This window comes from Pseudochaenichthys georgianus, chromosome 5, assembly GCF_902827115.2.
Source record: "Pseudochaenichthys georgianus chromosome 5, fPseGeo1.2, whole genome shotgun sequence".
NCBI lineage: Eukaryota > Metazoa > Chordata > Actinopteri > Perciformes > Channichthyidae > Pseudochaenichthys > Pseudochaenichthys georgianus.
In genome coordinates, this window is record NC_047507.1 from 25,610,846 (window position 1) to 25,745,532 (window position 134,687).

Consider the following 134,687-nt stretch of genomic DNA (forward strand, 5'->3'; position numbering starts at 1 on the left):
TCCACTTTATTTACATGTGACACCAGTCTGAGTCCCCCGCAACTAATTCCACCCGGTGTCTCATCCTTTCACCCTTCCACTTCTTTCTTTTATTCCATTTACTAAATATCTTACACCCCCTCTTTATTTGATGAAACGTCTTTCCTTCTCTGCGGCACCATTTGCTTTCTGTCTGGCCAATACCTCGTGTAACGCCGCGCTGCAACACAAAGAATGACACGCATTCCTTTCCCATGAAGCCATGAGTGGGCCGGTGCCAGATACCCCTGTGTACTGTAGCTGCTGCTGTAACAGTGACTGAGTAACAGAGTGAACAAGTGACAGTGAGAGACGGGCAGAGAGGAGTCAGACAGACAGCGACACAGAGGTACAGGATGAGGAGAAATCGGCGTCTTTGTGACAGTTAACCTCACACGCTTGGATTCAGGACAGGCTGAGTTGGCAGCTGATGGCAGATCACCACAGCAAGCCCACAGTGTGACCCATCTGTGCCTGGTATTAAAGCAGCTCACACCCCAGGGCCAGAGCCTCCATGCTGCGTAATAGCTACGCGAACATAGGCCCAGTCCTGAGGGGGCCAACACGTTACCCACTGGGTTGACAATGGCAGCTTTGGTATCAGAAACACACCGAAAAAGAAAAGAAAACTCCCACATATGCACCAAAAGCACAGAACAACAAGAAATACACAAATTGGGCTGGTATGCGTAACTTACATGTTGCTCTGCCTTGCAAAAAACGAATTAATGACACTTCCCTACACGTATGAGTGAGCATATAACACCACTCCACCCCATTCTTAGGAACAGTGTGATACACATTTGGCTGTGAGTGGTGTTATTTTCCCTCCCTGAACCTATTTGAAGCTCTGGTTGGACATTGTTCTGTGTTTACATCCTGTTGTGTCGACCGCTGCGTGAGTATGTTTTGCGTTTGTCCAGCTGTGTGTAAATGTGAATGTGTGTGTGTGTGTGTGTGTGTGTGTGTGTGTGTGTGTGTGTGTGTGTGTGTGTGTGTGTGTGTGTGTGTGTGTGTGTGTGTGTGTGTGTGTGTGTGTGTGTGTGTGTGTGTGTGTGTGCCTGTGCCTGTAAGGGTCAAAGCTGGAGCACAGTAGCAATATATATTATGTCAGCTACCATGAGAACCTATCTATTCTCAGTGTGTATTCAACTGCCTGCTGGATGGAAGACAAGCATCAAAATGAAATAAGGTAGAAAAAGTATATTTCCGAAATAGCTTAAGGCAGTGGATGGATTTAGGTTTGGAGCATGTGAAACTGATTTTTACCATAAATGATAGCAAAGCGTGAACTTCACGGTCTTAAAAAGAGCTGTATTACACATCATAACAAGTGCTTTGGAAGTGATGTAAGTAATTTAAATGTTTAACACGGATGGCAAAACTCAAATGTCGGTATTTATGTAAACATTAGTTAGCTTTTTAACCCCGTACTCTGTTGCCTTAAAATGATCACAAACAGGAAGTCTTATTATATTCAATATATTAAAACATATTTGGCCTTTCTATGTATGGCCAAATGTGCAGGGTTATCCTTTTTAGCTGTATACCTCCTAACATTCAGCCTGTAGCTCTTTTAATGGTCATCCCTGACAGTCCAGTCAGTGACATTATAAAGAAACAAAAGGGAAATGTTAGATTTTCTCATCTGGATTATAGTCACACTCCAATCATACAAAGTTAATGAGGCTGTTAAGAGCTTGAACCTTGGTTTTCTATTAAAAATGTTTCCCTTTGAGTAGCTTCAGAGTTACATTTGTTCACCCTTACATTGTATAACAACGTAACACGATACATTATTTATTAGGTATTTCCATCACTGAAGCTATATATACTGTTTACGTGAGGGACGCAATCAAACCTGGTATTACATCAGAGGGAAACATTTTAGAAATATTCACATTTTCATCAAATTCAACTTAAGATATTGCATTTGTTATATTCTTGTGTTGTATGGTTTATTTAGCTTATACATGTAACAAGAATGATCCTGTGGCGGTGGTGGTAGACCAGTAATTAAATGTAACTTTATTACTTTTCTCAATTAGTGTAGAATTTTTTTGAGCTACTACTTATTTTCTTGCTAAATATCAATCTAATACAATAGAATGCCCTGTTTTAAATTGAGCCACCAAGCGCCATATAAAACACTCAAAGGTAGCTTGACCTTGATCAACTATAGGAAAGTTAGTGATAATCCATGAATAGAATAGTATGGCATTAAAAACAGGGGCCGTGTTGCTGCCTTAGGTACTTTCCATACTTTAAACACACTTTCTCAAATGCTTCTTTAGTATTAGTAGTATTCTTTACAGTGTGGTATTGCTACTTTCACTGATTGGAATACTTCGTCCACTACTGTATATTTCTTAAATTACAGAGAATGGACAAATCCATTCATCCAATTTCAATTGATTGGTTGGTTGTAATATTGATTACAATGTCAGAGAGTACAGTTAAACACGTTTATGGCCAACATTTTGTCTACAAATCAGACTGTTAAATGAACTTGAGATAGATTGTTGATGTCTTCACTACAACAAATATACTGTCTCTCTAACTGAGGAGAGTCTGAGGGACCCCAGTGTGGGGGGACTCATTGTCCACTACACCTCCTCTCCTGCTGTTCCTGTTCTGGCCGATAGAGGTCGCAGCCGAGCAGCCCCTCTGTGTCCGGGAACGCATGGATGTGTCTGAGCGCTCCCGCATGACAAAGCTACAGCGCGTCTGGAAACCGGGAACGGAGCACGGGGCGTTTTTGTGGAGAAACCGTCGACAAGACCCATTCTGCACCTTTACCTGCAGCTCAGCTCTGCTCGGCTCGCTGCCAAACGAACTTCAGTGACCGTTTGGCTTTTTATTTGCTCCACTAAGGCGTGCAGCTGCCCTCTTGTTTCCCCCTCTTTCCAAGTGAACTTTATAGGGATGTTATATCCGAGCATCACCATGCTGAATGCCCAGATAGTGCTAAAGTAAGTGTAGGACGTGTGTGAACGACCTCTTTTTCTTATTCTACTTTTTGTTCGATTTAAAAGAAAAAGAGAGGGAGAGAGTGTGTGCAGGAGAGTGTGTGCAGGAGAGAGGAAGAGAGAGAGGGAGAGAGAGAGAGAAGTCGCGCAGGTTTGTGGAGCTACGCTTTCATGCCGTCAGTCTTGCGGACTCTGAGATGGACGTCAGATTTTATCCAGCTCCCCCTTCAAGCGTGGGTTCATGTACTGACTCCGGTTTGGACTATTACCACTCCAACAAGGTAACAATGATTTCTACTTTACGGACTTGTAGTCGGTCAAAGGTGCAGCAATTGGTGTGATGATGCACGCGCATGGTGTGCCATATGAGCAGGAGCATAATGTATGTGTAGAAGGAGCATGCCTGGGGAGTGATGCACTTGTATTTCCCTCGGGATGAATTAGAATGTAATGAGTCTTGGAGCTGCATTGTCTTTGAACTTTGTTGTATTTTTAATTAGCAGATTGTTTTGAACTCTGCAGAAAGGCACACATGACACCTGTTCTGAGCTAGTGCACCCTTTAATTTTCATACATGTAATGTGTTAATCTGGATAAACTAAGGGCACGTTGTACTGCTGTCCTGTGAGCTGAGTTGGAGCACCCCTCTCTCCAGCGCACTGGAGCTACACACACATTGATTGTGCCTGTTTCCCCCTTACTTAAATGCATGACAAAAAGCTCAATCCCACCCATATTATTTAAAATGTGTAGACCTAACTGCGGGAAAGTGCTATCTTATCTGCTCCAAACAGGTACCCATGGGCCAATGCACAATTAGTCTAATACAAACCTGTAAAGATTGCTTCTAAATGTGAACTTGACTGCAGGTTAGGGATCGGGGTGTTTGTGATTCTAAGATGTATATTGTTCAGTTATTAGCTGAACAGTCTGCATATTATTTTGTATGTGTTTCATTGCTCGATAAAAGTGTTTTTCATGAAGGATATACATTCGACTACAGGCTTGGTTCGCTTTTGCGCACACATCCAATCTCATCACTGTACACATAATAACTTTTTAGGAATAATGAATTTGTCTCCAACCTAAATAGAAACCAATGTTGTGGTTTGCAATTCTCAAGTATCACATACTGGAATTTGTTTATCAGCTATTCTCAACATCGGTAAGAATTTAGGAATTGCGTTTTTACGCACGGAATCGTATCCAATATTACCGGAACGTCAGTCACTTTTATAAGTAAGAGTTGCAGTAGAATTATCATTTGTGATAAGCTGCCTTTTGAGGAAAATAATCACCAAATCAGTTAACATCAGTCTATATTTGTTTACTATATTTATTATATAGTTTACTGATTTTTGCTGATTTCTCTTATGAATGTCATCATGGTACTGTAAAGAGATCACTTTGTGTCCCCTTCTCACTCGTTACATGCATTGTGCACTGGCTCTGACTCCTTACTTTGACTGATAAAGGTTTTGCATTTAGGCAAATGTACAACATATTTCAAGATTACAAGTCACATGCCACAAGGCTATTTTTTCATGTGGTCAGGGGTAAAACGTGTGTAAACATTTGGCAGAGCTAGAAGAAGGCATTATACCCGCAGCCATACAAATAGGTTTGCTTGCCTGAGCACCTGGAAGGAGGCCAGCAGGCAGTTAACATTTGCTGATGACAAAGTGAAACATTATAGCACAGTACAATATTTGAATTGTTAATCTTCCCTGTCCATACACACAGTCACCTGTATGTATAAACGAATAACACACACACACAGACACACACTCACTTTGCAGAGGGAGGTTTGAATTACAATACATGAGGCTACAGTCATTCGTTAACCCCTAACTTGCTGTAACAACAACTTAAATCCCAACATGAACTGATCCTAAAGTGGAATAATATTAAATCACACCTCAAATTAGCCTGTTAATGAAGTGATTACAAGCAAAAATATTCTCACATTGAAGGGTTTTTGTAATCTCTTTGTGATAATGTTATAAGCAAATTAAGCACGCACGGTAGCTGCTGCGGATGTGTATTTAAGATCACAATGAGACCTGGCTCTCGGACCGAGGCCATGTCTCAGGTCTTGTAGCGTTAACACAATGAACTGCATCAGATTCTCATCATGATTCTCAGGTTTTTGGCCCGCTACCAAGCAGATTTGGGTTTCCAGGACTGAATCGTATAACATTGTCATTACTAAAGTAGCATCTGTGACTAAGATGTAAAGTGACACATTATCTGAGACCGATCTGTGCCGACTACCACACATAACTGTTGAATAATGATACAGGAGCTTCATATGGCGTTTGGCCAATAGTTCATCCTCTATGGCAGTTTAATTTGTGAGCGAGATGGAGTTGACCCCCTGGAGTTGCACTGTGTGAGCAGGTGTTAATAGGGAAGCTTGCAAAGATGATAAAGATAAAGATGATGAAAATATAGTTTTTTGTATTTCACAGTTGGTTATAGCTATTGCATGCATGGTTTAAATGTAGTTTTTTCAATTAGTATTAGCTTTTAATTTACCCTTATTTACACTTGAAACAGTCAGAATAAATGACTTATATGAAACTCACTTGTGTGGTTTTGCATCATTACTGTACAGTAATACATTAACCTAACAGGAAGTGTGTATAATACTAAGTGGGACAGTCCATTTATAAAAGCCCAGCACTTCCTGTTCTAGCAAACACATCTATTTCTGCCAGTGATTATTCGGCTTTTCGAAAATGGCTTTGTGTGTGTGCTCATATTCAAGCTGTTCTCTACCTGAAGGGGTTAATAATTGAGGATCGTAAGGAATGTGTAAGTTGAAACTAGTTCGAACTGATCTACCACATTCAGTCTGATGATTGATTGATGGCTGTCAGGAATATGGATCACACTGACAGAATAAGCCATTACCACAAACCCATGAATGCACTTGATCTACGAATTTAGGCAATGGTTTTCCTACAATTATATCTTAAACATCAACAAAATACAGTCATTCTAAATGTAGGAATCAAAGGGAGTCTAATGTACTTTACACTTTGATTTCCTTTTTCAAACCTACATTTAATTCAATTACAAAATGATGATGAGATTGCGTTAGATGCAAATGCCTTTGTACTTCTCTGCATGTCATTGTAAATTATTTCATAAATGAACCTGTGCATCCACATTTCAGAACAACGCAAAGAACACATGAGATGAGCGTTGCTTTTTTATTTTTGCCGTGAACCCCAAGGCGCTGTTGCTCTTCTCAACTCCATCCAACTTGCATTGTCCTGCACTTGCACAATCACCGTGAGTCATCTTTACTTTTCGCCCAAGATTTCTCCTAATCTTTTTGAAGCTCTCTGTATCTTTCCTCACTGAGTGGGAGGCTTGTTTGTTCAGCGTACACTCAGCTGTGTATACCAGCGCTGAAGGCCACTTCTTCGCAAATGCCTGTTTTAGCGAGAGACTATTTGTCAAATGCATTATGACTTGTGCATACCCCCAGGCAGAATCACTCCAGTGAAATGAAGTTGGATAGATTACTGTAGCTGTTCCACTTTCTCCTCATCCCTCTTCCCTCTAACAACATGGTGCCCAAGAGAGAGGCTCTCAAGTAATTATACTGTAGTTATTCTGTAGGTTTATAATCCAATGGTTTGCAGATGTTATTCTTTACATAGTTGAAGTCTGTTCCCAGTTACTGTACGTTATTTATATATGCTGGGGCCATTTTCACCGCAGTGCGGAGCGAACTCTTTATTGATACACAGTTTGTGCAGTTCTAAGAGAGGTGATTTTTCAATCAAAGCATTACTGTGTATGACTGTATGCGTGCATGTGTGTGTGCAGTTAACGCATTCCTAATTGCTTTTATACCTCGAGGCTGAATGTATAAAACATGTTTAACAAGATAACCGTCGTTTATACCTTGATGCAGGTTTTCCCACATGTTATACTTCATACTACCTCATATTGCATCCTCACATAAATGCACGTAAAAAGCAGCTGCCATTCGTCCACCCAAAGAGCAATGAGGCCGGCTTTTGCAGAGCACGTACCAACCCTTTTCAAATGGTCCGTTCCATTACCACCACTACCCTAATAATCACTGTATGGGATACTTCAAAGTATGGACAGGCAAAAATACTTTCCATGTAGAATTCTCAGAATGTGTTTTTTTTTTCTTCTCTTCAAAACATGACTGTAATAGAAACAGAAAAAAAGAAAGAGATATTCCAGCAGTACCTCATTCTGTACACAGAACACAGTTAATTACATGGAGGCAAGCATTCTTGGGGCGACAGCGTGGACTTGGGCTTTTTCATTGTGCCCATTCATAACATTCTGCTGACTGGCCAGTCCGAGTTGCAATATCCCAACCGTTCTCACTGGGAAAATGTTAACCCATGCATGGCACTAATGCACACCAGAGAGGAAAACACACTCTAAAGCTGCTGGTACTGAGAATACTGAAAGTGGCCAGTTTATTGTTCCAATCCCGTTCCAGGCAGTTAACTAAGAGCAAATAATAGATAACCGAAAATGAAGTCATGGCATGAAAACAATGTTTAGTATTTTATAAAACCCCTCAGCAGTCTACTTTGTTAAGTTTTTTGGTCTAACCATTTTCTGGCACTATTCATAATCAAATCTTTCTGTCTCCCCGTCTCTCCCCCTCTTTGTGTCTAACTTCTTCTCTCATTTACCTTCCCAGCAGCAATGTCAAAAGGTTATGGAGGGAAGCCGGATCGCCTGGGGCAGATTGTGTCTTTGAGTTAATGATAAGTAGCTACAGTGTTATTCTCCGGAGCTTATATTGTGTTCTGTGCACAGACTCTTACAGTAGCAAAAAACTGAACTATTTATCATATTTGCCTTTTTAATCAATTGTTTAAAAACAGGAATGGAAGTACATTTTTAACAGAAGCAAAAGGCTAAATTGTGAATACGTGAATTGCATACACTTGAATTGTTCACCTCTCTTGAAATATGTTTATTTGCCTATTTCAGCTACAACATAGGAAAAATCCCCAAATTGGCATCAATGATACAGTGGTTGCTATTCTGTAGCTGCACCATAAGATGTCATGGGGAATTCGAGGACAGTAATTGACTGCTAAGTGTACATGCAAGGGGATACTGTACTGTCCATACTGTATGAGGGATTTACTACAGTGGACTCGGGTTTAACCTACACGACAGTGAAGGTAGCAAAGACTACAGTTCTCTGCTCTGTACTTTAAAATCTAGACCAGACTTGACTCAGAGCTACTAGAGGTGTTAAGAGGGTCATAAGTCATGTATGGCTGGAAATAGATAGTATAGTTTATCCTGCCTGGTTAGCTACTTAATCACATAGGTCCATAGAAACGGGCTATTTATGCCGATGATTGATTGCATTAACTGCAAAGAATTCAGTCATGACATAGCATTTTTAAAACCTGTCCAAATACGCATTTGTGATATACTAACGCTATCCAAATACTTTCTATGAAACTATCACATCCCAATCTATCCAGAAAGTCAATTGATTATAAGAAATCACAACACTGCTTATAGGGTAAGACGGAGAGCCTTAGTTTTCAGGATTGGTGGCATGCATGTTAATCTGTAACGTAATGTGAAACACAGCCATCCCAAGATGTCAGGGTAATTCCAATTTTGACATTGAGCGTGAATCGAAGCAGCCCGCCTGGCCCAACTTGTGCACCTCATTATATCACATTAACCCTAATTATCGTCACTGCCCCTTGAAACCCAAATACTACAGTCAGGCTTGACTCCTGGCTCTTCAGCTGGCGGTTGGGTGTGTGTTTCATCCCCTCGACTTGTGTAAAGTAGTCCAATGTGCCAAGGCGCTTTAAACTGTCTTCACCTCAGGAGGCCAATGGTTCCTCAGTAGCAATAGCCTTGCCCGTCTGTCTGTCTGTCTGTCTGCCTCTGTCTGTCCTCCCCCCCCCCCCACCGTATCTCTCCCCCCACCATTCGGTTTCCCTGTGCTGTTTTATATTCAGCTCTTGATTGGTTGGGGGATGGTGTTGTGGAATAGCATTTGAGAGGTTAGCTGGTTTGTGCAGGGAGGGGGAAGTAGATTTGGGATGTGTGTAAGGGAGAGAGAGAGATGGAGTGAAAATGGAGAGAGATTTTTAGGGGTACTTTATTTTTCAGCTCGCCCTTGAGTCTGTAATGTCATTCAACGATGTGGAAAACCAAAACGAGCCTTTCCACCAGATGTGTTCCAGTCCAGATAGCACCTTGAAAGACAGACGTTTATTGTTTTAGTGCATTTGGTGTGGTTCAAACCAAAACTGCATGAAATGCTGATTGATGGATTTCACTAATGAATGTGTGTGTGTGTGGAGAGAGTAAGAGAGGGATAGAGAGAGGGATAGAGAGAGAAATCTGCTTCATGTGATCCATTTAACCATTTCTGTTCTTCGCTCTCGGCTCTACCGGGGTTATTTTACAGGGCTACAGTAGCATTTAAAAGCAAATTCATTTTCTTTCTATCAGCACGCAAATAGGAAATAAAATAACCCCTTTCAGTAATGTTTCGTTTTCATATCTACATAATGTGGTGTTTATATTTCCATAAAGTATACACAACTATAACACGCTTCAATAGAGGTAAGTGTGTATTAGCAATACAAGTGGTTGCATAGTAAGCTCTGTCTTTATCATAACAATAGGCCAAAGTCAATAGACACACTGAAACTGCTGTGACCTTCTGTTAAGTAACTTTATATCTTTGGTTCACCAAGAGCAACAACCAAACGTATTGTTGATGCTGACATTTAGCATCATCCACATGCATGTGGTTTCGACTGCAGGTCAGGAAGTGCGCAGCTCAGTCTGCAACAGTTTCAGCATCCCTGCAGTGAACCGCTTGTTTTTAATTATCATACACTAACAATTCTGGCGCTCCCATTGTTTTATTGTTAAGGTATCGCAGCCAAGACAGATGCAACAAAGGCAAATCGTTTTCTGTGTTTTGAAATACAGCAATTCCCCGAGCAAGAAAGCTGATCTTCATTAGGATAATTGCTTCATTTGATTCATAAACAAATAGACCACAGAGTCATTATTCTAGATGCTGGAGATTACGAGTGCATTTATTGGCCTTGGCAGATTTGTGTAAAGCAGGCTTTGCTACATAAATTAGTGTAATCATTGTATGAGAAAACCAAATCAACGTTTCACATAAGCACAGACGGAGCTCATCATCTCTGACTTTCACACTCGCAAAGATCTCACGGTTCACCCAACAATTTGTTTTTCATTAAATCTCTGTGGGAATGGTACGTTATAGCCGTTTTTTGTGGTACTTTCATGCATTTTTTCCAGAAAAAGCTCTACATGAAATGGTATGAGACCGCCGTTTAGTCTATAACCAGGAAATGAAACACTAAGGAGAGGAAGGAGGGAAGGAGAGGGGGGTTAATGCAGATTTTTGAGTATGTTGACGGATCAGAGTGGGGACATTTTGACGGGTTGATGGCTTGAAAGATACAATCTAACTTGGAGTAAGTAAGTCTGTGAAGGCACCACATTGCCCATCAACACTGTTGTACTATTGACTCAATCCTTCTTGTAAGAAGGTTAAATGCATTCAATTGAAGACAGTTCATCCAGCTTATAATGTTTTTCATTATATATGATCATAGCATGTGGTTTATTTGTTAGCATTTCAGTCCCCAGGCTCCTCTCTTGATTAGTAGAAGTAAGTCTATGAGCATAGGGTAATCCCATAGATTCCATAGGATACATGTATGAAGACACTGATAAGCATAGTGTCTGCGCTGTTGAAGAATGCAGCTGTCGGGTGTATTAAGAGGGGTGCACAACATGGGCAAACATGAGCAGTTGTCTTAGCTTCCTGAGGCATGTCCTGTGCAAATAAAACTGGAGATGGCTGGTTCAGGCCCACATTCAGAGACCCCGGGCCCACTGAGTACACACTCTCAGAGACATACACTCTCATACACTCTCTCACAGATACACACACACACACACACACACACACACACACACACACACACACACACACGCACGCACGCACACACACGCACGCACGCGCACGCACAGACACACACACACACACACTCATACATGCAAATCCAAGCATGTCTACACTCGCATAGCATACATACACACAAGTGCACATGTGTGAGCACACAGACCATAGAGATGCAGCCATGTTATTTTGGAGACACTGCTGTAATGGTTACTGTACTTTACAGTAGTAATGTCTTAACAGTTCAACACATTCAAAAAAGGGAGTGTGATATCAGTCACAGTTTTATAAAGATTTCATGTTGGGACGCATGTATTATAATAAATAGGAAGAAGCTTTATTTTCTCAGTATTCTTCATTTCACACATTCATTTGCTTCCTTTTCCTATTGTGACCTTTCTTTTCAAGCTCTTTCGACACAAGAAAGAAAAGGGAAGATGGGTGACTAGCCTTATCGCAGAGTGACATTATCAATAATAAAGTCTGATAAAATTGTTTTCACATTGAAAACACACTTTGAGTAACTATAGGTTTAAACAGGCAGTTTGTTAGCCACGAAGGATTGGTCCTCTGCCGTGTGCCGCTCTGTGCCAAGTGAGTGTGTGCGACTCCCCCCGCTATCACTACAAACCCACAGTCCCCCCAGGCCCCCTCAGTCTAGCAAACCACCTCTGGCACTTTTGGGCTTTGTTCATAATATTTTCATTGTAGCTTTGCTTTGCTTTCCAGGAATTCCATTCGCTGTATGTTGATAAGTCAGTTTTTGTTACTCCAAGATAACAGCGTCAAATAAGAGCACTTAATCTTATAGAAGAGCTTCACCCTGAACTCAAATGAAGATGTTATTGCATTTCTCTATTCCTTTGCCAATGAGTGCTGTGTCTGTTTTGGTATTGCAGACTTTTCAGCTTTTTTTAACATCTACAAAAATCCATACTAATGCTCCAGTAATGTGTAAAGAGGCTTGGTATCATAACTCCTTTTCAAAATGAATGACTTTTGTACCCTCTGCATTTTGATTGTGGATCTACAGAAGCTGCTTTAGGTCTGTTTTGGGCCTCTCTATGTTGATTGGTATGTGATGTGTTGGTGCAGCTGAAAGTGAATGTGTTAACTGTGCAAACACAGCATTGCTGGCACTCCTGGTTTCACTTAATCTTTTACACAAAGGCACTGGCAGCATGTGGCTGGTCTTCCAGACAGATTCAGTCACAGAGAGTGATAGAGAGAGAGAAGTTAAGGTATGTGTACATAAATACCCATATGTTTTGCATTAAAGACATCTTAAAGCATTTACACTTATTTATTTGTTCTTCTTTATTCCAGCTAGACAGGAAGATTACCTTTTTTGGGACTTTCTGTAAGCCTTCATCCCAGTCAGTTATTAGGATTTCCTGAAGCAAACACAGCATCATGTGACCAAAGCCATGCCTAGTACTTTGACCACCTCAGGACCTTATTCTGGGTTGTAGTACATGCAGAAGTCCACACTTACTGCCATGGATGATGGATGATTTATTTGCCTGCCATCCTATAATTACCCACCGGGTAGATGGGAGGACCTCTCTGAGATTATAGTTTTTCTTTGCAGTAAAAAAAGCCTGAGACACTAAACGACTTGGCAGTAAGCTCTTTAAAAAAATCTTTTGATGTTTTATCAAGCACCGCAACATTAATTAAAAAAGTATTCATCATATCTACAGTGGTGGAAATGGTGAAGCAAACTCGAGGAGACATTTCGAAATTGAATAGATATATTTCCATTCCATATTTACCGCATTGGGGCTTGTTTGTACTAAAACGTTACCTGTTGGCACTGACTGTGTTGTTTGCAAGGTCTGACATTTTCAGAGGAAATGCTTTCAGATACATATTGAATTAATATTTTCACATCAAAAGGTATGTTTCTGTGTTTTTTGGACATGGCTCTAGGCTAAAGAATGAATCCAAAATGGAAAGCGGCGACCTCTCATCAGACTTTGACAGGTTTCTGCTCGGTAATTACCCATGTAGGAGAAAGGTGTTAGTTCTTTCTAAATACACACCACCTAATATTATTTTAATTGACTTCAGAGGAACGGTATCAATATGTGCTGATTAAGTTGCAAATTGGCTAAAGCTGCTCATTCTGAGAGCCAGATCTCCTTGTTCCTTTTGGTTTGGTTTGTTGTACTTTCTGCAGCTCTGCATAATGACTAGAGTGGAAGATTTCAATTACTCCGAGAAAGTCAAGGAGGTTGTTGAAGTTTGAGAAATACAACACGGGCTGGTTGATATGTAGAGATTTGGAATGTAATTAAATTGGTTTGGCTGCTTGCCACTGAAAAAATACATTCCTTTTTTTTCATCCAAAATGAAAATGTATAGAGTGTTTTGCTGAAAATACCTTGAGGGAACAGTAGGCTGTTGAATATTTGTAATACAGCTTGCACTGTGCAGTTGAAATGAGTTTTGAGATGAGTTATCCATTGTGGTTTCCCCTTTGACATTTGAAAGGTATGCAGCTTTTGAACCATGGATTTACTGTAATCAATTTTTTTTCCTATTATTGATGTGTGGTTGAGTTATAAACTGTAAATTGGCTTCTCTGCCATTTCGCTGGCTGTGCCATATCAGAAACCACGAGGCCATGGTGCAGAAACACACTTTGTAATAATGTTTATATATAGTCACATGTAAACCCCAGTTGTTGGTCCCAGTCTACACATGAAACTGTACAACACCGCTGTTTACCATATAGAGTGTATGAATCTCTCAGTAGCACAAAGTAACCAATCCATACTGAGTCATGTGACAGACTTCACCAACCGTTCTAATTTGATATTAATGACCGACTGTTTTGTTCACAAGGAAACACATTAGAAAATAAACATTTAGTGACAGCTGCAGGTTTAGATCTGCGGTGGTAATTCAAAGTCTGGACATGTTTTTAGATACACTTTCAGAATTTCAAGAAGAGATAAGATAAAGAGTTTATTATTAGTTCGCATTAGACATCTGGCATTTGATTGATGTGTCCTGTTAAAAGGCTGAAACAAAAGCGAGAATTTAAACTATGAAATTAATTATCCAAATGACTACAAGATCAAAAGACAGTGTGAAAACCTGTGTCATCACTTCCTTGCTTTTAGCTGTGCATAGACCAACAGCAATTGACATTTGAGGTTGTTTTGGCACACACAAAGAACAACGTGATCTTCTTCTTCCTCGATAGACCTCAGAGCAGTCGGAACCACAACAAAAGAAAACAAATGTTATCTAGTTTTTATTAGAATGTTTTGGAAACTGTACAGTTTGCATTAAAGAGATCTTTCATAGCTTTCTTTTTGATCATTTTCTAACAAATTCCTACTAGTCACACTGTAAAAACCCCCGTTCCAATTGTATGAGAAATCGAGAGAGAAAAAGGAAGTTGCGGATAGATTCAAAACCATAAATGTGAGCTGTTTTTGTTATGTGTTTGCTGAGGAGTATTAAAAAAAATCCAGTTGCTTCTTATCCACTGCTGCCTGATCTGCAAATGGATCGAGCTGCCCAGTCGAGCCTTCTTACAAAATCAGCCTGGCATGGCGTTATAATAGCTTTTCCTTGTACGTGTCCTGTCAAATCAACTTAGCCTCTTTGGGTGCTATTTTAATGTTAGTCACATAGTCGATGGAAGCAACTACAAGTCCTGTGTGTCGCCTCTTGTCCCCAGAGAGCACAAGGAAATATACTTGTATGTCCTACGCTGTAATGCTTTTCATTACACCATGACACTTTTGGAAAGTGTACTTTGAAACCAGATCCATGCAGCGAGGGAGAGAGGTGTTGAGATGACGACTTAATTAGCGGGGTCTACCACCATCCTGCTAATGGCTGTTTTCGGGTTTGTGAGTGCTGCAGCAGCATGTCCCTGCACGGTTGATTCTCAGGCTTAATCCAACATGCATATGACAAAGCCTGCTAAGTGAATCAAAAAGCTGTATATCAGCGGAGACAAGGCTCCTCAGTCTTCTCAATGGAACTGCAAAGATAAAGCGAACGGGCACAGACGCATGCCAATACACCTTCAGGGTATTGATTGTATGCCATCATGCTTTCATGGGCCTCTCCTGCCTATTTTGCATATCAAATCATATCCAAATAAGTCATGGGATTTGTATTAAATGTTGAGTTCTGTGTTTACGCGTTGGAAGATACTTTGAAGTAAAAATATGTGGGTAAACCTGTGTGTGTGTGATTCCAGACATATTGACTGTTAAGCTGTACAATGATGTAGGTTTCTATTGTAGCCTTGTACTTAGAAAACAAACATCCTACAGAGAGGAAGAAGAGATGGAGAGATAGAGCTTTATCTGGCAGAGAGAGAAAGAGGCCTGCCGAGCAATTCTGCAAACTTACAGAGAAAATGAAAGAAGAGAATAGAATTGTAGACCACACATTAGCAGTGACACATGCACACAAACTAAGACAGGCGTGCATGTGCTGACAGGACAACAGCTCTCACTTTCATTTGTGCTCATGCACCTGCTCACACATTCTGTTATTCTCATTACGCAGAGCGAACCTCGTCCAACATCAAACATCGGTGTTCCCACAGTGTGATCTCATGATGCTTTTCAACAAGTCCCCATAGCTAAAGCCAAATAAGTTGTTTATCAGTGCTGTGAAAAGCAGCGTTAATGAGGTTTAAGTGCCTGCAAAATGACTTGGAGAAATATCCAATTGTGTTTTTTTTCAAGGAATCTTATCTTATCTTATTTATGATATAGGAGGACATTCAAATGTTTACTTTGTTATTGTTTCATTGTAATTGAAAATATATAATACAATAATTAGGTTGGATTTTGAGGAGGAGCTGTACCAAACAAAATCTGTAGAATACTTTATGTGGGACAATGCACCCCGGCCGCAAAACAGAATACGAATCAGAAGAACTTTAATAATCCCAGGGGGAATTTGGATATTCAGATACGTATTTTGCCTTGACAAATATAGTACTTCCTGTGATTAAGATATTCTAGTCCAGGGGTTCTCAAAGTTTTGATGAGTGAGGGCCAATTTAGGTACCCAATATTGGATTGAGGGCCGCCCAAGAAAAAACGGAACACAAAATAATTCCAAAACAAATCCTTTCTTTATTGTACTAACCAATTACCGCAACTCGCGAGATGCCTAGTTGCCATGCAACCAGTAGTCTAGCAAACTTTCCACAAGCTGTCATTCATAATTTAGGAATGACAACCCAGGGGGCGCAGTTTTACCATTCTTAAATTCCATTCTAATTCTTACTAGATACAACCATGGAGGATTAAAATATAACGCATGCATTTCAGCATGTAACATTAACTATCGCGGGCCGCCAGAAACATTTCCGAGGGCCGCCATTGGCCCGCGGGCCGCACTTTGAGAACCCCTGTTCTAGTCCATACTGAGAATTTGATTCATAGCAGTTTTTCAGCCCCAGTTATATTATGGTTAGGGTCAGACAATATTTACTACATTTCAGTATCAGTTTATATCATTGTTGAATGAATATCTGTGTGTACTCTTTGAACAAAACAGGCATTTTAAAAGTGCACTAAATGAAAGCAGGGGTCTTTTAAGCTAAAAAACGATCAGTGCTGGAGAGGAGAGTCGCCTGGTTTGTGAGGGTTTTGTGGTTTTAATCAAAGAGGTGTCCCTTGGATAGCGAGGTAATGGTGGAAAACATATGCGGAAATGTAGATATGGAGAAGTAATCAATAAAAGAGTGCCTGACCTTTCAGCAACACTTCCAGCTTTCCTCACATTACAAAAACATTCCTGTTGTTCCCTTTACTTTAAAGAGACCACGATGTTTTTTCTGTGGGGTCAGGATGTCGGCGTCAACTCTTGTAGCTTGCTTGTTCGCATTCTTGACAACCCTTCGCAATTAGTTTCAATTTCTGCTGTAATGATTCAGGGCTGTTTAGTGTATTTGGCAGCTTCTATCACTAAGCCGCACAAACAAACCCAGGCGACATAGCAGCGCGAGGGGGTTAGCAGGTTCTGTGTACGACACCGAGGTGACGGCTGAGCTAATTGGGGATTAACAGTTAATAACTGAATGAGGAGAGAATCGTTGAGTTGTGCCAAAGTCTGTGCTGATGTTTCTTTCTTCCTGGTCCTGCGCACCCTTGTTTCTCACCTGCCATGCTGTTATTCCTATCTATCTGGATTCTCATCCTCTCTGTCTCTCTCGCTTGGATTTCTCTTCTCCCCTTTATCCAACCCTCTTTTTATTCTCCCTCTCTCTCGGGCTGATTCTCATCAGCCTGTATTAGTTGCAAATGCAGAACTAAGTGGCTGTGACAACATTCTCAGAAGCTCCAGCTGCCACAGATTTATTGCGTTATTAAAGTAATGTACTGTGATTAAAAATGCTAATTTTCCCTAAATCGTATGCCAGCTTACATCGTTTTTTTAGAAGCTGATTTAATTACATGGAAAATGAAACAAGGGCTGAGGATTCAATCTTTGCAGCCAATTGCTTTGCACACAATAATGAATTACCTCGTGATACAGAATCATAGTTTGGGAAATAGAAAGTGAAATGACATTGAGATTCTTTTAGATTAAATAATCAGACCGTTTGCACAAATGCTTACATTTAAACCATACTCAAATTAGGTTAGCTTGTTTTTTTTTAATATATCATTTTGGCAATCTACCTCAGGCCATACTCTGAAAGTGATTGTAAAAAAACAGATCCTTTAAATTCCTTATCTTGCTGTTAAGGTAAGCCACTCAATATACAAACAGGGTAGTTCTGGTTTAGCATTTACAGCAAGGCTTTTAAATAAAGGGAGAAAAAAGTTTCCCTTTTTCAACATTATTATGAATTGTGTCCTTGTCCGTTGTGAATAATTTCCTTTCCCCTGAGGGATTGTCAGTGTGCTTTCCTTGGCTCATTTTGGCCTCTCATTATGCATTCATGTATTCATTTTTATATAATGCTCAACGCTGCAGCTTCATTGGCCAAATCTTGGTTGTTTTGTACAGCATTGTGTATGATACATGCATGTTAACATTTCTTTTCTTTGAATTCAATGTTTTTTTTCTACTTCAGGCCGTCAGTTTCTCCTGCTTACTGTTATTTTGTAGAATATGCAAGGCCCTCTTTTGAACATCACCGGATGAAATGAGCTACTACAAAAGAAATGTCCATTTGAATAATGAGATAGAAGTGTTTTCCCCTGATCACTTGATCTGCATGGCACTTCTGCCGAGCAGCAGATAACCCTGCGCTGCACCGCTTTTCCAGTCTTCTAAAATCTCTAGTGAGATTACCAGAACAACTTTGGATATTGTTTGGATGCCTTCCAGATTTCTCACTGTGTAGATCCTCAGCTCCTCTTTACAGCTCTTTCTTCTGACCAGGTCCAGGTGAGCGTGTGAAATATCCGTGACCATGTCGGATGTTTTTTCCTCCCTGGAAAGGATCGACTCATACGTGTCGTACAGCTCAGAGTGAGCGACTCCGGCCTTCCAGATGTCCCAGACATAACAGAGGCTTGTCAGCTCTGAGGCTGGGCTCTAAATGGGTCACTCTCTTTGATATCACACAGCTCCTTCACAATGACCCCACTGTTCTCCTGATATTACAGCACACCAGGTGGCTCACTATGAAAGTCATAGCCAGACAAAATGTGGACTGTGTCTGATCGTGAGTAGTCAGAAAAACACATCACACATGAGACGGCAGAGCTGTTTGTTTTAGGTTTAGAAATGGTTTTAATACACACAACAGCCCAAGCCTTCTAGAAGAAACCAATTGTTCTGAGTAAAAGTATTGGAGTTTTCTTCCAGTGTTTGATTTCAGACATTTCATGATGAAAGCCTTTGATATGAGGAACATGCATTTTTCATTGATCTGCTCTCTTCCAGGGCAGTTTATGCATGGCTGTATGTAACATAACATGCTAGGGAGCTCTGCAGAGAAATGGGAGGGTTGTAAAAAAAAGAAGGGAGAGGGGGTGAGTGGATGGCAGTTCGTGATTTCTGATTTATGGTTTGATTACAGTCTTTCCATCCTACTGAAGACCGGCTGTATTTGCTTGCATCACGTGAACTTTTTCTCACATGGCCTAGTAGTGCAGCAAGCCCCAGTTAATTCTGCTCCTCGTTAAAAGGGAACACGCACACACACACACGCACGCACACACACACACACACACACACACACACACACACACACACACACACACACACACACACACACACACACACACACACACACACACACACACACACACACACACACACACACACACACACACACACACACACACACACACACACACACACACACACGCACACACACACACACACACACACACACACACACACACACACACACACACACACACACCACTGATTGAGAGATAAAATGGAGAATGGCTTTTTTAGTCAGCTGAGTATTCTCCCCTCCGGCAACCTGGCAACCATTCAATACCATTTACCTCCTACTGGGAAATAATATTGATATTCATATGTACTCGGAATAAGGACAACAAAAATAGAAAGAACCCCCCCCCCCCCCCACATATTAATTACAGTGTGATTCAAGGTGCACAGGTGTGTACCATCTCGGGTTCAGAATATCCCACTCATCAGAATGAATGTCCGTTTATTACTGCAATGTGAATGGTAACAAAAACTAGCTCTATTTGGAATTTCAATGCCACTGTTTTGTATGAACAGTAGCCATGACAATGTGGACAATGGAGCTTTTTTGTTCACCTGTAGCTGGCACAAAATTCTCGACTAAGAGCTGCATTCCACTTGTAGTCTGAGTGATCAGACCCTGGCGAGAAAGAAACACAGACGTGAATTGTGCTCCCTTTATGCGCCATTAGTGTTTTTAACCAGCATCGATCCACCTGCATTTAAAGCATGTTGGTGTATGAATAGGAGGAACGCTGCAGTGAAAGAGTCAGTCACTGATATCATGTCTCCCCAGGCTTTCATTAAACTGCCATTCATTCTCCTCCTCAGAAGTCCTCAGGCCTCTTACTTTGAATTCTCTAACTACACATTCTGTACTGCCGAGCCTCGTGAGTGAAGTAGGACATTTGAGTTTGACTTGTCACTCAGGCACTAAAAATGCTTCAGTAAAGTGGAGTAACCAGAAAATTGAGACCTTTATTTATAACTTACGGGACGGTTTTAGCTGACAAAGTACAACATGCTGCACTGAGTTTGTTTTTACATATAATAAAAAGACTAAGCGCATCTGGAAAAGCGCTATAATAAATATAAGGAATTATTATTATTAAGCCTTGTTCCAACCAGAAGTCTGTTTGTCGGGTATCATTTGTTCGACCGATGTCAGATTTTTAAAAACCACACAGGCAGTCCATGAGCTCGAGGGGCAATGTTAGATGTACAGCTTCGATTTGAGGCTCATCATTTTTAGTTGTGACTGGTTCATTTGCAAAAACTGATATTTCAGTTTTCAATTATTTTCATAAATCATATATTTTTTGTGCACTCAAGGTATTATCAATCAAAGTGGTTGATTTATTAGTTTTAAGAATTACATTTTTCTATTGCAAATAAACTCTTAAGATATCTTTAAGGAGCCATTTTTGTGTTACCATATCTCCACATCATTAAAGTTGTTACAGTGTTACAGATTATGGTTTTGTAGATAAGCATTCATAGCCATAAACCGAAGCACAAAGTGGACCTGATTTATTCTGGCAGCAGTCAACCAAATCTAAAAACACAAATCTGATGTTTAAAAAACCTGTAAAGCAAAAAAAAGACAACCAGACTGACGGGTAAGCTCGCAGCAGCTCCGGCATCGACCGGTTCATTTGAATATGAACGACCCCGACTGAAAGGTTATGACCCATAAAGAGGGGGAAAGATTTGAGCGTGCAGCGGGGAGAAATGTCAGACTGAGAATGGCAGGAAATATGTTAGTGACAAGGAAAAAGCTGCCCCTGGTATTCTACAGCCGATGAGTAAAAATAGGGCATTGGGCAAGAAGGCAGGAAACCGGCAGAGCGAGGCCTCTAGTAGGAATTTCTTCTGGGGAGTAGAGATAAGGGACTTAACTCCCTCCTGTCTGGGCCAGCAGACTTTAACATACGACATGTGATCACTGATCACTTATGTAGAGATGGACAGAGGAAGAGGAGATTGAAGAATTTAATAAATGATTTGAGCACTGACTGACGTGTGTGTGTGCGAGTGTGTGCACTGTTGTGTGTGTGCTTTTTGATGATCTGTCACTTATTGAGCATCGACATGACTTTTTAATTAGGTCACGAAATGTGATGGAAACTAACAATCACACACACACGCACAAGGACTCTCACGCAAACACACACACACTTCTACATCATACACAACACACACAAATTGAGGTAATGGCTTGGGAGTGGAAAGTACCGTGTGTGAGAGTCTGAGGTTCCTCAGGTTAAAGAGTGGAAGTTAGACAATAAACAGTGGCTTTATCAGTCGCTGGGCAGAGCGTCCAACCTGATAGCCCAACATATCGCGCTGACTATTAGAAACAAATATGACCTCTACTGTACACCCTTTGCCTCAGCCCACTCCCATGAATAAGCAATTTCGATAAAAAAGGGCCCCTCAATGGCAAGTTTGACTCTGGGTTAACATCTCAGCCTGTCCTTTTGCCACATCACACCCACCGCACTGCATTATCTGATTTGCCCACACTTACGTGACCTCATCAAGACAAGATGTATTGGGATTTTTGCCAAATCAAATCTTCAGGCCAAGTACGATGTGAGATCGATGCCCCAGCAGAGGCGAGACGACGGGATGATTATCATATTGTTGATTACAGGAATTTGTTCACAGTGTGTCAGTTGTGGAACTAGGGCGTTCACTGACAGCTACACTGTTCACAGGCTGACCACTTCTTATAAACCGTGGGCGGTTCAGGAGTTCCCGATGTCGATCTCGTGAGGGAAACAAAGTCAGAACTTGCCAAGCATCTACTTGAGAAACTAAAAATAACAGCTTAACGTTTACACCAACAATGGAGGTCACAGACATGTATTCATTGTTTTTATGTATTTTCTTCTGTTCTGAACATAGAAATGATGTATAACCCTAGATCCAAACAATCAACCTTTCATAATTTGTTAAGAGACATTTTTCCTATCAGTAGAAACATTTAAACGCACAAACATCTTTGTTGTTGTTTCTTGTTTCTTCAGACCTAAACTGCTGCAACCTGTTGACCGAGCTTGAGAGAATATTATTTATCGAGCTGATTGCCTTTTGAATAGAATACTCTGAACCTCTGCTGACCGAAAACAACTCTCATTCCTCTCTGAGTTGTGCTATTTATTTTTAATTGTAATAAATAGTCTGCCACTTAAACAAATGTTAAATGACCTGAGATAGAAAGCAGCTGGGAAGAAATACAAAAGTAGAAGGCTAAAGATCAGACTTTGGGAGTACAGGATTTCAGTATATCAGCTCGATATGAAACATGCTCCATGATAATTAGAGTTGAAAGTCAGAAGTGCTTCCATTGAGGTGGAACAGCGTTATATAAGCGCCCTTATGTGTCCTTGTTGCGTCCTTGTTGTGTCCACTTGCTGTCATATTGAGGACACAGCCTCCCTTCCGGCTATATTGCTATATGAGACAATAACCTGAATACCTGTCGGATTTCTCTCTTTCTTTCTCTCGTGCTTCTCTCTATCTTTCTGATCCCATTTCATTCTTCCATTTGTTCTCTCTCTCCTTTTCTTTACCCACACTTCCTCATGGTCACTCTCTTAAGTGATTGCTACATTTCATCTCATGGTAAATCGGCCATCAGCCCGGTGAGCTATCATTATGCAAATGATGGGCAATTCAATTTCAGTTGGTCGGAGGGGGAATTTCTAATTAGGGTGAGGCACAGCACTCAAGATGGAGAGAAAGATGTAAAGGCAGGGAGAGAGGAGTGGATAGCAGAGGTACAGAAAGAGGAAGAGGAGGAAGGCCTGGGAGAGGCAGGGCTGGAAGAGGATGAAGTATCCATCCATGAAATCAACACCTGCATCACAATTATACTCTTGTATCTTGTTTTCCTGCTGTTCCCATTGTTTGTTTATTTCTACTTTGATGAAGTAGAGTTTTCCTGGAAAAAGATCCATCGAGAATATTCCTCATGCTTGAGATTCAGGATGTTTTCACTGTCGATACGTCTGAAGAACACACAACAACAATATAATGACATGGTTACTAAACTTTGTACAACGCTGTGGTGAGCAAAGTTCTCAAAAGGACAGTTTAAGATGGGGGAAATGAATGTAAACTATAAATATGTCCCTTTGACTCATTTGATACTTGTGTCATTTCTCTCATAACTTGTGGCAAGTCATACATGCAGAGGATTACGGAGGGTTTCACACTTTGAAAATAACTCTGAATCATTTTGCATCGCTTGGTTTATTAATAGGTCTTTCCTCTTTGTAGTGAAAGCTCACCCTTTTGTTGCAAACGATCATAGTCAAGTTTCTCAAGTCCGGCTCTAAACCGAGTCACAGATCATTTGTCTGTTGACAATTTAAACTACACAACATTTCAAATAGGAATGCAACAAATGATAACGTAATTGTAATGATTAAGGTGTTATTATTATTGTCTTGATCACAAGACTTGTGGTTATTCAATGTTCTTTTTAAACATATGATTATATTTTGTATAGAGCCCTAGGTGATATCACATTTTCATTTGTGTCCAACCAACGGCCATGAAGGGATATTAAGAAACACATTGACTATCTACAGTTTTCTACACATTTGAAATCTATTTCCATTTAACCGCTTCTTTACTAAGATAGTTAGAATAGTGAATAATGAGATGTCAAGATATTGATCTGCACTGTGTAGACTACTTTTACATGAACATGTATGTACGCAGGTCAAACAGTAGGCTTTTCACTCTGTGTTTTGTTTCCACTGAGTTTTGTAAGTACCACTGATTTGCATTTGTTTATATTCAGGTGTTTGGAAAATCTAATCAATTATATGAATCCATTTTCAATGTACACCAAAATCTATATTGGTAATAATGGCAGCTTATGAACACATTATCTTTAGATTTCCACTCATTATTGCCTACAGCCCATCTCCTCGCATCACCACGAGTATCAAGCTACTTGGCATGGTGAATACAAATGATATACTTGCAGTATCTGCAGGTTTGTGTATTACATTTTTACAAATTATGTTTTGTGCTGCTGTCAAACTGGACCAGTCTTGTGCAGCACATTTATTTTGATGGAGCATATTTTTCTTGCCAACACAGTAATGACGCATTGGGCCTCTCTATCCATGTCTACCTTCTGAAGTCCAGAAGGGACAGTATGTTTCCTGTAGGGGAAAAAACCAAATTCTGAACGTGTTCTATTCAGCTGCATCTGAGAGTTGTTTGTGTCTCTGTGTGTTAGCGCTTAGTTAACAGTCATTTAGGATTTAATTGATGTGTTGGTTCATTTAAGGCTCAGTATCGCATGCTGTCCTCTCTGTGTTTGTGTGTGTGTGTGTGTGTGTGTGTGTGTGTGTCTGTGTGTGTGTGTGTGTGTGTGTGTGTGTGTGTGTGTGTGTGTGTGTGTGTGTGTGTGTGTGTGTGTGCACTTGTGTGAGAATGTATGGTTGAAACTCAACACATTCATACACCTACACATGTTCAGAAATGTGTGGATGTGCAAAGCAGTCAAAACGCCCACATGTATATGTGTAATGACTCCCACACACACACGCACGCACACACACACACACACACACACACACACACACACACACACACGCACGCACGCACGCACGCACGCACGCACGCACGCGCGCACACACACACACACACACACACACACACACACACACACACACACACACACACACACACACACACGCACACAGACAGAACAGAGGATTCAGCTGAGATCAGCAGCTCACCCTAGGCTGTCAAATATTCTGTCAGCACAACCCAAGAATCACAATTGGACTCTTTGGGAGGAATTAATTCAAAGCACCGTAACAATGCTCTCTGAAACCAAATCAACTGCCTGTAGTCAGCATATCAACTCTCACCCAACTCTCCCTCTATCTCTCTATCGCTCTCTCTCTCTCGCTGCCTTGTCTCCTCTTATGCCACTCTCTCTCTTCCTGCGATGTGTGATTGAACTTTTAAATATGTTGCTGAAGCTGACTTACTCTAACAGAGTTGCTTAACATAGTCAGTGACTTCCTCTGCGCCTCATACCTCGAAGAAAAAGCAACACTTTTTATTTCTAGTTAAATCTAAACTACAAATGAACAAGGCATTTGTACCACTTTAATAAGACTTTACTATAATTACTCCTTAGAAGAAACCAGAATAATGGAAACAAGAGTCTAAATACTATCAAAGTTCACGTTTTGTATAGGGGCTGCATTTTAATTTAGATTAATACTTTGATCTTTAGTCTATAAAATGTCAGGAAAAAAGGAAAATACTGATCACAATTTCCTATATTTATTTTGGATTACTGGTTGTGTCCAACCATCAGTCCAAAATCCCAAAATATTCAATTCATAATAAAAGAAACCCAAAAAGGCGGACCATACTGGCAACAATGCTTGTAATGCAGTGCAGACTTTATTTGCTACGTTCTGTGAAAGGCAACATGAGAACATTTATACTACAGTGATAGAATTCCTCATGATATCAGATGCTCACTGACATTCGGGAGTCTCCCCTTAGCAATCCCAATTTGTTAAGGAAGTATTATCTTTAGCTTATTCATGTATTAAACTAATCTAGCCTTTGCATGTACCTCTTCTTGGGTGAAAAATAGAGAAATTCTCAGTTTTTGTATTGGCGAAATCTTCTCTCCACCATCTGTTTTCTGCCTGAAACACACCAGTGGTGGCACGCAGTCGAGCTGCTGGCTCTGCTTGTTGGTTGTAAGTTGTATTGTTGTAACAAGGTGTTTGTTTGCCTTCAGAAAGCCGTGTCAAAAGATGAGGGGTTCTGGGAAAAAAAAGACAAAGACAAGTTTATTTTTTGCCCTCTGTATCAGAGAGAGCAAGGCCACAGCACTTTATTAATGTGCTCCATCTCTCCTGCTTATATGTCCAACATAAAATGAGTGATTGAAAAGAGAGCAGTCATATTTAGAAGTCTATACAAAATGTTTAAAACTGCTTTGATTTAAATTGGAAGCATAATACATTCAACTTTTGTGTAGATGAAGCTTGAATCTTCTTTTATTTGAAATAATTTTGTCTTTATTTGCACTTTGACGAATCCTTCATCAAACTGTACTTCCCCATTTACAAATGTAAACATCTTTATTTACATCTATAACTATAATTCCACTTACAGATTTAGAAAAAAGTCAATGTTTAATCCACTGAAAACAATCTACTCAGCCCACTGTACTCATTATCTAAACTTTGGTACAATCTTTGCTGGAGCTGTTTTATTTCAAATATCCACCTGCCTGACAACATACAGCCAGACTCTACATTGTTGTTCCAGGAGATACAGCATCTGTGACAGCACTCTGGAGCTGCAGGTGAAGACACACAAAGTCAAGTTTGAAGGAACAATAACAAGTCAGGGGAAGAGAAAGTAAAGCATGTCATAAAAGTTTGAAAAATGAGCTCAGAGTTGAAAACCCAAACTGTTGCAGATGCGTTACCTCAAAATTCACTATCATTATTTTATCAGGGTTTTCTAAAGTGAGCAAAACATTTTCAGTTTTAAATATGAAAAGGTTCGGTAAGGTTTCGACAACTAAAGCACCTCTGATTAAGGGCAAGGTTAAATGTCAACAATTGAACAACATGACCATGTATTTACTAGGGCTGTCAAACGATTACAAATTTTAATCAGATTAATCACTGCTTAAAAATTAATTAATCATGATTAATCACCATTCGAACTATGTCCAAAATATGCCATTTATTTATGTATATTGTTGTGGGAATGGAAAGATAAATGAAAGAAGGCGGATATATCCATTTAACATACAGTATCTATATTTATTATAACATTTTTCTGCATGTCAAAATGAAAGACAACCCACACACCTATCAATCATCAAACCGTGGGGTCTTAATTCATTACGTGTTGATTTCTATCAACGGGGGATACTTCAGGAAAGTCGACAGAGGGGGGGGGGGCGCGCGCGCTAGTGGAGTACTTCGTTCTCCAGTGAAGGGGGGAGTCTCCCTCCGCAGCCGGTTGGCGTAGTTTTGGCACAGTTCCGTTGTACAGACCGACGTTAACAGCAGCCCTGTCTGTGCACACGGAGACCGACTCTGTCGTCCGGTGATCTAACCGCCTTCTGGAAAAGCTTCACAAGTACGTCGGTACGCAAATGCGCTTTGTGACACAAGTGACGGTACGCATTTCAGATTACGCACATAACCTGCGTACCAGTTATGTGCACCCCTGTACCAGAGCCATATTATTACTATTATATGGCTCTGCCCTGTACTACAGCAAAAGTATTCTCCGTCGGGACTTCCTGCAACAACACCACGCCGTTATCAAAGATGTTCTATTGAGAAGACGATCACTACGTGACAAAAGTTTTCAAAACCGTGGCTACTGAAATCAATCTTACTAACTGCTGGCTGTGCAATTTACTCCGCGCGAGTTGGCAGACTTTATTTTGCTTACTTTAACATCATTTTTCATGGTGGGGCTAAGCCATTTCTTGGTATGGGTGTAGCCTACCCCAGCCATACCCTGGCGCTGCCACTTGTGGCACGTATGGGGCGGGACATTCTGCACATGCGTTCAATATTTTAACGCAATTAATTCAAAAAATTAATTACCGCCGTTAACGCGATAATTTTGACAGCACTAGTATTTACATATCAACACCCCGTGCTCACGTCTTGAATTGCCAGGAGACTCACATTATAGAGATAAAGGAAAAAAATACATACACATAGAGATACATGAATATACACATTGATTGATAGCAAGAGAGAGCGAGGGGCTGATGTCAGAGGTTCAGCTGATGTTTTTGTGCTCGCGTGTAAATTACGATGTGTCGGGGGAGAAACATAATCACAAGATAAGCAGGCGGAGGAAGGATGGATGCATTCTGAAGTGACGAGCCAACAGAACAGCCCAAGATATAAAGTAGACATCCCACGAAAAGCTTAAGGAAAGCTTAATAACTCTTATTATATCATAATTTGTTCCCACCTTAAAAGCACAAGCGCAAGCATGTACGCACGTTCAAACTCACATGCGTTTACACCAGGAATGGATGGAGAGTAAAAGGTAGCTATAAATAGCATTGGCTCAAACGCTGCTGTTGGCTGGATATTCCCAATGGTGTGATCAGTAGTTTGAGTGTCAGCAGTGGCCCGAGGCAGGTAGCCCGCGGGTTCATGTCCTGGTTATGGTCGAGCTGCTTAGGCCCCAGTTGTCATGTCTTTTACACACACACACACGCACACACGCACACACACACACACACACACACACACACACACACACACACACACACACACACACACACACACACACACACACACACACACACACACACACACACACACACACACACACACACACACACACACACACACACACACACACACACACACACACACACTTGCACTGACAACAAAAGCTCTCATCTCTCTGTCTTTCTCACTGCAGGTATTTCAAAATGAATAGCACATACAAATGGAGCCAAATGGGATGTGACACTGCTGATTATTTAAAATCTATGTATAAAATCAACAGAAATGCCTAAACAAACAATCACTGTAAATGAGTACATGGGAATGCACAATATGCATCGATATGTTTTTGCCATTCTGAACTGTAGCGTCCAGCCTTTAGGGATCAATGCTTTGTAATGTATTGAATCACAATAATAAGTACTAGCTTTACAATGGACTACTAACAAATGTCTGCACATGCCCTTTGAGCCATATTAGGTTACTTTTCTGTTAATATTATACGTTAAAGTCTGTTCTACGCTTTCAAAAAAACAACATTTAAATGTAATTGTCAACCAGGTCTAAAGGCTGGAGTTCACATATGGTGGTGGTTATATTACTGTTATATATAACCCACATTCCTGCAAAGCAAAGGTAGTTTCACAAAGTTAAGAAACCGATAATTCAATGTATGTACAAATCATCAGACAGGAAAGAAAGTGAATATTATACCTGATTTATTTGTTGTCAAATTCACAAAAGGATCATGATTCATCACAATATTGTCTCAGACTTTAGTCTGAAAAACCACTGAAACAGTGATTCATGCTTTGTTATTGTATCTCAGACCGCCGCAGCTTGAAACTCGACTGATATTGTGTAATTTGTTTATGCAACGGACATAACAGGATAATGTATGTTGCCGCAGAAATACCCGGAACAACAGCACCAATAGCGACTGCATTTGAAATAAGAGTAATGCATTGTATCATTGTTTTAATGATGTCACTGCATTGTTGAGTGCATACTGTACATACAGTATGGAGCTCTGTCTAAATACAGTTTGTGCGTACACACATGATTGTGTGTGTGCGTACATGACTGTATACTATAGACGAGTGATAGGGTTTCCTCATAAGTCGGCCTAGGCCTTTTGCATTCCTCTCATCGGTGGAGTCTGATGTGTGCAGGCCTTTCAGCTAATCTGGGAAGAATGTCGGCTGCAGACACACATGTGTTCCATTAAGTCCAGATCTGCGTAAATAATATAACATGCAACAGCTAACGTTACAGGTAACTATACCCCACAGCTGTGCCTTTGGCTTTGCAGTGCCCCACCACCCCCGCCTATAAAAAGCCAACGCTGATAACTAATGAGTAGACGTATCAGAGCGTCTACTGCGCTCTACTGCTGCTGATTTGGAGGAAAATAAAGATGATGAATTATTTATTAGACGAGAAGAACTTGACAGATAACAGATTTTAATGGATATTGAGAATAATAAAAATCCAATAACAATATATCAGCCCATAATCTTTTTACTCCTTCTTGAATTGTTTTGTGTTTACATATAGCACATCATAAGCTAGGAAATCGTAAAGATTTCAAGATTCAAAATAAATAATGATATGGTTAATATTAACTATAAAGAAAATAAACATATTAATAAAATATATGCTGAATGTCATACATTAGGGACAAAACAATCTTTTTTTAAATCTGAAAGTACACAGTTTGCCTTAGTTATACAATGTTGAGGTTCAATCACTCGTTGTGAGTGGAAACATTTAGCATTTCACTTTTCTAGCTTATTTTAACAGACATGACAAAACTACCTGAAGCGGTCAGTTGCATCATCATAATCAGTAGCATTTGTACACATTTGTACATGAGCATAAAAATGTGTCACATGGCATGAGCCGTGCCAGAGAGCATATCACAGCCCAACATTACCCCCCCCCCCTTCATTGTTAATGGCTCTACGTCCACCTGACCCCTTATTGGTTGTCCGTGTTTATTGTCTGCCTGCTCAGCTTGTTCTGATTGGCTCCTCTTTGCCAAGCGACGGGACAATGTTTGCTTTTGCTGTCTGCCTGGGGAAGTCCCTGTTGTCCCCGGCCCGGCCCGGCCCGGCCCGGCTACAGTAACTGATACAAAGTTCAGAGGATGCCTGCCTCTTCCTGGTGTGTTGCACCATCTTCCTGTGGGTGCACACCAAAGTCAGTTAGAAACCGTGAGTGAGTTAAAGAGTTATTGTTTTATATATTTATTTATTTTACCTTTACTTTCTCCCAAAGGGATTACAGTAGCATGGGCAAACAGCTGAACTCTGCCTTCTGCTTTATTTTGGTCAGAACTACAGTGTTGTTGTGCGGGATGAAAGAACAAAGACGAACAAGTGGTTAGACTCACCATGGTGTTGAGCAAAGATGGTAAACGGCTGGCAGCATCTGGTTTTGGTAGAAATATCACAGCAACCGAGAGCCAGCCAGAAACAGAAAGAAGGGTGACAGCGGGTGAGAGCGTCTGAAGTGAGGACTAGAAAACAAAAGAAAGGTGTCAGAGAACAAGTGTAGAGCACAATGCTTTTCTGCACTTGCAAACTGTTGTGAGTCAGCAAGGAAATGTGAGGAGTTTGGCTGTTGCTGTTCTGGGTGCCAGCACTCCTAATGAGTCTGTCAGGGCCAGTTAGCGCAGCCAGGCCTGCTTGTGTCCCCTCCAGGCCGCAGACAGCTGTTATTAGCCCCGTAATGGCATGCCACAGGGCCAGATTAGCCTGGCACACTGGAGAAATATCAAACATTCACTTACTGTGGCTCCTTTGCTGGCTAAAGCAGCTATTCTGCGAGGCATTCATTTAGCGGCCATGCTGGCAAGCTACCTAACAAGCCAAGAAAGAAAAAGTCTCCATTGAGGGAGGCAGTTAGTGAACAGTAGCTGCTCTTAAAGGCAGAAAGGAAAATAAATATGCGACTAGAGGATATGAAGGCTCAACATACTGGGTCATGTTGCTGATTATGAACTAGCATGGCACTTGAAATAGTGTCAAATAATAATTTCTTACATTTTGTCTATGAAAAATGTAAACCCCGTTATAAAATAATGCAAATGGCTTGTTGGATGTCAGGGTGCCGCAGCATCGAGGACAAGTTGTAAATGAGAGTTCTCTTTAATAACGCTGTGTCATCATTATGCGAACCATATCGACGAGATGGCCACTGCTGTCTATTCATCTGTTTTCACCTTTCATAATGAGCGCAGGAAATCAAAACCTTACACAGCAAGTACTCTCGCTCTGCCTCAGGGGATAGCCCGCCGCTTTATACTGGCAGTGATAGGCTATTAGGTCAGTATACTGTATACTGTTCTGCATAACACTGCTTATTATAAGGTGTAAATCCTGCTCTAAAAAGACTGTGATTTCTCTAATGTGTTTCATGCTTGGTATGTTACATAAGCTTCTGCACACATTGCCTGTGGGTTTCAGTGCGTGGTAATCACTACGCATTTAGGCCCATAAACGCAATCTGCAAAGGTGTGTTTATAGCGGTTCCACTATAAAAGCTGAGGCCTGCAATGCTCATGAGTGCACTGAATGCGTGTTTGCCTGCACCATGTGACTGACTAGAAATGAAAGGCAGGGCCAGTTTTGGGTGGTTCGGGGATGTATTTCTCTACATTTTCAAATATAGTGAAACACTGCATATCTCACTGCATAGCAATATGAAGGTGTGTGCCTGGCTGTATTTGCGAGTGATTTTCTGAATGAGTTTGTGTTTTTTCTTCCTCAATGATCTACATCCCTTCCTCATTAGTTTGGTTTGATACAAATTTGATTTGATACAAATGTGGCAAAGCTATTAAGCACAGAGCGGAAAGGAGCTATGGCTATTACCACATAAGTCATTCCAGAATTGGAGGACAATTTAGACACCAACATTTTTGAAAAATGAACCTTTTATTTTATAATTTTTTTTAATGTATTTAGGAAAAACAGATAACAAACCATCAAAAAAAGGGATTTGCCCAGCTAGGCATCAAATGTATATTTTCCAATGAAGAATTACCCCTGTTACTCTAATTATAGTAACAGGGTTGAAAGTAACAGGGTTGAAAATCAATGCTAATTTGAGCTTTAACCTCAGGAATTATTGCTAGATGTAGCATGTAATGCTACTTTCAAGGCAAGGACAAACTTGGATATCTAATGCAAGAAAGATAACTTTGAAATTAATATGCTTTATTCCGATAATATCAGTAACAGGGTAGAGTGGGTCAGAGTGCCACACTCTTTTAAGACTGAAAAGATTGTAAAAATATGAAAAATAAAAGAGAGGACTTAGTTTTGGTCTACCCATGGCACCAGCACATGGCTTGCTGATGTCACTTCCACTGTGTCTTCTGACTTACAGTTTGTTCACTTCCTCTGCCAATCTAAAAAGGTTTGGGTAACAGGGTTGAACGCATGTTGAGGGACACACCTTCTGTGCAAAATTACTGTTATCTAAAATATGTTTATGACAAGAGACATATATCAATAGAATAATATCAAAAAAAGGAAATAAAATCCCTATTTTAAATGTTATATTTGACATGCAAGTTGGTCACCAAGAAGCGGGGACAAGAGAAAAATGCCATTTTAGGGGATGTTCGAGAGCTATTTGATAATTTAAATAATATTTTGAAACCACTTTTTCTACAACTTTATATACATTTTGTCTCAATAAAAGTATGTTTAACACAACAAGTGCATGTTTTAGCATTTTGGGCAAGGATTATTAGATTTTTTATATGGGGGACATGAAACGTCCTCCAATTCTGGAATGACATATTCATCTTTAATCCTCTAAATGCATTTTAACAGCAGGCAACGCACAGATTCTCCGACACCAGAAATGTCTGTAGATCGTATAATCAATTAACACTCATACACACAAATAGGTTATCACTCTTCATATGGAGGAAACCACATGCAAACTGTTGACCAGATGTTAGAGTCAGAGATGTCAATGTTATAAAGATAGAATATCAAGAAGGTGTAGTGAGATGTGTATGTGAGCCGTGAGATAAAGACAAGGAGTGTGAGAGAGAAAGTAAGATTAGAAGTGAATCCTGGGAAAAGCCCCGCTGAGGCTGTGGACCCCTGTGTGGACCACACTGAACTGTCTCTCCTGGCAGGGACCACTTGTTGCGAATAATTAGCTTCTCCACTGAAGGCTTTGCCACCACTCCCTCAGGTTATGTTGTACAGCTAAAGCCCACGCAGGCAAGCACAGGAGGGACCCACCACTCTAATTACAGGCTGTGTAACGTATAGAAAGATGGAGTCGGTGAGTACAGTGGAGCAGAGCACAGGAACCATGTTACCAAACACAACAGCTTCGTTACATTAGTGCCGCCGCTGATCCAACCGTATCCAGTTATCATGTGTGGGACATGAGGTGATGTGATTTAACTTGGCATCCAATGTGCAGGCTTGGCGGATATGTACGAAACCCGCACTGGTGAACAAAAGTAGGACCATGAACATATCTACAGTCTTTATGATCCCTGCACTTTGGTTAAGAAAAATAAAACTGAATTTGAAGTGAGTTTAGAAGTTAATACATTCAAATCCCGATTGTGATATTATGATGATGTGTGAAGTGTTTCCTGTTTGCAAAGGCTGATTTCTCTGTAAAAGGAAAGTATGTTTAACATGTCTCTCTCTCTTTACTCTTACAGAACAGATACACTGCTGCAGATCGAGGTGTGAGGCTCTACAGTTCCTTGCCTATGCGCCCAAACCCTGACGGCAAGAGACTGCCCTCTACTGGGGTAAGTCTCCCAGCCCCCCCCCACCCCACCTCTCACCCCTACATGTTCTCCTTACCTACCTTGATTTTTAAAGTTCTAAAGTGTGGGCCAATTGGATTCTAATGGGGTTGTTGTTCCTGTGATAGATAGTCTCAGCATAAAAACATTATAAACATCTGGACAATACAACGCATTATCTTCCTCAACTACCACCACCTTTGTCCCTCATCCTTTAAGTCATCATCTCGCTATTACTCAACTCATGGGCTCCTTCTATGCCCACCATGATAGACCTGCTCAGTCCCCCATCCTCAAAGCCTCACCGGGCTCTGCAGGGCTCCCAGTAAAGGACCCATCTGACTGGGTGGTTTCTGTGGTATTTGCCTGTAGCTACTCACAGAAGCATATCGCTGCAGCTGATAGGCCGACCAACTGACTCTATTTGTGCTCAGAGAGAACAAAGGCATGCATCTGCTTCTGCTGCTGACCTGTTTTAGGTTTAAAATATATGAGGGGAATATTTAGATTTTGTACAAATAGTGATTTTCCCTTTATTTCTTCTTCTTTGTTTTAAAGCAGCTGTATTGAGGCATCAAAGGCAAATTACAAAAACTTTTATTTCACATATACATGTTAACTATGTGGAAAAAAAGGAAACAAAAATAGTTTATTGAAGTTAGGTGATGCGGCACTTGCAGTACTTTGACTTTGACAAAGTGCTGGAACAGTAAGTCTGCTTTGTTTGTGACACCTTTCTTTCATTTTTCTTAATAAAAGACAATCTTTTAGTATTCTGAAAATCATAATTAGAATCTAGCTTGCTTTGCTTTTATGCATTTATGTAACAAAGGGGAGAAAATGAAAGAACAATAGAGCGAAAAGAGGGAATTTAATTTCATATGTCTCTCTTTTTCATGTTTCACTCCATGCAAGAGCTTTTTAAATTATCTCTTCTCTGCTCCGGGGCTCAATGAGAGGAAGAGTGGGCTGAGTGAGTGAGGGTGGGGGAGACAGAGAGGGAGTGAAAGAGAGGGAGGGACAGACAAAGTGAAAGCTGTGTAATATTGTTAGTGCGCACCTTTTTTTAATTACAACAGAGATTGTATTGATGTCTCAGACCACATGTCCTCAATCTTTTATCAAGGGGGAGAGTGCTAACAAAGCATTTCTAAGAAACCCATCCTCTCCTAGGGCCTGGAATCATAAGTTATCTAAAGTGAATATTGTTAATGCTGTTCTGTGGAGAGACCTACTTACAAATCATGGGAATGAGTTCCTTGTCAGTAAATGCACAAGGTAGTAAAGATATATATCCACTTTCATCTGATCCTCTGTTGAGCAAATAAAACGCTGCATCTAAATCTCCATGCAGAAATGGTTTTTGAAATGAAATGGGATATGGTAAAAATGACGGATAGACATTAAGGGAGGGACATTTCTAAATAGCTTTAGTTGTTTTTTTCCCGTCACCATCTCTCACACTGATACAAAATAAAAAAAGAACAAAAAAACTGTACAAAAGGAAACAAACTTCACATGTGCTATTTTTCTTTGTTCTGTCATTTCCTATTGTCTGTTATTACCTGGGTGTAGCGTCAGTACAGTAGCAGACTGTAGCTACAGGCTGCATGAGGGAGGAGAATATAAACCACTTAACATGCAGGAGGAAACCAGACGTTTTTTCCATTGCACTTATCAGGTGCTGTGGTGAGAGCTAGTGTCAAGGTGCAGTAGGTCCCTGCACCCCCCTCATTCTCACCCCCAAGCTCCTCTCACCCATCCTCTCCTTCCTCCCCTCTTCCTTCCCCCTGCACACCCCCTTTTATTTTCCCCTGATCTCTATCTTTGTCTCACAACCCCCCCCCCCCCCCCCCCTGCCTCACCCCTCCACCACTCACCACCCTCGGTTCAGTTAAAAGTGGGCTTGGCACTTCCGCAGCCACCCCCCTTCCCTTCCTCACCACCACCACCACTTCTTTTCTCTCTGTCAAACTAACCTCCAACTCCTGCTCTTCACCTCTATGTTTCCTGTCAAGGTGCACTGCCCTGCTCCCCCTCCCCCCCAACCATGGGCTCTGCCCCCGCAACCTTTTCTTTCTTTCTTTCAACATCTATTATGGCTCTAAATGCCTACAGTTCATTTTTTTTTTTAATTCTCGGTGCAAAGGGCCTGACCCCCAGCGCTCTGCGGTGCTCTTGCCATCCCTGCATGTACACAAATAAGAGGGAGGGGGGGGGGGGGGGGGGTCTTTGTTATATTAGTGGTTTTGAAGACAATCTCTGCCTAAGAATAGGTGCTCTTTGGTTTTTATGAAATCTTCTAAATGTGCGTGTGGTTCATTAGGGCTGGCATGTTTGTTAAGAAAGTTATTTTTTTAGAGGGCTTGGTGAGGGAACTTTTTGAATGACTGAGATTATTAACCTCTTAATGACTATACTTTATGGAACATTAAGTTACGGATGGAGGTGTTTAGCCTAGCTTAATATAAGCACCAAGAGCACTGGAAAGCTATCCTAGGTTTGTCCAAAGTTAAAGAATCCACCAACAAACCCAAGTCAACTTGTTTGGTTAATTTGAACACAAACAGTGAAAAACAGTTACAGTACATACAGTTACTCCCTTGAAAACAAATTGTCATTTTATGTTTTTGTTGTGATAGGAATCTTTTTGGAGAACCAGGATAGCTGTGTCTTTATTCTAAGCTAACTAGCATGAACTAGAAAACAAAGGTGCAGGTGTACAGACAAATCATTATTTTAAATAGGTTGTGTTTATAAAGAGTTTAGGTCCTTGTGCTTTACAGTAAGTCGACCCATTAACACCCATTATCCCTTTTTTCACCTCTTTTAGGCGCTTACTAACAGTTTATATTTACGTTCAGTGTTTATCAATACATTGCATTTTGTGTATTCTTGAGATTAAATAAACATATTAAATTCATTTTCTTCATCATGAATTATTTGCAAATCAGATTTTATTTTAACATTTTGAAACATGCGTTTACATCAATGTTAACTTTCAGTCTTCTCCCTAACTGCCTCTAAGTGTTTCGTCGCACACCACCTCTATATAGATCAGTGGAATAATGTGAAACCACAGTCTACCTTTAAGAATCCTAAAGTTATAAAAGATTATACATCTTGTTTCACACTCTATGAAAGTAAATGATATACAATAAATGTCTTGAGGATCATTTCAAGCTCAATTTCTTTGGAAACGAGGATACAAATGTAACATAACACTCGCACAATGTGTTCAGAGTCTATTGTCATCTTCAGCTACAGTAATCGATACAGTCAAATGAAATAATGAAATGAATGTTTAACAATCACTCGCAGTGGCTGGAGTGGAGGTTTGTTCTAGCTCAGGTAGGATTAGCATCAGCGTTGTCTTTGCAGGGAGTCAAACTATTTGAGCTATGGTAGTTGTTTTTATTGTTTTTGTTGTTTTAGCTCCACTGCCTTGACAGTGATACATAGGGTGAGGGTTCAGGGTGTGCTATAGAGCAGAGAAGACAGCATCGTTTCAGGAATCCTTCTCTTTCCCTCTGTCTGGTTTACTTGGTTTCCTCATGTCTCTCACTCTCCTTCACTGTCTCTCTCTTGCTTTGTTTTTCTGTGTCTTTCCATCTTTTTCCAAGCTGATTTGGAGCCTTGCATAGTCAATTATGTAGGGAGTGAGAAATGGAGTGGGGGCTCCAGCTTCCATATTTTGGTGCGATATTAATATTGCATGAGCGCTATTCTGTCGCAAATATCTAAGAGACTGCTTATTAAGTCAGCAGCAGGAGAAGAATGTGACACACACACACACACACACACACACACACACACACACACACACACACACACACACACACACACACACACACACACACACACACACACACACACACACACACACACACACACACACACACACACACACACACACAGTACAGTACATACATTGTTACAGAGACAGCAAAAGAACGGGTGAAAGCGTCAGGATCACGCACAGGTTGTTATAATTAGTGTATTCCAGATATATTTTGGTGGGATAATAAGAGTGACTAATTTTCCTGTTTAATATGTCATGTTTGTTTATATTGACAGTGCGTACATCCTGCCGTACAGTGAGTGTGTTTGATGTTGGTGAGAACTGAGTGATGTTCCACTGTAATTGTGCTAAGATCGGAATATTTTAACTAACCAACTCAATAAACAAACACAACAGAGACACAAATAAATGCCTGCTGTTAAAACAAAACAAAACATTGGCAAGATAATTGTGATATTGCAAAGCAGAAGTGATCTGATGGCAGGCTATTTATTTTCTGCTGCTGGGTGGATATCAATGATGCATACAGCGGGTGTCAACAGTGACAGGCTGAGAAGATCCCGGGCGATGACTGAGAGGCTCAGCTTGGACATGTGATGCTGTTTTGGGTGCTAAGTGGCGGTGACACCCCTCGGTCTGCAATAGACATCTCATTTGTTGGCACCACAGATTGTGAAAAAGCATCTGATTTTTGGGTGTCATGAACACAAGCCTCATAAATAAAGTTTGGAAACATAATACAACTTTGTATTTGTTATGACGGTGTTTGGTGACATGGCTGAAATCAACATCAGATTAACACTATAATGACATCATGTAAGCAAAGTGACATTGATTAATTGGACTGTGTTCAAAGTTTATGCATTACTCTATTATTAACACATTACTGCAATATACTTATAATTGGCTAATCAATTATAATTGTTTTGACAATGTCAGAAAATGGTGAACTAAAATCATTGGTATAGCACAGCGAATTTTTTAAAATGCCCTGTTGGTCCAACCAACAATCCAAAACCAAAATAAATATAGGTTGACTTTACTATAAAGGGAAAGTTAGATGTAGGCTACTGGAAAGGTCTTGCATATCAAACCTAATAATCCAAGATAATTTTTCTCACAGGAGAACTTGTTGAAGAGGTTTCCCTTTTCAGTCTTTCCCCTCTCGCAGTGACATTGCCAGCCGATGTCTAAAGCCCTGAATGCCCGGCCTGGAGTGGACACAGCCAGTTAGTCCCGAGCCCAGAAGCATCACGCTGGGCCCGACGTTCGAACAAGAGCTCGGTGACCTTACAACACCAGCTGGAGTTAAAATAAGTCTTTAAAAGGGCGATTCTCCACAGTAATATCATCGGCCATGCCTCAAAGAGTCTGGATTAAGGCCCACTTTCCCTCGCTAAAATCTAACAAATGTGTGAAAAAACATCACAGACAAAGCGGGGGGAACAATGGAGAGAGAGAGAGGAAGAGAGGAGGAGAGAGAGCAATATGAGAGGTAGACAAGAAGGGAGAAAGAAAGTGAGGCGAACTCAACATCTTAACACCCCAAATCCCCCCCCCCTGCCCGATATATCAATGTAGTTGGCTTTCCTTGAAATTCAAATGGCAAGAAAAAAAAAAAAAAGAGATAAAAAGAAACCTCTGGCTTTGGAAAGGGGGGGGGGGGGTTGCTGAGAAAAAGACCTGCCATCTATGTATTAGTGCTCTGTAAATATTACATGAGCTCCACATACGCTCAGTTGTTTGGCATTACTTCCACTGGATGGGTATATTATTTTAGAAACCATGCCTTGTTTATGGAGAGGCATGACCTACTTCCAGACACTCCTCTTTCTCTCTTGTATTTTTTCTTCCACCCCCTCTCTTTTTCCCTTTACCTCTCTTTCTCTCACTCTTTCCTTCTCTCCATCTCTCTTTCTCTCCCTCTCTTATTCACTCTCTATCTGTGAACTCTCAACTGGTTGTCCCTGCTGAACAATTACAAGGCAGCGAGACCCAAATGGAGATGTTTGTAGAAAACAACATGTGTATAATTAAGGTTTAATGAGCTCTTGTCAGGGTGGAATGTACAATTAGATTGGTAATATAAAAAAATCTGCCTGAATGGTAGTGGCAGAGACTGGATGTGGAGTCAGCATGGCAGTGAATGAAAGAACAGTGAATTATTTTCAGCCCTATTGACAGAAGTAGACAGTGCTAGATGCTGCATTTAGATTTAAATACATGGTGAGGTCTCAAACACAGAAAGACGTCCTGGTCATGTTTTATTGTGTGCTTTCAAATGACTGTACTTGTGCACAGTAGATTGGATTGAAGAAAGGTTCTTAGACGACTGAAGTTATGCTTTACTGCTGCAGAAGAAGCCAGGGACAATAATTGTGATTTAAACAATTCAATGCAGTCAATTTCTGCACAAATATAAAACGGTGAGCAGGTTTATAGCAAAACTCTAAATCAGAGAGCATATCCCTTCGCCAAGGCTGCACAATCTTCTATGTTTTAAAATGTGTAAAATATTTACACAACCATCTAGATCTGAATCTGTAGTGAAACACAATCCTGGTGATTAGAGCAACATTATGTAACTATTATTATAGGGGCATGGTTGCCTCTGCTAAATTGCAAAAATACAGAATCTTATATTATGTTGCTGTAAGGAATGGGTGCCATGGTTTTTGGAGATACAACTAAATTCTGTCCTGCCATAAAAAGGCTTTGTAAAGGAATGGATTGTTCAAAATGTGAAATGGTCAGACTCTAGACCCTTGTGGCCAAAATGTGAAGATCGCTCTTTGAAGAATCAAAGCATCATGTAAGTAATAGAGATTATAAAGTCTTTGCTAATGGTCACATGGTGGTGCTATTCCACGAAATTGAATAGCTCTGCCTCACCTGAGATTTTCGCTAAATCTGATTGCCACTTTTTACTGTTTTAAATATCCAGAGAACGTAGCAGATACATGCCAGCCTGGTATACCTACACAAATACATCTTTGACAGCAGACTGGATGATAAAATTAACATTTGCGTTTGACTACGTTTTTCGGTTTCCTAATGTTAGCTATACCCTTATCAGAGCGTACTTTCAACGAAACACAATGTTTCCTTTAACGTTAGTGTAACGTTGTTGGCAGTGCACATATTGTAAAACACGAGCATATCAAAAACCTTGGCACAAAATTATTGCCGAATTGTCAATCTACAATGTTCATATATGGAGACAAGGCTGACAGACTGACGGAACTGTCAACATTATACGAAGAGTATTTATTCAAGTTAATTAGCCCTTATTTGCCCTAAATCAATGTCTGGCATTTATTTCTCTGAGATTCACTATTTGAGGGATAGTGTCACTTCTCCACTAGACCCTGTGTCCTTTTAAATAAGGCACTTGTGAGAAAAAAGGCATCTTGCTGCTCTCTTTTTCCATTCTACTCCTTTTTTCTGACTGTCTTTTTCTTTACTTGGTGAAATTGCTGCTCTAGTGGAGAAGATCCACACACAGAAATCGTGTTTGGCTCTTTTTGAATTACTTGACTAGACCCTGAAAGAGAGGGCCCTTTGTTGGCTTCCTCTGGGACTGCCCTTGAAAGGCTCCTATTGTGTGGTAAGCACTATGATATAATGCAAGTGGATTTAATAGATTTAATGGAACGTGCATACATGGTTCTCTAGCTCTCATGTGATGAGAAACAGCCTGTTTTTAGGAGATCACTGCCACATCTTAAAGAAATGAAATGATAATGTCAAAGTTGCAATGCTCCAGAAGCATGTTAAGCTTTGATTTTATGTTAAATATTGTTGATTATTCAGAAACCAATAGAATGATTTGATTTCAAGTTTTTGAGTTGTTTCCTGATTTTTTGTGTCTCTTGATTTACCATTTCTGTGTTTTACCTGAGTTGTGTTGAAAGTCAAGGTTAGGCAGAGTGGGGGGAGTTGAATGTCAGCGATGTGTTAGCTTTGTTTTCATTGTGCTAACAGGAGCACAATGGTACGATTGTGTGGCCATCTGAAACCCTACACCTACCCAGAGCTTTCGGGGGTCAGAGGTGGGGGAGATGTGTGTGCCTTTAGCCTGACGGACCATGCTTTTTGCAAGACCCAGAAACCAAAGAGTAATCCAACCAGCATACCATCAAAACTGCTTCACGGGCTCGCTCACACACCACATTTGCTTACAAATGCTCTCATTTTCCAGATTTAAATGATGCTTTTCCCCCCTCTTTTTCCCTTTCCCCTCGTTGCTTTGTAATCTGTCTCATTATTTTAACGTGCCATTTGAGTAGTGGCCCGCCTCTTGAAACCCCTCAGTGTGATGGACAAGACCATAAAGCAGAGCAATAAACCTGAGATGAATGTTATATCTTACCACTGATAGAGGCAATTAAGTCCATCATAAGCGAGAGAGGGAACACTCTTCTCTGGGGACTCATTCACTTGCATGGTTTAACATGATTCCCAGCTAAATCCCTTATTTTATTTCTCCTCTCAGCTCACAGCTTACAGTCGAGCACAAATTGAGCTGATGTGTTATTCTTTTTTCACACAATTTGGTCTTCCTGTCTGATCTGCCCTTTTCTTTCTGTCGTCATGTCTCCCTCTCTCTTTCTCTCTTTCTCCCTCGCCTTTTCCATTTCGACATATTTGTCATGGTAATGTAAAAATCTCAGCTGCTCCAATTCATTTTGTGCTCTTTCACTCGAGAAAGAAGGGCAATTCAGTTTTTCCTCACTAGTTTCTGTGTGTTGAGGTTTAAAGGTAATGAAGACCATATTTCATCTGCATGGAGTTATATGACTGGGCGTGGCTGAGCAGGTCTGTTATGGGAAAATAAATATTATGGAAGGTCTAACTTTGTTATCTTTATCTCGCCGGGATCAATGTGTGTATTATTGGACAGGATACATTACACAAACACGCCGGCACGCATGCAATGTGCACACATTCAGAGCCTAGACCTGTAGTTATCTATACAGCATGCAAACATGCACACATAAGGAACACATAGAGGTGAAATACACATGCAGCAGCAGAGATATCTACACATACACACATAGGCAATCCATATCTGCTCTACACCACACCATCCCCCATACATGCTTTGGGTATGTGTTTGTGTGTGTGTGTGTGTGTGTGTGTGTGTGTGTGTGTGTGTGTGTGTGTGTGTGTGTGTGTGTGTGTGTGTGTGTGTGTGTGTGTGTGTGTGTGTGTGTGTTCCGGCCAGCGAGTCACTGAATGCTCTAATGACCACAGTCCTGACACAGGTATTTTGACTGCTGCCTCTTTCCATCGGCACATTGACTGACATGCGATTAGTTACGCTGGGGTGAAAAACTAGGGAGGCGTGCATTGTAACCATAAAAAGAGACTATAGGAGGGTTAGGTTCGGTTTTCTCCGTCTCTCACCAGCCCCATCTTTCTTTAAATCTAAAACATTGTGGGACTGCTTGTGTGATTCTGTATTCAGTACGTCGTACAGTAAAGCAGAGCTATGCTTACAGCGACCTTCTAAGAAAAGCTTCTCGTCTAGATCAATGCAGGTTAGCAACGCTGTAGCACAGAATGTAAAGTAGCTGTCGAAGTAGGATATTAAATTGATACAAAATGGTGTAAAGAAACGACAGATACAGTGTATCCTGTATTGGCCAACTGCTCCATATAAAGTTAGTCAAATTAGTGAATTATAGAATTCAGAGTTTTTTTTATAATGCAAATACTTAGGTAACAGAGAGTGCCACAGCATCCATGGAGCAGGATGATTTCTCGCGTTTCGCAACCATTTCCACATTGTGAAAATTACATATCTGGTAAATGTAGTTAAAAGAGAGAAGCTACTGTATATACAATCAGTAGTCAGTGATGATAGATACCCAGGGTTTAGGTTTTGGAATTGGTTCCAGGTGAAGGGAAAGAAATGGATAATCGAACCTATAAATGTTAAATATCTTACATGTAACATGGCCTACTTGCAAAGCGAATGCTAAACCCAAGACAAAACCCAAGGGTTAGAAAAACACATGAAGACAAATGTAGATGTTATATATAAAAGTGAAGCATTTGATTAATAAAAAGAAAAACGTATTTCCAATGTGGCACTAAGTAGAGTGCACTAGATCAACAGAGTGTACCTACTGTGGTATACAGTATAAACTGACCCAACATTTCTTACTGTCATTATTAAGAGAGGTTATTTGATCATGAATCAGTTTTAACATATAATAAGTGTATTGAAGTTTTGAGTTGCTGCTGGAAGTCCAATCTGAAGTTCCTGGAACTTCATGTGTTCCAGTCAACAGTTGTTTTATAACCTCGATGACTGTGGAGCTCTTCCCGCATCAAACTGACATTGGTTGGCTTTACGCAAACACAAAGCTATTTATAACATGTCTCCCATTTTATTTTCTCCCTCCCACTCTCTCCATCGCGTGTATTTGCATTTATGTTGTGCAAACAGGAGTCTTGAGTCGAGTGCATTGGTTTTAAAGGCCGTACTTGTTCCTTTTCTTTCTCAAACCTCAATCTAACTCAGAATTTCACTCCCTCAATTCTTGACTCCCCTCTCCCCCATCTTACTGTAGCTTTCCACCTCTCTCTCACCTTCACACTCTCCCCCTACCTCCCCCCTATCACTCTCTCTATTTCTGTGTTTTTCTTTGCTCAATTGTTTTGCTGTAGATTTGACCGCTATGATTAATGACCTCAAAGCCTAAGGAAAGCAAACAGAGAATGGGAGAGAGAAACAACAAGCTCGCCCTTCCTTTGCAACCCCCCTTTTTTTACATTTCAACTGTTTGTATGTTCACTCTGAGCATGTTAGAAATATCTAAATAATTTGAGTCAGCTTGCATGAGAAGAAACTGTTGTATGCACACGTCTTTTATCTGAATTCTGCACACAACAACCGCCACCTGGCCGAAAGAGCAGATTTCCCCGATCATTGCTGTAAAGCCAAATGCATTATTCATGTTTTCTTAGGGCATTGTAGTTTATTTGGCGCTTTTGATACATGTATACATTCAGTTATAAATTATGAATCTCAAATTCAAGTTTTTCTCCATATTATTCCCAACATGTCAGGGCTTTTGTTATTCGCTTTTAGTTCAAAATGCAGAGCAGGGATCAATGATGAAATGAAGCTCTTGCTGGAAAGTCATATTATTAACACACTATAGGCCTTCTGGGTCTTTCTCAGAGCTGGGTGGTTGGTTCTGTCACTACCCGATCCGCATCCCTACCCGATCTGCATTGCGCATGTGCGAGATGGTCCGCCATATTTGACAACTACATACGGCAACTCAAATAGGACACTTGACACAGTGGCGTTTGGCAAAGCAGAAAAAGAAAACTAAAAAAAAACGACAATATTAATCTGAACGAGAGAGATGAGTTATTGTTATTACAACGTGACTTCACCATTATTTAACAACTCCTTTTATTGGGTCCTTTTATTGGGTTAAGTACATTGTCAGAATAAATGAGAAATGGATGTAACTTCTGTTAGACAGCTATCATACTGAAGAAATATTGACTGTGAATGTATGCAATATGTATGGCATTCATAATTGATATCTAATTACATTAACTGTGAATCTCCTTCATTTTATTTCAAATAAAATAAAATAACAAAAGATTTTTGTATAGATATTTCAGACGTTTATGACTCGCGCATGCACGATGCAAATCGGGCAGCCGTCTAGACGTCAAATGTCCTATTTGAGTTGCCGTATGGAGTTGTCCAATATGGCGGACCATCTCGCACATGCGCAGTGCGGATCGGGTAGGGATGCGGATCGGGTAGTTCACTTATAGTTGCAAGAGAGACACATTTCATAACCAGTATGTCTGAGAAATGTATGATCATTACTGTGGAAAAACTACCGTAAAGTAGTAGTAGTATTAGACAGGCTATGCTTAGCGTAGCATGAAGACTAGAACGAGAACTATTCAATCCAGTAAAACTACAACTCACTTTACATTTACCCTTTGTGTACTAATAACATAAAATAGATAAAACATAATTTGTATTATTTCAAGCTTTTGGATTTTTTATCTGCAAACTAGTTCCAAGCTAGCTGTTTCCCCCTGTTTCAAGTCTGTGTAACTCTCAGTAAGAAAAGGCCATGTAGTTTCCCAAAATGCTGTTTCTTTAAATGTATTACACATGAGAAGGCCTATTAAACTCAAACCTAGGGTCAAGTGGAGATTTGTTAGCCACAGTACTTCCTGCATGCGAACTATAGCATGAGTACACTAAACTTGACTGACCAGTTGCTAACCACAATGAAGCAGGAACTCATTATTTTTACATTTCCCCTCGATTTAGATATTGTTTGTTATTCTAACAACTCTCTGCCCTCAGTGACTCCTTCTCATTGTGCTGCAGGAGCACCACCACAGCCTCAGGCTTGCACTTTGACATTCTGTATAATTGTATTCAACTTACCGTATTTTGCTCATCGACATCTGGTTTGCCATGAAAACCTATTCCAATATACCGTCACCTCTCCAACGATGTGATTAGGATAGCAGGTAAAATCATTTTCCAGGAGCAATAAAGAAAGTGATTTCATTTTCATTGCAGAATACAATGATTATTTCTCCAGCAAACTAATAGTGCTATCAGTCAGAAATCATTGCACTAGAAGTAACAGCTCTATCAGAGTCTGAATGCTAATGGTGAGATTGGAATCGAGGCTTCAAATTGAACAATATCGCAATAAATTGTAATTTTACTAGTTTGTTTGGTGCTCTGACTGTGTCACTTATAAAGAGAAAAACATAAATGAAAGAAAACTCTGACTTTTGAATGGAACAAATTCGTATAGAAACCATAGCAAACAGCTACAGTAGAGTACATTTAGTTCCTGGAACGTATGGCATGTTACACGAGGCGAAACATGGCCATTAAAACAGATTGTGGACTATTTTTGGTCCCTGCACATAGCTTGAGAAACACCAATATATATGTTACTCTGGGCACATATCCACCCAGTTACTTGAACTTACAGTAGCAGCAGTAATTGATCTTAGCCAATAGCTGACTTGAGGTGTGTTTTGTTTCCTCAAAAATGGCCGGTGCCAATAGTGTCAGACAGAGAAGCCGGGTAGGCCTCTGGGAGTGTGTGTGTGTGTGTGTGTGTGTGTGTGTGTGTGTGTGTGTGTGTGTGTGTGTGTGTGTGTGTGTGTGTGTGTGTGTGTGTGTGTGTGTGTGTGTGTGTGTGTGTGTGTGTGTGTGTGTGTGTGTGTGTGTGTGTGTGTGTGTGTGTGTGTGTGCGTGTATGTGTGTTTGTGTGGATGTTTATATGCCTGTGTGTTTCACGCTATGGCTGTGACCCCAGTGTTAATCACACTACAGCCAGCACAACCACAGGCTCTATTGCCACTGATGCTGCAACTCTCCTCCTCTCCAATTTCTCTTTCATTCATGCTCTCTGTCCTCCTTACAGTATCTTTCCTGCTTGTTCCCACTTATACATGATCTCTGCCCACTCTTTCACCATTAGCTCAGGGGTACACCCTCATCTTTCTCATCCCAATAACCTCAAACCGTCACCTTTCCTCCAGCCTCCCCTCTAGGCGTTCTGAGCTCAGGGTTTCTGAGTTGTGGATTAGTGGGGTTGCCCTGTCTTCGTTTATTTGGCAGAGTGCATTCGAGCTAAAGGCTGTTCTCACCCTTTGTGCCTGTGTAGTCTTGGTCACTAGCTGGGTGGCTGGTTGGCAGAGACTAAAATGCTGATTAGGCTAAGTGGGAAACAGAATCCATGGCTGGTCAAGTTTGTTTAATGGTCATTATAATAATCACCTGCTCTTCAGAGAATTTTGGAAAACCAGCACTACGGCACAAATGATGTTGGATTAGAGCGAGTAGCATAAACCTGCTACAGCTGTCCAAAAATATGTCCATTCAATAGAAATCATCTGGAACACGTTTCTTTGAGTCTGACTGAAACTAAACACAAAAAGTAGGCCCCTGGAAATCCCTGTAGCTCCTGTAGCGGCGCAGCAAATCAATTTCTGTTTGAACTCTTTGCCGACTTACCTGTCATATGTTGTTTGATTATGTTAATGTTACCTTTGATTTAATTTGACTGGCCAACTTGCTGGCTGACTAACTACATGGCCGTCGGTACAAGTGTTGTTATTATCTCTCTATTGTGCCTTTGTGACACCCGAGGAATCACTGCACAGTTAGGTGTGCGCACGCTTACACACAGAGTCTCTGGCTGTCGGGAAGCCGAGACGAAGTGTGTGAGTTACACAAGCTTTGACAGGGCCTAATTATACGTATCTCTAATGAACTGTAATTACTGACATCCACCAGAGTATCGAGGTCTTTAAGCCGAGGACTCACAGTCATTAGGCTGCTGTGTTACACGGTCTCTGTGTCTCCACTGACTGACTCAAAATCAGTGTTTTCTGTCCCTGTTGTGATTTGTCGGCCTCTGCCTGACTGTTTTACTCATTTCTCTCTCCCTCTTTTCAGTTTGATGGTGACAACATGTACATGAATGAAAACAGCCACGATTTCCTCCCACCAAACCAGGTGAGTTAAAATGACCTCTAATGAAATACCTGCTCTTTTCCTCTTTCCCTTTTAGTTCATCTGTTCCCATGATTGTTGCCTGAGCCATTTTCATTTCACCATTGTTCAAGCTTGTTAGGATGGACGACAAATTGTTGTTACTGAAACAACCTCAGAGTTATATGACTGAAAAGCTGAAAGCGAAGGGACTGCAATCACTCAAAAATATTTCAAAAACTGGTTTTACATGTGAGAACATGTAACAGAACAAAAACATTCAAAGCATTCTGCACTTTATTAGTAAAGTATTTGTTCAGGATAATACTATGATAACATGTGATATGTGTGTTATCTGTCCCTGTTTAGAATACACAGAACAATGTATTATAGTCTTAGAGTCTAAATACACCTAAGTGACCGCAGAAGATTCCTGTTTTCATTGTTTTCATTTGGATAACAATTAGTTGTTACCTCAGCAACAGCGGCTCCTCCCGGGTCCACATTTTTCCACAACAAATAAAATATCATGAAAACCAAACACATGATATATGATAGCAACACACAGAACAATTAATTGTAAAACATTCAATTAATAACAAATCTCAATGTACTCACACATCCACCTCTAAAGAAAGTTATGAATTTACTTATTTATGTTTAGGATTTAAAATGTATTTTCAATTGATTCTGAAGTATTTGCTACATTGCCATGGTTGTTTTAGGTTGTGATGTAAACTGTGAAAGTAGTGAAGGTTTTTCTATACAATTAAATATGTGTTGTGTCTATGTTACTGAAATGTATCCCAGCATGCATTGGGGAGAGACACAGTCATGTCTGTGAGGGATTAATGTCCTTAATATATTCAGAGGAAACCAGAGAACCAAAACCGGCAAAAACATCCACATTCAAAAGGGAAAGTGCCGGGACCTTTTTTCAGTGTCAACCATTAAGCTAACTGCAATCATAAAATTCAAATTCACTTCATTCCAATTATGCAATCATCCTCTGTGCACACAATTTTCACTTTGGTAAAAGCCAAGCAGAAAACGCGGCTTCACTCTGAGTGAATTTTGGCCTCATTGCAAAGGATTTATTAAGTTAGAATAGAGGGGAGTCAGCGCTCTTCTGCAGAACATGGCAGCCATGCCAGATACAGTGTAGCACAGCTGGTTGCCAACAACTGGGAGACCATATGGTTGTGTTTGGACAGGGGGATTTGTGGAGTTTGGGAATAAGCCCATCTGACATACACAGGGGGGCAGGGAATTTGTCCCTGTCAATTGCAATTATTAGAACCTCCCATAGGCTACAGTAGTTCTGTGTTTCTGTTGCATTCCCTGTTTTCCTTAATTTCTTAATGCGCTGGTTTGTTAAAGTGTGGCTCAAGGCCCAGAGTAAGAGAAGGAGCTGCTTCTGCTGCTGCTTGCACAAGGTTCTCTATGCTTATTTAGAAAAATCTGACACCAAACATGTCTTTTACAAAGTGATCTCTTCAGTAAGATGGTACTGTAATCTGACAGATTTCTCGTGCTGGTACTTGGCTTTCTGAAAAATCTTAAGAACCACTGCCTTTATCGCCCATTTTGATTCAGCGCATATACTTTTACTGCAGTGCTGATTGACTGATTACAAGTCGTGCTGATGTGCACAATGTTTTTAGCTGAATTACTGAGGGACAGATAAAACATCGCAAATGTGGCATGGAAGATAGAGAAGAGAAAATGGAGGGAAAGGTGGGGATCAAGGAAGCAAGAAAAATGGAGACTGAGAGAAGAAATAGCGTGAAACACAGTGATGGGATGAGAGACGATGTTGCTTTGCTCTGTGTTATACTTTGTTTACTCAAAGATCCCCTCATATTTGACATGTGCCTTGCTCTATTCTCCGCTTCACCAAGTTTAGCCTCTCCTTCCCTCTGACAGCTTGAATCAGGGAGGGCCTTAGGGGTGGACACACACTGACAACAAAACATAGAAATGGAAAAAATAGGAAAAATCACTGATCTGAACATCCCTAGCTGTGACCTAATTCTACAATACAGTACATAATCATTCTAAGTACGTTTTAAGTATGCAGTGTGTTCACACGGAACAACTCCCAAAATCGATTAACGTAGGAAAGTCAGTATGTAGACTAAAGGAGGTGCAGTTTTGAGTGTGCTGGTGATGCACAATGCTAATGGTTTACAGTACGCTATAATACGTATTATATACCTTTACTTATGTTTTTGGAGTAAGAACTCAAGAAGCTAAAATATCATTTCCTTAATAAATTCCCTTTTATACTTAAAGTATTATAATTGTGTCAGTTGTCAATCAAACTCCATTGGACAATTAAACTTAACAAGATGCAGCTAAATGTTTTTCTAAAAAAAGTATTATTCCTTTTAGTTTTTTGAGATATTTTTGGATCTTTACCATGAACTGTAGAGTTTCAAATGTTGTCTCGCTTCTCAACTTTCTATGTACACCGTGCATCAACAGCGCACTCATAAAGAAAAGAAGAAGAAGAAGAAGAAGAAAGTGTTTTCATCTTTTTAGTATATATGCTGACAGGTCTGAAAACCTGTCATAATTCAAATTGGTTAAAGTGCATTAAATTATTCTATGCAATCTGCAAAACAATAATAATGCCGTTTAAACAGCTTATGTTCTCTGCAAGTAGGACCTTTTCACTGGATTTAGTGTTTGACTGTATATGAGTTTATGCTTGTGTTGTTTGTGTTGAGAAAAAAATGGGGAAAGTAACAAAGAAAAAAGACAGCTGCAGGGCAATTCTTTTATTAACTAGTTTTATTCCTGAAGAAATGTGTTGCACAGTATATACTGTACAGTAGCTGTATTATTCTCATTATATTCCGTCTTGGATAAAAACAAATCATACTGCCTAAAGCTCGATTTTCCCTGCTTGCCGCTTTATCATCTTACTTTAGTTTGCTATCTTTCTTTTTCACAAAGACTCCGACTCCCCCTCTTCTGCTCGTTTACTTTTTCTCTCTTACCCCGGTTGCATTGAAATGCATTTGGGTCAGCGGTTCCACCTCCAAACTGTGTCTCTTAGTGCTCTACTGTCTCTCACTTCCGTTTCTGCATGTAATCGCTCTATTTAATCTGGCTCACATATAAATACCTTTTTTATATAAGGTACATTCATATAGGACCGAAGCAGGGCCCTGTTGAGTAGCTCCGGCCAACTGCTTCATACAGTGAGATGCTTAGATGGGTATGTTCTTGTGATGAGTCACGAGGAAACGGGGTCAGTGCCATTGTCATATCGATGTTCCCATGAGCATCGCAGTCTGACCCTGCTTACTTCTCTGTAGTGTTCCTTCCAGTCTCTCTCTATCCCCCCCAGCAGAGTGACAAAGTGTTACTGATTCAATGACAAGGTCACGGACCCTGGTCTTGGCATCAACAAGCTCTTTGTCTGCCCCTGTGGCCACTGACCATTGTCGTGGCAACAAAGTAGTAAGTAACCACGACAAGAAGCTCGCTCCAGTGTCTTTTCTGAGATCTGATCCACGGCACAAAAAGAGACACAAATTCTCCACGGAGAAAAGTGGAGAAGCACCAAGTAGAGAGCCTTTTTTGTTATTATAAAGGTTCTCGTAGACCTTCACCTGAAGTGGTACTTCTCTTTCTAATACCAAACAGAATAGTGCGGAACGATGCGATCAAAGATAATACACGCAGTGTGGAGATGCCTTCTCATAGCTCCGCAGCAAAGTGAAAGAAACACTATACTTCATCAGCACTTTACCTTGACAATGCTTTGCTTTGATGTCTTTCTCCCTGACTTATGAATTCATTTAGCAGAACTGCTGTTTGAGAGAAATATGTCACAGTAAAAAAAAAGAACACAAGGAGGATATGGAAGGGGGGGGGCAGTGGGGAGAAAGAGAGATGGAGAAACTGCACAGGGGAATAATTCGGCTAATGGAGTGACTGCTTGGATATTCAGCAGAAGTAGGAACAGAGATTATGATCTTGCAATTAGCGTAACAAGGTTTTATTGATTGGCTGCCGCTGTAGCGTCTTTGCTGCCAAGACGCTGCATGTGGTTTTAACATGCACAGTGTGTGTGGAGCCCAGCCAGTCACACTAGTTGCTACCACTCCAACAGAATCCAGCTCCGTGTTACCGTCGAGCTGTGGCCATTTCCTGAGCGTCAAGGCTGAAATATTATGGATTGCCGAGTTGAAAGGGTCTGTTTGAATGCCTGACGATAAAGTGGAGTGCATTTGCATTTTTCCACTCACTTGTAAGTGAATACACTGCCCTCCTTCCTCATTGAGTGAAATGCAGGTATGAAAAGGCAGCTTCTGGTAACGTGTGATTTGAAAGTTTGTCTGCCTGTTTTACATGATGGAAGTTCAAATTATGTTTTAATGCTACATTTGATGCTATTTCTCGTCTGTTATTCTATTGTAAGTCATTGTTGGCAGGGATTGTAGCGGCCCCTTGGGTGTTGTAATTGTAATTAGGGAGCTGTTTGAGTGCCAACAGCAGATCTGTGAGAAGCAGAGACAGATTGGAGACCGATGGAAAGAGGTTTTTTTATATGGCAGCAAACAGATGTGATTATGATTAGTTTAGAAAACACACTGACATAAGGAACTCACAATGAGGCATGTTGTTTTTTCTTATTATTAAATGTTTTCCAATGTGAGATTTAGTGGTGTAAGAACTCTTGTTAACAGATATGTCTGTCATACGATTTTACTGCCTGCACTTGTTGAAACTCCAGTCTGATGAGTATGATCAAGTCGTTCTCCACAGCTCCCCCGTGTCTCTCATCTATCCCCCGTATGTTTCTGATGAACCATTGTAGAACATGATCCCATAGTCTTTTATGTCCAACCTTTGACAAATCTATCACCTCGTACCTCTATGCTCTGAATTAAAGGCCCATTCCACCTTTCCAGTTTCGATGAGTAATTCTCTTGTTTGGCAGCTGCCCAAAGCCCAGCCAGCCTGTCTGGAACCTCGGCGGAGCGTGATTGGTCAGGTTCAGTCATGTGTGACTGACAGGAAGCCCGCTGATTGGGGGAGACGGTATCTTTGGATCGCTGCATTGATTAAAGCCTTACGGCGGCGTTTTGTAAACTCCCGCCGTTTGGGGTCCCCGCCCCAGCGCCCTGGCCCTGCTGGTCTGAATTATAGCTCGGCCACATTAGTCTGATTTACAGCTTCCTCCCGCTGTTTAGATTGGAGCGGGGGACCAGAGTGGCAGGCTCCTCCTCCCCCTACACTTCCACCTGCCCCCTTTCAATTGATTCTCCCACTTTGTGCCTCACCCTCTACTCATCTCCCCAATTGTCCCACTCCCTCTCTCTTTTGTACCACCTCGCATGCACTGAAAAAACTGAAACGTTGACTTTAATTAAATGTATTATGTCAACAGATTTCACATAACTGTATAAGGTTAGTTGAAAGCAACAATTAAGTTGAATACAAAATATTAGGTTCAACTTAATAAACCTAATACAGTTTTGTATCATTTTCTAACATTATACACTTAATTAAAGTCAATGTTTCAGTTTTCTCACTGTGATTCACCTCATTCGAACGTCACATGAATCCACTGCTCTTCTCACCTTTCCCCTCTCTCCCCTACTCGTCTCCTCCATTGTCTTTTCTCCTTTTCTTCCACAGTACAACCTTTCTCCCCACTCCTCCCCTCATCCTCCTTTTTCCAAATTCTCTGAAAACATCCCTTTACCTTTTTTCTGCCCAGTACCTCTCTGACCTGCCCCCTCCTCCCCCTCTCCCCCACTCCCCCTCTTTTCTCTCTCTCTCACTCCATCACTACATCTTTTGTGAAAATGAAAACAAAGAGCAGCCTGCCAAAATATTTCTATAGCTGTTCGCTGACGAAGCAGGGAGCGGAGACAATGCAGAAAGATGTGCAGGCATATTTGTCGCGGCAGCAGAAAGATGGAAAGCTCTCTCCCGATGGCCTTTTTACAGTCATTTGGAAACTCTCCTCACTCACTCATTGCCCCGTTTAAAAGCACTCTGGTTGAAGTTCTCATCTGACATGGCACCACATATAAATGCACAGCTGTATATTTGTGTAAGGCCCTCGCTCTGCCAAGCTGTCCATCCCCCTGTTGCCCCAGGTGATCAGATGAAACTAACGGCAACCTTAATGTGTTTGTGTAGGCCTTTCACTCTATTGGACTGAACGATGACAGACCAAACACTCACTCTTGTGCGAGATCACAGGCCAGAGTATTATAAAAGACATGAAATGGCCAGTGTCAGTTTAGCCTTTTCATAACCACATTTTTCAATCTCTTTAAAAATAAAATATAGACAGTTTGCCTTGAACTCGTTTTCCCTTGCGGCTGCAAAATAAAGTGGTGGGTTGTTCGAGAGGAAAATGTTTCACTGAACCAAGATTCATTAGCAAAAATACTCGATTAATTTTGTATGCAGTATCTTTAAGGTATGAGAAAAAGCCCTAAGCTGACATCGATCCATGTTGGCTTATTTCCTCTTCTGAGAGAAAGTTTAAATGAGGTAATATAATGTTTCTTATTAAACCGGTTAAGCAGCACACAGCAAGTATATTGGTAGAAAGCCTGAGGCAGACACGTTTTTTATATCACAGATATATATTTGTGTAATTTGTCTAGCAGTACAACAGACCTGGAACAGAAAATGTCCTGGATTATCCTGATGCAGTGACACAAGAGTACAAGTTGAGCCAAGCTAGCTCTATGAGCTAACACCATGCTAACATTCTGATGCGTATACGGTGTAATGTTTAACTAACTCACCATTGTTACTTAGCATACTTACATTTAATAATTGGAAATATGAACAAAACACAAAAGATCCTGATAAGAATGTTTTTGTATTTGGTAATTTGACTACTGGATAATTATATTCCAGCTAAGGGATCCCTACATGTAATATAATTCATCCCGAGGGAGACATAAATGTCTGAACCAAAATTCAAAGGCAATCCATTCAATAGTTATTATATTCCAGTCTGGAGCAAAGTCTTTGAATGATTGACCAAAATTGCAATCCCTACAGGCTAGCGTGGCTAAAATCTACAAAAAGGAGCCTGATTAAGCGGTTCCTGACGGAGTTTTACTCTGAAATCTTAGTCATGGAATCGCTGCGATGCTGGAGGTTCTTTTGTGAAGGGTTAAGCGTGAGTTGCAGCGCCAAGCTCTAGTGTGAGACAGGGAGGTTCATTGACACTGGAGAGCTGTCTCCTCCACTCCCCTCCACTCCCCACCAGCCTCTTATTAACAATGGCACCAAGAGTACGCGGGTCCAGATGTTAGTCTCCTGCTCTCACCAGCTGTGCCAGCCTCCGATACACAGCCTCATTGACTCTGAACCAGGGAGGGGAGACACTTCAGAATACACTAACACCACGCACGCACACACACACACACACACACACACACACACACACACACACACACACACACACACACACACACACACACACACACACACACACACACACACACACACACACACACACACACACACACACACACACACACACACACACACACACACACACACACAGACACACGCACACACACACACACACACACACACACACACACACACACACACACACACACACACACACACACACACACACACACACACACACACACACACACACACACAGACACACGCACACCATGTATACATCACTTCGGGGGACATTACATTGACTTTTATGCATTTCCTGGAGACTTATCCTAACCTTAACCATAACCAACACATGCCTAACCCTTACCCTAACCCAAATCCTAAACCTACCAAGTCCTCACCCTAAAATTAATTATTCCCCTCATGGGGACCTCAAATGTGTCCCCATAAGGGAGGCGAGTCCCCACACGCGACTGTGTAAACAGATTTAGGTCCCACAAGTATAGTAATGCTAGGCCACACACACACACACACACACACACACACACACACACACACACACACACACACACACACACACACACACACACACACACACACACACACACACACACACACACACGCGCGCACGCACGCGCACGCACGCACACACACACACACACACACACACACACACACACACACACACACACACACACACACACACAGAACAGGAAGTTTCTGAAAGTACGTTTTAGTTTTTAAGAAATATACTGCATACCTACAAAATGATCACAAAGGATTCAAAAGCTATTACATTCAGTTCTGTGCAAGAAGAACTGCACACACACATTTGTCAGTCAGATTCAACGACACACAAACAGGCACACAAACGCTCACACACTCCCACCAGCCCAATGCACTTTACACCCCCCCCTTCTCCTGGTGTATGGCAGAGTTATTTGTGGGTGACAGGATCCTAACAATTCTCAGAATAATGCACGTTTGTTTGGATGACTGCGCCATCAGCGCTCCTTTTGTTATTTTCAACATTGTTAGAGTCAGTCGGTACTGATCCACCAACCCTTTATTGTGCTGTTTTTTGTCCATTTACTTGCTCTTATAACAATAATTAGTTTTGTCATTCAGACACAGTAACACCATTGTCCACATGCTAATAATGATTTTGACAGTGAGCGTAGAAAAGTAGATAACTGAAGAGTCATTTAAAATGATAAAAAAAAACAGTAGACTAGCTGTTGTTTTGTTGGCCTTTTTGAGTCTCTGGGCAGCGTCTGTTTGCTCATAACTCGGCAGTAGCAGTGGCTGTTGTCAAGCAGAGAGTGGTGTGACAAGTTAAAAAGGCTTCCCTTTCCAGGAAACATGGCTTCTCCAAACAGGAAGAGACAGAGGACTCTAGAAATTACAGTGTATGTCTGCCGATGTAACACTGTAATCCCAGACTCACCCTGTCATGCAATAAGTTTGATTGCAGTTCTCATTTGAAATGTTGGATTCATATCTTTCCCCTTCCCCCTTATTTTCTGCTCATTCCTTTCAATTTTGTCTACGCTCCTCTCCCCTCTTTCCCCACTCTTCTCCTGTCACCCATAGCAGTATCAACATCGGAATCACAATCACTGGAGATGACGATTGGGAAACGCGAGCAATCGTGTTCGTGGTTTGTTGTCTGACCGCATTAGTGGAGATTACAGTTGAATTTTCACTGAAACTGTGCAGCATCTGCATATGTTTACAACCGCAAGGTCCTAAACTGTGCACATGATGCAAAACATTAGGGGATTATATTAATATAATATTATTCATCAGAATAATAATATTCTATTAATGACTATTATATTCTATTATGTTCTGTTCTGTTCTGTTCTGTTCTATTACAGCCCATTCTATTACATTCGGTAGTCATTGGGGAGCTATTTAAATGTTGTTTGTGTTCCAGTTGAATGTTCAGCAATAATGATGTGGTTGTTGTTGCTGACAGCACTCTATTCGTCCCCTTTTTGTTATTAGACAGTGAGGAGGAAAAAGAGCAAGTGAAAAACAAAAGAGAGGAGGCTCAGTGACACATTTTCAAATTGATAAAGAGAGGAAGGGAAAAGCAACATATGAGGGCGCAGAAAACAACTAATGTCTGGGCACTCACATCCGTTTGCGGAGTAAAAGGAAAGCGTGCGAGAGACGGACAGAGAGAGGTACAAGGGGGGTTGTGTTTATTATTTGATAAAGCCCCTCTTATAACCTCAGCATGTTGTGTGATAGCTCTGGCTCTCCTTCAACTCCGCGGTGTGCCACTTCAAATTAGTCGCTTGTGGAGAGGGCCTGCCCCGTCTTTGCAGAATGCATTAGTACGCCACTCGGAGCCTCATACAGCCTAGGGTTAAACACAAATTATATCATTTCTGTCATCCAATCAAATCACACTGACCTCTTGACCTGCCAGATGAGTCAAATGCATAATGAAATATGACATGGCACAAAAGCTCTGATTCTAATCTGCTCTGACACGCGATCAGATGAGGATGACCTCCTGACCTTGACTGACAAGTGAGACGAGCACTGGGAACCGGATACACGAGGGAGAAGAAGGGAAGGAAACACATAAAAGAAAAGAGGAATATATAAGCAATTAGGAAGGCTGGTTTTAGTCAATGGGGGTTAGTTAGTAATCAACTCAGTATCTTGGGTGAAAGGGGCCATCTGCATCTGTGGACTTTGGATAGTTGTTTTAAATATTCTCACAATTTCCCCAGATATATTCCCTTCCATAATGATAAATAAGAAACCTTTTTGTTAGACGGCAGCATCATTTCTTCTCACTTAGCTGTTGCCAGGGCTGAAGAAATAGTAGCTGGATTTTATTTCCTAGAAAGAGCTTGACTTTGACATTATTTTCTCCCAGTCTCACCCCTCGCTGCCTCACAATCTCTCTCTCTCCCTCCCACCTTCTTCTTTCCCCACCCTCCTGTCCTATTCATTCACCCAACAGAAACCAAGTTCGCATTGGTTTAGCATCCACATCCCCACAGCCCCTTTCATGGTTTCCAAACAGAAAACATAGTGACAGATAAATAATGCAGCCTGGCTGTTTTAGAGAGAGATGAGATGACAGGGTGATGGGCAGGCGGGCGGGGGGTTGATTGGGGTCCGGGGGATGTGGAGCAGGGACCAGAACTGTTTGGGCTCCGTGAGGGACAGAGCAGGCTAGGGTAGGGCCAGCAGAGAGAGGAAGAGGAGACTGGAGGTGTAGGGTGGCTGTAACTGGATCCGTGGCCCTCTCCCCCCCCCTCTATTTGGGCTCTGCTAGAGAAGGCTTTGTGGTGTGTTGATACCCCCTGACATGATATTGTAGCAGAAGAACAGCTATGGCTTTAATTAAGCCTGAGTTGACTGAGAGAGATGGAGGGATAAAGAGAGGGAGGAAGAGGAACGGGAAAAAGAGAAGGAGGAGTATCAGAAAACAAACAACCCAATAAACAGAAATAGCAGATCAGGTCATGCGGTTCAGATTAAACGTCTCAAAGTAATTGATCTTTGTAGTCTGACAACAGTATTTGCCTCCGCTGTGTGACATTAAAACAAGAGCTCTGTGTACACCAGTAAACAGGATCATTCATAAATATACAATATAATCTTCCTCTGGGAGAGCAATGGCAGAGCGAATGAAAATAGATGATGCTTTCAAATTTCTCCCAAAGATAAATCCACCGTTTTCCTTGCAAACCGGACTGCGTGGAAAGGAGAGATAACGGGGCCTGACTTTGTCTCTGTGTGCAGACTGCTGCACGGCGAATACAGGAAGGTGGTGGAACAAAGTGTCGGTGGTGATGGAAGTGGTAGTGTGTGGGGGATTTTAAGCATAAATCACCACTGTGACAAAGCTCTCCAATAGGCAGATAAGTGCACATTAGTGGTAAGGCAGATCTGTCATCGCCTGTCTCCGAGCCGTCGGTCCCGCCCTCTCTCCCCGAAACAAACGCTGACTTGAGAGGACTCCAAACTCTGTGTGGCAGCATGTGGCATGCATAAGCACTTATGTTCTTACTGTGCGACTTAATTTGAAGCTTAATTATTTTTAAGAGGAAGTGTTCAGGGTATGTGGCCCACATGTTTTAATTATGGCGCTCCTTTTGATGTTTAATAAACAGGCAAGCGATGTGACTAGGGCTGCAACTAATGATTGTTTTATTATATATTAATCTTCTTGCCATTTTCTTGATTTTTCATTAACAAGTTAATTTGTTGAATGTCAAAAAATAAGAAAAAATACTCATTTCGGATGTGATGTTTTAAAATATCTTATTTAGTTTGACACACATTACAAATAATATTTCCTTGCAATGATATGAAACACAGAACATCACAAAATGTCTTTTAAAAGGGCTTGAACATGCTTAATCAACTATAAAACTGTTCCATAAACAACATTTCCCAACAGCATACAGATCTTTGATTGTACATAAGAATTAGAATTGACAGTGAACATTTTTCAGAATGAATATACAATGTTATATTAATTTGATTATGTCCCAGATCTAGATTCCTACAGGCATTGCAACAATAATGTAATAAGAAGAAAAATGTACAGATAATGAGCCTTTAGCCACAGTCAATATCATCTCCAGAAGGCCTTGAATACTCAGACAGTGTTTCAGAGATCTGTGCCAAATAAAAGACAAGCTGGAAAGCTCCCCAATCAATGTTATTTTCTCTCTCAGTCCCAGACCAACTGTCTGTTCATCTGTTTCTCTCAAATGAAAGGTGTGCTGCTATGTAACACTTACAGTCGAGAGATCTGTCTCTTAATTAAAATGTTACAGATTGTGTTTCGCTCACTGTGCAGACGGAGCATACTGTGTATTGGAAATAACGCTCCCTGTAGTGTGTGGTATTGATCAGACGAGGAAAATAGAGGATGTTTCAGTGGGAAAATAGAATCTGTGTAATGCAGCTTTTGGTAGGAATGTGGTCCTGGCTATTAAAAGTAAACCCATGACGAGTACCTTATAGGTGGAAAAAAAAGAAAAAGCTTTTGTTTGAATAGCCAATTCCATACTAGGACACACGCTGGTCTGCACGATCCATCAAATACATTGCCTTTGTTTGGATTTTACTTTTAAAGGAGAAAAGAGTATACATTAGCCAGAGTGTACACGTGGTTCTGTACATGCAAGCTTATTCTGAATAGAGGCATATGAATAATTTATCTTGCCACAATCCAACTGGGAACGTCCTTGGTATTTACATTTTTATCATCAAGGGCACTGGATGAGCCCTCACAACAATCGAACACATGACACATCCTCAGTCCACGTCCCTTTGCAAAATCACAAGCAAAACAAATGGGGGCTGGACAATGTTTCTGTGGCGTGGATATATATTTATATACACTGAGGAAACAAAAGGTTGATGAACATGCTAGATGATGACTAAGCGCGGCGGCGGCCTTATGATTACACAGTGGTCACCCTCAGTGGTAGTGAAGCACGGTGAAATACGACAGCCATGCAAAGGCTCCGAGGGACACACACAGGGACTCACTTTACACAATGGCTCCAATGTTTACAGCGGACAATTTAGTTTCCTTCCAACAATTATGAGGGAAATTGAATCTCAGGAAATGCTCGTTTTCTTGTCCATTAGACCAAACAATAACACCTTCACCAGAGGTTTACAAAAACATCTGTCTTCAAAGGACGGTCCAGAAAATGAATATCAACTGGCTTGCAGGCTATTTCAGGACAAAGTAAATCAAGTTGAAGCAATCTTTTTCATTTGGTGTAACATTTAGGAAGATGAAAGTACGCTTTAAACGCTGAGTCTGTGTCTACATTCTTGCTTTACGATAAAACATTGCTAAACCTTTTTTGTGGTCAAATTAAATATGGGTGTTTTAGTGTCGTAGGTATTATAACTTAATGAAATTCTTCTCATCTGGCTTTGTGTTTACTGCCTTACATTTCAGGCATTCATTTAAGAGATATTTAATGCAGTTTAATCCTGCTGAAAGCTATTGTTAAAAATAAGAATGTTGTTTACTATGTACTTAAAAGCACAATCTGAGATCCTAATGGGAGAAAAAGGCTTGCCCAGGCACCAAATACAACAACAGAACGATTGTAAGACTATTATTTCCAACATTAGACAGCAACAAATTCCACAGTAAATATTTTCCTGACTCTGAAAAGATTTGTTTCCAATTAAACAGACCTATCTTTATTCCAAGCAGCTGGAAATGCTAATTCATCCTTTGCACTGTAATCTTTTGGGTTGTATATCTTAGCAAAGCTGTATTTATATGCTGACAACATTACAAAATGAGCATTTCACTCACCTTTATAGTAAAACAGGGTTAAGAGAAGCAAGACAAAATGGGCTTTGTATCCTCTCTCCTTTCTTCCATCTCCCCCATGCCCCTTATTTTCTAAAAGTATCTGTTTGAGAGATAAATGACCACTCTGCTGCCGAGGATGACAGCCTACACAAAGATGATATTGAATTTATTTCAGAAATGTTGCAGAACTGACTGTTTGATGTATACTGCTAGACATGAATCATAAAAATTCTATTAAAAAACCCTTGAATGGCTGACACCAGAATATTATTTGTGATGATTAATTTGACTCAGTCATTACAATGGGAGTCAAGTTGGATCGTCTCAGACAAAATTGCTTTTCATTCCCCGTTGAATTTCCCTGCTATTTTTCTTTTCTTCTTGCTCTGAGCAGAACTCTGATCTGATTGGGCTTACTGTGTTAGCGCGACAGCACACAAATACAGAGGCTGTTGGTCTTTTTTATTACTGATCGCTGAGCATCCAGCTTTTGTTCCAAAATGAGACATTCAACATTTGAAACAAAATTACACCTGTTCCAACAAAATGACAGATCAGAATTTAAACAGTTTACAAAGCTATTTGTTGAAGGCAGGAAACTGAATGAATTGGTAAACAAGATGCTAGCATATTAATGATTCTTAAGGTGATACTGACACCACTCGTAAATGTTGTAAATATGACTTTATATAGTAGATTTTTAAAGAATCAACTGTAGACCACAGAACTGGATGTTTTTACCAATATAGTAATCAGTATTTCCAAGCATAAATACGTTTTGCATTTATTTTGAATCGACAATGTCTCACACAATTAAATGGTAGTTAGCACAGCTGCCAGTTAGGGTTACTCTGCTAAATATTTCATATCCTGGAGTCCTCAGCAAGAAATTGAGAACCACGGGGTGTCAATATTAAATTCAACCTTTTTTTCCTTCTATCTTACACTCTGTAAGCGACACAACACGTCCTGATATATGAAAAATAATGGATGAGGGAGACGCAAACACAACAACAAAGAGCTGTCCTATTTTCTATACTGACACCACAAAGTGTACCATTTCCACTTTAGCACGGATTTAACAGTTATTAACGTTTTCTGTTTGTTGTTAGCTGAACATCAGTTTTAACAATAACTGGCTATGTGGCACAAAGCTGCACTCGGCTACTGTTACTATGGTTACCTGTAGTTTAATCTAAGCAATAGTTAACATCAAGGTGACTGTATGTAAAAAATATATATACATGCAGGGAAGGCGGAGAACATTTCCTTTGCTACATCCGTACAATTAAGGTTAGCTTAACTGTTAGCAAGTAGGTATGGTCACGTGTACTGTTACTATGGATACTGGAATTGCACTAAAGCACTGTCAATTCCCGTTATTAAAAAACAAACAATGTTTGTGTATTTTGAATGACCACATCACTGATACATATGAAGCTAAGCTGCTATTGCTCTGAGAACAACTCTCCATAGCTGTCACATTGTTTGAACATTGATTTAAACTGCTAACTATATTTATTTTTTATGAAATGTTTCTTAACAAAATGCACTTTAAGAGTTGTAATTGCCTTTTGTCCTTACGTCTCACGTACGCTCACGTATCTTTGACTGCTTATCGGAACACTTGATATATTTTGTAATGCAATACTCATGTTTTGTGGTACTGACGATGCAAAATGGGATAGTTGTATACACATTTAAGCCTTGGATTTGCTCCTCTTACATGGCCTATATATTCATAAGATTGACTTTACACCTTATCTTTTAACTTTATCCAACTGTATGACTACATCTGCGACCCATAGGAAAAAAAATTGTTATTAATTAGCGTTAGTGTTGCCTACAGATGTCCATTACTTCCTTTTTCTCACGTTGTTCTCTTCGTGTCCTCAGAGCTACACAGGTCAGAGTGGCGGCGGCGGGGGAGGAGGAGGAGGTGGCGGTTCGGGCAGTGGAAATGGGGACGAGGACTACGAGATCCCCCCCATCACTCCCCCAAACCACCCCGAGCCCTCTCTTCTTCACCTGATGGAGCACGACTCTACAGGCTACCTCTGCCACTCGCTGCAACACAATGGGCTCATCAACCCGTACTCCTACCCAGAACTCATGATGTCCAACATGCTGGCCCAGGACAGCCACCTCGTCTCCAGCCAAATGCCCTCGGTGAGTAGAACAGCGTGGATTAAACCATTCCACCACGGCCATATAGCATCAGAAAACTGTGGTCCAATTAAAAAAGGGATGTTTAAGGTGACTGAGAATATCTTCAGTAATGGTGGTCACACGTGTTTTGGACGATTTAATAATAGTAAAAAGTTAATTAATGCCTCAGTGGAAAGAGGTTTTTCTTAAACTAAACCTTTTGAACTCTGCTGGATTTTACCAAAACTGTACATTTGAAAAAGTGCATTTATGTATCTGAGATAACCATGGCAATCTATTAACCCTCACATGTACACAGACACACACACACACGCACACACACACACACACACACACACACACACACACACACACACACACACACACACACACACACACACACACACACACACACACACACACACACACACACACACACACATACACACGCATGATCGTGCACAAGAGAGTGACCAAATTTGACTTTTAAAATGATTTTAAAAGCTTTTTGGATATTGCAAGACATCCAAAACAGCCATTTGAAAGAGTTCTCTAATATGAAACGTATTACAAGTTGTAAATGTACAACTCTGTAAGGTAAATTTAATTTTCAAGACATGAAAAAGGAGGCTAAGTGGGGGAACTGAATGATTGTTCAGCGGTTGGCATGTCAGCTCTGATGCATGGAGAAAGGGATTGTGGGTAAATCCATCAGCATCATATCTACCTCGACAGCATGCATCGGTCAATCTGTCAAGCCTTCAAACATGAATACGCTCTGATTACTCCCTCAGCTCCACACAGAACTGCTCCTCCACAAATTAGCATCTCCAAACCGTAATTGCATTCATGAGGACTGCAGGAAGTAGAGCAGGTTTTTATCACAACAAATGATATATGTAAAGCTTATGCATGAAGCATTATGTATGGCTGCAATAATCAAGGATTTCCATTTAGCAGTCTCTATAGGATACATGTCTAAATGAGGTAGGTAATCTTTTTGGAAAATATACATTTGTGGTTCACTGGATAACTTTAATGTTTAGGTTCTGTATGCAATTAAATTCCTTTGTTTTAAAATATGGACATGTGTGAATGCATATTTATTCTAGCAATGAGAAAATAGATAAAAGAAAGAGGACATGGTCAACAATATTTATATATGCAAAGATATTTGTGTTCAGGGTGAGATTAAAGGTGGGAATATTATACCTTTATAACTCGCTTTTTATTTACTATGGTATCAAACAGAGATACAGAAATAGCTACACCCGACTGCTGTGTCTCTTTGGTAATTGAATGCATTGTGTGCACGTAATAATGATTTTTTATATTGCTCTTTTTCTGTCTGAGGCATCTTCATTATTATTCAGATACATGCTTTGTGTATGTAAATGAAAATCAAAAATAATCTGTTATACAGTTAAAATGATATACATTCAGGTGAATATTATGATCATCATAAACAGAGGGAACACGATTAAACAACAGTCAGCATAAAGCCAAAATACAACTCCATAAATATCTGATATATAAGCATACTATACTGTATATTATATATAATGGTGGAATATTCCCCCTAGGTATTGGATTCATGCTTCATTTATCTTCATATTCATTTCACATGTTGGTCATGACCTTTACTGTGGAGACAGTGGTTGATTGGCCAGTCTTTCGCTCGGCAGTCAGGATATTTTTTACAGCTGCTGGGCCCCACTTTGTGGTTTTAATAGACGGAGTATATCAGGTTGTGCGGTAAAAATGCATGAGATTTTAAATGTTTGAAATGAAACACAATGAACATTGAATCAAAACAAATGTGCCATTCTGATAACCATGCATTTAAACGATGCTTTATGTTTGAAGCTGGAGACACACAAATATGGGCAACACATTTTGTGAATGGAAAATGAAGTTCACATTGGGGGTAATTTTGAGAAGGAAATATATCAAGAGAAAGCCAAAAGGAAATGACAGCATTTAACCAGTACAAATGTTATAACCCCCAAAACCTTGATATTGTTATATGGCTCTGAGGTGAAGCTACTTGAACATATACAGTAGGAGACATTTGTAGGGCTATGCTTCAACTTCACTGCAAAAGGCAGCATATAAAGTGAATTCAGACATTTCTAAGTCAAATAGGCTGCCTGGCGAAACTACCAAACCGTAGCAGAGGTTCATTTGTGCTGAGAACGGAGTGTCTATTAAAGTGGAGCCTCACCTTGACACAGTCTGTTGAGCAGAGTAATTAAGCAAACTCTGCAGTTCAAACATGAAATTCTATCAAAATGAATATCTCACTTGACATGGATAGATAAATTACATGGGGTTAATCCAAATTTGAGTCGGTTACCACTGCTAAAAAACGGTACTTTAGTGCTATATGTAGATAAAAAGGGATTTTGCTGCTGTTGTGTTTGGTGTGTGTCCAAGTGTGTGTTTCTGTGTCCTCACTATAAACAATATCTCTGCTGTTGAAATGGATCCACTACATCTGGAGGTCAGGCCTTATATTCAATCTTGAGCGCATTGAAAAAAAAAATCCATTAGGGTTCATCTTTCCTGCATCAGCCATTCTATTGTGGTGCTGCAGTGAGATCTGTTTTCATCAGGCAGATTCAATACGTGAGCTGGGCAATGAAAAGAGTGCAATAGAGTTGGTTGAAGAGAGGAGGAGTGAGGATCAAGAGAGAGAGAGAGAGGGGGGGGGGGGGTTTGTGGGGAGGAAAGCAAGAAGAAATTGCAAAGAGGAAAGAGGTAACTCTTATTTAAAATGAGCATATACCTCCAGTTTTCTGTACCTCCTGGATTTCATTATTAGATATTTTAGAGATAATTCGTTTGAGTGAAATAAGGTTATTCTATCTCAACACCCTCACACCAGATACTGACTGGTTTTCGGACCCCCCCAGACCCCCCCAATAAAGCAAAACTGCCCGTTTCAGAGTGGCCTTTTATTGTGGCCAGCCTAAAGCACACTTGTGCAATAATCATGCTGTCTAATCAGCATCTTGATATGCCACACCTGTGAGGTGGGATGGATTATCTCGGCAAAGGAGAAGTGCTCACTATCACAGATTTTTTCAGATTTGTGAACAATATTTGAGAGAAATGGTTATTTTGTGTATATAGAAAATGTTTTAGATCTTTGAGTTCATCTCATGAAAAATGGGAGCAAAAACAAAAGTGTTGCGTTTATATTTTTGTTCAGTGTATGTTCTTAAATATCTCTAAAATGGCTGTCGACTCTAGTTTTTAGCCAACAGGAATACATTTGGAATTTGTTGAGGACTGTTTTCAGCTGCGGACTACTGTACTACATATTTGCTTTGCTAGTGAGCATGTATTAGCAGGATGGTAAATGTAGACTTGACACTAAACATGTCTATGGTAAAGAAGTTAAATGTATGTGTTTAAATTGTTTGGCTAAGATCTGAATCAAGAGGTCAACTAGTCACAAAAAGTCACTGGTTCCAACTTCCTAATAGAATATTTTACTTTTCTTAGTCCACTTTTATAGTAAATTCATTATCTTTGGGTTGTTGGTTGTTTTTTTGGGCCATGGGATTTGTTAACATATTGAATATTGCCAGTCTAATCCTGTAAAGGTATAGTAGTTGAAAAATCACTAAAAGGAACAGCAGGATGGATAGATAGAAGCACATTTTCCCACCAAACCAGGTGGTAACATCTTCAAAACCTGAAAGACATAATTGACTCTACTCTCCTAATTTTGTGAAGAAGACATTTTCAATTCATAAGGTTTTTCTTTCGTTTTTTCTGATGCTTATTGTGTTGCAGTCCGAAGCCCCTCCTGGCCAAACCTGATATCTTTCAGAGAGCTCTTTTCTCTGATGCTCTGATGCACTTGGCAGGGCCTCCCTCCCACTCTCACTCTGCCTCTGTCTGTTAATACCCCCACTGTCATAACATCTACAAGTTCCAAAACACATTAGACATTTAATAGCCATGCTCAGGTTGCATTGATCTTATCAATAGAGCCCAGAAAGATACACATCTCTGCTGCTGCTGGTGGTGAATAATTTCTAGACTCACAAGTGAAATGGCCTTGTTGTTGTGTCTTTACTTACACCTAAACCTGCCTAAGCCAATCTAGTTTTGTATTAGTCTCACACCTGTGCTGTGACAAATACATCTGCAATCTATTTGAAAAGAGAGGCTACACATTCAATTATGGTATATTTAAGACGCTCCTGTAATTCATATGACTTGTGCCTGCGACTGGAATCAATTATCTTTGATTACATTTTTCTCATGTTCCTCAATGATACATGCAATATTAGCCATCATCAAACTGGCTCAAGTGTGATGGTTTGAATATGTAACAGATGATGAATGTATATTCAGACAGGGGATGTTATGTGAAATGGTTAGCAGAATATACTGCTATACTGTATGCAGCCTCAGCACCATCAAATTCCCAGGTATTATCTCATTTGTTATTTTCCGGAATACAAGACGTGAATCTGCCTGAATAAGGGTCAGCTCATTTGTAATGACGGTGGTCTGCCGGCTGTATTCATATTCAAATTCATACTCTTAATTTCTTTTGTTAGCAACATTTAAATGTAGGAAATTCCTCCCAGGCTCTTTATATGCAGTTGTTCGCGTTAATTATCAAGTGTTAATCCCGCACTGATTGTCATGTTAAGTTGGTGGATTCCTGTGTTTTCTTTCCTTTCTTTATTTTTTTCTAGCGAGGCATTAAGTGAACCTGACAGGTGCTCGCTCTCCAAGCCTGCGTGAATGAAATATGAGCTGCAATGTCAACTGAACTTGTCACAGACAAGCCGGGATGAATTAATGATAAGAGAGCAGAGGTGTGTTTTAATGTGTTTTCTCTCTGATGGAGGGTCTCAGCAAACGTATTATCGCATACTGTACACCTGCTGGTTTTTGTATAAACATGGAACGGAGAAAAAAGGTGGATTAGCGATAAGGTGATGCATGTATAGAGAAAATCTCGGACTGCTAATTCTAAGTCTGAAGAAAATGAATAGTCCTGTGCGTCACCTGGACTGTTATCAAGTGACTTTTCAGAAGTAGTGTAATTAAATGTGTTTAGACTTTTCCAATATGGACTTTAAATGTGTCTTACCTTAGCCTTTAAAGACGTTCTTCTCTTTGAGGCTTTGCCTTATTCTATACTTTCATTCAGTTGAAGAAAACCTATTTCTCCTTTAAAAGACCTTCATTTTCAGTCATTTTTTTAAAGGGATTAGAGCGGCTGCGGAAAATGATGGAATGTCTGTCGCTTTCCACCACAGTTCAACAAGCGCGGTGATAGACTTGTATTAGTTATTCCAATGTTGATTCAGGCATTGATGATTCTGAATGATCAATGCCTCTGGCTGAACAAAAAAATAGCGCTTGCTTGTTTGATGGCCTCTTGAAATCTGCAGGAAAAATGGGGCTGTACTTTAAACTGCTTTTCCCCTTTTCTCCACTTTTTTTTGTGATTATTTATTTTCAAATTGTCCCTTAGGCTAATGTTCCATTTGGCATTTCACACCTCCCTCTCCCATAAATGAAACATCACAGCCATAAATCACTGGACAAACAGAGACTTGTGCAAACCCTGAAAGGTTGAGAGATTTATGTAACACATTCATGTTTTCCACTTCCTCATTTTAGTACTCCACTGGTAAAGCCTAGCTAATAAAAGGTCCTATTAATATTTCCTGTTGCTTAGCAACGGCAGGCAGCAAGTAATAGCATTCTGTGAAAAATAGATGACCGATAAGGAAAAATTCAATTCTTTTCTCATCTCCTGGGAGAAAGTGCCTTATTTCTCTGGCAATGTGATATGAAACTGTAGTTGTATATTAAGAAATATCTTAAAAGAAATATAGGTTATTTTCCAATTTCATTATTTTGGGGGGATTTGTATCCAGGCTGGAACGGCAGCTCATCTATATTCTCCACCCTGATAAAGTCAATTAACCTATCGGATTAAGCTAATCATAGGATAAGGTGCCGACTTAATTTCATTCTTTTTAATCAGATATTCTAAAGAGATGGTGTTAAATAACACACACCAAACTTTAAAAGGATCAGTGCTGTGCGACAAATTGCATTTCGTGTATATTGCAGGTTTAATTTAAACTTGTTTTGTACAAACAGAGGTCAGCCACATTATGGAGTGCTATGCAGAATCCCTTCTAATAACACTGCCTATCAGCGTGATCACAGGTAATGGAAGAGGATCTCCACAGTGACAATTTTCCATTTAGATAATTCATCACGTCGTGTTTCAAAAACAGGCAAATAAAAGATGTGTTATCGCACACATGTTGTTGTCAGCGTCCTCCTCCATAGTGTAGATGTGAACAGTGGCATTCAAGCAGAGAACTGAGGCTAAAGAAACAAAGGCAGATTCAGCTGCAGCAGATAGCCAGTGTTATGAAGCAGATACATAGATAAGGGATTTCATATTACACTTAGCCACGGGCCCCTGCTGAGATTTATCATGCCATGAAATCGTGTCCATATTGCACTGTGCCCTATCTCAACCATCCATCAGCTCATTCTGCGTTCACCACCAGGAATAATCTGCCCTGGTGGCGGCGGAGAGTCGTCCCGTGTCATCTCACTCTGGGATGTCTCGCCTGCTGTGCCACCAGCCAGTGGACGACCGTGGCTCGAGCCTGGTGATTAAAGCACTTTGTGTATTCATGTTACACAGTTCATATGCGCTGTGTTACTGTAATGCAGCATTAAGAGGCAAGAAGCTACAGGCAGGATTCACAGGTGGCACTTAGCCTTAATGGTTTCAAGTAGGAGAAAAATGTTTCTAGGAATGATAAGATGATTGTCACAGTTTACATTTGATATCAGAATAAAAGGGAAAGGTGAGCCAAAACCATACCAATGACACAAAATAGGCTTTAGTATATCTTAGCTGTGTCTAGATAGAGCACTGTGTCCACAGAGCCCCTCCTCCAACACACACAAACGCGCACATGACCAATGAGGGCACGAGATAAGTTTGTGCACAGATGGAAGGCTGACAGGCAGGTAGGCCATCCAGTTATTTTAGCCGGGCCGGCTAAAATGATTGGTCGTGCTTTTTACAGCGCTACGGCTTCCACAGATTAAAAAATGGTATGTATGTTTTGTCAAAGCATTTAATATATTCATTGCTATCGGGATGTTAAGAGCATTCCATGGAATATGACAAAAAGTGTTTCTGAAATAAATGACATACCCCACCTTTAAGAGTAGAAAAATATATTGTTTTTAGTTTGGTTTTTACTCACTTATAGATGCTCCTAGTAACTCATTTGGTTTTCTTTCTATTATTTTACAAAAACTATTTTCTGAGTTGTCTTGGTAGCAATAAAAACTTGACCATGAACCTAAGTGATCAGTGAAGTAAAAACACCTCATGATGTGATGCAGTGAACCGTGTGTTCCCATGTACCATAACAATTGCAATGAGTTAATTTGTTTAGTAATCCGCTGCAGCATTTGTGATAATTCAAAGCTGCAGAATAAGGTGAGGATGGCTTCTGTCAGAAAGGTGTGACATTTCTCCGAGAGGATTTGACACACATGAAAATCACATTTCCATGACCTGCACTCACTTGTGTGGCGCACACAGTACTGTATGCACCTACTTTTCATTTGTGTGCTCTTTCTTGTTTTTGTGTTCATTATTTCTGCATCTACATTCTTTCTTTTTTGTTGTTCCAGCGTGCACAAACACACACACACACACGCATGCTCACATACACAAAGTGTGTTTGACACGGCAGTCAGGAGTCTCATTAGTGGGAGCAGAGGAGCCCTGCCGTCTGCTGTCAGGAGTGTGTGTCCCTACCGCTCCTCACAACCGTCTCCTACATGTCATGTCAGGCAAGGCTCTGATTCTCTGACGCCGTGCTTTGTGAGGTGAGCTCGGAGACACGCCCGGGCTGAGAGGGAGCGACACGGGGGGAGAAAGAGACACTGAGAGAGAACAAGAGAGAGAGGGAGAGAAGAAGAAGAAAGACTGGGTAACAAGAAAGAGAACTGGTAGGGGGGGGGGAATAAAAGCAAAGGAGGTTCTGACATTAGCAGTAATGAGGAACATGGAGGATGGTGCCGAGGGGGACATCATGACATTACTATCTGCAAATCAACCACTGCCTTGTTGCTGCCACACATTCTCTCTGAGAGGTGTTCAGGGGGTACAGTACTGTTCAAACCAGCAGTCAATCATAATGGGACGTCTGCCTCTTTGTGCTAACGCTCCAAGCTATACTCCTGGATTGTGTAATAAAAATAATAATGGTATTTCAAAACAATTAATAATACAAGATAGCATAGTGATTAAGTGCTTGACACAAAAAGAAAAAGAAAACACAAATGGTTGCAAAGTAAAACATCTTAAAAGTTGTACCATTTGCTGGTCTACCCTTTTTTTTAATTGAGCATATCTCTGAGGCACAACTTCAAAAGTCATTCCTAGGTGTTTTATGAAAATACTAATACCAAACACGTTGGCTAAGACTCTGTTTGGCAAAGTCCATTTCAACAGTGCGGCTACTCAAGACGTTCTTTGTAAATAGCTTGTTCTCCCTTTTCAAGTACAAATAATGATGTCCTTACGCTGTTGGTGTGTGAGGTATTGCTGTTCCCCTGCCAGATGAATTACTCGATCACAGTTCAGCACAGGAGGTGCAAGAGCAACTATTTCACATTTTTCCTTTTGACTAACATGTAATTGGAACGATTAAAAGTGACCTTACAGTTCCTTGTTTTGGTAACACCGAGGGACTGTGAAATAAAATGAGGTTTTAATAGTGCGTTGCTAAATACAGTTGGCTGCTAGAGCACCTGGATCATAGCATCATATCACAGCTATAAGTCATCCTGAGTACTATTTGAAATGTATCAAATGAAGCTTTGGTACTTGTGTGTCTTCTTCTTAAACATCTGCTGCCCATCACATGTTGGTACTTAGCATCTGTCTGATATCACAAGAAGACAGAAGCAGTGTTTTTCCTTTGCTTTCATACTTAAGTAGCGTATGATTCATAAATCCACTCTCTCATTAATTCTCCACAGCTTGTGTAAATGACCCTCCTGGGCATATATAAGCTTGATAAACCGAAGACATGGATGAAGGGAGAGAGAGGAAGAGAAAGAAGGAGAGAGTGTGGAAGGGAGAGGTGGAGGCTCGAAGGCTCTTTGAGGAACAGAGTTGTTAGTGCTTTGCCCTCGGGGTGAATGAGAAGTAGCTTTGAGCGCTGCGAGGCCCAGGGTTGGCTCCCTACCTAAAGGCGTGTTTACCACGTGTTGCGGCTGTGCTTTTGAAGGATCAGTCTTGAACGCGCCTCTAATTAAAGCTGTCATGGCTGGGTGCCTGCAGGGATAATGTTCTATTATTATAGTCATTTGTTTCAATTAAACGCTGGGTGATTTTACAATAGCAGCCGTGAACCTGTGTGAGTGAGCCATCACTCTAAACAAGATGGCTCCAGTCAAGCAGCGAGTGGGGAGAGGAAAGTCTCAGGACTCTTAGAACAGGAGCGCTGATAACTGTGTATTCAAACAGGGCGGCACGGGACAGAGGGGGGGTCTGAAAGTATATTAGCACAGATTAAAGCAATTCAACGGGTGACGTTTCTTTAAAAATCGAAATACTTAAATACATAATGCAATGGAAGAAATTCTTATCATTGGCAAACACATTCCACCTTCAATTTACATGTTTAAGTACTGAAAGAGAAATGAGTCTGCACCTAATTAAAAACTGACACACTGAATATTTATTAATTTATTTTTAGATGATGATAAAAGTTAAAGCACAACATGTATTGATTCTTAAGCATCAAGAGACTGGTTTAATAGGATGGCAGGGCAATAAAACCTTGCATAGCAATCAACCTGCTTATTTAAAAGATGAAACAGATGCCACTGGTATAATCACCATGAGGACGGAGCAAGGTTAGCTGCTTTACTCTCCTGCAGTGTGGATCTCTCCTCTTTCCCCTTGTAGCTGCACAGGGCTCTCTTCTCCCCTTTTCTCATCTCTGTGCTGGTGGTCAAATCCCCTTAGCTAAATCAAATGCTGCAGGCAATTGGAGCGGCCGTGAAACCATTTCAAAGGTAAGGTCAGCAGGAGCAGGCGAACAATGGCTTTGTGATATTCCATCTCACACACAATGTGCTACACATAATTGGAAAGCCTTTGTTATTTGACTCCCATTTGACTATGATGTACAAGATGTGAATACAAACACGACAGGCGCAACGATGGCAGAGGAACACGTTCGCACCGAGTTTCCTGGCTTTACATCACAGTTTAGGCCTGCCTGGCTGCTCATCACCAAAGCAATATCTAACTGTCCCCTTGCTAACTTTGCAGATGGATTTTAGTACCGAGGTCATGTGGTTTTGTTGTGTCTCTTTTCATGCTGTTCCCCTACTTGTTTCCTCTCTCTTATGTCTTTCTGCCTGTCTGTTCCAGTGTCCTCTTTCCTTTCCTTTGCCTTTTCCTCCTCTCCATTTATGAGAGATCTCCTGGGGCTTTACAACAAACAACTACATTGCTGGAGGTTAAGCACAGCCCTGACAATTCCCAAGAGAACTCAGAATCCAACTTTATAAATAATCTAAATATGGAAGAAATATAACTTTAGGGCACTGCATTGCTCAAGTTTGCAGTTATTGGTTTAGTACCACGAAATGCAGCAGAACAAACAGAAGAGTTGGCTGCTTCGACATGTAATAAGATAACTTCCAGGCTAGCTTTCTCAACCCAAAACCATCACGTTTATGCTGCTCAAAAATATAACATCATTTCCATACTGCGTCACAGTATGTCACATCATGTATCCGGAAATACAAATCAGTATTCTTGTCCGTCTATGTCAAAAGTCCGCAAAAAGTCAGTATGTGTTAGATAATAAAGGCAGAGAGCAGTGACCAAAGTCCTGCTACTCACTGTGCCCCCCCCCCTTTTTTTTCCCGGATGATACCATTAGGAATTAGCATACAGTACCTATGGCAACCGGCAACCTTTGTCAGATTCTTTCATAATATTTGTACAGCCGTCTGCCGCTCGCTTTATTTAGCTCAGGCTTGATGGCGCTATGTGATAACTTCTAGCTCTCTCTGCCTCGTACAGGTGAAAGCACTAACTAAAAGCACCCAGAGACGTATTAAATAATGACATAAGAGCTATTAGGAGTACATTATCTCAGTAGGATTGTTGTGATTATGTCTAATGAGCACACATCCTCTAGGTGTTATACTGCATGCATTGATTTTAGTAACAGTCATAAGGTAATCAAACATACGAATCAGCCTCTTTCTGCTTGCATTGCTTTGTTTTTACAGTAACAATGTTCAAAGCTAATATTTCATTTGATTCTGTATTTTCTGGTGACTTACCGCTTCATTCGTTTAGACAGAGCACTCGGCTCTAATGAAAATTGACTCAACGCTTTGAAATATGAGCAAAGATAAAGAATGTCAAATGAAATGTGTGTTTGATTTAAAATAAAACCAAGAAAAACGGAATAATTTTGATTATTTATGTAAATGTATGCAATTGGACTCATAAGATGCCACTGCAATCCCCATTGAGTCGCATATCACATGGTTTTACAAATGAAAACAATGTGTCTTAAACCCTTTCAATTTAACTTTGAAAATAAATGTTTGCAAGTCTGTAAGAGCTTTTAAGTGACCCTTTTTTAGTTTCTGCCTCTACGACACTCAGTGCCCATAATGCCACGTTGCCTTCCCCCGGTGAACTCCTCTGCTCGGCATGTCTGCTTCTTGTTTATATTAAACATGGTGTGGCTCAGATTAAAGGGTGACAATTTTGCCTGGAGGCTGTTGCTATGGAAATGCATCTGCTATAGCTATGATAGGCCATTCATGTTTGATTAATTGGTTTTTCAATGCTTCTTGGTTTGTGAGGACCCTTAAAGAGCAAGTCCATAGCAAATGGAAAATTAATGGATTTCTATTTCCTTCTCTTTTCCCTTTCTTCCTCTTATTTCCCCCTGCTTTCTTATTACTTATTTTGCTGAAGCTATTTTCTCATGTTTCAAGAAGTGGTGGTGTTTTGAATTATTATTGGAAGTTGTCGATTGCTGTGGATGGGGGGAGGTTAGAGCTTGGTTATTTGAAATGCAAAAGGAATGTCTTTGTTCATGTCTGCCTTTTGTGTGCAGCTGCTGAGGCAAACACAGAATCTAATGTCGTGTGAATATTATGAGTTTTCAAAGCAGGCCAGAGCCTCATACTACATTACTTTGTTGTGCATTTTTATTCCAGCAATCTACTGGGACCAATTATGATTAGAGAGCCGAGCCTTCATCTTTGAACCTCTGCTCGTGTTTATCAAGACTTCATATGCTTTTCAATTTGATCTTTTTAGCACTTCACTAATGTGTAATGTATTATTTAACTCATAAATGTTTCAAAGAGCTAACAAATGCTGGTTCATCACTTTCTGATCTGTAAATTGCCAAACATTCCCATTTATGCCTACATTAAAAGCATCCTTTGGTCCGTGTTCATGTTCTGTCCGGATGAATCTTGAAGAAAAAGCTTTCATGTAGTTATTATTGAATATCTTTTAAGATGGCTAAGAGCAGAACTTTGTGAGGGTCTGATTCTGTAATCACTCTGAAGGGTGTTCTCTATGCGGGGGGGCTTTCTCCAGCTGCGAGTTCCACTTTTGTTGCTATTTCTAGGCCCAAGTGTAGAAAAAGGTGGTGTTTAACTTTGCACTAAGTGATATTTTTCTCTTTCACAGCGTGCAGTGAGCATAATACATCTACAGGGGGTTGATAGGGTTGTTGATCAATTCCATAGATGATAGCTTTGCAAGGTGCAGATCTATACTTTAAACTTTCCAGAAGCAGGAACTGAAGTCTTCCGCAAACACAACCAGGTCACCATGTCTCAAGGACCCTGGAGGGCCTGCACTTATTGCACTACTTAGTGATTACTTATAGATGTAAATAGAAGTGAAAGTAAATCATGGATTTTACCTTTAACTGCAATAAAAAGCTCCTTTGACAAATGATTTAATTCTGAGTTAAGTGATAAGGTGTCATAGCACATTTTTGTGAAGCTATCCAACGTTTGGCTTGACATTTGAAGAAGTGTAAAAGCTTTGACTTAAATCGGGGAAAAAGATATTTTTTAATTCCAAAATAATTCCAATCTAATTTTAGCTCTGTTTTGGGTCCTCACTAAGTCCTGAGAAATATATCTGGCTCTTTAGATGCTCTCCAACATTCAAAAGATGCTCGCTTCCTGTTCCTGTCTGCCATTTGGTGCTGAGATGGTATTGTAGTGAGAGAATTGCTGCAAACATCTGCCATTTCAAATGAGTGATTCAACCACACACTATAAAAAATAAAAGAGAAAATGTATTATAAGTTCAAAGACGATAAATGCTTTTGCTAAGGGGGGGTCTCTGAGCATGTGTAAAATACTACTTTACAGCTGCTTTAAGCTCTTAATGGCTGTTTTCACCTATTCGTATGTTAATAGTCATACCTTTCATTAACAAGAAACATTTCTTTGATTGACAGCTGTCTGAGCCTATCACAGCTTGGCGTGTTGACTTCTGCACTCATCAGTTTCCATCCACCTCCAACTCATTGATATCTAGATATTCTGGCTCTGTTAACTGACAATATGGCAGCAGGCCTACACCCAAAGGCTTTCAGGCTTCAAAATTAACCTTCAGAAAACTATGGGGAATTTCACAGATGCTATATTCATTTTTTTCTTGTCTGGTTAGTTAAGATTGAATGGTAATAGGAAGCAAAGTAGATTTATTTAAAAGTCTGAGTGACTTGTGTTGGTTGGTGGGGGTTGAGAGATAACATATGTTTTTTGGGAGATATAAAGCTGACCTTGCTCCCAGTATTCAAAAATGTGCTAAAGCCAGGTACCAAAGAAGTAAAATAAATTAACTTGGCCACAAACTTGCAAGTTTGAACAAATGGCCTGCTACTGTATTGGCAAAAGACAATTGAAAACAAAAAGAGAAGCTTTCCAATGACCAGCTTTAGTTTAACAATGAGAACCTGCACGAGGGGTTTTGTGTGTGTGTAGTTTCTTCCAACAGACACATTTCCCTCATTCCTCAATTATAGATTGTTTTCTAACACACATGCATATTTATTCAAACTATTTTCCAAGTCTTTGCATATTTGGCTAATTGGCATACTTTCATAACATTGAGTAGAGGAGCAAATAGTAAAGCTGGTGTTCTTCTCTCGCCCCAGATGCAGGAGATGGCTTTGCACCACCACCACCACCACCACCAACAACAACAACAGCAACACCATCACCAGCACCCAGACGGCGCTCATTATGACCGCGCCCGTCACCACTCCCTGATAAACCGCTCACCTCCGATACTGCCCAACCCCATGAGTGCACTGACCCAGCTAAACCCTCATGTGAGCAGGAGTGCCCTGCCTCATGGTTCTCCCTCTCCTCCCGGGAGTAAATCGGCCACACCCTCTCCCTCAAGCTCCAATCAGGAAGAGGAGACTGATCCTCATTCGAAGGTACTGATGTAGAAACGCATGTCCGGCTTATAGCAGTGGAGTAGGAGGCGAGGGCAGTCAGAGATGGTTTGCATGCTGACTTTAGTTGTGGAATCCAAACAGGAGTAGCCATGCGTGTGCTTGTTATTGGGTTTGCTGGGAAACTCACCTGGTTGCACACGTTTGCTGTTGAATGGAACTGAAGCCATGATTTCCTTTGTTTTATATGAGTATGTCATTTAGTGTAGGATTGTGGTGTCACATTAAGAAAAGAAAACTATATTAAGATATTGTCTTCATGATTGATTCTGGGTGTAGACACCGTTATTAAAATGTTCTCTTTTTCTAATTTCCAAACACTTACAGACACATGAAATGAGAAACGATGTGAAACCTTTTCTCTTAAGTTATTTAGGAATTTCCTGCATTTTCTTTCTCAAGAGAACAGACCGCCCTTATTTACAGATGTGATGAATACTGTAATTGGCTGATCATCAATAACACAGATACAAAGTATTGGCAGTCTTATTTAGTCATTAATGTTATATACAATCTGGTTTGAGAGCTACACTTCATTTTAATCACTAATTTATTTAAATGATAAGAGAAGGATACTTGTTTACAGTCTTTCGGTTTGTATAAATCTGTAAAACTGCTTTCATAAATTGCCCACAAACCAATGTCTCTGTGGATTTGCTTCGTTTCTATCAGGGGAATGCGAATGAGTGTATAATTGAATCTGCCACATCCACAGTGTTTCAGATTCATCTGTGTATTTAAATGCTCCACCAGCATGCAGCGATACAGTATGAAATGATCCTTTAGTTAAAGAAAATATATATTTCCCTGCATATACATCTCTCATTCACATCTCGTGAATACAAATGATTACCATCTCTCCTATCAGTAAGTAATACCATTTGCTCTCTCCAATTCAATCTGAGACCACATCAAAGCCAGAGCAGATACAGCAGGCGATTTAAAATTCCTTTCACCCCTAGCTCGAAAGTCAGGATTTATGACTTGCTGAACAACTGAAAAATAAGAATTTGAAAAGGTTTGATAAATTCAACTAACAGATGTTATTTCTGACAAAGTAAGGCGGAAAAAAAATAAATGCGGTCAACCAGTGGCGGTGTCAAAATGTTACTGTCAGTGAATCGCGCTGCAATAAAATAACTAACCACCAAATTAGAAAGCGTTGTATTTGCAGTGTCAATAAGTCGTTTTGTTTTTTGTGTTTTTTGATGGTCTTCCAGATCACGGGAGAGAAGCGGCCGTCTTCAGAGATGATGAAGCCCAAGCCCAAACCCCAAAAAAAGAAGAAGAAGAAGGATCCCAATGAGCCGACCAAGCCTGTGTCAGCCTATGCCTTGTTCTTCAGAGACACCCAGGCAGCCATTAAAGGACAGAATCCCAACGCCACCTTTGGAGACGTATCCAAGATAGTGGCCTCCATGTGGGACGGACTGGGAGAGGAGCAGAAACAGGTACATTTATATTCCGTACATCTACATTAGTTGATCTTTGGAGTGTCTGTTATTGGTCTCCACCCACTCCTGGGATTATTATCTTCAATTTGAGCTGGTAAATACCATGTTCACCAGTTTGTTGCTAACTTTATTTGTCTTGTATTTGGTGCTGGGAAGGCACTTTTATATATTTCTTGTTTGAACATATGACTATGAGATTGATCCGATTCTGTGTGGTTTCGTTACCTTCATTTTCCATTATATGTAACATGTGATTCCTCATATGAACATCATTGAAAGAAGAGGAAAGTGTGTTACCATTAGCAGTGTTGATAGATATATGGCCCTGAATATTTTCACGAGTCGATTTTATTTTTATTACAGCCTGACTTGAGCGTAGGGAACTACATCAACATGTGCTGCAGTAAAGTGCATTTCCACGCAGCACATTTTCTGTTTCATTTCAGCTTTTCAGACCAAAGTCAATGTGTTTGCGGTAACAAATGATGGTGTGAAATGAATAGAGAACGAGACAGTCTGATGATCATGCGCAGACTCATATTTTTAGAATATCCAGTCAGGGCACAGCCTATTGGGTGTCAAATAAAAGCACCTGTCTCCATGACAAAGTGCAGCCCATTCTCCTCAGCCCCAGCCACCGTCAAAATAGACCCTATCTAGCATGTGTGTGTTTTCTCCCACCAAACCTACTTTATACGCTGGACTTTGGAGGCCGTCTGTCCCTTTTATTTGCAGTTAATTTTTGCCGCCTTCACCGGGGCTCTTCACCATGAATCTTCATTTTGCCGCTGACACCCTTGAATGTGAATTCCTCATTTCCTGTCCTTTTATTTATATCTGTTGCCTGGTGATTTGATCATGCTGGGAATACAAGATTAGCAATTGCCTTGTCCTTGGTTTTGCCTCAAGGACATCTGCTCCTGAAATGTTATTGTTTGTGCTTCTTAACCCTTTGTGTCCCGGCTTCTTTTTTGACTTAGATTTTGCACTGTAGATGTAACACTCTCTCTCTCTCTCTCTCTCTCTCTCTCTCTCTCTCTCTCTCTCTCTCTCTCTCTCTGTCTCTCACTACTACTAAATGCATTTGTCCTTCACAGTATTACCCGTGAACAGAGACGACACTAACAAAAGGGCAATTCCGTCAATAAAAATCTGCCCATTCATTGTGCCATTCAACAGCTAATTTTTTTATTTGTTTGTGCATTTATATGTTTAATCAAACGTGTCACCTCGCAAGACACATAATTAACTTGAGGTAATGATGTCATTATGGAATGAGATGTAGGACCCTGTCTGGGCAATAACACTGTGATTGCTCTATTTATTCTCTGTGACTAGCGCTGTCACTTATTCCTGCATAGCAAATGGATAAACTTGATAACCATGTATTTACAGAGTGCAACCAATTCAGCTACTGCCTGCTAATACTCTTTTAGGTCAAAAGATATTAAAATGTATGTCTTTGGTGTTAACAACATATTAAAGCATCGTCTATCCACAATTAATGACCAATCATTATGATAAAATGCATTTAGAGTGAAAACTTCTCATTCCAGAGACCTTAAACATATTCAATAAACACCTTTAATTCCCTGCTCGTTGACTGTTAATGTTTATGCTGTTATGGTTTTTCTTTCCTTTTTTTCTTCCAACATCGGCTGTCATGTAATCTCTATAGGACCGATGAGGTGTGTTCTATAATGTCACAGTCAGACCCTCTGGAGCCATGAAGGCTCACCAGAATGTAAACACAGCCCTTCCCCTACACACAGCTTTGTTTTAACTAGAACGTGGCCCCTGTTTCCAATTACCTATAGTACTTCTCAAACGCACCATGCAGCCGAATTCACATAAAGGCATTGAAGGCAGCTCGTTTTATTGCTGTACTTTATTGAAGAAACGATCAGAAGTGTCATTGTCGTGATTTGTGTTCTTTTTGTGATTCGTTTAAGCTTCAATGTGCGTTTTCCCCATGTTGCACACATTGTTGTGTATTCTCCAGTGTCGCCCTTGAGTGTGTAGAACTAAGTCTTTTTTTTAATTCATGTTTATGTTCATATTTTCCTTTTTATTAAGATGTTTTCGGATGCCTGCACGCTGTATAGCATTTTTTAATTCCCGAAGGCCCTTGTTTTATAGCGCTAGATCAATGCGTTATTTGGGCTGCGTTATTCCTCAAGGTGACTACATGCTAAAGCTGCCCTAGAAACACAAAATAACATGTTTGCTTGTTTTTGCTATTAAAGATTAAGATCAAATTTTTTTAGGAGCAGTGGAGAGGAACAGTGATAATGGAGTTTGGTAGGAGAGAGGAGAGACCTTAGCTTTATTTAATTGAGTCTGCTGTGTTGGAGTTGTGTATCAGTGAAAGGTCAGAGATAGAAGGAAGAAAACACTGTCACTCAGTTTAGCCTGTATGTTTAGATGTTATACTCCGCATACAAGCTACATTTTAGCATCTATCCAAAGATTTATATATATTTTTCTGTCAATTCTTTTGTCTCTTTGTTTTACTTTCACATCCACAGTTTTTTTATTTCTTTATTTTATTCTTGACGTATCTTCTCCTTCCTTCACCACTCGAATCTCTCCACCTTCTCTACCTCCCATTTTTATCCTCCTCCTCCTCCTCCTCCTCCTTCATCGGTCGCTCGGCTTTTCGGTCGTCGGGGTAATCACTCCCTTCAGTGTCAGCAGGGTGCGGAGTTATTGTCTCCTGTAATTAACTGGTTATCAAACAAGAACATTTCATTAAGGTACAATTAGGGGCTAATTCAGGCGGGACACCTCTGTGTCAGGATTACGATGGAGGCATATGCTCTCCCCTTGCAGCTTTGTTATTTTTAATTTCAACTGACCTGCAGCCTCTGACGGCTTCAATTGCTAATGAATCCACTCACTTTCGAATAATTAGACATCCTTAGGCATGGTAATTTATTTAAAAGTATCCGTCATTAGCTGTGTTAAATTGATTTGGAATTAAAGCTGCTGGGAGAAGTTTGGGGTTCATTAAAGAGGCAGCCATGTATCCATCAATATTTAAGGGGTTAGGTTGTCATTTCTTTTTTTTTTAACAAGAGCTGTAATTCATTTTCTAAGGGGGATTATCTATTTTATTAAAAATAGTGTATTCCCTTATTTAAAGCTTCGTGTTCAATGCGGTTATTTCTTAAAATACCTGAATCTATATGACGGAAGGGGAAATAATAATAATATTGTAAATAGGGACGAGTGAGAGGATAAACATCAGGTGTTTGAGCAAGAGATTGTATCCGTCTTCATCCAGGTTTGTTTGCTGTTCTCTGTGTATGTCTGTTTGTTTATTGACTCTATGTGTTAGCTGCTGCCAGCCTTTGTGCATTTGGCAACACATGAATGCTTAATGGTTATTCTACCCCACCTCTTGGAAAGAAATGACCCCGTCCACGGAGCCACAGATAGTCTCTCACAGAGGATCAGTAATTACCTGCTGCATTCACACACACACACACACACACACACACACACACAAACAAACTTTCTTCGTCATATTAAAATGCGCGAGAGATGAGCTGAGATCTGAGTCTTCCTCTTTGATTTTAAGGGTGGACTTTTTGCGACTTGTTTTCCCCGCTTCCAAAAGGCAATGGCAGCTATAAAGAGCCTGTGAGTGACATGTGATGACATTAACTCAAATTCCCTGTCTTAACGCATCATTTGAGGTTCATTCAGAAGGCTTGCAATTGCCTCTTTGCTAATGCTTTTTTGAATTCTTTTATTTTTGCTCTCCTCGTCTGAATGATTTGCTGGGACATCAGCTCTGATTAAAAGATGAGCAACAGCCTTAATAGAGGAAGAGGCTGGAAAGCAACAATGACAAACAGCTTCTCACTCCTCATTTAGCTCCATAATATGTCAAACTCCATCTTGAAGTGCATACAAGCTTTCTCTGCATTTCATTCTCGACATTTTGAATAAATAAATGACTAAAAAGCAGAGACATCATGCATATGGTCAAATATCCTTTACTTGATAGCTGTGCCATGGATGTTTTTCATTTGTTTTTCATCACAGAGAAAATGGCTAAGTCACAAAAATCACATCTTGACTCAAATCTCCTCCACAGTTTGGACCACAGGGTTATTTTAGCCTTTGGCGTCACCTTGTAATAAATCCTTGTTGTTGTTGTGTTTGCTCCTGCAGAACTACAAGAGGAAAACAGAGGCTGCTAAGAAGGAGTACCTGAAAGCCCTGGCCGCCTACAGAGCCAGTCTGGTTTCCAAGGTAACCACGGGGGTCACATCTTTGATATACATGGGTCAGCGACGATATAAGGGATGATAAATTAGACAGAAATTCCTTTCACTCTTATTCCACGGAAAGGGTCCACTTGCTGCACTGAGGGGTTTGTGTGTGTGTGTGTGTGTGTGTGTGTGTGTGTGTGTGTGTGTGTGTGTGTGTGTGTGTGTGTGTGTGTGTGTGTGTGTGTGTGTGTGTGTGTGTGTGTGTGTGTGTGTGTGTGTGTGTGTGTGTGTGTGTGTGTGTGTGTGTGTGTGTGTGTGTGTGTGTGTGTGTGTGTGTGTGTGGCGAGTGTGTGTGGCGAGTGTGCTCAGTGGAGAACAGTGACAATTAGGCCTCACACACACCCAATTTGCAACCTGGGGTGAAATGAAAAGTAGCAGTGCACGTCTGTGTGTGCGTGCTATTTAGCTCTTTAGTGTGCACATGTTAGAGGCATTACCTATCATTTGCTGTCCTCCCTGATGGGATACTAATGTGTTGCCTCAGGTTTTCTCACACTTACTGGTCTCTCTTTGCTCTAGTTTAGCCCAGAACATTATATGAACCACATTGCAAAAGTAACATATTTAAAAAAAACATGCTATATCTAATATGCTGCAGTCTTTGTACATTTTCAGGGATTTTCACTATAGTTACCATAGTACAGGGGTGTTTCATTCTGCTTTTACACTGCATTTCATTTCCGTTATCCTGCATTGTTTTCGGAACACAACTCTAAATTGCATTAGCATATACCAGGCTCCTCCTCTTCCCCCTCCCTCTTCCCCGTCCTCCTTCCTCCCCTCCGCACAGCGCCACACTTCCTCTCGTGCTCATGGGCCAAAAACAAGCACCTTGATTAAGGCATGAATAGTTAATTCATCAGCCTCTTCACTGTGGCATACTTTCAACTAAAAAGACTATTCTCATCTCTTGTCTTTGGTGCAATTAGACATTCATGTCAGAGCTCCTATACAGAGGCTTGATTGATGCTATATGTTGGAAGATTGCCAGTCAAAAAACTGACTAACAAAAATAACCCTGCAGCCCCCCCTCCTCGCTCATTCAGGACCAGCCAATCTGAATGCAGAGCTGAATCTCATGATTCAACGTGACTCTCCTTTTTGTTAATTACCAATGAAGGAGCCTTTTCAAAGTGAATTGGGGCGGGTGGAATTGGAGGTAATTGGAGTATCATTTGAAGGATTCGCATCTTCAGCGTGCACCTGTTGCCTTTTTGTTTGGTGACGCATGTTGGTTTGTTTAAGAGAAGAAGAAAAAACAAAAGTTTGATTGCTTCCCACTTTATGTCATGGCACTCCTCTTGTGCTCATTTCAATCCTAAATCTCCAAAGTACAGAATGTCATTTAAAAAAAGTCTCAATAAAAAAAACTCACTTTTAGAGATTTCATAAATGTTTCAATCCCCTTACATCTGCACAAACATCATATATTTCCTATGATGAATATTCAATACACTGCAAATATAAGCCTAAAATATTTAGTTCCAAGGTGAAAGAAATCACAGCCACCCTCTCCCTTCACACCTTTTCCTCAGTATTTCCTCTTCCACTTGACCCTGCAAATGCATCTGACCCTCTCTTATATCCATCTCTCCATCCTGTTCCATTGATTATTTCATGGGTTCAGAGGGATGGATGTGAGCCATTACTAAGTAGCAGACCGCCACACATCACTCGAGCCCGTCTGACAGTTAATGAGAAACACTGGATGTATGTCATACATACACCACCTCATAAAAGAAAGGCAGACAGAAAAAGCTGCAGAATGAATGTGTGTCGGGTGTCGCAGCGTCAACAGGGGTTTGTGTGGAATACATAAATAAAGAGAGGGGGAAAAGGGTGGTGACCGTGGGTAGCATTAGCAGCAATGGCTTAACATATGACTAATACATAGTATAGAATTATAAACTGCATGTTCACATCAGATTAAAGTGTCTTGGAAGAGGAGCCATGTCACTTTTACATTTTTCATGAAATATTTAAATAATTTTCTTTGAATTTGCCAGCTGCTCCTTTTCTTTTGCTCCATTGTTTTGAAAACTTTCCCCTGAGAGATATATCTCTGTGGGAAAAAGGAGGCTCAAAGAATCATAGGACATTGTATCATTTTGATATCAGCTTTTGTTCTATATTTGCAACTAAACTTGTCCTATAATTTGCATACTGTTAAAATGCATGTTAAGTTCTGGAAAGAACGGTGTAAAACTACTTTGACTTATTTACACCAAGAAATACAAAATTAAATAAATCTTACAGATCTACATTTCATAAATATTGAAGTTATAACTTTTACATGAACCCTCTGGCAAGGTGCAAACTGTTATATTTCAGTAAATACTGGATGTATCTAATCAGTATAATTACAGTTTATTAAAACTTGTGTCTTACAGTATTTTTGTAGCTTTGGCCTTCATTTGTAGATTATATGTCAACATGACTAGAAACGATTGTTAACAAGCAACAATTATACCACATTATCCAAACCATTTTATTTCAGGGTTATCACACAAATACTTAATTTCACAGCAAAAGCTAATTCGTGAGACCTAAAACAAAACAAAAATGAACCACACTGTGACAAACTCTAATTATCTGAACAATAAATCTAATCATGTTCCTTCTCCTGCCCCCTCTCTAGACATATAACGATCCCGGCGAGACAAAAGGTCCCCAAACCAGCCAGGCTTCTTCACATATGATGCCAGCCAACCAGCCCCTGTACAGCGTGCCACACTCCCCCCAGCCATCGTCGCCCTACCTGGGGCCCGGGAGCTTCCCCCTCACCGACCTGCAGAGCTACGCAGGCCACGCCCCTCGCCACGCCCTGTCCCAGACGCTCAGCCAATCGCAGATGCTGCCCAGCATTAGTGCCTCTCCCCCCTCTTCCTTCCAGATCAGCCCTCCCCTTCACCCCCACCAGCAGCTCTCCCTGCACCAGAGCTCGCTCCTCAACCAGCCTATCCGCATGCAGCAGGTCCAGTCCCAGCCAATCATCTCTCACCAGATGGGGCTGCAGGCCTCTCTGCACTCCCCTCCTCCTGGGCAGCAGGTAGAGCAACACACTGAGACACAACTCCTTTTTTAATCATGTTATACGTTAAGATGGTGGCTTAGTTTGATTTCTTTCTCCAGGGTTTTTCCCACCTCCAGTCAGAGTATCAGAAGAGCCTTGGGGGCCCCCAGTCTCCAGGAGCCCCTGGCCCTGGTCCAGGCCCTGGAGTGCCTCAGGGCCATGACTGGGACGGTGAATACTGCAATCGGGAGTGTGGCAACCACTGCAGGTCAGCTGAGACGCTTTTATATGCTTTTCCACAATAAGCTCTGTTACTGCAACTCATTACATCCTAGACTTGTGATGGACGTTTTGAATGGAGACAAATTGAGTTCAATCAAATGGAAATGTTATCTTCCTGTTTGATATATTAAACGGGAAAAATAAAAAGTGGGAATTATTTTCGATTTGAGTTTTTCAGATAGACAGATCCTATCAAAGTCAGGACCCGAGCTCCCTTACAAATACGTATATGTATTCTTGTCAGACGTCTCTCCCTTGCTTTCACAATGTAAGTGTTGAAAAGTGTCAGCTCCGTTCCAGTGAGAGAGAGGAGACAGCTGGAGAGGTAATGGTGAGATAATAGAGCTTGTCATGTGTTTGTCAGACAGCAGTAAAAAAACAGATGTTCCCAACACAAGTTTCCACTGTTATTGTACTAAACGCTTTGGCAGGCACGCAGTGTTGCAGCACGGGAAGGTATTCCAAGTGTTGGTGCTACAACGCTATGAAATGTTTCGTTACATTTACAGGGTTTGCTAAGAGCAGGAAAGCTAAGATAGATGGCGCTTCGGCTTCATTATTGACCATCAGGGAATACAAAATATTTACAATGAAAGGAATAAATACTTCCTCTCCTGTTTGAATCCTTCTCTTCTGTACCCTTTTGTCTTTGTGTGTAATCTAATCTGTGCTTTTGAATTTATTGCTCTCCAGTGGCAGCATGATTGGCAGGGACAAGCCACTCTACCTCACCTGAAACTGAAGATCATGCTCAGATCCTGTCGACAAAAATCGACACTGAAGAGTCTACCCTCACCCCCCCATTCTCCAACCCCTATCCCCTCAACCCCTCTTCTGATGCACACACTGAAACACAGTTCACACTTAACATACAATAACATACACACACATACAAACCCCCTCACACACACATACACATTCCACAACCCCATCACCGCCACCTTTTTTTGTCAATGTAATTATAATTTCTAGAATAATTTGTGATCAGAGTTTTTTTAATAGATGACTGCTGTCTGTGCCGCTTAATGTATTAGCAGTCCTCTCGCTGTTTTAAATTTGCCAAGCACTTATAAAGCCCCCCCTCCCCTCCCTCCCTCCCGCTCCCACCCTCCTCTCTGAGTTGTGTGTCTCTGCCCCCCCCCCCTCCCAGATACAGGCCGGGCTGTAGAGCACCCCTCTTCTGTGTCACCATCAAAGTCCCCTCAGGGACCCCATCCAGCTTTAATTAGAATGAAAAGAAAAAAATATACTCTTCCTCTTCTTTAATCATTTTAATTTCCTTTTGTGTTTTTTCTGCCTTTTTGTTGTTGTTGTTGTTGTTGTTGTTGTTGCTGTTTTATTTATTTCTGGCTTGCAAATTGTTCCTTTTTTTGCCAATAAGCGTTGGGCCCTGTACTGTAGAAAGATATTAACTTCTAGTAGGTTCAGCGCAGGCTTTGATGTTATGGTAGCTTTGCCTAAGGGCCTGCAAATTGATACAAAAAGCTTGGGTGGGGAAAAGTAACAAAACAAAATATTCTTTTTTTCAAATATTAAAGACCTGTTCAGGTCGACTGAGCTGTCACAGTGTGATTGTAAATATCACTTTTATGGGATCAAATTGGGAATTGGAAGTCCAGATAGATTTGTTTCTTCTTTAATATTACATGTAAGTCATTTTGTGTGCGTGTGTGTGTCTGGACGTTAGAATGTACCCCATTCATGACGTGTGAAGTCGAGTGTGTATGTGCACGGACACACACTTGCGTGCGAGAGTGTCTCAGTGTTCGAGTGTTGAGTCTTTCTCGTGAATTTTAACAGCCTTGTGCAGCTGGATTTCAGAGGAGTATTTCACACTCGTTCTTGCATTAAATCTGTGCTCACTGGTGTGTTTTTTTCCAATAAAGTTCAATCTAAAACTGAATACACAATATGTGTCCTGCAGATCATTAAATGGAAAGAGCCAGGTGAGAGGTAGAGAGGAGAGAGATAGAGGAGAGAAAGAAACGCTGTGAGATAAAATGAGATATAATGTTGCAGGTGAAAAAAAAAAGATATTGCCTCAAAATGCCCCCGCCTCCCTTTTCTTATTTTGTCTGACCATAATGTCAATTGTGTCTACTCGACATGCAGAAGTGAAGTAACAGAATATGTGAATGGAGCCATCACATCCATATTACAGTGATTTTGATAAGTTTCTACTTGGTGTTTGGTTGTGTTGATCTCATCTTTTTAACTTTTTGTGTGATTAACAGAAATGCATTTTGCTGACAAAAACATCTGCATTTATCTCCTTACTGTAGCATATTTTCAGTTTTAGTTGTTACAGAACTATAACATTTTAAGTTGTGTAAAAAAACCTGCCAATTGTAGTTATTTTATTTGTAAAGCCAGTAATGATACATATTTTAAATGGTTATCAATATATTGTTTTTTCGCTAGTTGCCCATCAGCCATTTGACAGCTTTTTCTTATTTATGAAATAAATTAGATATGTTTGCTTCTTACAATGGAGGTGTATTTTTTATTTTATTTTATTGTTTCATTTCCTTTGGTTTGATAACAATGATGATGACCACAACAATGTGTTTATTTCTTTATTTTTTACATTTTGGGTGCTGCTCTTTTCCCCCTTGCCAGCAGCATCTGTTTGTGTCACAATGCTTCTTTTATTTTAAACCTGCATAATAAAAAAAAGTTTAAAAGTGATGCCTGATGCCTGTTTATTTTTCGTGGCACTTACTTTTTAGACATGATAATCGTTGTTTTAAAGATCCACCAACACCCCCGACTTACTGCACCGTAAAGTGCATAGGCACTTAGGAGGGTCACATTTGTAGGGCTATCCTATATTTATATTTAGCTCGGGGCTTCAATGAAATTAGCTAATTAGCCGTGGATACAGAGTACACCAGTCAGCGTGGATATTGCCAGTAAACTATCTTAACAAACAAGAGAGCAGATGCGAGAAAAACGTTTGCTTTGCTTGTGAAAGTGGTGCATCGTAGGCGTCTAGTGTGAGATAAAGAGAACAGAGAAATGCAATGTGCGCACAAACCCAGGCAACCATCCAAGTACTGATTTTATCCCAATTGCACACAAGTCTACTCAGAGACTTTCTGAGAGAGAAGAAGAAGAGATTGAAATGGAACTGTCGCAATTCCTCCATTCAATGTGTTATTCATTTTAGGTCTGCCTGCCGTCTCTTGCTCGAGCCTATAGCATTGAGTTGGCAAATAGATCATCATTGGACAATTTGTGATATGACACACATTATATGAAAATCACAATCGTGCATTCTAAATGCAATGCAAGATAAAAAGAGATGTTGGGTGCAGACACAGAGCCCTGCCTGCGCCTTTTGTATACATATTTCCATGTGTTTGTATGAATATCTGCTTATGTGTCTTTTATGTATTTGGGTGTTGCCTCACCTCTTTAGCTGTAAATATATTTCTGCGTACATTGCAACAGCATCTAATTTCCCTTACAACATCTTTTCTCTGCTATACATGCACATGCTGTCATTGTCTGTAGAAAGACTGAGGTAAATACTGCGAGTAGACAGTATCACTTTGACACTCCCGTCAGCACCCTTAATCCCATCCCTCGTGTCAGAGTCAATGTCATGAGGCCGGCGGAGAATGAAAAGCTACAATTCATGTTGAAGGATGCCGTTGAGGAGGTGAATATAGCGGTGTTGTTGGTTTCTGCAAAATCCAAAAGACCACTGCAGCGACTAAAATGGATGGCATTGGTAATAGCAGGCTGGATAAAGAAGACAAGGTCACTGTGGTATCCATTTAGAAGAGAGAAAAATAAAAGTGACGCAAAAGTACTTTCTTTGTGTTTTTGACATTAATTCAGGTTCATTCATTAGCCCAGCAAATATTAAAACATGTAATCATTCAATTAAAATGGATTGCAACTATTTCCCTGAGCCATGTTGTGTTTCCTTTGCACCCATGTATTTGAAACAAAAAATGATAACTGAAAACACAGATTGGTTGAATAATAGATAGTCTGAAGTCACATGATTTTATTTGAGTTTTAATAAGTGTGATGTTGACATCACAGTAAGACAAAGCAAGACCTGCTAAGTATTTTTTCTGAGTTGGAAACTGTGTGCATGGCTGCCAGATTATTTATTGATTTTGTTGTATATTTATTTATGTATGCATCTTATTAGTAAAAAATACAACCATGCATGTACAACAGGTTGAGAGTGTCGATGATGAATCTGAGATCAACCTCAGCGAGTGTGTAAGTCTCTCAGGCAACGTCGGAACATTTCCATCACCAACAGTCTTCGAAGATCCACCCTTTTCAAAAGCCTTTTATTTAAAAAAAACGTTTCTTTATTTTCATGTTGTTGTGGTAAAGCAACACACTATAACGTTTTAGCATGAATACAAATAAGCCACATGAGACAACTTGCGGATAAACTGAAGCGCTTCTGTCCTTTGAGTTTGAAGAGAGGAAGGCCAGAAGGTCAGTGCTCTGGGTGAACTGAACACACCGAGCCTCTCACGGCAGAAAAAGAGGCAAAACATTCAGTTGCAACTTGGGTGTTGCGGTGGAGCAACAAACAGCAGGAAATGTGGGTGGCTTTAACAAGAAATGGGTTTCGCTTGGTGTTCAGTATCAGTTAAGGTTTCTGTGTTATGCTAACTGTACAGCATGAAGTGAATTCGAACCAACAAAACAACACACTTTAATTCAGCAATATTTTTGAATGTACCATCTATGGATGCATAACATAAAGTTATTCATGATTTTGTTATAGTGGTGTTTTGTGTTGAGAAGCCATTTTTGGTCAATGAGAGTTGCAGTGTGCGTAATAGGCACAAGAACTCTGAAGGAAACAAAAGGTCAAACAATGTAACACATAGGACACAACACCTTGTGGTTTCACACCTGTAGATATTTACATAACCTACCATATATGCTATGTCAGCTTTGACAACCATCGAATGCTGCCTTCGGAAGCCAAATGAAGTGCATTTCCTGCTTTTTTATTATTATTACAAAATGTTGCATTGTCAACATTTTTGAGGTGGTTGCATTGACTTTTAATAAAATGAGTGGTGCAATTTATTTTTAAATATAAATTACCCTCAGACTCATTATGAAACATCAGGTGATGAACAATGTCTCTCTATGACTGAATGCATTTGAATATCTCAATATCAATTTGGCTACTCTGCCTCTCACACTGCGGGATCATTAGAACATAGTTTATATCCATGACATCTTATGGCCATAAAAGTACAACTACCTTTATAAAATCATAAAGACACCACCATTTAATAAGCTGGCAAGTGAAAAAGAAAGCTCTTTGGATTTTTAATTAACTGGCCTTGTGGTTTAAAAGAAAGCCCTCTGCCAGAAGTTATTTTCTATTTTTGAATGGTTATTAAAACGTTGGTGCTTCCTACTGGATTGATCCTCTGTCAGCACAAAGCCATCTTTAACCATTTTAAATCTTAACACTTAAGCATGAATCATATTGATTTAAGTTCTAAAAGTCAGTTCTGAGGACCGTCTTGAAGCAAACTGTTTTGAATCACTCTCACCGCTCTTCAGCGAGTCAGTTTCATGGCAATGTCTCCAGAGAGCTCCATCACCAACACACTCTCACTCCCTAAGCGTCCAATAGCGACGTTTGGTCAGTGTCCGTGGAGTCCAATTGTGACGCTCCTAGGCTCCTTCAGCGTCATAAAGGGACGCAAATAGCTTTCAACTGATTGCAATGTATTCCCATCTGCGTCGGGATTTGACGCTCATGGAAGCACGGCATTCGTTTATGTCGGCTGCCCTTAAAGGTAATGTGAGCGTCCATTCCCAGGAGTAAAGGATGGCAGAAGACACTACACTACCCAGAATCCCCAGCTATCGTTTGGACTACACCATGTGCTCTGTTTGACAAACCCGTGATAGTCCTCAAGCTCTGTGATTGGAGAGTGTGCTCCGAGGGTTAAGCCGATTCTCGAACAGCACTTGAAATGGGATGGAACCACGGCAGACTGTCCAAAACTGGATTTGAACGGGTCCACCGCGTCCCCCCTCCCCCACCCCGTCCCCAGAACTACACATGCTGGCTATTCTGTTTCGCAACATGTTCTCTATGGCACGTCTCTACTGGGAGTTGTAGTTTTAAAAGACGTTTTCGTATTTCCCATAATAAGAAGTTGCCAGTATTAAACTGTGTACATCCCTGGAGGTTTAGGGGACAGGAAACACTCACATTTAAAACATATAATTAATAAATGGGTGAAAATTGCTTGTGCCCATTATGGGCAGTATTAATATATATACCCACATGCCAGCTAAGGTCAGAAGAGCTTTATTTAACAGCTGGTCTTATGTGTGTGACCCCTGTGATAACATTACATTACATTAATTGATAAGCCTGAAACATGCACTTGTCAAGGTTCAGAGGCACATTTTGCAAATATGGCAGTAGCCATCGATCAGCTTAAGATAAGATACTTTATTGATCCCAAGTTGGAACATTTGCGTTACATCAGCATGTGTAGCAGTTAAATATGCAGTTGTGTTTATTTGAAAATCATTTAGTATAATCACACAAATTCTGTGTTTTATATTCAACAATTCTGTGTTCTTTATTTATTGAATGTTCAATACCTGACAAGGCCGGAGATGAAATATCTACATACATCTTATAAGAGTATAATATATTATGTATAATATCAGTTAAAATAAGTGCTTCAACATAGTTAACATTGCTGGAGGTATGCACAAATATTGAAAGATGTCTTGTAATGCACTATTGAGGAACCTGCAACCCAAGTTTTTCATTCAGTGCAGAACTACACCACAGTTGTGTAGGCCTATATGATATGTCAATAAACCTTAGAAAATCTTGAAATCTTGAAAGGGATGTGCAAAATAGTCATTATATACAGTCTTTAATTAACTATTAGTAGAGAATAACGAGTAATGAATATACTTTATAGGGATAATAAAATAATAAAAATAATTAAATTCAATAACATGCTTTAACCACTAGGTGTCCCTTTATATCAGCTGTGCACCTTTATGGTGTAAATACAGCCTATCTACCAATTGGATCAAATATAAAAGTGAGCCGAATTAGTGTTGATACTGCAAGGAGACGTATTGTGTGAAAAGAAATGTAAGATGTTGTTTAATGGCTGATATATTTATGATCCACTTCACATGTTTGTCTTCTCATCAGGGCTCTATAAATACAGAACTACGGCAGATATGTAATGTGTAATGCAGCCGAACCGTGTATTACAATGCCGTTATGTGATGACTTTCAAAGAGAAAAGCAAGCACACTCGGAATAAGGTATTATTATTATTTTTAAAAAAAATATTCGGTCTTTTTCCGGTATTTGTTAATGACGATGTGCTGTGAGATGTGAGACTGGAATTGCACAGGGGGGAAATAACGTAGGCTATCTTTAGATGCGGATTTTGGTAAACTAATATGTTTAGGCTGTGGACCAACACTATAAATTGACGGGGAAGGGGTTAGCAATAAAGATAACACCATTAAACAGTTACACAACATAACAGAAATAATATCGATAGCAGCGTCCCTAGCAACCACCTTGGTAACAATGAAAACGTCTCGATTTCCTGAAGTAATCTTCGTAATAACTAGCAAACTAAAGATCATGTACATCCACTGCTGTCACAATCGAGCTGAGGACCAAAGTGCAGAACACGGGAAACCAGGGATAGTCGGTAATCAGCTTTATTGATGGCAATAGGCTGGTAGGAGACAAAACGGCAGATAGTAGGCAAAGGGCTGGTCGGGGACAGGCGAGGGTTCCAGGAGAAAGCAGGACGGGAGTCGCAGGTACAGCACGGGTCAGGGAGCAGGCGAGGCAGGCTGGTCAGGGACAGGCAGGGTCGAAACCGGGAGAGCAATCTGAAGGGTAATGCGGGAAAGACTGGCATGCTGCAAAGTACGATCTGGCACTGAGGTGAAAGTGAAGTGGGCCTAAATACTAATGGAGCTGATGGGTGTAACAGAGTGAGAGAGAGACAGGGTGTGACTACCAGGTGACTAAGGAAAGTTAATGCAGAAAATAGGTGAGTGAGAAAGCAAACTGTGACAGAACCCCCCCCTTAATGGACGGCTCCTGACGTCTAAGAAAATTTCTAGGAGAAAAAGAGAAAAAAGAAAAACTATATATATATATATATATCTAAGAAGAATAGACAAAAACCCTACAGACAAAGGGTGGAAGGTGGAGGTATGGGGAAAGGCTAATACTCATCTGAGAATGCTCTCTCGGTTTCTCCCTCCTGGAAATCCTCGTCCTCCTCGACTGATGACGCTTCCCCCTCCCCCTCGACGAAGCCTCTGGTCTGTAGCGGACGAATGCGCCCTGGCTTAACGCCTGGTTGAGCGTGGGTCCTAGAAGGCTGATCCGGGTAACGCAGGTGGAAGTCTCGGATGAGTTGAGGGTTGAGGATATGGCGAGCAGGAATCCACTGCCTTTCCTCGGGACCATAGCCCTCCCAGTCCACCAAATATTGAACCCCTCTTCCTCTGCGACGGGAACAGAGTAGACGACGAAGGGTGTAGGTAGGGCCCCCATCGATCATCCTAGGGGGTGGTGGTGGAGGGGCGGCGGGAATCATAGGACTCTCCCGGACCGGTTTAATCCTGGAAACGTGGAAGGTGGGATGGATCTTCATGTTCCGGGGCAAACTCAGTCGAACTGCTGCGGGGTTAATGACCTTGACAATCTCGAAGGGTCCAATAAACCTGGGTGCTAACTTTTTAGACTCCACCCGAAGGGGAATGTTCTGAGTGGAAAGCCACACACTCTGGCCTACCTGGTACACAGGTGCCTTGGTGCGTCGGCGGTTCGCTGATGTGGCGTACCGGTTAGCAGACTGAAGCAGAGTTGTTCGAGCCTGCCTCCAAGTCCTCCGACAACGTCTGATGAAAGCCTGGACAGACGGGCAGGTAACCTCCTTCTCCAATGCAGAGAACAATGGGGGTTGAAAACCGTATGCACACTGAAAAGGGGAAAGACCAGTAGCGGAACTGGTGATGCCATTTGGACTTACCAATGCCCCTGCAGTTTTCCAAGCATTGGTGAACGACGTACTCCGGGACATGTTGGATCGTTATGTTTTTGTTTATCTGGATGACATTTTGATCTTTTCAAGGAACCTCAAGGAACACGTCCATCATGTCCAGACGGTCCTCCAGAGACTTCTGGAGAACTCGCTGTTCGTCAAGACGGAGAAGTGCGAGTTTCACACTTCCTCGGTCGCCTTTCTCGGCTACATCGTGGGTCAAGGAAGTGTGGAGATGGATCCTTCTAAGGTTTCTGTGGTTACTTCGTGGCGGGTCCCTGATTCCCGGAAGGAGCTGCAGCGTTTCCTGGGATTCGCCAACTTTTACAGACGGTTCATCCGTGGCTACAGCACCGTGGCCGCCCCGCTCACCGCCCTGACCTCGTCCAAGGTGACGTTCCGATGGTCCCCTGCAGCCGAGGAGGCTTTTCAGGACCTCAAGGGCCGGTTTACATCGGCTCCTATCCTGCAGGTACCAGATCCTGCTGGTCAGTTGGTGGTGGAGGTGGATGCTTCTGACGTTGGGGTGGGGGCCATCCTGTCGCAACGTTCTGGGGAGAACCAGAGGCTCCATCCCTGTGCTTTCTTTTCGAGGAGATTGAGTCCGGCGGAGAGGAACTATGACGTGGGGAATGGGGAGCTTCTAGCAGTCAAGTTGGCGTTGGAGGAGTGGCGACACTGGCTTGAGGGGACAGAACAACCATTTCAGGTTTGGACCGACCATAAGAACCTGGAATACATCAGGTCGGCCCAAAGACTGAATCCCCGACAAGCCAGGTGGTCGTTATTTTTTACCCGGTTTAATTTTTTCCTCTCCTACCGCCCGGGCTCCCGCAACGTTAAGGCCAGATCGTTCTGTCACAATCGAGCTGAGGACCAAAGTGCAGAACACGGGAAACCAGGGATAGTCGGTAATCAGCTTTATTGATGGCAATAGGCTGGTAGGAGACAAAACGGCAGATAGTAGGCAAAGGGCTGGTCGGGGACAGGCGAGGGTTCCAGGAGAAAGCAGGACGGGAGTCGCAGGTACAGCACGGGTCAGGGAGCAGGCGAGGCAGGCTGGTCAGGGACAGGCAGGGTCGAAACCGGGAGAGCAATCTGAAGGGTAATGCGGGAAAGACTGGCATGCTGCAAAGTACGATCTGGCACTGAGGTGAAAGTGAAGTGGGCCTAAATACTAATGGAGCTGATGGGTGCAACAGAGTGAGAGAGAGACAGGGTGTGACTACCAGGTGACTAAGGAAAGTTAATGCAGAAAATAGGTGAGTGAGAAAGCAAACTGTGACAACTGCACACATAATCTGAAATAACAACTCATATTTCTCGCATCAAATGACATCAAAACGCATTTTAATGGCCAAACTAACTTTAAAATCGGCATTTTCTACCGAGAATAAAACGAATTTCGGCCATGTTTTCTTTTTCTGCAGGGAGAAATTTGAAGATCATGTGACATAGACGCCAGCCATGGAATGAATGGTGAAAAAAACGGGGTTTGTCAACAGAGCACATGGTGTAGTCCAAACGATAGCTGGGGATTCTGGGTAGTGTAGTGTCTTCTGCCATCCTTTACTCAGAAAAAATATTTGTTTCTCCGAATCGAAGGGGAAAAATACAAAAGCATTGCACACAATTTAAACCAATCAATGTTGTGTAATTAACAAGGATAATCTGGTGTTTTTTAGTCGATGAGTAGTGCAGATATCACTGTAAAATCAATCGACAGTAAGAGGAATACTTACTTCCGGGTGTACAATTCTCCGTTATCCAATGGTAATGGACGCTCACATTGCCTTTAAGGGCAGCCAGCATAAACGAATGCCGTGCTTCCATGAGCGTCAAATCCCGACGCAGATGGGAATACATTGCAATCAGTTGAAAGCTATTTGCGTCCCTTTATGACGCTGAAGGAGCCTAGGAGCGTCACAATTGGACGCCACGGACACTGACCAAACGTCGCTATTGGACGCTTAGGGAGTGAGAGTGTGTTGCCATCACATTAATTCAAATATTGGTAATATTGCTCTGTATACACTGGCTGTGTAAATAGCCTACTGTTAATTAACACGCTTACCATATCAACTTAAAAGGGAACAACTATATCAGTGTCATGGTCACTACTAATTTCCACTTAAAATATGTTATTTGAGATTGAGATGTCATTATTTTAACACAATAGTAAAGTACACATTACAAGCAGTAGAAACTCAAAAAATGTCATAAAATTGTATATTGTTTATACTCTCAACCATAAATCTAGTATATAGAAAAGAGGATATCATTTATTTAGTAATATATCTAATATGTGTTATATGTGTTAAATAACATACAACAAAGACATGACATATTTGAATGTGTTCCATATGTCGTTTATTTTTGCCTTTCCGAGGAAGAAAAAGGGTTTTTAACAGGCTGCTATTTAACTTTAGATTTTTTGTGGACACGTGGAAATCATGGTTGAAAGAAAGATATTTCTCTCTCTCTCTCTCATTTGGCTGTGGGTTGTACGGGGCAGAAATCCACATCCCTGAGCAGAAACCACTGTGCTCACTGACTAAGAGGTAAAATAATAGTGCCTCACATTTCTCCTTCTCAGCCGTTCCTAAGTCTTGACTTGAAGTGGTGATGAGTCAGATTGAGAACCACACACATAACTATTTTCTCATCACCCCTGCCGTCGTCTGTGAAAGTCATGTCTCTGAATGCCCTGGATCCCTTGCCACAGAAACGGGACCAGCCATATGCAGTCATTTCAGACGCTTTGTTAAATGCCGCAGCTGCTCTATTTGAGCAATATCGCCCACACATGCTGCACCTTAGATCCCCCAATAATTGCATGCTGGAGAGAGTGTTGGAGAGAGATGGTTGTGTTAGTGTAACAAGGTTCTGGTCCAGATGTTTGGGATTAAAGGCTTGTTATGAAAATAGAAAATAGTTACTCAGGAAGTCAGGTATTCAGCTCGGTCATGCACATGGCATGTAAGACTGTTTGAAAAGGCTGGAAGAGGAGATTGGGAAAGGATTCAATTGAATATAGTGCAACATGCTGGCATGTTGTATAATAGACAGTCTTAGCATTTGGTTGGTGAAAAGGTCCATGTTCTTAAAATCGGCACCATAGCAACCAAGCTGTGGTACAAGCGTTGCCAATATACAGTAAAAGTAACTTCATAATGCAATTTGACTGACTTAATCATTGCTTTTATACTGTTTAAAATAGCGGTGCTCAATGAACTTGTAAAATATATATATTAGCATTTAATGGTCATTTGAGATGTTGTTTTCTCTAATCCACTAATAGCAACAAACTAATGACTTTTAGCGCAGGACAAAAAAAGCTCTCCAGCCAACTCATTTGTGCAGAGGATATAATCAATTTGTCCAATGCAGTGTGCCTTATGAAAAAACAAACAAATACACATTGGTCCTTTGGAAGAGAGCTTTCATAAAAAGGAAAAATAAAGCATGTTTCAGACAGACACGCCAACTCCAAAGAAGAAAGTGGACTGCATACAGGCTTTAATGCTTGTAATGCCAAATATCTCCCAGAATATCTTCCCTTGCATTAGAACAGAGCTCTTCCAGGAAGTATGAACAAAGGACTCATGTTAGACATACAGTAGGCCTAATGGAGATCATTTGTTATTAGGTAGCTAGGTTGTTACTCAGCTTATAAAAATACTGAACCTTGAAAGAAAAAAGGAAAAGGTTCATCAGTAAAGGTTAAAAAACTGAAAATGTGAATTCACAAAAGCCTGAATTGTTACATTGTTCTTGTGTCTGACACAAAATATGTCAAGTATTTTGAGCATTTACAGAGTTTATTTACTTGCAGAATGCAGAATACTTTGTGCTTCTTTGTAATTTTCATATTTCAAATCCAATATAATTCCGTCTATAAACCCTATCAATCTTCATTTGTGTCTGTGTGACTTTTTCTTTCTTCCCCAGGGACATTTATTTTTGTCAGGTGCATCTGCATTCATTACAATCAAATACATCAGAAACTATCTCCAGTTTTCTCGCTTTCTGTCTCTCTTCCAAGTAATGCCACTCCAAAGTGTTTTCAATCAGTCTGCCTGGTTTCAAAGAAATCGACTTAAAAGGTTTGGAGCAGGTGAAAAAATGTGGATTGAATTCAAACTCAAGGATTCAATTCGTAGGATCATCTGGGGATAAATTATCTGGAGAGAGTTCCCGGTGCCGCCACACAAACTTGATGACAGCCCTGTGGTGACGACGCATGGGTTTTACAAATAAAAATGAGTTCTTCTTTAAAAGCGTTTATCTCTTCTCTCAATGCTACACACAATTTTTTTTTCCATGTTAGTACAGAAGGTGTTTTGAATAGGATACATTTTTAATGATGAGCTGCATGGAGAAGGGCAGCAGCTGTGAGACAGGTCAGGTGTTCAGATGGGAATGTTTTCAGAGACTCCAGCGTGTATAAGTATGTAAGAGAATCCTTGAAATAAATGTATCCTGAATTTGTGTGCTCAGCTGTTTGTAACCTTATCATGTGGTAATGTTGAACTATGCCACACTTCTTGTTTTATTTACTCTTATTTGCCACAAAAATACATTTGGATGGAAAACAATGCCACCTTTATTAAGGTGGTTAAAATGTGCAAAAGTTGCTTTCACTAATGTATTTCATCTCTGTGTTTTTGTATGATATCACCTAATGTTCATGGTCAAGAATGAGATATGACACCTCATTTGTATCAAGGTTTGTAATTGTTAAATATATTCATATCAAATCAAGAGTAATAGTCTACAGCCATGTCAAACAAAAAGTCACACAGACACAAATGAAGATTGATAGGGTTTATAGACGGAATTATATTGGATTTGAAATGTGAAAATTACAAAGAAGCACAAAGTATTCTGCATTCTGCAAGTAAATAAACTCTGTAAATGCTCAAAATACTTGACATATTTTGGGTCGGACACAAGAACAATGTAACAATTCAGGCTTTTGTGGTTGCTAGTCACAGGTAGAATTCACATGTTCAGTCTCTTTGAGGCTAAATGGTCAGTAAACGTCAGTAAATGTCAGTATGCTAGCGCTTCCAATGACAATGTTAACAATCATACGTTAAGCTATTGTAGTGATTACCATGTTAGCATGCCAACATTAGCTAGGTGGTTACTCGCAAACTATTGGAAAGATACTGAGTTCATTATTGTAGAAAAGAGGAAGTCAGGGCATCACCAAAATAGTGAAGAATGTGCTTATTACATTTTACGGCAAACCCTCCAGCAGTTATTGAGATACCAGGACCTCACAGTCTCCTGTCCCAAGACTAGGAAACCTTCATCTTGACAACCTTGAAACAACCTAAAATGAAGTCTCTGCAAAACATTATGTTGTTATTTTGAAGAGATCGATAAGAAACAGTGTAACCAATAACTTCCCAAAGAAAAATGACTTTTATATTTTCTCTCCTATAGATGGAATATTATATTTGAACAGCCAAGAACCTGATCTCACGGACTCCTTAAATCTGAACCATGAATTCATATTACACACACACTGCAATTGTATTATTCATTAGCGACTTTAATTGCATCTGTTAACCATGAACCAGTAATGACTTAATCCTGTTTTCTTCTCACACCCACACACATGCAGCTTGCGGCCTCTTCTTTCTCTGCTTGTCAGCCTCAGATATTAAACACATGAGAACATTCTGGAAAAGGCACTTTTTAATATGTTTCTTTAAACATAAAAAAGGATTATCAAATTAATGGAAACTGCTCAATAACTGCTGCAGTGAGGAATGCTTCCTACCTAATTGAATTACGGTTTTCATTTCTGTGATTTCTCTGTTTGTTTTTGGCAGCTGCCATCTGTTTGCCAGGACCAGCTCTATTAATAAGCTATTCAGATTGAGATGGGGCTTTATTCCAGCAACTGTTTCTCACCTCCTCTCTCTCCCTCTTTCTCTTTCTCTCTCCCCTTTTTCTCGCTTCCTCGCTCACTCAAATGATTGTCATGGAAATCATCAGAGGTGCCAAACCACAAACAAAAGAAAAAGCTTTAACATACACCTGAGCCAAAAAGAACAGAACTGTAGTCTAATTACGATGGGAACAATTAAGACTGTGCATATTTATTGACAGGGGACTTCACACAGGAGCATATGCTCATGAATACACAAAAAGAAGGCAGAATGGGGTGGTGGTGTTGGATCTGAATGTCTAGATGATGGTGTTGCTATGAAAAAGAAGAATATTTTAACCCTGGAAAGCATGTGAGGCAATACAAAAGGAGCATGAATTGTTATTTCTTTATCAACTGGGCAAACATGCTCTCATTTTATGCAATGTTTGATGTAACACCTTACTGCAAGCAATCTGGCGTTTTCCCATTGTCTCAAACAAAGAAAAAAAACTTAAGTGTGCTCATCGTCACCAGGTGCAATATTAACCTCCTATTCTTTCTTTTTTTACCCCTCCCGCTGACAGCTACGGTCTCCCTTTCAATAGTCCAAGAACAAGGAATTCCAATCTGGGCTTTGCTCAGTATTCCGATCACACACCTCTCTCCTCCAGTAATTCAAGTCTACTTTAAAATTCATAACTACATTTGGAAAGAATAAAAGGGTGCCCTGATGGAATATTTCCAAGGAGCTTACTTGAGCGAAAGTACAATTCGCTTTGGCATATTTAATAACCCTAACCTGGTCTTTAAGACACACAGTAGTAACAATATTTAAAAGAAAATGTGTTCAATATCAAAAACAGAAATCCATGTTATGCCTTAGCATGAAATGAGTACATATAATTCCTGCCTCCAGATGAGAAAACGATGGAGAGAGTGAAAGAAAAAGGGTGAACATGGAGGAGAGATAGCAGCCTTGTTAAAGTTAGAAAGAGTCAGCTCAGCGCTCATTTTCTGCCTTTCTCTTCCTTGCTCTTCCTCTCTTCTTCTGCCTGGGAGGCATTTTGAATTGAATCAAACAACCTAGATTGATTAAGCTTGGATGAATGACTTTCCAATGACACAGGACTCAGCTTTTGCCTCACCCCACTCCTCTGTCCATCATTTGACATGGTTATTGAGGAGTTGATGTGAGGGTGATTGCACAGGATTCTGTGCAAGGGTGAAACGTTGCACCTCGACTAAATGTTGTCGCCATTGTTCGGTTCCTTGAAAGTCCTGTTTGATTCCTGTTGAATCCTGCTTTGATTCCAATGCTTCTCAGGAGGAGAAGCACAATGAAGGAGTGTGAGAAAATAGATAACATGCTCCTCCAATTGGAATATGAATTGCTCAGCCAGAGCCTTAGTATTAATCTCTTGCCCTCTTTCCTCTCTCTAGTCCTTTTGTGTTAAGAGGGAGAGGAAAAAAGATAGGGTAGAGAGAGAGAGAGAGAGAGAGAGAGAGAGAGAGAGAGAGAGAGAGAGAGAGAGAGAGGGAGAGAGAGAGGGAGAAAACATTGTTATAAGTATTGAATATTGTGGGATGTCCTGTTCTGAATTAGGTCAGGACCAATCAAAGCTTAAATGCATTCTCTCTCTCCCTCTCTCCCCCCACTGATCTCCATCTCTGTGTGATTATTCTGAGTGGAGAGACAGAGACCCCTACTGTTTCTGAAGGTTCATTAAAACCAGCTATTCCTCTGCTCCCTCAAAACTCTACTGCCATCTGTCTGCTGTGATACACCCTGCAGGATGTGATGTGACCAGGGTCCTGCTGTGGTAACTGCATGTACTGTGTATGTATATTTAGGGCCAAGTATGAGCCCTGTGTGTGAAACAATTTTCCCAATTGCAAAAACTGAAAGATTTATTTGATTAGTTTACCATGAGAGCATTAAAGACGAGTTTTCGAAACCCTGCAAGGATGGTATCCACACAGTGGGCTTCGGACAGTTTGGAAAAGAGGGTTTTTCGGTGTTTGTTTGCAGTTGTCTGTTTTTAGTATGTTTCATGCTCGTGACATTCAGTTAATAAATAATAAAAGCCTACTTGAGTTCAAGTTAAATACAACACTGAAAAAAAACACTTGAACATTTTACATCCATTACATGTAAAACATCTTAGTATCAGACAAAGCAACTACAGAACCTCCATGTATGTTTGCCTCTAAAATAGATGTATTAGAAGTATACAACTAGTTGTTTAGTCAAGCAGGCTAAGCAGGCCATCTGACTTGCATATATATTATAGATATAGGTTTTATGAGATTTGCTTTAACAACCATACTTGATATGTTGGTTATAAAGAGAGCCTGATTCTAAAACTGAAGTGTGAGTGTGATAAGGAAGTGATGAAGACAGTAAACAAAAGGCAAGAAGCTGTACTGGTGATTTGATCAACACATTTACCAATAGTTGGTCATTTTAGAAAAGTGATGCTTCATTTTATGAAGCTCTAAGGGAGTAATAAAGTCGAGAAATGATGCCAAATGGACACGCTGTGCCTGTGCCAACTCAGTATGCTTCCTGCAGTTATTTAAGAGGATTTTTATCTTGCCATTTAAAATGACATATCCACTTTGATTGCTTGCCAATTATATAAAAACTGTTCATCTTTGTCTTTTTTATTAGTTTAAAAAGCGTTTTGACTGTGTCAAAATGACTAAAAATGAACAAGGGACTAGTAAAAATGTCAGAATGTAATTAGTTAAACTTTAAAAAACACTGGCAGTGGAACCTCATATATATAAGACTATTTTTACTGAAGCCATAAAGCATTTATGACATAAAACGTGTCATTAGTCTGGAACGTAGGGACATTGCAGCAAAGCTACAATTATGGAAACATTTTATTGACTACATGCAGGTGCTGGGGGGCAATAATAATCAGGTTTATTTGATTGCAGTGCAGCATACTGGGCTCAAAAACACAGCATGATGAATTGACTTATTCTTGTATTCAATGATGTTTTGTTTATTTACTCCTAACATTGGTTTACACCTGTCAGGTTTCAGGCTCGAAAATGACATTCCCAGAATAAATGACCATATCTTCCCTTCTAAAAGGGTTAAATTAATAATCTTTTTTCTCAACGTAATGATAAACCTGTGAGTTGGATGTAGAAAAGTCAGAATCAATATAGATGTTTTTTATTTTAAAGAAAATTCAGATTGAACATGGTAACAAACTGTAAATTATAGTGTCCGTCCAAAAGATATTTTGTACTTATAGTGAAAACTAACCTTGGGTGATGGGTTAGTAGACTACAAGCTTTAGGAATCCAAAGTACAACATATAATAAGAACCCTGGGCAAAATAAGTGATATTTGACCTTTTTAGACAGATTTAGTAAAAAAAAAAACTATCTCTGGCCCCCCTTGCTCGATTTTGACATGTGACATCTCTTCCTGACCGTTAGAGCCAATAGAATCGAATGTGTGCACCTAGGATAAGTAATAAGGGAGCTAGGAGTGATTTTCAGTAATAGGTTAGCATTTTTCGCTTGGGGCTAATTCAGAGGGTCAGTGTTAACATTATGTGTTTTCTTTAGAAAAAAAAATGAAAAAGATCAGTTAAATTAGTTTTTTTCCGTTATATGGATACAATTTATTAAATATTAAGGTTCCTTAGACGTTGTTTCCTGCAAATGACGTGATTTCGGCCCCGGAACCGGGTCCGTGGGGCTTAAGAGGATCACATCAGTGTTTGCTGTTTCAGCCCATTTTTATTGTAGAGCTCTTATTTGCCCCTTGGCAAAGTATGTTGTCTACATTTCTGAATGTGTTTCTCCTTCTTTCAAAGAACAACGTGTCTCCATGTTAATCACAGTTGCCAAATATATTGTTGACTGATAAGGCAGCTGCCAGATTTATTTGAAATGTCTGCTCTGCATTATCATGCTGCAACATTTATAAATACAATCTGGGCTAAGACTTAAAAAACAAACGTAGAAAACCACAATAGAAAACAATAGTCTTTGTGCATGCCTCGATCGCCCCACCCGTGTCTCATTTCAGTCTTTTCATTCTTTAATGTCTACATTCACACAATATTCCTGGTTATTGTGGAAATTCAAACCAAGAGCATAATAACCGATTGGCAGACAAATGTTACAGTGCCTATTCAATCTGATTTAGAGTCAATATTCCTTCTCTTTGTGTGTAATATTATTTGCTCTCCAGGCTTCAACACAAAAGAAGGGATTGCAAAGTGTATTCTATCCAATGCAACATTTTCTCTTAGCCCCCTTCCCCTTACTAACCTCATATTTCTGACAAGTTTCTCCCCCTTCCTCTCCCTCCTAAGTGCCCTTCCATTTTTGTTAATCAAAATATATTCACACAATCTCCTCCTCCTCTCCAGCAGATCTGAGAGGCTGATTGGCAATTTCAGCAGCAAAACCATAGTTCAGGGGGAAGAGACCGATGCAGCCAATGTGAGAGCTGCCTGCTGTTGCCATGGTAACATCTCAACAAGAGGAGTGGGGGCTGAAAGGGGAGAAAGGAGAAAGACGATATGATCAAATAGAACACTCTATTCTGATTTGATAGGCTGATACACAGCTCACAGTTTGTTATTACTAGACTCTCCCGCTTCCATTTGTTGTTCAGGCAAACACATGCAAATGCACACGTGTGTTTAAAAAGCATATGCGCACACACACACACACACACACACACACACACACACACACACACACACACACACACACACACACACACACACACACACACACACACACACACACACACACACACAGCAACAAACAGCATCTGCGACTCACTGATAACGCTGCCTCATAGCAGTAAAAGCATATATAAGAGAGGACTGTTTGCTAGTTCCCTTCACAATGGCTAGCAGCAGGCCTAACTGTCTCCATCACACACCCCGCTGACTTAAGCATCTCATCATCATCATCTTTGCACTTGCTATTCTACAGATCTGTCTGGACTTAATAAAACTGTCAGACCACCAACTGGGACTGTTAAATAAAGAGCGCGCTAGGCCTATCTGCTGTCTGAAGTGCTGCAGTGGAACGGATCGTTAAAGACCATGAGATATGACATTAAAAAACTTGCAGCTGGATATGAAAAGTGCATTTGGACTGACTAAGGACTTTACAAGACCGTTTGAGAGCGCTATTAGAGCAGAAAAAGATGGATGGGATAGAAAGACAGTTTTTTCCATACTTTTTTTGTAGTTTAAAGGGTCACTATAGCTTCTTTCATTCAGTTGTATGGAGTACAAATGTTGTTTCCAACTAGAGAATCATAAGGTGATTAGGACGTAAACAATAAGTATAAATATGATTTGAGTTTAAGACAAGCTTTCAACCTCATAAAGGCTTACTCCTTTGTAAACCCAAATGTATTTTCTTTGATGATGGCGAGTGGTAAATCCAAGTTAAAATACTCCTTCAGGATACAGTCGGATGCAGCCCACAAAATATCCATGTTTCTCTACACTGCATGGTTGTACAGCAAAGAATATAAAGCTGCTTTAAATGTGTGTGTGTCTTGCCACAGGCAGCAGTGCAAACTAAGCTATACACTTAACATTGACCATATGCAGTTGTTGTTAGCAACAGAAACCTTTTCACATAACCAGCGGACACAGAACGTTAGAATTTATTTAGAGTCGTGTTTCTGTCTACCTGATGAAGATGTGTCCTTTATTATTTTCCTTTTTGCTATTTTTGGTCTCCTCCAAATCTTAAATTATGATCTTATACTCGCTAAATACTTAACTTAATTAATTTGTTGCTTACTTTGGTAAATGGGTTTTTTTCAAAGTGTTTTTCTACTTAAAACAGTTGACAAGTAAGCAGTTTTACAAAAAACAATTCTAAAGAGCAATGCAGCATAAAGTGGGTCTTCAATTCAAGCAAACATAGTGTAGCTTTAGCACGTAAGCTACTCACAAGAAATAAGGTTTCTTTCTGTCAATAAAGACAATGCAAAGTGGACAATAAAAGTTAACAAAGTTTATTACATGTTTATATACAAACAACCCTGCAAGGCACACCTCTGTTTAAATAAGAATATACAATACATTTTATTCTTGAAAGCAAACAGGTTTTTAGTTTTGAAGTATATATTAATACATGTCTGTTTAGTGTGACACAGATAAAAGGCCCCAAGTTGTGGATGTTAAGTTAACACAAAAAGTAAAGAAAAAGAGTACAATCATACACTTTATGATGTAAACAACTCAACATCTTTCATATGGTGAAATAACATATTTAAATGTTAGATATTGTGTAGAAAACAGATCGGTGAATTTTGATGAAAAACGTTTGTCCCTTCTCAGGATTACATTGTGAAATACAGAATGTAATCTTGTTTTCCAAGAGTTCAGTACGGGTATGTACTTGAAAGCTTAATTATAGAGGAGAAGTAGCCAGCCAACTGTTTGTCATATATAAATACATGATAATGGATCAACCTTTATTGGTAGGACTCTAAAAACACAAGTGCTCTTATTTGGTACTTCACAGGTGCTAATAGGAAATACAACTGCAGTCATACTGTCTGACAAAAGCCATTCAGACACAGGAAAGGTGTATTTTTGTTAGGACAATTACAAGTTTTTCTCCAATTAATTTGTTTATCTAAAACACAATAATAAGAAAAACCTTTTATAACATATTCTGTTAGTCATTTCTCTTTGTTAGGCCATGGATGAGCACACTGCAAACAGGGAAGAAGAGAGACAGAGAGGGAAATAAAAAATACGTTTTTCAACTGTAATGAAAAATATACTTGATTTGGAACTTGTCAATACAGGGTAAATGCAACTCAAGCACCTACATAACAAGCAAATAGTTAGGGTTGTATTGTCTACATTGTTCACAACTGACTATTGATCATGTAGTGATCAGTCATGTCATAAGAACAAATATTTGTCCAACATCAATCAGGACATTTGTGAAATCACTTTTGTTGTGACTGCTCACAGCACATAGATTGAAAGATGAAAGGATGCTCATGACAAAGGCCTGCTGTGACTCATGAAACAAAACTGAACAATGGGGCGAAAAAACGTAAAATGGGTGGGACTTCAAGCTTAGAAACATTAGGATGCAGGCTGTCATTCCACACAGTTTGCCATCATTAAGTGTCGTGACCCACTGTAACAGATTTGACAGATGTCAGATCCCTTAAGTGGCTGCTGATCTGTAAAACCTCTCTTTAAATTACAACTACAAGTTCAACAAAGGTCCATTAATGTTGCATTTTCTCTTCAATCCCCTAGAAAAACCAGCAGTTGCCCGACCACAATCGATCATTTTAGAGGCCTACGAGGGCCACATCCTCTGTCTGTCTCTGAGTCTTCTGGCTGTGTGTTTTATTGAATATTCCTATCGTTGATGTTCCGGATGGTTGGCCATTATCATGCCAGGAGGCCAAGTCTCTTGACCTTAGCAGACAGGAAAGAGTGGATGATGAAGACGATGGTCTTGGGGCAAGAGTGGAGGTCCAGTTGCTGAAAGAAGAGACAGAGTAGGAAATGTGAGCGAGGAAGAAAGTTGAGTCAGTAAATGATCAATATTTTTGACGAAAAATATGAATTTTTATACTAAAGTGCTAAATGTTTATTTAAACAAAACAAACATGTCAGATTCCAGGTACATCTGACATGAGTTAATTATTGACCTCTGACCTCTTCATGTCATGGTCTTCATCAGCATTGGACTTTACTCATTTGTCAAACTGAAGGCTAATTTGTTAGCTATGCAATCTGAGAAATGTCAGCCACTTATAAAGACAGATAATGATTGAATGCTCTGTAAAAGGCTCCAGAGTAAAAATCAAGATTATGTTGTCAAAATAACTTAGAAATACCAGTGGCATTATAATAGAGGTGTGACCTTTACTTGTATTATTATTATCCATTTGATTTCTTTAAATCAGAAACACTGTCAACATCCCAAGCCGACTTTCAAGTGCTCAACATAAGAACTCAAATGTATGGTTATTAGTAAAAATGCTGCATTGAGGGAAAAGTCTAGTAGAACAAATGAACTTACAATCTCGGCCTCAGGACCTCCAAAGTCGAGGAACATCATGCGAACTCCATCATCTGATGACATTCTGAGGCGCTCGAAGGGCTGCTGCAGCAGAATACTTTTCCTGACACCCATCTCTTCGGTGAATAGTGTGAAGCCCTCATCAATGTGGACTCCCAGGTTACACTCCTTCCCATTCCAACTGCAGGCTGCCAGGGTAGGAAAAAACAACATGGCTTACAAAGAGACGAGAAAAGAAGGGTAATGATTTTACAGTATAAGTCTGAAACTGTTCTCAAATAAATCTGGATTTATATTACATATTTTTTGTGTTCTCCTTTTGTTGTTAGCTTAGGGTTACAGTGTTGATACAGTGTTGATACCTTTAGATGTGACAGTGAAAGGATAAGACTACGATTCAAATAACAGTTATTGTTAAGAGAAGACAAGTCTTAGATAAATAGAATGCGTAGCTGTATTCTGTTACTAAAATTATACCATTTGAGGTTTTATGCTGAAGCTTTTTGCACCACCTCATAGTACCAGCAGAGGGCAGTATAATAACAAAACTACACTACACTGACCTGCTGCCTGAAACTCACATACAAGGATTACTAGTTCTAAAATAAACTTTGATGACTAAAATGCAGAATCTGTATGCAGCATAGAAAACACCATTTACAGCTGTACTCACACAGAATATTTTCAAGCTCTTCATAAAATTAGGTTACGAAAAGCGCTAGTCTTTCAAAAACGCAGTTCAAGTCTAACATGCAGCCAGAGGAAATGTTGCAGGCGACTACATTCCCTAAATCATTGTACAAGAAACAATACATAATAACTCCTAATCTTTATTTGTTAGACAGGCCTCTGTTATGAAGCAACATGTTTTTGTGTCTTTGTTGAATAGTTCCTTGCTCCCTTATTACTTATCCTAGGTGCACACATATTTTATGATTGCAAGGAGACACATAATCTTGTTCCCAAGCATTCATTGTTTTATCTTGAGGAGTTTGGTTGATATAATGAGCACGTTTCATTGTCAGCACATCCATATTCAAATAAAATATAGGCATGTTTACACATTTTTCATAGCTTGCCTTACATTCTCAAGTGTCAAAGACCTGTCAATCACTCTGAGAGTGACAGCAGTATGGAGCTTTGGTTGAGGGGCTCTTCCTTTGTTCATATTTTGATCATGGATTGTGCTACAGAGCCGTTTTTGTCAATTAAGTGCGAAAAAGTGCACTTGCCAACATTGTACAAATGTACTGTTGGTATTTTATATACATTCTAAGCTAATAATGCTTCCATTATGAAATACTTTTGTTTCTGATATTCCTTTTAAACTGGCAGTTCCTTACTTTGAAGTACTCATAGAGGCAGCCACCGCAAACTGAATTAACATAGCTTGCACAACAACAGTTATTTTCCTATGCACTGTAGAACAGAACGGATATTCCTCTTGTTATGTTGCATTTAGTGAAATCATTGTATTAAGACACTTGCTGTGCAATGACCTCAGTGGGAGTATAACGCTGAACATTGGTTGAGTCATTCAGAGCAGAGTTAGATTTTTTCATCATAGCTTAGAAAACTGTGTGGCAGGAATGAATATAGAACATTGAGACAAATCTCTGTGTCTGTACCCGTGGTGACCTCCTTGATGAGCTCAGCAGCATTATGGCAGCCCTCCACCAACAGATGAGTCCAGGTGGACAGCTCTTTGGCAGAATCCACCCTGAACACATGGGTGTCCACGCCTTGCTTTGTGCCTGTGCGCAGGCCAAATGAGAGGTCATAGTCCTGGAGAGGAGAACTTTTTCCTGGGCCGGAGTGGACCAGTCTATAGGGAGAAAAAAGGACGAGAAGAATGTGGATTAGAAAAAGGATAAATCAAATCAAAATGTATTATAGCCCCAAATCACAAGAAATGCCTCAGAGGGCTGTACAAAGCAAACAAAAGCAAAGACAAAAACTAAATACAAACGTCATAGCATAACAATTATTTTTAAATTATAAAAACATTATATAAGTATTGCCATGTGATAAAAGCATGTGACTGAAGTGATGCTAATGTAGATGGAAACTAGGTGATGGAAATTAGTTGACAAGACAGATGCAAAGAGATGGGTTTTGAGTTTGCTTTGAAAGGAGTCAACGGAAATAGCTTCGCAGATCTGAAATGGAAGACGATTCAAGGGAGAGGTGCTCGGAATGAATTTAAATCTTTCTATAAAATGAATTTATAGAAAACGATTGGAGCAAATAAAGGGATATGTGTGTTTGTGACAAGATGTGGAGAGGAGAGAAAGAAGGAAAAACACATGACTCATTCTTCTGGATCTACTAATGTTTTCCAAATGAATGTTATGAGTCAGAAAGTCCAACAGTCCAGTTATGGAAAGAGTGGGCTGGTTCTCTCGTGGCTGGGCCAAAACAAGCCACAGGACTGCTCAGGGTGAAGGACAGAAGTTTATGAAATGGCAAATGTGCTACGTGTTTTGTTAAATATTGAGTATTGCATGAGGTGTTTTGTATAAATGCAGGCATGTGTGTGTTTAAACCTGGTAGCAATGAGCGGGTGACTCTTGATGGGGCTGCTGAGGCTCTCTTTGCTCTCAGGCAGGGAGGGATACAGGAGCAGGTCTCTGTCTGTCAACATGGCCAGCACCGGCTTCTCTGGACCCTGGGTCACCTGCAAATGAGAAATTATTTAAATTCAACATAAGGTACTTCACGATTACCATACATGACAGAAATGCCAAGGGAAACCGGTACACAAGCACAAAAGCATAACACATTTGGAAAAAAGGCACCATCTCATACTTAAAGGTCACCTATTATGCAAAATCCACTTTTTCATGTATTGTATACAGTGGGGCAAAAAAGTATTTAGTCAGCCACCAATTGTGCAAGTTCTCCCACTTAAAAAGATGAGAGAGGCCTGTAATTTTCATCCTAGGTACACTTCAACTACAGTATGAGAGACAGAATGGGGGGAAAGAATCCAGGAAATCACATTGTAGGATTTTTAATGAATTAATTGGTAAATTCCTCGGTAAAATAGGCATTTGGTCACCTACAAACAAACAAGATTTCTGGCTCTCACAGACCTGTAACTTCTTCTGTAAGAGCCTCCTCTGTCCTCCACTCGTTAACTGTATTAATGGCACCTGTTTGAACTCGTTATCAGTATAAAAGACAGGTGTCTTTTATACTGACTCCACTATGGCCAAGACCAAAGAGCTGTCAAAGGACACCAGAAACAAAATTGTAGACCTGCACCAGGCTGGGAAGACTGAATCTGTGATAGGTAAGCAGCTTGGTGTGAAGAAATCAACTGTGGGAGCAATTATTAGAAAATGGAAGACATACAAGACCACTGATAATCTCCATCGATCTGGGGCTCCACGCAAGATCTCACCCCGTGGGGTCAAAATGATCACAAGAACGGTGAGCAAAAATCCCAGAACCACACGGGGGGACCTAGTCAATGACCTGCAGAGAGCTGGGACCAAAGTAACAAAGGCTACCATCAGTAACACACTACGCCGCCAGGGACTCAAATCCTGCAGTGCCAGACGTGTCCCCCTGCTTAAGCCAGTACATGTCCAGGCCCGTCTGAAGTTTGCCAGAGAGCATTTAGATGATCCAGAAGAGGATTGGGAGAATGTCATATGGTCAGATGAAACCAAAATAGAACTTTTTGGTAAAAACTCAACTAGACGTGTTTGGAGGAGAAAGAATGCTGAGTTGCATCCAAAGAACACCATACCTACTGTGAAACATGGGGGTGGAAACATCATGCTTTGGGGCTGTTTTCCTGCAAAGGGACCAGGACGACTGATCCGTGTAAAGGAAAGAATGAATGGGCCATGTATCGTGAGATTTTGAGTGACAACCTCCTTCCATCAGCAAGGGCATTGAAGATGAAACGTGGCTGGGTCTTTCAGCATGACAATGATCCCAAACACACCGCCCGGGCAACGAAGGAGTGGCTTCGTAAGAAGCATTTCAAGGTCCTGGAGTGGCCTAGCCAGTCTCCAGATCTCAACCCCATAGAAAATCTTTGGAGGGAGTTGAAAGTCCGTGTTGCCCAGCGACAGCCCCAAAACATCACTGCTCTAGAGGAGATCTGCATGGAGGAATGGGCCAAAATACCAGCAACAGTGTGTGAAAACCTTGTGAAGACTTACAGAAAACATTTGACCTCTGTCATTGCCAACAAAGGGTATATAACAAAGTATTGAGATGAACTTTTGTTATTGACCAAATACTTATTTTCCACCATAATTTGCAAATAAATTCTTTAAAAATCAGACAATGTGATTTTCTGGATTTTTATTTTCTCATTTTGTCTCTCATAGTTGAGGTATACCTAGGATTAAAAATACAGGCCTCTCATCTTTTTAAGTGGGAGAACTTGCACAATTGGTGGCTGACTAAATACTTTTTTGCCCCACTGTACATAGACTCCTCTGTGTAAAGAGATTCTGAAAGTTTCAGGAAAAAAAAAACTCTCTTTTTATATCCATTTATATAAAAACCTGTCTGAAAATGAGCTGATCAGATTTTGGCCACTTTATGATGTCATAAGCTCATAACGAATGTTTGGCTTGTGTAACCCCCACCCCCAAATATCTCTCAGAGGGGAGTGGCTCCTTATTTTCATCTAAAGTAACAGACAGAGAATCAGCACTTTTGAAACAGGGCTGAAACAGAGGGGATTATGGGATGCTACAATGGGTGATCTGTTTGGTATTTGGAGCCTAACACTTCAGAGACATGTTTGTATATATCTGAGACCTATAATATATTGAGGAAAAACAGTATAATAGGGGACCTTTAACACACACATAAAGACTACTAAATATTTCAAAGTGAGTTTTCCAGTATGGATCATGTATTGCATACCTGCTCTGTAATCCAACCCAGATGTTTGACATCAATGCCAAGTTGCATGCTCTTCATCTCCCCCTTCAATCGGGGTAGAAGGTTGGCAGTGCCGGTCTGGATGGCATTGAACCAGGACTGAGCCATGGCTGGGTCTATAGCCCGCAGGAACACGGAGTTCTTTCTGTTGGCTGAAATCACCTCGAAATACCTGGCAGACGAGAGCAAGACCGAGATAAGTAAGCAGGGAGTCAACATTAACCTCTAACCCTAAGGAGAAAGTTAGAGGAATAAAAGAGGAATGGCAAAGAGACACAAGCTTTAGGGTGAAGAGGTTTTCAATAAAAAAGAGAATATGTGAAGGAGATGGGAAGTGACTTTTACAATATTCTCTCTGAACCAATTTGTTATTTTCAAGATGAGATCTGTTAGATTGTTTTCTTCTTAAGAGCTATACATATCAAAATGTTACATACAACTTGTAACGTGTTGTACCTGTGTTCTGTGTCTGGGGGGCACTGTCTCCGTAATACCTGGCACATCTTTAGCGGGATGCTGCGGGGCTCCTTCCCCTCAGCAGGTGAGAGTTCAGTGCCCCTCTGAGGGGTGGAGGGGGGAGAGTCCCAGGGGAGGGCGGCCCCGGGGGACCCCGAGTTTTTAAAGAAGGCCGACATCTCCTTGATGTACTTCACTGAAACAGAGCAAGAGTGTGAGAGAGAGAATTAGATCAAGCGTACAGGCTAAAGAAGTACAAGAGCACCGAGGAGGCAGAGAAAAAGGAATTTGGGATTTGAATATGGAGCCTCCAGGTTCTGAGATGAGTAGAAAGCTGTAGCACTTGACAGCTTTAAACAGATCTGTAAAGAATGATCCATCACTTCAGATTCCTCAGCTCTTATACAGTGCTTATCATGCTCTTTCATGAAGAAAAAGAAAAGGTCTAACTAGGGTCGGGTCAGAAATGTCTGGTACATTTCCGGAGAAATCTCAAAGGCAAGTTGTGCTCAGGGATTTTGCATGATTTCAATATTTAATTCATGCCTTTTAATTGTGAACTTATATGGGGGCAAATGCAGATTTGAAAAAACAATACTTGGTCTCATGGCATGTTTTGATTAAAAGTAATCCAATTTAATTTAATTGTAAACATGCACTGTAATCAACAGCATACTCTTCCATTACATGTGATCATTTGCCAGCATCCCATTAAATAAGAATTCAGTCAATTTATGACCCTCTGCATGCACAGTGCATTCTGCCATCACATGTGCAGCCCACACTCATAACCGTGTGGGGGAGGAAGTGGTTTCTTCCAGCTGTGAGCCGACTGGCATGGCTGACACGTTGGGGAATGTAAAAGCTGTGGAAGAACTTTCTAGATAAATGTCATTTATATTTAACTGAATTAGTTTATTCCATGTGATTCGTGTCCTTTTTATCTTGTTATTTCACAGCATGCATAACCAATTGCTCTTTGAGGACAACAAAAGTGATGTATTGACTGAAATTGGTTGATTCCTGCCAATTAGACAACAGTGGTTCATCTGTTTTCATGCTGGCATTAGTCAATGTGGTCAATGGGATTTTAAGTATTGGCTGTTTTGTAATATGTACTGTATGAATGACCCAAAAGGGGCAAATGTATTTGCCCCTTTTTTGTAATTTTCCAATCACAAACAATAATTATCAGAATCTATTGTATTTCATTCTGGCACATTGCCCAGCTCTATTCTGCTCTCATCTATTTTTTTTTTTTATCTCACACACACACACACACACACACACACACACACACACACACACACACACACACACACACACACACACACACACACACACACACACACACACACACACACACACACACACACACACACACACACACACACACACACACACACACACACACACACACACACACACACACACACACACACACACACACACACACACACACACACACACACACACACACACACACACACACACACACACACACACACACACACACACACACACACACACACACACACACACACACACACACACACACACACACACACACACACACACACAAGTAGGCTGTGGTATGGGTTTGGCAGAAGTGGCCACTGCTGGAGTAAAAATAGCCCAGAGGACATGGCGTGGCATGAGGCGAAAGGCTGAAGGCAGAGCTCTGGTTTCACCGGGGAAGTGTGAAGTGCTCTTCTTGCACAGGACAAGAGGCATGTAGTCAGAGGGCAAGCAGAAGAGTCACAGCACAGGACAACAGGAGAGAAAGAGGGGGATCCACCATTCCTCAAATAGAGCCCATAGCCAGCCAGGCAGACAGGCAGCCATAGTTATTTTTTTAAAACAAGCAGTACATTAACAAAGCACTTATATACTAATAAAGGACTGGCTTATCTAAAGCCAGTTGAGTAGCACTTGAAATGTTTTTGCTCTATGCAACCTGATGTACTTATATGATTCTGTTTTCTTCAAGTTTGTATTTTGTTGGTCGAACGCACTTATTGTAAGTCGCTTTGGATAAAAGCGTCAGCTAAATGCAATGTAATGTAATGTACATCATGTCTAGGACTAATAAGACGCAACTGTGAATGTAAAACCAAACCATCTCTAGTCATTCTCATAAAAGCCATCTCAAATGTTAGTCCACTTTAAAATCCTTAATATGATTAATAGCCGAGCATTAACAGTTAAGTGTTTCTGGCCGCCCATGATTGGTTCTAAATGTTTTATGCAGAAATGTCAAATGGAAGAACATCATAAAACGTTGTTTTTTACGGCAAAGGAACTGAATGTACTCACACGTGGTTCCTACGTAGGAAAACTGCCTTTTTATGGGGAAAAAGCAAGATACCTACATTTAAAACTGGCAGCACAATATGTCTGAAGGGGACTTAAGCAGCAGCAGAAAAGGGCATGACCTAATGTTTAAACCTATAAACACACAGTAGCTTCTCTGAGTCAGCGGAAAGTTCACTATCCTTCTGTCTGCACTTCATCTTCTTTTGAGAACGTATTCTCTTTCAATGATATTGTCCTGGAACTCTAATGTGTCTCCCACCCTTCCCTTCATCACAGATGAGGTCAGTTCATTTTCAGGTTGGTTTGGGAAGTGGATTGTCTCCAAATGTGAAATATAGAAATCTCTCGCCATTAAAGATTTTTCTCTCAAATCTATAATGAATCACTGAGAGGAATGACTTTGTCTCCACTTTGGATCAAGAGTTTTGGAAATGTCTGCATTACATACTCTTTCTCTCACTCTGGTCTACCAGTATGGTTTCCTGGAACACGCATTTACAAAACACACACAGTCTGGCTTTGACGCAAACACTTGCTCACACACTCTTCCTGGTTTAGCACACATAAATGAGCACCAAAATCAATGCCTATCCAAAAGCATAGTTATGTTTTGGAATCACTGATAATCCAGCCATGGTGCTTTTTATATACAGCACGGAATACCCAAAGCTTGCATTAAACTTCGGCGTCATATCAGCATTGGCACATTTGACCCAGCCATAAAGCAAACAAGTAGTGAGTGCACAATGACCCCTTAGATGCCACTGTGGTTTTTGTTCTACTGTATGCCCCACTGACCTTATGTTTTGCGTATGGTCTCATACACAATCACACTAACATCACATGACCCAAAAGCATTTGAAGGATCCATAAGAGTTATTTTCACTTATCACTTTGCTTCTCATTACTGCTATGCAATATCAGCTCAATTTACCATAAACAAATGCACATTTGTAGACAAAACAAGACATATTGTGGGTGTGTACTGTAGACTAGGAATCAATGAGCAACCAATATGTACCAGCTACAGCTTTGAAGTGGCCGTCAATTTGCATACGTAATGTTTCATGGAAATGAGCTCGAGTCCATTTGTTCCCGTGCCAACCCATTGATGTTTGTACCATGGGAAGGCCAACTGCTTCCTTGTCGCTGGACCAAGGCCATTCCAAATGAATGTGGTCAATCTCAATACGGCAGGCTCATCCACAAGACTGGGAACGGAAATGGGACTGTCTATATTTTAGTTTCAAGTGGAAGCCATCATAGAAGGGCTAGATGTATGATGATATGATATCTATGATGTCTCAGCCATGCAGCTATTGCAACACTTAAACAAATAAAAGATTCGTAAAAGTGTTGTTAGAGAAAGGCAGGACCAAGAAAGCATAGCTGTAAGAGCCGTGCAAAAACACCAACCGTAGAACATATAAGGAGATATTTAAGAGGATTAACTACTATCCAAAAAAGGCGATTTCCAAATGATCACATTGGTTTTTCCCAGATTAGAAATGTAAGGCATTAGCTGTGGCCCCACATAACAAATCAGGCAAGATAGCTTTCAAACAGAGTAGTGAATGAAAAGGAGAGGAGACAGGGATGGAGATATGGGGGCGGAGGAAAGGAATGAACAAGAAAGAGTGAGATAGGCAATACAGAGAGACCAAACATAGATTTAAGCTCAACCAGAAATGTTGCCATGAATACCAGTGGCGGCACATTCAATACAGAGCTAAAATTAGCTGAGATGGCACTGTTATTACTTTAGCTTATCTGTCAGCCAGTGAAACTACTTTTGTACTGTAAGTGTGTGTGTGTGTGTGTGTGTGTGTGTGTGTGTGTGTGTGTGTGTGTGTGTGTGTGTGTGTGTGTGTGTGTGTGGTGTGTGTGTGTGTGTGTGTGTGTGTGTGTGTGTGTGTGTGTGTGTGGTGTGTGTGTGTGTGTGTGTGTGTGTGTGTGTGTGTGTGTGTGTGTGTGTGTGTGTGTGTGTGTGTGTGTGTGTGTGTGTGTGTGTGTGTGACTGTGTATGTGTGTGTGTGTGTGTGTGTGTGTGTGTGTGTGTGTGTGTGTGTGTGTGTGTGTGTGTGTGTGTGTAGTTTCTTTGCTCCCTTAGCAGAATCTGCCACTTAGCTTTTTTTCTGCTAAAGTCTTTACATTGAACCTCACAAATCCTGAGTAGACATTTTCCGCCAATTCAGTCTTTACACAATTCAGTTAACTGTGGTTTGAAAAGCCCTTTCTTTTACAGTTTCCTGGACGGTCCAAATTGTCACAAGTCTATATTTTCAACCTCTGGCCAGCCATTACTCTCCATTGTGTTGATTGCACTACCTTTGCACACATACTGTAGCCCTTCCTACACAACATCATCCAAAATCTCTGACTGCATCCCCGCACTCGATTATTTATTTGTTTAGTTATCTTTGATTATACAAAATTTGAACTGCCTTCTGTGGTATCTAATCATAAAACCAGGAAGTTAATGTCATTGGCAGTCATTAAATAAACAAGTGTTAGTGACTTATAAAAGGGAAAACAATGCTCTGAATCTGAACACCAGTCCTTCCTCCCACCACTGCTGGTTACCGTGGGAGCAGCTGGAATGCCGTTGGCCAGCCAGCGACCTCAGAAGCATGCTGTTGGCTCTGTAAACCATGTCTGACGAAGAATGTCTCAATGTTACACCACCAACAAGGAAAGATGTCCCGTGCCAAAACAACATCATAAATAACTGCAAAGTAACAGGAACACTTGCTGTTTTCAATAAGTACATTGAGGTCAATGGAGGTAAACATAAATTAAAGTCATTATTTAGTCAACTCTGCCAATCATAAATTAGATGGTGTCAATTTGTATCTAGTTTTTGTTTAAAAAAATATGGTATAGGAACTGTGCAAAAGAGGATGCAACTCAAAATTACCAAATTGTTGTTAACATTTTACATATTCAGTAACAAAAGTGTATTCATGCAGAAAAAGAACTCGTTCAGATTCAAGACTAATATACGAGCATGGACGAGACCATCAGCCAATGTTAGCTAATATCACATCAGCATATGACGGTGGATGAGTAATGGAAATCAAGTACAATGTACTCTTTAAAACAACTTGAAGGGATTCTTGTAAAAAACTAGTTTATGTAAGTAACTTAATTAAACTTCAACTAAAAAAAGTGTACATCATGACTCCTATCAGGGATCTCTACAACACTGTGTACAGTTAGCTAATAAATGTCAGGTTCATGTGTCCCCAGTGTTTCCATTTAATGGGTGTCTCTTTCTGGCAGCGTCAATCAGCCAAACAAAGATTTTCCCTGTTCTGAATGATTTAAATAAGTTCATTGTTCCAATCTCATTAAAGTCATGGATAAAATGCCAACCTTGAGGTGTGGAGGTTGCAGTGGCGAACCGTGTCTATCACAACTGGACCTGACACACACACCCCCCGCTTTCTTTTCTAACAGAAAACCACTGAAATGCGTAGCGCATGGTCCGAGAAGGACAAACAAATCAACGTAACACTGTAATATTACAGATCATCAACACAGATACAATTCTCATTTATTCATTTTATATACATTTTATTTATATAATTAAATCGATTTTTTGTTTGTTTTATCTGAGTGTTCCAGGGTATTCTCTGAATACCTTGAAGGCCCTGACGGTTCGCCACTGGGAGGTTGTGGTACGAGAGAAGAGTGTGAGAGAGGCAGAGCACACCGAATCAGACTTTTAAACTAATTCACATCCTGCCAAAGCACAGATTTGATTACTTTGCATATAGTGTCAGGAGAGTTCATTATCCTAATTCAACAAAGTGAAAGTGAAGGAAACTTCCGCAGGGTCTGGCAGAGGACAAGAACAGATAAAAAGGGGGGTTGACTGGTAGACATTTGAACCTTACTTTCCAAAAACGTTTTTAATTGTGCGTCGAGAGGTCTGTTTGCTGCCTGAAGCATTGAGTGATGCAAAGTGGCATCTTGCTGTCTGACCTAGGAACCTCATTTATAGTATTTGTTTACAACAAGTGATTCTGAATTTTAAATAGCGATGGACTTTAAAAGAAAATGTAAAGAGTTTATTAAAAAAAAGTTAAATTATGTACCATAAAATAAGGTATAGACACATATTAAATCCTAAGTAGTCATGTTGAAAAATCAGTCAATTTAATCCGTGTCGGCTGGTACATCACCAGTTTTTAGATATGCTGAAGAATGGATTAATTCATATTTTTACCTTTAGTTTTTCATGCATTTTATTTAGAATAATAGCGTCATACACACCCTGGCATATCTGTTACTCATCCTACCCCCACTTCCCCTTCATGCAGAGGCTGCACAATACTGTGAGACGGTTCAGTGGAGTCTGAGTCTGTAATGAAGTGAGAGAGGGGCACAAAGACTTGGCCACCAATTTACCAGGGGCCCCGGACCAGGGCAGCGGGGTTGAGAGGGGGCCTGTTAAGCAAACTTGACACCACAGAGGGACTAAGGGTCTGAGGGACAGTTGTGATTTAATAAAGCTATGTTATTTTGTGAGTGAATCCATTCCCTCGCTGAGCATAAGCACAATGTCCTCACAGGCCAGCAGCTCTGCAGGAGAAGGAACCAAGCTGTGTGTCCAGAGGGTTAGAGGTTTCACAGCAGAGAGATTCAAGACAGAAACTCAGTCAAATACATTCAAAGAGCAGAAGAGTGGTTGGACAGGAATTATCCTATGAAGATTTGCTTTAAATGCAAATACAGTGTAAATCCACTGTGTTGCTCATACTCTCCTTTCCCATCCAAAGGCTTCAAGAAAGCGAGGTTTACAGTATAGGTCGGCTTTCAACAGAAGATTCATATTTGCTTTTCATGAATTGGTATTACTGTGGTAACACTCTTTGACACGTTCGTAATACACAAACAACACTGAGCCATAAGCTTGAGGAGAGAAAAACAATCCTTTCATGATACGACAATTATTAATCTGACACTGTTGTGGATGGTTCCAAACAACCTGCAGAACTAAAGTAAAACAAGTTTGACTTTACTGGGCAGTGGCTATTTGTGATTGTTTACCTGAAAGAATTCGAACACCAGCTGGGTGGGATTTATTTTTCTGAAGGTGCCAAATACATTGTCAGTAACATCACATTGATTGTGTCCTGAGAAGACCCAGAGATGGTGGATATGTATGAATCCTAAATTTAAGGTTTTTACAGGAACAGGGCACAACATCATTGCATCTAGGTCAGTGTGAAGACAACATATTGATACAAGATACACTAAGTAAGTACTGTGTGTCTTTCGGTCTACGTTTGTGTGTTGGTGTCAAATGTACTGTGGTGAAATGTAAGCGGAAAATAACTGTCAGCTCCTGCATACTGGAAAATATATACAGGCAATTATATTCTCTTTACTAATACTTCTTATACTTGAGTTTCACAGACAACTTTACTTATTTATATAAAATGAACGAATAACAGCAACATATGTTTTATCTCCAAAATGAGGAGATCAATGAAGGTTATCTGAAACCAATGTGAATAGAGTTAAATTTAGTTTGCAATTAAAACACATTATACAAAGCTGAACTCTGCACTGAACTGCTCTTTAAAATGATTCTATATCTAGATAATGATACATATGAAATTAAGAAAAAAATCCTTTATCTCTTTACTGTTAAATAATTCACTTATATATCTTTAAAGATAAGAGAACAAAGGTGGCTTTGAGAACAAAGATCCAATAGGTAGTAAGAAGTTGGAGGGATGTGGCTGAGAGATTTAGTCGGGCTACAAGGGAAAGGTTTATTTTCAAAGTAATAATTATTCTGTCACAGGAGCGAGAGCCAGAAGGTTTTAATTGGGTGATGAAGTACATGCATGTCACTGACGTCACTGTACAGCTCCAGTCAAAACACGAGTTTGGTTTCATACAATTATTTCAATTATTTATTATATTTATTTACCGACATCCCAAAATTGTGCATTTTAGGAAGACAGAAACTTGTACCATGTTTTTTTAATTGCAGACAAGCTCATCAGCAAACCATTCATGTTAGATTTCAAATATTCAACACTCAAATATTACCAAATGCAGATGAACTTCTCACCAATTAAATTTGACGGACAGATCAAATTGAGAAAAAGATGCATGTCCAATCCTCAGCTTTAAATTGGTCTTCCAGATATGACAAAAGTGTAATCAGAAGAGATTGTTACGCGGGCGTCGCACCTATTGGTTCTTTCTATCCTCAGTGTAAGGGTGCACCTGATCTGTTCCTGGCTCCGCCTCCACTCAGGTGCTCCTGATCTCCACAATCAAAGGAAAGCTGGAAGAGAAGGAGCTGGCTCTGACACTGATCTTTAGTTAGGATTTAGCTCTCTATTGTTGTCTTTTTGTTTATTCTTTTAGTGTGGAGGTGGATCTAGTCCAGTTTTCATGGCTTTATTTATTAGTTTAACTTATACATTTGCCTTTTAGTTTGGGGGGGGAGTTCTGGGTCCTACGGACTGAGATGACAGTAAAAGTCAGCAAAGCAACAAAAATGAATAGGACAGCAGACTATGGCTCTACGGTAAAGGTTTCACCAGTGACTACACCAATCCTGCATGACAAGGGATAGAATGAGAAATGTACTAGTCCTTCAGGTCAAACTCTGAAAAGTTAAGACATTCTTCGCTCTATACTAAACATGTATATGTGGAGATAATACTGCTAACGTAAATGTGTGTGTCATCCGCATAGCTATGGTAACTTATTTTGTTGTTTTTCATTATCTGAGCCAGTGGTAGCATGTATATGTTAAAGAGAAGAGGCCCCAAGATGGAGCCTTGATGTCATATTTGTCAACTCAGATGTGTATTTACCTATAGAAACAAGTTGTTTCTGTCCTTTAAGTAGGATTCAAACCAATTTAGAACTGTTTCCGAAAGTCCCACCCGGTTTTCCAGTCGGTCGAGTAATATGTTGTGGTCAACAGTGTCAAACGCAGCACTGAGATCTAATAATACTAACACTGAAGTTCTGCCACTGTCTGTGTTTAAGTGGATGTCATTGAATACCTTTACAAGAGCTGTCTCGGTGCTGTGGTTTGGACGAAAGCCTGACTGGAACAAATCAAAACAGTTATTTAAATGCAAGAAATTACTCAAGCTAGTTAGTTAGTTAGTTTCAGTGTGCTGGCCGATCAGGGGAGAACCAGACAGACATCAAGCCACTATCTATATGTTGTTCTTTCACAGCAAAAGCCTAGACAGAAGACAGAAAATATCTGTCTGTTTCTGTTTGTAATCAACCACTTCTTTGGATCGATGACTATAGATTTGACCATGTTTCTCCTAGTACAGTGTTAAATGGCCTTTAGAAGGACCCCACACACGTTCTCAAACAAAAAGAGCCACTTGAGAAAGCATTCCACACAAATCGCAACTCTCACATCTCTGACTAGGCTCAGGCATTTTAGCTCAAAAACACCACTTGAGAATTTGCAGTCGGAAACTGTGAATTAAGAAAATCTCACTTGCGTCCCTGGCTACCTGTTTGGTAAAGTCCAATACGAGACACGTATTTACACACGGCATCTATTGCACGTCTGTCCGTCCTTGGAGAGGGATCCCTCCTCTGTTGCTCTCCCTGAGGTTTCTCCCATTTTCCCCTTTAAACAAGTTTTTCCTTGTACGATGTGAGGGTCTAAGGACAGAGGGTGTCGTACTGTCATACTGATATTCTGTACAAACTGTGAAGTCCACTGAGACAAATGTAACATTTGTGATATTGGGCTATATAAATAAACATTAATTGATTGATTGACATGGGTGACCCCTCTGAATCAGCAGTACAGAAATATGTGTGTGCAAATTCATATCCAAGTGCATGTGCTTGCATACATGAGCACTGTCTATTTACAGATGATATCATATGTGAACAGCCAACACAACTGAGGCTTATGTTGCTTCAATAACAGAACCTGTACGCTTTGAAAATAATTTTAGACAAAGAATGTATTTAGTACAGACAGCCTTAGCCAGAAGCATGCTATGTCCGAATAAGGAGCTTTAAACTCCCCAAAGTCATTATATTCCATATATCACTCACTTAACCAGACTTGGATCAGTGCAGAGAGATAGGGCTGGCGTATATATTTCTGCTGGCCTTGCTTAAAAAAACTATGTGGTATGTATCATTTTTTGATGGACTATATTCACACATGTCCTTGAAGAGCCTGTAGATAAAAAAATATACTTTTTATCTCTCAAAGCAAAATGTAACTAACTGCTACTCTCTGCACTCCTCAGCTCTCTAAAGAGCTGAATGTCCTGTCCTTGTACTAAAACCTAAAATTATGTAATATTATGAACACTTTTATACATTACCAAAACTGATCAACAATCAGTCTGCTCGTCAGACATCTTGTTTGTATGCAATTCAGTACATTTGTTCAATACAATTAGTTATTTATTGTAGCTCTCTAACATGGGTTTGTCAACTGGGGGAGTGGGGGATGTACTAGTGACTTATCCGACCGGCCCACTTCGGTACCGGCCCATCGGGATTCGTCCTGATGGGCAGTCCGCCACTGCACCCAGCCCAGCCCACGTAAACTGTCAACGGGGGGGAGCCTCGCTGCGGAGAAACGGTGGACCTAGTGTCCCGATCGGAGTGGGAATAATAATAATAATAATAATAATAATCCGTGCATTTTATCCATTAATTTCCCCAACATTGTGGTAAATGGTAAATCCATGTTGGTGTACTCCAACTACAAAAAGCATCGGTTTGTTTTCTCATCAGGAAATGTAGACCGGCTCAAACAAACGATTTTTAATCATCATTCTCACGATCATTTCATCTATCATATGTTCGCCGCATTGACATCAAAGCACTAATAAATGTAGTTTCATCCACTTGAGTTTACAACTAAAAAAATAATCGATTTGTTTTTATATCACATCCTACGGGAGGAAATTCAGCAGCTCCGATTTTAATCCTAATTTAATCATCATCTTCACCACGATCATTTATGTTTATGTTCACCGAATTGACATGAAAGCACTGACAAATATGAATATACTGTAGTCAACTTCATTAAAACGTTATTAACGTGCCTAAACTCAGTAATTCACCATTTCTACGCATGACAACACACTTTGTCCGTGTTTGGCTCTCTCGCCGAACAGTGAAGCGTTCCCGCATTGACGTCACTTCCGGCTTCCCCCAAAACTTCAAAATGAGTCGAAGGAATTTCCCCGCGATGTTCGAAATTATTGATATTTATCGGAACGGTATCGCTTTTTCTTTTTTAAACTGACGGTTCGAGATTACTAGTAGCCCAATATTTCATTGTTGGGAAGCTGTCACAGGCTCTTTAAGGGATATACAAAATATGAAATTCTGAAACGATACTGATGTTTTATATAAAAACTGTTTTGCAGATAGCCTGTGCCAATGTTTTTGTTGTTATTGCAATTCATCCTCTCATGCGCCAAGCAAACAAAGACAAGCAGGGTTCACTGTCTGTCCTGACGCATGAAGTACAAAGTGCTGGAAAACAGTGGTAGTTGTTTCTCCAAAATCTGATTGCAGTCGCTTTTCTGGAAAGAAACTTGTCTCATGCACTGCATGTTACTGATCTTTCTCCCACACGGCTAGCATCTTTCATTTTTATTTGCAAACAATCCACAGGTGGGCGAGCACACTGGCACCCAGTCCACTCTGAACGCATGCCAGAGTTGTGTCCAGCCAGCGACTTCTTCAAATCAGTAGAATCCAAACAACTAAAACAACATTTAGCAGGCCAGAAATTCATGTCACACAGGAGATTGGGCACCACCATAAGAAAATATCATCTTGTTTGCCAAAAGGCTGTTTAAAACAACTAAATACTGCTATGCTCACCCCTCCCCAGTGGGTTAATGATCCTATTGTGGTCTCCAGAAAGTTTGGTTTGTCCATTCCACTCTGGGCTACTGTACAAATATGGTGGTGCGACATGGCTGACTCTATGGAAGAGGACCATGTCGATTTGATGGGCTTATTCTACGCTTACAAAGACACAACAATAGTGAAAACATAGCGATTGTCGGGTGATTTTACACTCATGGAAACATATCAGTCAAATTGTCCATCATTGATACATCAAACAACTTTTGGACGTCAAAGCCAAATCAGATTCAAATCAAATATGTCTGATTCAGGTAAAGCCTTACAGTCCTGATAAAACAGTTCATCATACTTTGGCTTGAAACATGACATATTTTACAAAGTGTATCAATAGTTCATGCTTACACATTGGCCAACAGCCCAATGGGGATAACAGAAATGAGGAGACTCTAATTATCAAACAAGATATGTCCTACTAAAATAACTTTTAGACAATGAAAAGACTGAAACCATAGAGCATCCATAACTAAGTCTATTGAATACATCTGTGTGTTTTTATGTGTATTATTCCTGAGCACACCTACATTAACAAAAGGCAGGACAGACACAAACAGCTGTGTTCAGAAATGTCTTGGTAGAGGAAAAGTATCTCTGTCTTTCTATCTCATTCTGTCCCTTATACCCTCGTGCACAGACAATCAGAAAATGATGACCCCTGGATTTCCAAGTAAATTGTCCTGAAAATTCAGGCTGACATTATCCTCACCAAGAAGAAAAATGGACCTCACCACATGGAACAAGTCTGTCAAACATTCTCGTCAGAAAGAGGCTGGATGTACTTTTTAATGGAAACTTTCAGTCTAGGTGCCAGCTGAAAGAGCTCCCCATATGGACCAGAAATACAAAAGAAGTATGACTCTTCCAAAAATTAACTCATTTAAGAAAACAGGTCTCTATCTGTATTGTGTTACTCTATTAACTTACATAGAATAGATCAATTGACTATAAGAAGTTTAGTCAATGTGACATCACCTATTGGTGTTGCGAATGACTGCTTCCAGGTTTTTGGCTGTCATTGCGGTATTTAAAGCATTTCAGGAAACCAAAATGTTACAATTAACTTTCAAACAAAAAATAATAATAACATTTTGACGTTTTTATGAACCTCTTTCCCATAAATAAATAAATAAATGCATGTGTCTTTCTGCACTGAGATATGGTTGATGGGTGTAGTTTGGTAGAAAGAAAAAGTTCCTACATCAAACTGCTCACAAAAAGGTCTGTTGATTTTCTTGAGAAACTGGGTCATGATTTTAGGAAAACACTGCTCAGATGTATAGTTTGGCACTTTGAGAACTACAAGCACCATATTGCTTCTAATAATGTGAGATAAAACCCCCTATTCCCACCCATTTCTGGAGACGGAATTGACGGGCTGCGTTTTCTAACATCGCACTCCTCTCTATAATGACAGGTTTTTCGTACCTACCGCTTCTGTGTGTGGCCGCTTGGAATCCCTAAAACACTTTTGCTTTTAGATGTGGTCTGAGGACATATTGTACACACTGTTTCTTTGTGAATATAGCAAAGTCTTAAGCCACCAAGTAAGAGGGTCAAGTCTGCTACTGGCTACCAAAACTAGAATATAAATGAGGTAGTTGTACAACAGCTCTGAGCAGCCACTCATCCACACTATGGGTTTCACAACATGCCTCAGCAGCTCAATCAATAGTATTACATTCTTCCTCTGCACTTCAAAACATAATGTACTAGTAATTTGACTTCTCGGATACATGAACAGCACTCACACACAGAGACACTGACATGCATCTTCTCCCAATGAACACATTCCCATGCACACACACTCACACTTACCTCGGTGCCCTGACCTTTGTAGCCAATTTATCCTGCGTCTCTGTTTCACACCATGTGGGAGTGTGTGTAGAATGTGGTTGTGTGTGTGATTTTCTGTCAGGCTTTGTGGTTTGGTCCTGTAGAGCTGCCTCACATGTCTGCTTTGTTCTTTTATTTCTCTCCCAATTTATTTTTTATTTCACATGTGTTCATTGTTGCTCCATCAAGCCATGTTGAATTGCTCCATGATGTTCTCACACTGAAGATTTAGCTAAATCTTTATTAATCCACCTTTTATTGTGACTGCAACCCTGTATGAGTCTGTATCTTATATATAGCACATTCAGGTGTGATAATAAAGCAGGCGGTGAAATGTTAAGGTGACTTATGTACCTATCTTCTTTGTCCTCGTCCTTTCCCTTCCCACATAAACACACACTTGTGGATACACCAGCCTGCTCTTTATCACACACACACACACACACACACACACACACACACACACACACACACACACACACACACACACACACACACACACACACACACACACACACACACACACACACACACACACACACACACACACACACACACACACACACACACACACACACACACACACACACACACACACACACACACACACACACACACACACACACACACACACACACACACACACACACACACACACACACACACACACACACACACACACACACACACACACACGAATGCTAACAGTCCATGTGCTTATACGGCCATACACAAACACACGCAGTCAGGCTGTAAATGTCGCTGGGCGGAAATGAAGGGGCCTGTGGTTATATGGTTTCATCTGGTCTCTTATATTTATCTGACCCTCTCAGGTGGTTACTGTTCCTCTCCTGCTGACACACACTGATTATTCCATCACCATTTTGATGTATGGTGAGACATGATTACAGAGAAAGAGGAGCGTGCAGAGGGCATCCTATTGGAAACATATTTTATTTTTTTATAAACAGATTTAGGAAAGCAGGATGCAGAAGTTTTACAAATATTAACACTCAACAGTGCTGCCCCTTTCATCTGCTTATGGCTGCTAAGCAACTGTGTGGGACATGATATTCACATGATTGATTAAAAATCTATAAAGTGAACAATGGTAAACCTATTTACAGCTGTGCCATATCAGCTATAACACCAAACGCTTTTCAAAACCAATCTTAAAAGTAATTTTCTTGTTTTCTAGTCTGTTAATGTTAGGCATTTAGACAATTTGGACTTTCACTCACTGAAAGAAAAATACATACACCTTGAAAACATTCCTCACCTTGATTATACTGCTTAAGGTTTAAGGCAGAGCTCAGATTTAATACCTTACATGTGCTGTTATTACAATCTAATTTCCACTAATCTTAGTGAGCGGAAATCGGTTTAATACAGGCAAAAATATTTCTTCTTCCTCTTGACTCTCAAAAGGTTAAAAAGGAAAAATCCTGCCACAAGCGCAGAATGCCACTCAGGCTTGTAATGTAACTCACCTAGATGTTGTGAAAGTACTTATCTGACAGATTCAAGTATTACTGTTCACACATTCCAGATATTTTAATGTGATGTAGGCAGTGATCTCAGTCAAGGCCGTCTGCATTGTGAATTTCACAGAGAAAAGTGCCTTAAGCGCAGCAGTGGTGGCTTGTTTGTTGTTGTGCTGTAGGAAAGACTGCGACTCTGACCTTAAGCACTGGAGTAGTGCCAAGTAGGAGTCTGTTTCGGACAGTGTTTCTGAATAAACCAAAGCAAACATCTTACTTGGACCACATGTCAAATGCACTCAAGTATTTTTTGATGATGCACAAATAGTATTGAAAGGCAAATCTGAATCTTGAAAACTGGATCTAGAAAGCTCATAGCCCTTAACTGTGCACTAAAAACATTCACTCTTTATTTCCTCTATCTACAATTATTTGAAAGCTTCTCAGTCATTTGGTCAGCCACACACACACACACACGCACGCACGGATCACAGAGCAGCGCTGGTTGAGCCGTCTGATATCAACACTTTTCTGCCTGACTGTGGACAAACTTAAGGCAGGGGGATTTGCAATGATTTCCCCTGGCTGTACCTGCTCCGCTGACTGACGTTACTGACGCTAGCCCACCGTGCAAGCTAACCCACAGAAATGCTGTTACACGGAAAACTGGTAACTCTAGATTTACTTTCCGACATTTACTTTCTCAAAAGCACATTTGATGTCGTGTTGCATTAGTTATCCTTTTGTTCGAAACACGTAAGAATTTGGGTGTGTGTGGGCACAGTTACCTTAGAAACCCTTTGGCGAACTAGGTTTTCATCTGAAAATATACATTGAGAGCACATAAGGTCTGAAGTGTCAGTTCGACTCACATCGCTGCTCATAACTGCTAGCTTCTGTTTGGACTCTGTGGGCAAGCACGCTCTCGTAACACTGACTTTTAAACACAGAGAATATAAAGATCAATAGAAGAAATAAATAAACGTGAAGAAACAAAATGTCAAGTTTTACTGCTCCTGATGGAAACATATTCTTTTTGAATAGCAACATTCAATACATCAATCAAACTCTAGAATCTTTGCATTTGTAGCAAATCATCAATTCAACCCAGCTTCCTGGGAGGCCACGGAGAATTCCTGTGATGCAATCAGTTGGCAAGACGACAGATTGTTTTTAATCCCACTCTTCTGTCCTCACAGCTAAAGATCACCTCTCATATTAAGAGAAGTCACACCTGACTGATGCTTGAAGACAAACTTGCATACACAAACCCATCCAGCAAATTACTTTACTGTAAACATGAGACAAAAAGAGACAGAGTTACGCTACAAACTATTTCAAATACCTGCTGACTCCACTGAAAACCTTGTTACAGTATAGCCGGTCTTACCGTGTACGTTTTCAACAGTTCTCAGTCCTGACACCAAGAGCAACACAATACTTTCTGTTATTAACAGCGTTTGATGGACGACAGAGGTGTGAGCCACGACAATATTCTCAATATTTGGTTTCCTCTCCCTTTCAACTCATTATTTTGATGTTTCTGAGGATGTCTGATCAAAGTTGTTACTTAACAGATTGTCTCTCGGCTCGTCACATATGGCCCTTTAGGGAAAATGAACCAAACTGCAGGAGAAATGCAGCAAAACATATTCAAGTATCAAAAGTTTCCTTTGTTTTCATCTGTGCATATATCTGGGGCAGCTAGTGAAGAAAGGGAAATGCTCCTTTGTCATGAAGGAGAATAATCTTATTTTGACTGCTCTGAGGATTATATTTTTGAAATAAATATGATAGAAAAAGTTGTGACATATTTCACAAGTGTTATCTCCTGGCAGAACGTTTTAACAGCAAAGCAGAGACAAAAAAGAAAGACAGCGATTACAGAAGACTTCCTCAGACAAAAAGAGTGTTTCATTTTCTGTTTTTCTGAGTGAAATAAATCTTACCTTCGAGGATGACTTCTTTGCCAGTTTTTTTCAGTGCTTGCACAGCCTCATCATGTGTGGCCTCCCTTAAGTCGTAGCTATTGACAGACAATATGGCGTCCCCAACATAAAGGGCCTCCGTCTGGTCAGCAGCCAGGCCCTTGAAAATCTTGGAGATGAGGATTGGCATCTTGTTCTCCTTCCCACCTGCATGACACAAAAGGAAAACGTTTTGCTGTTTCATCTTATATTTCTTCATGGATCTGCTACTTTACTAACAGTGGACACATTATACGTGATTTCATACATTTACACTTGAATAGTGCAAACATAACCGTCCACCCTGACCCCTGATCAGCTTTATCAGAGCAGCTGGGAATTAAGTTATTTTCTACTTACACAATCCATGCAAAGTGCAAGTGCTTACGCTCAGAGCTCCAGTACATCAACAACATCCAATACGGCATGCTTTAAAAAGGTGGTGGAATATGGAGCTGGGAGCAATTCACAACTTCACACGCATAAGGTAGTTTTCAGGTCACAGTGAAATAAGACCAGGACTAGAATAAATACTGATATTGAAACGAAAGGGAAAGATAACAGCTTAGTTTAATGAAAAGATACAGTGCATTAGCATGTTGTCCAATAACTGCATGTTTTAGACACAGAACCTAACTATACAATAATTAAAGGACCCCTATTATACTGTTTTTCATCAAAAATATTATAGGTCTC

The 134,687-nt window shown here is 40.4% G+C and overlaps 2 protein-coding genes across 6 annotated transcripts in view; one reads left to right on the top strand and one right to left on the bottom strand.

Moving 5' to 3' along the window:
- The first annotated feature begins 833 nt into the window (after positions 1-833).
- Positions 834-89,169, top strand: tox2 (TOX high mobility group box family member 2). 5 transcript variants are annotated; one of them, XM_071203177.1, is made up of 10 exons: positions 834-916; positions 34,159-34,251; positions 48,537-48,596; positions 64,213-64,485; positions 78,738-79,024; positions 80,251-80,494; positions 84,680-84,760; positions 87,419-87,829; positions 87,913-88,061; positions 88,769-89,169. In XM_071203177.1, the coding sequence occupies exons 2-10, from the start codon at positions 34,210-34,212 to the stop codon at positions 88,809-88,811; spliced, it is 1,590 nt and encodes a 529-aa protein (XP_071059278.1). In that variant the 5' UTR covers positions 834-916; positions 34,159-34,209; the 3' UTR covers positions 88,812-89,169. The 5 variants fall into 5 exon arrangements, with proteins under 5 accessions (XP_071059278.1, XP_071059277.1, XP_033939621.1 ...); XM_071203176.1 differs by lacking the exon at positions 834-916 and adding an exon at positions 1,110-1,210; XM_034083730.1 differs by lacking the exon at positions 834-916 and adding an exon at positions 2,734-3,268 and having other exon boundaries at positions 78,738-79,025; positions 80,264-80,494.
- A 19,873-nt stretch (positions 89,170-109,042) lies between these two features.
- The window catches only part of snta1 (syntrophin, alpha 1), a 32,091-nt gene continuing 6,446 nt past the window's right edge, over positions 109,043-134,687 (bottom strand). Inside the window, exons 2-8 of the mRNA XM_034083497.2 lie at positions 133,974-134,159; positions 116,474-116,669; positions 116,000-116,189; positions 113,650-113,780; positions 112,732-112,928; positions 111,104-111,291; positions 109,043-110,559 (exon numbers count right to left, since the gene is read on the bottom strand). Of these exons, the coding sequence (XP_033939388.1) occupies positions 110,467-110,559; positions 111,104-111,291; positions 112,732-112,928; positions 113,650-113,780; positions 116,000-116,189; positions 116,474-116,669; positions 133,974-134,159 (1,181 nt within the window). The 3' untranslated portion in view covers positions 109,043-110,466. The remainder of the gene's footprint in view (positions 110,560-111,103; positions 111,292-112,731; positions 112,929-113,649; positions 113,781-115,999; positions 116,190-116,473; positions 116,670-133,973; positions 134,160-134,687) is intronic.

Coding starts and splice junctions, on each gene's coding strand:
- tox2 (XM_071203175.1), top strand. CDS start 3,185: ATGGACGTCAGATTTTATCCAGCTCCCCCTTCAAGCGTGGGTTCATGT. Junction 34,252..48,536: donor AGAGACTGCCCTCTACTGGG/GTAAGTCTCCCA, acceptor CCCTCTTTTCAG/TTTGATGGTGACAACATGTA. Junction 80,495..84,679: donor TGGGAGAGGAGCAGAAACAG/GTACATTTATAT, acceptor TTGCTCCTGCAG/AACTACAAGAGGAAAACAGA.